We start from the raw sequence: 125,000 nt of genomic DNA, 5'->3' as shown, positions 1-125,000 counted from the left end.
TTTATTTCAAACTAATTTGGAACAATAACATTTTTCAATGATTCATTGGAATTATTGATGTTTCTTTGTTTTCCAGAAAATATTCCTTGGTTTTAAGATATTTCTGAGGTTTGAGGCGTGTTATTTGGTGTAAAGGGATTTCTTTTTAAGGGACGCTAACATCAAGGTCGTCACCGCATGAAGACACTTTTTGTGTCCAGCTTTGGCGAGAAACCAATTCCTCAAACAAAGTCAAACGAAACGACGACGACTGTCAAGATGAACGCAGACGTGATTTGTTTTCCATGTATCTTCAGACGTGGAAGCTCCTGAAACGAAGGCTCGACTGCCCGAGAAGGTCCGGACCAAGAAGACACGGCACCCGGGAGCTTCCCGCCGCCGCGGCGCCCTCCTCACATCTGTCGGCATGGCGACAACAACATCTGGCACACTGCATTCTCTGTAGCACGTAGCACGTGCGTGCACACACACACACACACACCCAAACACACACACAAGCAGGCATACACACAAGTGCACGCTCGTGAGGGAGCCTGTGTTTTCACTCCACCTTCCAGCTCGGGCACAGATGGGATCTGGTTTCTGGTCAACAGGAAGCAGGAGAGGGAGGGGCAGGAAGCTGGGGGCGGGACTTCCTGGACTTTCAAAATAAAAGCCTCGGTCGTGGATCTGCTGGTTTCATCATCTGCGCTTCTTCTCACACTCAGTCTCCACCAGATGTCCCAGGTGGATGAGATCAGCGGTCACACACCAGAGAGGACGGAGACACTCCGCCCCCGGTTGCGTGTGAGTGTGTGTGTGTGTGTGTGTGTGTGTGTGTGTGTGTGTGTGTGTGTGTGTGTGTGTGTGTGTGTTTCAGACGCCTGCTGCTCTGCCGATGGCCGGTTCAGAACATCTCTCTGGAGGTCGGACGGGCAAACACAGCTGAAGGCAGCGTCCAGAAAAACACAAAAACAACACGCCGCCGGGACGTGAAGGGCAGGTCAGGAGTCACACACACACACACATACACACACATGCACACACACACACACAATGATCAGTGACCCTGTCTGAGCAGAGGACAAGCAGGGTCTTCCCCCCCGCTCTGGTCCCGGCCACCGTGCACGTCAGTGTGTGCACGTTAGTAAAGTCCCTCTGACGCCGGAGTCTTGATGTTCTCCCCAGACGGGTTTCTGAGTCCTGCTGGACGTCGAGCTCCGTCTGTCGGTGAAGGCAGTGAGCGGTGCTTCGCTTCGCTCCGGCGACCGCCGTCTCCTCCATGAGGAGGCCATGTTGTCCACGCAGTCTCCTTCTTCTCCCCTTCTGTCCTTCTTCTCCCCTTCTTCTCTCCTTCTTCTCCCCTTCTTCTCTCCTTCTTCTCTCCTTCTTGGCTGAAGCTGGAGCTTGAGGCGCAGGCCGTCGACCTGAAGTCCACCCCGATCCCTCGCGGCCGGCAGGAGGCCTCCGTCCGGGCGCAGCTCGGTGATGGGACGCACCCGACCTTCATGGAACAAACCCCCGCTGCAGCCGGCCGAAGCATCCACCAGCTTCCTCCTGCAGGAGACAAAGGGTTCTCGATCCATGCGTCTCGTATTATCAATGGTTTTCTGACGTTGATCTTGGAGGAAGAGGAGGAAGAAGAAGGAAGAAGAAAGAGGAGCTCCTCTCCAAAGCTTCTAAGCTCCTTCCAACGCAGCCTCGAATGTCCTGCTAAATGATCAAAGATCTCCTCCACAGAAGAACCAGTGAAGCTGCTGGTGACCTCCAGCCACCTATGGAGATGCTGGTGACCATCCAGTGAGTCAGTCTGCTCGAACCTTCTCTCAGGCTGCTCTCCACGAGAAACCATGACAGCAGCTCCGCTCGCTGCGGGAAAACTGACCTGACAGCTCCACACAATCACTGCTCCTCACCTCCCGCAGCCCAGAACACACACACACACACACACACACACACACACACAGTGGAGGGAAGCTTCCCCAATTAGTTCATACAGAATAATCCCTCCAGTCACACCTTCTGATCTTCTGGCTCCGGTGCAACCACTCACACTGCCTGTATACATGCATACACATGTACGTGTGTGTGTGTGTGTGTGTGTGTGTGTGTGTGTGTGTGTACATGCAGGGCCAGGGGGGAGCTTTGGATCCCTGCTTCACCAGGAGATCTGCTCCTCCAGCCAGGCAGGCCAGGGTCAGATGATTCCTGCAGACACACAGATGATCATCCACCTGTGCTGCCAGTCATTCATGGTCTCGTCCATCGATGGAGGAGACGGCGGCGAGCTGGAGCTCTCATTGGACGCAGCTTATATATTCATATATCTCCAGTTAGGCGGTGTGGAGGACGTGGTCCAGAAGACACTCGACGGCAGGACGTTTCACCCCGAGGTGTCCGTCTGCCCCGGGGAGCCAATCGCAGCCCAGCTCAAAAACTCCTCCTAAAGGCGCCTTCACGAAGACGGAGCGCTACGAGCCCGACGTCCACCTCCGGCCTGGAGATCCCAGACCTGCCTCCGCAGAGCCTCCTTCAGAGGGCCCTCCTCACTTTGGAGGAGGTCCACAGAGGAGGTCCACGGAGGCGGTGGCGGCTCCGCGTGGGCGTTGACGCCGCCCAGCCGTGAGCCGTTCCAGGAGCCCGGCGGAGGAACCTGGAAGTGATTGGAGTCTAATGGCGCGTGAGATGGGCTCCATCGGGACCCAGGCTGGTTCCTCTGCGCCGGGTGAGGCCTTCATCTGGCTCACGGCTCCATTCTTAACACTCATTTCCCGCCGGCGCCCTCTGAGGAGTTTGAATGTGAAGGAGGTGATCAGCAGGTTTGGGTCTCGGCAGCCGGACGCCGGCACGCCGACCCGAAGGTCTCGCTTTCCCGGCGCCTTCAAACGTCCGTCCTCAGCGTACTGGACTGACTTTAGCGTCACGCCACAAATCCACATTTCCGTCCCGGAGCTCCGAAGCAGCTGCCGGTCGGTCCGACAAGGGGCGGCGGCGGGATCCCCCCAATCCGGCCACAGGCTCCAGAGCAAACACTGCGCAAATGTTCCGAACCCCACGGACGCGTCGGACACGAACGGGTCCTGGATTTGACCGTCAGCCGTTTAAATTAAGGCAAAAACCGAAGGCGCAGCCCGGCGTAAGAACAACAGCCTCAGGAATAGAGCCGTGCCATCATGGCAGCGGCGTGGCTGCGTCGCCGCCTCACATGTGGGAAAAATCAGAGGGTTCTTCGGGGTCCGGAGGAGAACAATCTGTACATTTCAAAAGGACCCCGGAGGTTGTAGTTCCGCATCCGCTCTCCAGAACGGTTCCGCCGCTACGAGCGCTCCGGCCTGAGGGAACGGCGCCCCCTTGTGGACAAATACAACAAGACTGAGTCCAGAGCTGCAGAGACGCTGGAGAAATGTGTTTATTAGAGGGTTCATAAATAGTGCTCGGCGTGCTCGTACAGTAATTTAGGTGAAAATAATTTAAGTGGATCGTTTTAAAAACAGTTGTTCTTCAAAAAGGTGTTGAATCGTGCTCTTGTGCGAAATCAGCATCTTGTGTCTTTTCTGTGAGTTCCTGCAGAGATACGGAAAAGCAGAGGAGAAGGTCAGACGTGGACAACAAATACGAAGGCCGACCCAACGCAAGAAATCCGGTTTGTTCGGCAAACGACGGCGGAATGAGCTCAGGGGAGGGAGAACGTTCGCAGAGTGTGGATGGACTCCGAGCAGAAGCACCTCCTCAGAAGGATCTGAGGGGGGGTTTCAAGCAGAAGAAAAAAAAAAACATCTAAACTCGTGGATCCCGATGATCCTGGTCTTCCTGCGGCAGGGCGCTGGAGGAGGTCCGGCCTGGTCTCTGACCCCTCGGCGATCAACACCAGAAGCGGAGACCTCGTCTGCGGTGCAGCCGGAGCGACGCCGAGGACCAGAAATTTGAGGAGATCCCATGGTGTTGGAGCCCAGAGGACCCGCCTCCCTCTCCGGCGCCCCGCTAACACGGCGAGCAGAGCCCAGGGTGTGAAGCAGACGCAGACCTACCTTGTGACTGTGACATCTTGTGGTTGTTGAAGTGTGACGCTCTGCATTCGCTCTTGGAGCTCTCAGAGTCGTGGTTGGACACGACGGCCCTCCAGGACTTCTCTGTGGGAACAGAAGATCCGGAGGGCGGAGGTCAGCGGGCGCCGCAGAGGCGGGCGCCACGGGGAACCGACCGAGGACGCGGGACCTACCCGAGTGCCACCTCTGGGTCAGGTGGATGCGATCCAGATTCCTCCATTTGTCCTGGAAGGAAACCGGCAAGGAGCAGTTCTCGTCCGTTTCCCTGATGGCGTTGCCGTGGTGACCGTGGGAGAGCCCGTCCCGACCGGCGGGCTGCTGCCGTTTGCCGCAGAGACAGTTCTTGGAGAGCGCCGCCGCGGGACACGTCTCCGTGTTCTGCTTGGACGCCAGAGGCCCCGCGGGGTCCCGGGGCGTCCCGGGGTCCCCCGGCGCCCTCCGCTTGTGGCCGGAACGGCAGGAACCGTTCTCCGACGACTCCCCCTCGGTGTCGCGGCGGGGCCGCGGGGCCGGAACCCGGGCGGCCGAGGCCTTGGTCAGCATGCGTTTCTTGGCGTGAGATTTACAGGCGTCGCACGTGGGCAGGAGGGGGTCGTTCCACTCCTGGAAGGGAGCGGGCTTCCTCTTCAGGAGGCCCGAGCCGGACGAGGAGCAGATCCCCAGCTTGGACCAACAGCCGGTGCAAAGCCTGCCGCCGGCGGACGCCGCGGGGCCGAAGGCGTTCTCGCCGGCGCGGCATTCGTGATCCGAGAGGCTCCTGCGCTCCGGCTTCCCTTTGGCTTTGTAACGCTCCCTCAGCCTTCGGGCGGACGCCTGCTCTTTGCACTCCGGATCCAGCTTCCTCCTCCTGGAGGCCGCCTCCGAGCCCTGTTTGCCGAGAGGTTTCCTCGGAGCCGCGGGACTCAGGGGCGTCTTGCAACGGTAGTAAACATTGTCCGGGTCGGTCAGCCAGCTGTTCGAGGGCAGGTACGCGGGCAGGGACTCGAACGAGGTGTCCTGGTGGTCCCGAGCTTCTCGTCTCAGTTGGTTTCCATCCGTCCCCTGGGAGAAGTTCTCCGGCAGACACGAGGCCGAGAACTCCGTTTGGTGCTTCAACTCGGGCGCCGGCCCTTCCGTTGTGTCAGAGACCTCCATGGCGAGGCAGACGTCGGCCTCGGAGCGACGGTCTTCACCGGGAACCTCCACATCGGGGACCAGGTGTTCCATCTCATCCACCAAGAAAGGCGGCATGTCGATCGAGGGGACTTCTTCTTCTTCTGCAGCTTCTTCTCGGGGCACAAGCGTATCGACAGAGGGCACCGCACGGAGCGCCTCATCGGAGAGGTTCCTCTGGATGAAGGAGTCCTCCACCGACCACACGGACGACTCCATTTTCTGCAGCTCCTCCAGGTAGTCGGGGTCAAAGGGCAGATGAACCACTTTAAGCTGAAAGTCCTTTATTGGACGTTTCTCCTTTATTTCCTCGCCTTCGCCGCGTGCGATCACCGGAGAGCTGGAACGAAAGGAGACGGCCGGCGGGTCCACGTGGTCCTTCGGCCGCTCCGGCTCGGGGCTCCCGTCGCCGCCGGCGTGCGTCCCGACCAGCAGGATGTCCGGACGCGCCCGGGGCGGCGACTCCGTCTGGTCTTCTGGAAGGCGCACGGGTCTGTCCTGCAGCACGCCGCCGTGGATCACGGAGCTGCACCGCACCACATCCTGGGAGAAGCTGTGGGACACCTCGGCGGTCTCGTGAGATCGCAGGAGCTGGAGTCCCACCGGCGTGTTGCAGCATTCGATCCGCACCTCCTCGGTTTGAATCACAAAGCTGCCGTTCGAGGTGGTCCTGCTGCCGGAAGAAGACGCCGCGTCCTGGAGCTCCTCCGACTGATCCGACGGCTGCGCGGCGGCCGGCGCCTGGCAGCGCCGCCCGGCCGGCGCCTCCTTGCCAGGAGCTCCGGGGGCGTCGCCTTGGCCCCGCGCTGGGCTGCCCATGTTCTGAGGAGCGGGCAGGGGCTCGGTCTGAGCCTCAGAGCTGGTCACGTCTCTGGACGGCGCGCTGTGTTGGTAGCGACACCTGCGGGCGTGGTAGGCCATGCTCTGGTAATACTGGGAGTTCAGCAAGCGTCTGTAGTCCATCAAATGGAGGTGGGTGTGAGGAACGACGAAACCAGGCGGCTCCATGTACGGGCCGGCCGGGTAGTGGGGCATCACCGGCATCCCGTATCCTGAGACGACAGAAGAGGCGGTCAGAGGTGTTCCTCAGAGCTTCCATCTCAACTTCCAAAGAGGCTAAAGTTACAGCCTCGCTTTAAAAAGCTTCAACCAACCACCTTCAGGAGAGGAGAAGAAGGATGGGGTTGCATGTCGCTCAGCGGAAGAGCGCATGTAGGAGTTCAATCCCCGCCTCTTTGCCATAAGTCGCTTTGGTTAAAAGCGTCTGCCAAATGACTGGAATTTAATGTAATCGACGCGGCGGCCGCACAAGACACCGAATGTGTAAAAGAAGTGAGGAGCCCACGCCTGCAAAGAGCCCTCACCAAAAGGTCTGGCCTCGTTGAGGAGGCCACTACCCCGATGGTTGTGTGCAGCCCAAGATAAGTCCGGAGTAGAAACGGGCCAATGCCGATGTAGCTGCGGCGCAAGAACCTCGGAGAAGAAGAGGGAAGGCCGTTACCTAGTCCTGGGTAGCCGTAGTAGGGGTTGTAGGCCACCGGCACGGGCATGTGGACGGGCCACTGCAGACCCTGCACCGGCAGGTACGGGTGCGAGGGCTGGATGTAGAAGAAAGGTTTGTGGGGCTTCTGGTGCTGCTCCTCGGGCCGCGGAGCTCCCGGAGGCCCCTGAGCCGCCTGCCGGGGCTCGTCGGCCGGCGGAGCTCCGTGCGCCGGAGCCGCGCCGTGAGGACCCAGGCCGTAGCCGCGGTGCACGGTAGCCGTCGATCCCTCCATAACTGCGGGGAGAAGGGCAGCAGAAGGACATTATTTCCCCGGGAAGACGTTGCGGGAGCTTCGGGCTCCGAAGCGGGGAAAGCAAATTAGCTCACATGCTAAAGGCGTCCGTCTGACACACCGACTTCTCTCTCACGCTTCTTCGGGTGAAGTGACAGGTGTGCGCTCCTCCGGGCTCTAATCTGCCACTGATTGGCCGGCCTTTGGCACCAGCTGACGGTCGTCCAATCACACTCGGGTCTGAGCCAATGGCAGCTCTTTCCCGCCGAGTCCCTCCCACCCGGGCCGGGGTCGGGGGGCGGAGCCGGGGGTCGATCGGCTCGCCCGGGGGACGGAGGATCCCGGCGTGGAAACGTCCGGCGGATCGGAACATCCGTGTTTGACGTCTTGGTCACGGCAGATGAAGGACACCTAGATGTTCCACGCTGTGAACACGGCGGGATGAAGGTCAGCTTCAGCTTTGTTCCTTCATGAAAGGTGAGAAGATCACCACCTGATGTCCACCGCAGGATCTCCTTCTCGATCGCTGATCAGCAGACTGTCAGAAGATCTTGTTGAGAAATGAGTCGAACAAACCGCCGTCCGGGATCAAGAGATCGATTTGGATCAATAAGAGCACCTCGTTCGTTTGGTTTTACTCGTCCAAAAGATGAGGAGACATTTTAGCCGGGCTGGACACCTGGAACCAGGTGTTTATTTGTGGGCTCCGGGAGCCGGCGGGAGGGCCGGCCTGCCGCTCCGGGTCCTCGGCTCATTCCGATTCACACCAGGAAGCGGTGGACGGTTCGAGGTGTGAGCAGGTGCCTCCTCCAGCAACGCTCTGCTGCAGTTACAAATCACTGACTGGAGGCGGAGTTTAAACAGAAGTCATTTTATTGGACCGGTGCCAAACAGTGGCCCCTCCCCCCAGCCAGTGGCCCCTCCCCCCCGGCCAGTGGCCCCTCCCCCCAGTGCACGGTGCGAGGCAGCAGTGCTGCAGGAAATACATGTGGAAACAAAAGGTCTCGGTTCGGTGCTCTCTTCTTCACCCGGTGCTCGGAACATGGTCACCCTCGGGGGCCTGAAGGACACATGAGGGACACATGAGGGACACATGGTGGACACATGAAGGACACATGAAGGACACATGAAGGACATGGCATCTCCCGGGAGGGACTCCGCTGCCTTGCTCAAGAGATGGGTCGACACACTCACTCACAGTCCAACACTAAGTCAGTCGGGGCGGCTAACATCTGGGCTCCCTCAGCGTGGAGCCTGAAACCCAAGGAGAAGACATCAGTCCCGGTAGAGGCCAGGCGGAGGTTCTGGCAGGAGAAGACCCTGACCTCTCTCCCAGTGAGGCGGAGAAGCCTCATCGTGGTCGTCTCTCTGCCTCGGGAGCGCGGCTTTCCTCAGAGAATTCATTTCTGGCCATTGAGACAAGGAGACAAACATTGGACCGGGTGAAGGCATCAGCCGGACCTCATCTGCTGCTCCTCCATCCTCCAAACGGTGGAGGGATGCACTGGGATTGTGCATTTATTTGTTATAATCAATTTAGCGATGCGAACAGCTGGTCTCTTTCTGCTTCCCTTCTACTCCAGACCTCTTTGGAGCATCTGGAGGGGTTTGTCTCCAGCAGACCCATCCCTTCACCTTGGAGGTGCAGCGGCGTGGCCGGTCTCCTCCTGGGAACGGCGGCGCCGTCCCCCCTCCTCCCAGGGTCCGGGGCGGCGACGTCCTCCCTGGGGTGTCCGTCTGTGGGGGGTGCAAGTCGTGTTAGAAGAGGAGATCTTGGAAGCTTCATGTGAAACCAGAGATATCTGCGGGTATCTAGCCCGGGCAGGGAGGACGAGGAGGGCGACCCACCCTGGCAGGTTCTGCACTGCAGCTCCACCTCGCCTTCGGCCGGGTGGCGGCCTTGGTCCGGGAGGACCGGGTCCGGAGGATCCTTGCGCTGGGCTCTCCTGGACCAAGGCTGCCGGCCGGCGGCCCAGGTCCTCCTGGGCGTGGAGTGCTTCCTCACCACAAGCCTGACGGGCGGTTCGCCGGCCCTGCCGTACTTGCCGCCGCCGTCGCCGTCGTCCTCGGAGTCCGCGGCGTCCCGCGGCGGCGTCCTGCCGCCGTGGGCTCTGCTGCGGCCGCCTCCCGCCGCCAGGCTCTTCCCGCAGCAGACGCAGAGGAACCTCCTGGAGCTCACGGCCCACAGGTCGTCTTCTGCGCCCGCCACCTCCTCCGACAGCCTGCGGCCCGAGGCCGCGTGCTTGGGAAACAGCTCCACGTCGTCCAGGTCCGTGGAGAACATCTCGTCCCTGGAGGACAGCTCGTCCAGAGACGGGCTGAGGACGCTCAGGCGCTCGTGGGTGCTTTGCACCGGGAGGTAGTTGTAGTAGTAGGAGGCCCGGGAGGAGAGACCTCCTGCAGAAGCTCCGGGAGCAAACACCTGCTCGAAAGGCAACTTCAGGATCCGGCAGCTCGGATCCGCTTCGTCCGAGGCGGACGCCTGCGAGAGCGCGGCGCCCCTCTTCACGCCCCCTCCTGCGGGGCAGCGGGCGTCCCGCGGCTCAGGAAGAACCTCCGACCGTTCGTCCGTGACGTCGGGCGGCCGCTGCTCGGCGAGGTCCCCGTGCGGCGAGGAGCCGCGGAGGGGCGGGTCCTCCTCCGGGATCTCCGGGATCTCCGGGGCCGAGGCCTCCGGGTCGGGCTGGAGGGGCCGGAGCGCGGCCTCGCCCTGCTCCTCCTTCTTCTTCTCCTCCGCGGGAGAAAAGAGCCCCGAGGACTGGGACGCCACCCCGGAGTCCAGCTCCCGCTCCGCCCCCGGCGCCTCGCCGCCGCGGAGCTTGTCCAGGCATTCGATGAGCTTGGAGATGGCGTCGCCGGGGTCCGTCTGCACCTCCGAGCACGCTGTTTCCCGGCGGCCCTGCGGCGGCGGGTGGTGGTGCTGCTGCTGCTGCTGCTGCTGCTGCTGGTGGTGGTGGCGAGGAACATCGCCCCAGACGGGCGGGTGGAGGCGGGGTTCGAACATTCGCCGGTAGTCCAGCGGGAAGACGGGGGCCTGGGGATACATCAGGCCCGGGTACTGCAGGTACTGGTACGGGTGCAGGCACGGGCGGCCGTACCCAAGACCTGGAGACGCACAGACACGGACCTTCACCCAACATCTCACCTCTACACCGTCCTCCTCGGAGACACTGATGACAAACCCCTTCCAGGCCCGGCTTCCTGAAGGTGAAGCTCAGGAGGAGAACCTTCCTACCTCTCCCTCCTCCACACACTGCAACGCCTCAACTTCACAATCAACGAGGATCAAACGGCCAAAGGGATCTGGACACACAGCTCCGCATGCAGGAGAACCACACCTGAACACGTGTGTGTGTGTGTGTGTGTGTGTGTGTGTGTGTGTGTACGGCTCAAAACGCCTCCTCAGAGACCCCTGATGTAAATATAATGCTGGAGAAAGCGTGTAGAAAGTATGGACCACAAGGTCCCATGTGTCTTCAATAAGTGTCTGCCAGGCTGATTAGCTCCATCCATCCATCCATCCATCCATCCATCAGCTCTCCCTCCCGAACAGAAGACAGTGCTTTCACCTCTGCTACGGAACCCCAGGAGTGTGTTCTGACCTCGAAGAACGGGAACCCCAGGAGTGTGTTCTGACCGTGAAGAACGGGAACCCCTGAGGGTGAGGAGGAGACAGGAGATGAGGAGATACCTCCAGGCAGGGCCAGGGGTCCGAAGGGCTGGTTCATCTGCCAGGGGGGGCAGAGGTAGTAGGGCTGGGACGCGGGCTGCACGTAGAAGAAGGGTCTGGGGTGGGACCTCGGCAGCTGCTTGTTGTCTGGAGACACGAAGGACAGCGTGGAGATGCTCTGCGTGCGCGGGTAAAGGGGGGGGGAAGGGGGGAAGGGGGTCCGCGTAAACCCGGATCTGCGGCGGCGCCTTTTTTACCGTCCATTTCCGCGTCTCCGGACCTCCGGACCTCCGGACCCCGATCCGACCCTCGGTGTCCTCGGAAACTCAAACGTCTCGGCGACGTCCGGCCGCGGGCTCACCTGACCAGACGCACGCACGCACGCACGCACGTACGCGCGCGCGCGGCCCGAACATGGCCGCCAATTAGACCAATAGTCAACACCTGCGGGTGTGTGTGTGTGTGTGTGTGTGTGTGTGTGTGTGTGTGTGTGTGTGTGTGTGTGTGTGTGTGTGTGTGTGTGTGTGTGTGTGTCCCGTACCGTCCCGTCTCGTACACCTTCACTGGTGAACGAGCAGCTGAAGCATCTGCTATCTTTACTGCTACCACATATACTGCTATTTTATTCTTTTTAATTTTTTCTTTCTATTTTATTCTAACTCCTCTCTAATACTCTCCTCTCAGGGCAGTATTATCATTATCATTATTATTATTATTATTATTATTATTATTGTTATCATTATGTGGAGGAGGATACAGAGCATAGGGTTAGATAGAGGAGATGATTTGCGTCGGAGACCCCTGAAGATGCCGCCAAAGGGGAAAGAAGAGTGTTGTTTTTGTTGTTGTATTCGAGAGACAGTTTAAAAGAAACAACATGAACAACAAATTGCTTGCACACAAGGCAGCAGGTAATCTGAGGCCATGGCTACTTTGAATGAGCACATCAAATTTGTTTTTAAGACAAAAGCAATATGATGATGGGATTTTTTTTCTTTATAACAAAGTCAGCAAACCATTCTTTAACGTATAGCTTGTGTATTTGAAATGTGTCAATACAACATTTCATGTCATTGCATGTCAGTCAAGGTGAAATTAATTTCAGAAAATAACAAAGAAACCAAACCAGAACCGACGGAGCATTTCAACCGTAGCAGCTTCAGCTGCTTGTTGAAGCAGTAGCAGCTTTGGCTGGATCGCAGATAGATAGACATGGCATAGACATAGCATAGACATAGACATAGCCTAGACTTTATGCTATATTTATCATAGCATAGAGTCTATGGCATAGACATAGACATAGAGTCTAGGCTTATGTTTATCACAGCATAGAGTCTATGGCATAAACATATACATAGACATAAACATAGACAGAGCCTAAACTCTATGTCTATGTTTATCATAGCATAGAGTCTATGGCATAGATATAAACATATACATAGACATAGCCTAGACTCTATGTCTATGTTTATCATAGCATAGAGTCTATGGCATAGATATAAACATATACATAGACACAAACATAGACAGAGCCTAAACTCTATGACTATGTTTATCATAGCGGATAAAACGCGTCAGTGGTGTCGAGTGAGCAGCAATCCCTGCGTTTGTCCAGCAGAGGTCGCTGTTCTCCCTCTGGAACCGAGGCGTGACGCTCTAGACGCGGCGCATGCGCAGTCTGCCGCTGTGGCCTCTGCCTCACTGCTGTAGTCTTTCAGGCGCTTAAGATGCGCTGAGAGGCTGCTCTCCGCGGCGCCGACCACCAGCACAGCTATCCCAGCTCGGGGACGCTACACGGGACTTTACGCCGACAAGGTGAAACATCGTGGCGGCTCAGCGTGCGGAGTCCGCCGACTCTCACCGTAAGGGGGCCCGGGTCCGGGTCGCTGGGAGTTTCAGCTCAAAAACTCCGGCAGCTAGGCGGGTAGCTTAGCGGCTGCTTAGCTGCCGCTTGGCCGCTGCTTAGCTGGAGCTAGCTTAGCAGCTAGCGTCTCGCCTGGCCGCTGTCGGCGTCACTGTCTGCGGATTCCCGTCGGTTTGTCGCCGCCGCGTCGCGTCTGGACACTTTTGTCAGGCACATAAAGTCCGTTACGTTTGTCTGCGACTGGGTCGCTGGCCGCCGCGGGCTCCGAATCCACCGAAACCGCTGGGCGCCGGGCAGCTAAAGTCGCTAGGTTGCCGCGGTGTCGCCCCTGGAAGTGGCTACATATCGTTGTATCGCCGCTAGCCGAGGTGACTGGCGGCCGGGCAGCCGCGAGGACCGCCGCCCCCCGGCGCCCCGGCCCCCGCGGGCACCCCGCGGTCACGGGCGCCGATACCGGGGAAGTGCCTGCCGAGTAACGGGGCCTGTGCGCGGGTCTTTCGGAGCGGACGGGGGTTGTTTTGGCCGCGGTGGGAAGCGGAGCGATGGCTAGCTAACGTAGCTAGTCAGCATCTGGCATGTCCGGAGGATGGGGCTGCGTTCGAGAGCCTCCCGGGGTCTCCGACTGGCGGGGATCGAACCCGCAACTCCAGGGTCGGACGCCACTTCACACGCCGGACGGACGGACGTCGGACGAAGGAGGACCATTGTTTGGGGAATGTGCTTCGAACCCTGGCGCAGTGACCGGGGGAGGCGAAGCAGCAGCTCTCCGCGCTTCACACGTCCCTCCAGCCGCGGTGGAGGCGTCGGTGGCCCGGACAGCAGCTCTTACAGAGGCTGTGTGTGTGTCCTGACAACGGAGTGTGTACGTGTGTGTCCTGACAGCGCAGTGTGTGTTGGCAGCTGTCGCCGGACGTGTTAATAACACGAGTGTGAAGGCGGGTGTCACGCTAGCCGGGGGCACCGAGCAGGTCTTCCTGCAGCCCGTCTCTGCAGGGACGGCCGTGGGTCCTCACCTGAGCTGGTCAAGCCTGAGGACAACACCCGAAGGACAGCTGCCAAAGCTGCAAGACAACATCAGCCCAGGGGGTCGGTTGGTCTGTCGGTGGGTTCTGGGGTTGATGTGAAATCATCTCAGGTCCATCCGTGTTGTTGTGCTCTGCCCGCTGTCTGGGTCAACACTGTCTGTCACACACACCTGCTGACAGTTTTCAGTGTGCCGGTGGTTTATCCAGGGACTGTATTTGTGAGTGAATTTGTGAATAGGTCTTACAATGTTTGGATTTGTGTCACGGCGGCGTTGCATTTTGTCCCTCCGGTGGCCTCGGCTGGCTCCCGCCCTCGGATACGGCGAACAGATGACCGTTGAAAAAGCGTTCCGAAATTAACTGTCAAAGTAAAGGCTGCCTTTAAGATTGTCTGGTAGAACCACTGAAAGCCAAAATGCTCAGCAGACAGTGGCGTAAGGGAGCAGGTGTTTTATGGCCCCCCCTTGGTCCTCGCGAAAGGGACCGCGTCTCGGACCGTCTGCCGCTCTGCCGCGCCTGGTCCGATAACGTGCCGTCGGACCAGGGTCGCCAGTTAGCATCCCACAAACGACAGCGACCGGTCACACCAACCATTCTCAGTGACAGGGTGCACAGGGTGCTCAGCACTCCGCCACATATTGTCAGTGACTCTGGGCCACGGCACGATGTGGGTTCCCAGGCTCGGTGTGAGCGAGGCGGGACTGCTTGGACCAGAACCATTGCTGCGGCATGGAAGGCACTGTGGGTGAAGCAGGGGGCCGTCCCACCCACTCCCACCCGCTCCCACCCGCCCCGATGCCACCTCAGCTTTCAGGAGGGGAGTTGCAGGCGGGGGCCACGGGGGGACGGGCACTCATTTTCCCAACTTTACTCCAGGGTGGGGTCTGAAGACCCATTGGAGGAGATGCAGTGGTCAGACCGGGTTTTATGTGGACCCTACGTTGCGGTCTTCGCTGCCAGACACGACTTCTCTTTGGAAGTCCTGTCCTCGTTGTGTTTTGTTAGCCAGTGAATTGATGTGACACATATTGTTTTATATTCCAACGCTTGTCAGGCCTGCCTGCCTGTGAAAAGCATCGTTGTGATCGACCTCCGTGCCTTGTGCCAGTGCTGGACCCCAGGCGCTCTCCTGGAGGTGATCAGGACGTCCTGATGTGTGTGTTCTTCTGACCGTGGCTCATCATGTTTCATTTTTCCCCCTTGTCTTCTGCAGACCAGCACTGATATTTCCCTGGAGCGGCCGTCGTCACCTCTACCTCTGCACCCCGGTGCCTCCCCTGTATGACCTCCCAGAGCACGGAAGCGCCCCCGCCCTCACTCGGGACCCCTCCTCCGGGACCCCTCCTCCGGGCCGCCGCAACTGCACGTAATGCTGGGTTTCCCAGGAGGAGCAGCACGCAGGAGCTAAACACCTCCGCTGCAGCCGTCGGAGGGGTCGGACCCCCGTGCCCTCACCACTTCTTGGCCTGAACTAAGAAAAACATTTCTCCTGGTTGGGTTGAGTCCGGTTCTGCCGGCCGCGTGACTTTTCAAAACTGGGGCGCGATTCATGGGATGCGACCATGTCGGATCTCAGTGAGCGCAGGCCGGTCAACACGGACTACGCTGTCTCCCTGCTGGAGCAGCTCAAGTTCTTTTACGAACAGAAACTACTGACCGACGTGGTTCTGTTGGTGGAGGACACGGAGTTCCCCTGTCACAAGATGGTGCTGGCAACGTGTAGCTCCTACTTCAGGTAAGCGCAGCCTCCCGTCGCTGCCGGGCGTCGGAGACGGGTGCCCGTTGGGTGCCTTCGGGTTCGGTTCTTAGCAAAGGGGAAACCCTGGTCGCGGCAGCGCCGACACGAGGGCCTCAAACCGGACGTAAGACGCAAACCTCTGCGGCGACGCCACAGGGGTCGAGCCCTCTGCTCCGCGGCCTTCTACCTCAGATCTACCGTAGATCTTCTGGGGCTGAGACGGGCACCCCCAAATCAAAGCTGTTCTTATAAGTGTGTGCTTCAGTTTCCATTCACAAACCCATTTGTGTGAGGCAGTGATCTTACGGAGGTGTATAGAAGGTCACCTTTCAGATCTCCCACGGACCGGGTGTGGACCGGGTGTGGACCGGGGTTCCACAAATTCAGCTGGACGTCTCGTCCGAGAGACCGAGGAGAACCTCTCTGTGCAGGAGGCGCTCATGACCTCAGACCTCAGTGGCGGCTGCACGCCAGCGTAGAAGGTCTGAGCTGCTGCTGGCGGCGGCGGCGGCCGGCCCACTGGTGTTCAGAAGGCCTTGGTCACCCCCAGATGAGGTGTGTGTGTGTGTGTGTGTGTGTGTGTGTGTGTGTGTGTGTGTGTGTGTGGCAGCAGCAGCAGCCTCAGCTCTGGGAAGAGTCCATCTGTACGTGACTGGAGTTGTGCAGGGGTGGGACCCCCTGACCCCCCCAAACACACACACATTCCAAGAGAGGGTCTGAAGGCCTCTCCCAGATCTTCCCTGACGTTTCCCACGCGCTGGTTATCTGCTGCCAACACGCAGAGCGCTTCTCCTCGGGGTTCAGAGGTGTGTCTGCACCCCCATCCCATCTCACCACGCTTCACCCACAGGGGGACAGGAGCATCCAGGAGAGACCTTGTGTTTGCAGGCCAAAGTTTGGTGAGGGTTGAGAGGGGGAGGGGGTACGGCGGTTTGCTGGCAGGGTTGCATAACAGCCTGGCAGGTTAAGCACCCACTGTGCAACACACACACACACACACACACACCAACAGACAGTGGCGTTGTTGTGCAGACAAAGACCGTGTGATCTAGAAGCCTCACCTGGTTTTGGTTTGTAAAAGCCTTGAAGAAATCAGTCATGAAATAAAAGGCCAATTCTTTCTGCAGCAAAACAATCATCGGTCCTCCAGGTGTCCGGTGTGGACCAAGGCCTTCTTGAGAACATCTCCACGGTCAGTACAACGGGCTCTGCGGGCAAGAGCTCCTCTGCCGAGGAGGCGTTGAGATCTTGGGGCCAGCTGTAGGTGGTTGTGGAGCGGGTCCCGGGCATCTTCAGGGTTCGGTTCAGGTCCTGCTTATGTCGTGGGAACGGCGCGGCGGATATTTAGCCGATCTAAACAGAAATAATCGTCCCATCCTGCTGTCTGGAACCTTCCGCCAGGGCCGCTGGTCAGAGGCCGAGGGGTTCGGTGCAGAAACCCGTCTCAGGGACACGTTCTTCCTCAACGGCTGCTTTGGAATATTTGATTTTCACCAGCCGTCGGCAGAGTGTGACTGCTGTTGTGTGTGTGTGCGTGTGTGTGTGTGTGTGTGTGTGTGTGTGATCGTGGCAGGTTGTGATCCAGTAGTCACCTAGTGAAGCAGAGAAGCAGGCCAGAGGTGGTTTCACCTGTGCCATGTGTCTCCATGTGTCTCCATGTGTCACTTATCAGACGTCCAAACCGTCACTGCGTTCCAGCAGGAATGTGAGCGTCCAAAGCCCCGCGGGGACGAGCACGGGGAGATGGTTTATGCGTGGGAGAGTGTCGGGTCAGGACGGCCCGGGTTTACCTTCCCTTCAGCCCAGAACCAGGGGGTCATTCCTCCACTGAAGACCTCTGCCGGTGCATGAGGTCCAGATGAGGGAGCTGTCAGGTGGAGTCAGAGCTGCTGTGCTCTGTGTGAACTTCAGTGCTACTTTCTGGTGTTTGACAGGCCGGCGTCTCATTCAGAGACCTTTGGAGATGAACTCCTGAAATGTGTGGGTGGATTTGAGGGGATTGTATCACTTTATTAGTTGATTGATATTTGTATATATGTCAGTCAGAGACAGACAGACGGAGGTGTATCTGTAACACCTTCCCCCCTTTCAATATTAAAGGCTTCCGTCCATGTATTATTGATATGTTTCCGTATCAGCCGGCCCCAGTAATCCCCTGGCCTTTGGTACATAATTGATGTGTTCTGGCAGCTTCCAGAGCAGGACCTTCTCACGAAGCCTCTGTGGACTCACCTTCTGTTAGTAGAGCACAGCGCCGGCAGCTGGAGTCCATCAGCAGATCTTAGTGGAGACACCGCAGGAGCTGCCAGGTGGGCACGCTGGTCCTGGGTCCGATGGAGGCAGTGGTCTGCGCACACACACGCACACTCGCACACACACTCGGCCGTGACCGTTGTAGATGCTGAGAAGGCTGTGAGGCTGAAGGAGCTTTGAGACTGGGACGCTGTGACCCGCAGGTCTAGAAAAGTCCAAGATCCATCATAAGGAGTCTTGTTCAGGAGAGGAAGGTCAGGATGAGCTGCCCGTTGAAGATGCGCGAGCGTCCTTTCCTCGGTCCTGCCGTCGGCGTGACCCTGTCCCATGTCGTGTCCCCTCCTGCAGGGCCATGTTCATGAGTGGCCTCAGCGAGAGCAAGCAGACCCACGTGCACCTGAGGAACGTGGACCCGGCCACGCTGCAGATCATCATCACCTACGCCTACACGGGCAACCTGGCCATCAGCGACAGCACGGTGGAGCCGCTCTACGAGACGGCCTGCTTCCTGCAGGTCAGCCGGAGGCCTCCGGGCCGTCACGCCGTCGCCGGGCGCAGAAACCGGCGGGCGAACGTCTCCTCACTCGGCTTCCTCTCCCCCACAGGTGGAGGACGTGTTGCTGCAGTGCAGAGATTACCTGGTGAAGAAGATAAACGCCGAGAACTGCGTGCGGATGCTGAGCATCGGCGACCTGTTCAGCTGCAGCGAGCTGAAGCAGAGCGCCAAGCGCATGGTGGAGCACAAGTTCCCCATGGTGTACCGGCAGGACGCCTTTCTGCAGCTGTCCCACGAGCTGCTGATAGACCTCCTGAGCAGCGACAACCTCAACGTGGAGAAGGAGGAGACGGTGCGCGAGGCGGCCATGCTGTGGCTGGAGTACAACATGGAGGCGCGCTCGCAGCACCTGTCGTCCGTCCTCAGCCAGATCCGGATCGACGCGCTGTCGGAGGTGACGCAGCGGGCCTGGTTCCAGGGCCTCCCCCCCAACGACAAGTCGGTGGTGGTGCAGGGCCTCTACAAGTCCATGCCCAAGTTCTTCAAGCCTCGGCTGGGCATGACCAAGGAGGAGATGCTGATCTTCATGGAGGCCATGTCGGAGATGCAGGGCGAGGCCTACGTCCTCTCGGGCGCCTTCACCACGTCGGTGGTGTGCTACAGCCCGCAGGCGGAGAAGGTCTACAAGCTGAGCAACCCGCCGGGAGACCTGCAGAAGGTGGGGACCCTGGTCACCCCCGACAACGACGTCTTCATCGCCGGTGGGCAGATCCCCCTGAAGAACTCCATCGGCAACCACGGCAAGAGCGGCAAGATCCAGGCCGTGTTCCGCTCGGTGGACAGCTTCTTCTGGTTCGACGCCCAGCAGAACGCCTGGGTGCCGAAGACGCCCATGCTGTGCGCCCGCATCAAGCCCTCGCTGGTCTACTGCGAGGGCTACATCTACGCCATCGGAGGAGACAACACGGGCGGCGAGCTGAACAAGCGCACGGTGGAGCGCTACGACTGCGAGAAGGACGAGTGGAGCATGATGAGCCCGCTGCCCTTCGCCTGGAACTGGAGCGCCTCGGTGGTGGCCCACGACTGCATCTACGTGATGACCCACGACCTGATGTACTGCTACTTCCCCCGGGCCGACACCTGGGTGGAGATGGCCATGCGCAAGACCAGCCGCTGCTTCGCCTCGGCCGCCGCCTTCGGCGACCTCATCTTCTACATCGGCGGCCTCCACGTGGTCAGCAACTCGGGCGTCCGCCTCCCGACCAGCACGGTGGACGGCTCCTCCGTGACGGTGGAGATCTACGACGTCAACAAGAACGAGTGGCGCCTCGCCGCCAACATCCCCGCCAAGCGCTACTCGGACCCGTGCGTGCGGGCCGTGGTCCTGCTCAACTCGCTGTGCATCTTCATGCGCGAGACGCACATGAACGAGCGCGCCAAGTACGCCATCTACCAGTACGACGTGGAGCTGGACCGCTGGTACCTGCGGCAGCCCGTGTCCGAGCGCGTGCTCTGGGACCTGGGCAAGGACTTCCGCTGCGCCGTGGGGAAGCTGTACCCCTCCTGCCTGGAGGAGTCCCCCTGGAAGCCCCCCACCTACCTCTTCTCCCCCGACGGGGCCGAGGAGTTCGAGGTGGACGGGGAGCGCGTTTCCTTCCCCACGTACAGCTCCGACTGCCCGGACAGACCTTCCGGACCGCCGCGCAACGACACCTGCTAGGAATCTGAAAATGTCCTCCTCCTCCTCGCCGTTGGGTGGCTGCAGACACCCGTTGGATCTTCTCACCCGCCGACACACCGTTTCTACAACGTGACGGTCTGAACAGCAGCCGAGTTTGGGACGAGGACAAGGAGGAGGAGGAGGAGGACGCACTTGTTCTTCGAATGACAATGGCAACTACCAAAATCCACCAGCGCCCCCCCGCCCCGCCCCGCTCCCTGGTCCTGGTCCTGGTCCTGGTCCTGGTCCTCCGCGGCCGCCCTCGCACCGCTGAAAGCCGAGTCCGGGAGGAGCCTCCTTTGGGCTCCGGCGGCTTCCGCTCACAGCGGGCCAGAGGCGTCACGACAATCAGAAGCTCTCAAACCGCCCCGGGTTCACGGAGGGGCGGGAAGCCGGCCCACCCTCGGACGCCGAGCGGGAGAACCGGCCGCCGCGATGTCTGTTTTCCGCGGAGACGACCGGCCCGACGGACCCTCGTAGAGCACGAAGACAACGGGGACGCCGCCGGGAGAAGAGCCGCTCGGAGAACCTCCGATCAAGAGTCTGTCGGCACACCTCGGACCCCGAGGGCCGGAGGAGGCCGCGAGACCGGGCCATCAATCATGTTTGCTGTTGGAGAAGAGCGAGCGGACCTCCCGGTGCCCCGTGAGGCTCCCCTGAAGCTGCTGCTGTGAGCGGGAGCCTGAGCCCCTCCACCATCCGGACAGGAACCCCGGTCGCCCCCCGAGTCGGACCCGACCCGTCTCCTCCCAAGGCTGTGCAGATGTGGGGCGAGGGGGAGGGTCCCCAGCAGAGGGGTTCCGGGTAAGGGAGGCGGAGAAGGTTCTGAAGAGCCGCCGCAGGTCCGGTCGCTCCTGGACGCTCCGCCCCCTGGCCCTGGCCCCGCCCCCTGGCCCCGCCCCCTCCGCCGGACCCCCAACCCACCCCCCCACCCGCAGCCCTGCATACACCCTCTGTCTGCACAGCCGTCTTCCACACAGCCAGCAGTCCACGCCTCACACACACACACACACACACACACACACACACACACACAGCCAGCAGCCCAACACACACCCTCCTCTGGTTGGTCTTCACCCAGGGGTCTCAACACACACACACACACACACACCTCCACTCGCAATATAAACTTCAGTTTCAGGCTCATGCATTTCTTTATTTTTATTATTTTTTAATTTCCAAGCTGCTGAAATATATATATAATAAAATATATATTTTTCATATGTTTAAGAGACAACTGTTCTAGTGTGGGGAAAATAACCAGGTCTATTTTGTATTAGTGTCTTTTTTTAATTTAATACCGAGACATTACTGTAGTGTGATTGTGGGTAGATCCATTTCCTATCAGATACCGATGTTTTCTCTCTCGAGTGAATATTAAGGAATCTTTGCTGCTGATTGGTTGCGAGCGGAGAGGGCTGGCCCAGGGCTGTCGCTATGGAAACCGCCCCTGCAACCCGCGAGCGGCAGTGGCAAAGGGCGGGTGGGGGTGGGAAGGGAAGGGTCTTCCTCCTAACCTTTTAGACATGAGCACAGGTGCTTCATGACAAACCTTACTAGCATGTTTGGCTGCATCATATTCCTTTGGCACTGTATTTTGAATGAACGTTAATTTATTAAAAAACATACCAAAAACGTTCCTGAACGCGCCTCCGCCCTCCTGGTTTCTTTGGGTCCGCGTGCCGGACACTCGGGAGAGGAACCGGCCCGGCTCCGGGCCTCCCGTTTCCTCCCGGCTTGGAAGATATCGTCACGGCCGATCTTCTCGCGGCTCTCGCTTCGCTTCCGTGGAGCCGAGGCCGCGGCGTCAACCCCCGCCGATGACCTCTGACCCAACGTCTCTAACCCCCAGTCACTCCGGCCTCCCTTTGTGGAGCCGCCGCTCCACCTGAAGCCTCCTGAGATCAGCTCAGCCTGTGAAACACGCAGGCGCCTTCTGTCTTCCAGGTCCCCCAGGCCGTCCCTGCCCGAGGTCTCCAGGGTCTCCGAGGTCTCCAGGGTCTCCCTCTTCCGTCCGAGGACTCTGACGCTCCGGGTGCAAACGGCCGAGTGTCTCCGTGCGGCGGTGATCGACAGGTGAGCCGACGTCAGACGGTTAACGGGAAGCGAGTCGCGCGTCGATTTTAAGGTTTCTTTAATACAGTAATATAATAGATCACTTTCTTCCCAAATCCATCGGGGGCTTCTGTCAGGAAAATATTCTGTGGATCCACGGTACATTCAAATCTCTTAAATAAAAACAAACTGGGGTTTAAAAACCAAAGCAGCATCAAACTTGAGGCGAGTCGGCAGTCGGACGTGAAAGAAAAGGAAACCCTGGAGGGACAGACGGGACAGACGGGACAGACGGGAGCGCTCGGACGCCTCCTCTGAACCCTGCTCCATTCACAGCGCGCTCCGGCGTGCACGGACAGGAAGCCGTGCGGGTCGGCTCTCCGCTGCCTCACCGGGCGCAGACGTCTCCCGCTTTGAGCTCTCCGGACGGAAGGGCGGCCGCCGTCGTCCTCGGCCTCCTGAGGCAACGATGCTGTGGTTGTCTCTCCATTCTAATGTACATTTCAGAAAGACGCCGGGATAAATAACAGCAAACTATAGAAATAGTGTAGACTAAGGTGTTGTTAGACCCTAAAACCACTTTCTATCTTCTGCCAGGAACAAGGACCTTCTAAGACTCCATGCCGGATGAGTTTCGTGCTTTCGGTCTCGGCTGTTTTTCGGCGAAAGGATAAGATTCTGACGCGCGGGAGGCCGGCGCCGCCCTTCCGTCCCTGTCCGCCGCTTTTCCGTTTCCAGGGAAACCGGCGGCGGAACCGGAAGCGGCCGGTGGGAGTGGAGCCGGGGGGGCGAGGACATCGGCTGATACGGGAGTGAGAACACCTGAGTCACAGCTCTGAGACGTGGGGGTCGGGATCCACGGCGAAGAGGCCGCCGCTTCGCCACGGCGACCCCGGGGAACGGCGGGAGTTCAGGGTTTGACTTCGGATGAAGGTTCCGGAGCGGCCGGGTCGGACGCGGCGGCCGGCTGGGCCAGGGTGGAGAACCAGGACGACATGGCCGACTTGGCGCTGGTCAAAGCTCCGCCCACGGACTGACCTGAGACCAATCAGAGCGCAGCGTTAGAACCGACTACCGGATGGGTCCGGAGGGGCGCTCGGGTCCGGCCGTCCTCACCCACGGCCCTGCCCGTCTGCACCATGCTGCGGCTGGTGGTCATCATGGCGTTCCCGATCTTCTTGCCCCGCTCGCTGTTCTGCATGGAGCTGGCGGTGGAGAGACAGGAGGAGGTTAGCGCGCGACAGGAGCCGTACGTCCTCCGGCTAGAGACACTTCCGGGGACGTTCGGCCCGGGAAAACACCTCGAGTGTGTTGGTTCCGCATCGAGAGAAAGCGGCCAACGTCGCCCTTTAGACGGAGAACCTGGTCTTGAAGTGAGTTTGCATTGAGGGTCCAACCTCAGCACCGCACCTGGACCCTCAGATGTGTTTCTGAATGACAACCGCCTTATTCGACCTGCTTTGCATGACTCCGTCTCCCCCTGATGTTCAGACGCGGACGGAAGCGTCCATCTGACGGCCGGCGGCGCAGCCCTGGGCTCCCGCTCAGGCTGACCCAGATAAACAGCTTCTATGGCCGCCGACCAAACACAGAGCCCTGCCAGCGTCTGTGTCCACGGGAACGTCTCCTCCACGGGCTCGCTGCAGAGGACGCCAGCTACAGGCCTGCTCGTACACACACACACACACACACACACACACACACACACACACACACACACACACACACACACACACACACACAGCGAGCGGGCTGTGCTGTGATGGTACGTTTCCAGCCTCCGGCTGGCAGGTGTCCGTCCACGGACGTGTTTAAATGTGTTTAACGATGTACAAATGCTTGTGGTGGTTTTCGTCTCCAGGGCCTGGTCCTGATCCACCGAACCTTCTCACAGGGGACAACCGGAGCTCCGAGGCCGTCTCACTGAGCGGGACCTCAGTACTGTAAGTCCTCCCCCACGTCCTCGGCTTCCCGCCGTGCTCATTTGATAAGTACCCTGCAGTTTCTTGTCAAACGATGCCGCCCCCTCGCCTCCTCGCCCCGCAGAGCCACCCGGGCTCCCTGATGCTGCCACGCCGTCACCCAACACCGCCGGCAGGAAGGGGCGCCGGCGTCGCTGATCCAGAGTGTAACAGTAGAGGCACGGCTCATCTGCAGAGCTCCAGATGCCTTCGGCCGGAGTGGAACCTGAGCCGCCAAGCCACCGCTTCCCCACAATCCAGCTCACTCATTATTCATGAGTCGGCGCTCCTCATTCATGAGGGACTCAGCATGAAGCTCCCTCACAACATCGCTCCGCCACTAGAGCTTCACAGTCCTGTCAAGTTGCCTCGGACTTTCCACATCTCAGCTCTCGACGTCCGCGGGACAATCAGGGCTCATTAGCGGGTGGACGCTCTACCTGGAACACCAGGAAGACCCGCCTGCAGAAGATCTGCAGCACGGAGGGCCTACAGGGTCGCACCATAGGAGAGGAGGAGGCGCTGCTGAAACACCTCAGGTCCTCAGGTCACCTCAGGAAACACCTCAGGTCCTCAGGTCAACAACATGAATTCCACCCCAATGATTCATCTGAAGGAGGAGAACCTGTGGATCAACTCCAGAAGGCCAGGGTTTCCCTTCCTGGGCTGGAATTGCTTTTCTCTGAGCTGAACACAGGGGACAGCAACGTGTATTACACACACACACACACACACACACACACACACACACACACACACACACACACACACACACACACACACACACACACACACACACACAGAATCCAATTTTTGCAAATACCCCCGTGTGGAGATGGTTTCTCAAATCAACAAAAGCAGGTGCTACAAACACACACACACACACACACACTAACCCAAGTAGCCAGCATACAAACACACCCATCCACACCCTTCAATCCAATCAGACAAAACAAACAGAATCACACAAACATGCAGACCCACCCATACACAAATACAACGGCAAACAAACACACACACACACACACACGGCAGAGCTGCAGTGGTCAAAGAGGTGTGGCTGCAGCTCGTGGCTCCTCAGAGGACACGGACTGATGCTCATTCAGCGTCCATGGGCTTCATCTCCACCTGACCATGTGATCCCCGCAGGGCTCCTCCAGGCCGTGCTCCGCAGCAGCGCTCGCTGACTCTGCCGCACCGCCGCGCTGCTGAAGTCCGCCACTAGAGGGCGGCCGAGTCCCGGTGTCCCGCACTGTACTGACCCCCCCCAAAAGAACCGGGGTCAACTCACTGGGAGAGACGCAGCTTCATGTCGCCCACGCTGTACTGGCCCTGGAACGGGTGTCTGGAACACACCGGGAACGTGGATCAGACACGGATCACAAACGGGGAAAAACCGAATCAGACGCCACCATCTGCTCCAAAGCCCGCTGGTGCGTGTGAAATCTGACCGCTCCGCCTACCCCGGCGTGATGGCGGCCATGGCGGGGTGTTTGTTGCTGAACCACACGCGGTAGTTGTGGGTGATCTTCCACGCAGCGATGAACGGCACGCCGTAATCAGCCAACTGCCTCTCGTTATCTGAACGGGAGGAGGAGAACATCCCATCAGTGAGTCCAACACACCCCCCACTCTGGTACACACACACACACACACACACACACACACAGAGTACTGGTCAGGTTGTGTATTGATGTCTCCTCCATCCTATAATCCCCCCGGAGGTCGGCGTACCTTGCTGCAGGGCGGAGGAGAGCATGGAGTGGAGGTAGAGGGTGAACTGGGCTCGGATCCACTCGTCTCCGCCCTCCCAGCCCGTCCCGTCCAGGAAGACGTCGTCGCGGTTCTCCGTCACGTGTTTGACCAGGTAGTCGGCGAAGCGCAGGTCCGCGGTGGTCAGGCTCAGGACCTTCCGGAGCTCGGGGTCGTGGATCTGGACCGCGGCCTCCTCCACCTGCAACGGACCGCCTTCGCCGTCAGGACGCCTCCCGCTCCAGGAGGGCCGGAGGAAGACGCTGGGAAAGGAGCCGAACGTCAGAAGATCGACACCCACCTCCACGATGGCGTCGCTGAGGTGCCTCTGCTGGCGGAACAGGATGTTGGTCGCCCCGGCGACGAAGCCACGCACCGTCACATCGGACAGGAGGTGGTGCTGCTGCAGCGCCATGTAGGGCAGGCACAGGTAGCCCTGCGGGCGCAGAGGTCAGAGGTCGGCGGCGTCTCCCACGGGCCCGGGAGAAAGCTCCTCCCTTACCTTGGTGAAGATGGCGAGGGGCAGGCCGTACTGGTCCTCCTCCAGGCCGGACGGCGGGCCGTGGCCGTGCGCCCCCTGCCCGCCGAGCGCCTGCGGCTGCACCGTGATGGGGGTCCCGGCCTCGGAGGCGCCCGGCGGCTCCGGCCCCGGCTCCCCTCCCTCCGCCGGCCCCGGGGGCCCCTCCTCCAGCGCCCCGGGGTCCAGGGTCTCCCAGTCGCTCTCAGACGACTCCGGGGACGTGCGGGACGGCGGTTTGAGGTGCGGGTCGCCCTCGTCGGAGGGAGCGGCGGGCGGCGCCTCCGGCTCCAGAGCGCCGTCGTCCAGGTCGGCGGCGGACACGGAGACGAACTCCTCGGCCCCGGGGACGGGGTCCTCGGAGACGCTGCTCCTGGGCCTGTAGTGGGACGAGTCCACCAGGCCGTGCTCCATCAGGCCTGCGACACAGTCACCGCCGCGTCAGACACATTCACCCTTCACCAGCCCCCCCGCCCTCAGGGCCAAGATGGCCGCTGACCTGGGAACAGCGACAAGACGGTCATCAGGGCGCCGACCAGGCGGCTCACCGGCGACACGTAGAACAGGACCTGCAGACACGGAGAGAGGCGGTCAGGACACGCCTGTCCTGAAGGCGGGGCGGCGGCGGCCCGTTCATCTCTACCTTCTTCTCCAGCAGGATGAGCTTGAAGAGTACGAGGACCTGCAGACACACAGAGGTCAGTCCTGTAAACACCCCCTCCCCCCCCCCTTCCCCCCAGGGGACCCCCAAAACCCCTACCTTGTGTCGGAAGTGCAGGATCAGGTCTCTGGGTGACAGCCCTGCGGAGACGGTCCACCTCAGGTCAGACACAAAGCCCTTCTGGAACAACTACCCCCATCTATGAGGGCATCTACAGCTGTGTGTGTGTGTGTGTGTGTGTGTGTGTGTGTGTGTGTAACGTACCCAGGTAAACCTGAGATCCCTCCAGAGAGGAGCCACGCAGCGAGCCGTTCATGTGCTCGTACAACTCCTGCACAGCAAGGGGGGGGGTAAGAACAGCTGGGCTGGCGCACGCACGCACGCACGCACGCACGCACGCACACACACACACACACACACACACACCCACCTCGAGAATAGAGATCTGAGAGAAGTCCTTCTCTTCAAAGTAGGCATGTGTGATCAGCTGGAGCTTGGCCTGGAGCAAACCGTAGAGAGGCTGCAGGAGGAGGAAAGGTATGTGTGTGTAGGAGACAGAAGAAGGTGTGTGTGTGTGTGTAGGAGACAGAAGAAGGTGTGTGTCGGTTTACTCAGAGTGAACGAGTGTCACTAGGACAGGATAGCCTGACGTGAGAAGATGGTCCCTCCAGAGAAGAGCGGAGGAAAGATCTCCATCTGGATCCTCTGCTGGGGTTTTATGAGCGTTGTACTGTAGTACAACTCTGTAGTACTGCAGTACAACTCTGTAGTACTGCAGTACAACTCTGTAGTACTGCAGTACAACGCTGTAGTACTGCAGTACAACTCTGTAGTACTCCCTTCCGGAGGCAGTGAAACCGCAGCGATCCAGTACTGGCCGGAGCAGGACGGGCGCTCCTGCTCCTCCGTGCCTCCGTTCATCACGAGCACCTGGTGGCAGATGTTCCTTCGACCCTCGAGTCGGACTCACCACTCGACTGAGAACGCAGACGCTCTTCTGCACCGTCTCCCTGGTGACGTCCGCCTGCCGGACCTTCAGCGCCTGGAAAGGGAAGCACGCGGTGAGGAGCTGCGTGACAGAGGCTTTTCGGACGCCCGCTTCCATCTCCGTATCTCGGACGTTCAGACCGGCGCGGAGGTCCGGGTTGAGCGGACGGAGCACGGGAGATGATCTCCCGTCGCCGCCGATGCTAATTTGAGGGCTAGAACATATCGAGATAGTCTGACGTGCACGCGGCCGAGAGCCGTGTCTGTCGGAGGAGGAGAACGAAGGACGCGGAGGGACTGACCTTTGCTTCTATCTGGCGGTAGCAGGACACTCCGTACACACACCTCGTGTCTCCGCTGAGCGGCGGCAGGTGGAAAAACACCGTGTCTGAAGCACAGGACAAACACGGGAGAGCTCAGGACAGAAAACACAGCTTTTCTTCTGCCGCGCCTCGTCCATCGGACCACGTCTCCTGGCCACTGACAGGATCCCTGAGCCAGAAGACCTCGCAGATCCCCGGTTCTCATGGAACATCAGGACGGCGTCTCCGGCGCTGAGGTGCAGGGATGAGAACCCTCGCCTCGCAGCCAGGAGACGCCAGCTCACAATCCAGAGGACAAACCACTTCTTTCTGTTCTTTCCATGTTCTCCTGATGGGTTCTTTCCATGTTCTCCTGATGGGTTCTTTCCATGTTCTCCCGCTGGGTTCTTTCCATGTTCTCCCGCTGGGTTCTTTCCATGTTCTCCCGCTGGGTTCTTTCCATGTTCTCCCGATGGGTTCTTTCCATGTTCTCCTGCTGGGTTCTTTCCATGTTCTCCGCTGGGTTCTTTCCATGTTCTCCTGATGGGTTGTTTCCATGTTCTCCCGCTGGGTTCTTTCCATGTTCTCCTGATGGGTTCTTTCCATGTTCTCCCGATGGGTTCTTTCCATGTTCTCCGCTGGGTTCTTTCCATGTTCTCCCGCTGGGTTCTTTCCATGTTCTCCCGATGGGTTCTTTCCATGTTCTCCTGCTGGGTTCTTTCCATGTTCTCCGCTGGGTTCTTTCCATGTTCTCCCGCTGGGTTCTTTCCATGTTCTCCCGCTGGGTTCTTTCCATGTTCTCCCGATGGGTTCTTTCCATGTTCTCCCGATGGGTTCTTTCCATGTTCTCCCGATGGGTTCTTTCCATGTTCTCCCGATGGGTTCTTTCCATGTTCTCCCGCTGGGTTCTTTCCATGTTCTCCTGATGGGTTCTTTCCATGTTCTCCGCTGGGTTCTTTCCATGTTCTCCTGATGGGTTCTTTCCATGTTCTCCCGATGGGTTCTTTCCATGTTCTCCCGCTGGGTTCTTTCCATGTTCTCCCGATGGGTTCTTTCCATGTTCTCCCGCTGGGTTCCTTTCCATGTTCTCCTGATGGGTTCTTTCCATGTTCTCCGCTGGGTTCTTTCCATGTTCTCCTGATGGGTTCTTTCCATGTTCTCCCGCTGGGTTCTTTCCATGTTCTCCCGCTGGGTTCTTTCCATGTTCTCCTGATGGGTTCTTTCCATGTTCTCCGCTGGGTTCTTTCCATGTTCTCCTGATGGGTTCTTTCCATGTTCTCCCGATGGGTTCTTTCCATGTTCTCCCGCTGGGTTCTTTCCATGTTCTCCCGATGGGTTCTTTCCATGTTCTCCCGCTGGGTTCCTTTCCATGTTCTCCTGATGGGTTCTTTCCATGTTCTCCGCTGGGTTCTTTCCATGTTCTCCTGATGGGTTCTTTCCATGTTCTCCCGCTGGGTTCTTTCCATGTTCTCCCGCTGGGTTCTTTCCATGTTCTCCTGATGGGTTCTTTCCATGTTCTCCGCTGGGTTCTTTCCATGTTCTCCTGATGGGTTCTTTCCATGTTCTCCCGCTGGGTTCTTTCCATGTTCTCCGCTGGGTTCTCTTCATGTCTCCATCTCAGTTGCCTCTCAGTCAGAAGGCAACAGCAGGTCCTGCTGAAGCCCAGATGGTTGGTAGGTGTGACAGCGGCTGGATGGCGTCCCGCCTCGCGGCCCCTGCCAGCATTTCTGGGAGTTTCAGATGGTCTGGTGTCTACTGAGGTGGAACATCTGATCTGGAACGGGACGGCACGGGTCTGCATCACGTGTCCTGTGATCCAATGACCAGATGAAGCGCAGCAGAAGGTCCGAGGAGGTCGTCTGTGACCTCAGTGTGAGTATGAGGAGCACGGAATGAGGCAGTGAAGATCTGCTCCAGCTGAAGGTTGCACCGCGGACGCCAGAGATTAAGCGGAGCCTGGCGAGGCCGCGGGCCCACGTGCACACCTGGACTGAAGGGAAGGGGCGGAGCCTGTTCCAGGGGCGGGGCCTCACCGGGAACCTGGCGATCAAAAGGAACGCTCGAGAAGACACACCTGAAGACCATCTAGTCTCACGTGAACCAGCAACTGCCAAGGGATGGAAGAGGGGGAACCAAGGCAGGAAAACATGGTGGGGAACCAAGGCAGGAGAACATGGTGGGGAACCAAGGCAGGAGAACATGGGGGAGAACCCACGCTTCCAACCTGCATCACCGCTCTTGTAGAGGTAGTGTGTGTGTGTGTGTGTGTGTGTGTGTTTACCTTCCTGGTAGTTGTGGGCGCCGTCTGGAAGGGCCAAGAAGGGCAGGTACCTCCACTCCTCGGGCAGCAGGCCGCTGTCGTGGCCCTCCTGTGGCATCAGGGGCGGGTAGGAGAACTCCACCTGCCGGTTGGACAGCAGGGACAGTGAGTGTGGAGACCACGTCCTCGGAGGTTCCTCCCTGGTTCTGGCCTCCCTGGGCCGTCAGCTGAGCCACAGAAGGTCATCCGCCCCGCGGCCTCAGGCGGCCGTGTTTGGAGTTGTGTCACCGGGGTGGACGTGCAAGCGTGTTCCCGTGGAGACCCACATCATGGGACGCGTGCTGGTGTGACAGCCGCCGCTTCCACGAGGATCTTTGAAGAGACGGCTTGTCCGACTGAACCCACGGAAACGACGTCTGGCGGACAAAGCACCGGCGGGGCTCCGCTCCGGTTCCCTCGCCCTCTCGGTGTCGGGGACCTCCGGTCTCCTTCTGACCCGGAGGTGGATCAGGGAACCCCCTCAGGTCTCCCTCTGACCCGGAGGTGGATCGGGGAACCCGCTCAGGTCTCCTTCTGACCCGGAGGTGGATCGGGGAACCCGCTCAGGTCTCCCTCTGACCCGGAGGTGGATCGGGGAACCCGCTCAGGTCTCCTTCTGACCCGGAGGTGGATCGGGGAACCCGCTCCGGTCTCAGAACCGGGGCTCCACCGACAAGCCGAACGTCACGGTGACCTGAATCAAGGCGGCGCCACCGCCGGGTCGCCGTCTTGGGCCTTCAGAGGCCCCGCCTCCTCCCCGTCCTGCGGAGAGCCGGCCGGCCCTCTGCCGGGGCTGGACTGAGACCTTCTCACCGAAGGTCCACAGCTCCTGGCTGCCAGGACCAGAGGGCAGCGGGTTCCTCCGCGCCTCCGTTAATGATTAGCGAATCACAAGGCCGGCGAGGCCTCGGCCGCCACAGCCCAGGGGTTCCTGATGTTCTCGGCCTCAGGAGGTGCCGAGGAGCTGATGGAGAAGCTCGGCGAGGCGGGTGGAGGCCACGCAGAAGGTCCGTCTCCTTCCCAAAGGCCTCCAGGATCTCAGGGTGAAGATCCTTCATGTCGCCGCCGTGCGTCTCCTTCCAGCGACAGGAAGCCGCCCGCTGGAAACCATGGCGACGAGTCCCATGACCGTCTTCCAGAGCAGCCCGAGGGACGAACATCTCGCCTGCAGCTTCTCCTCTGACGCTGCGTCCGCCGGTCCTCGCCAAAGGACACCGGAAGCCCGCCGTGTCCATCCAGGCACCGCGGAGGACGGCGGCCAGCGGCGGCTTCCCCCCGAGACGGAGCCCCGGTAAGGACCGGCCCTCCGCGGCAGGCTGGGAGCCTCGCCCCGGGCTTCTGCTCGGTATCGGCCGGCGCCGAGCACCCGGGCCGGGACCCGGACCGGACCGGACCGGACCGCCGCTCTGCGCCCCGGAAGCCCCGGCGAGCTGCTAGCAGCGGCGGCTAGCCCGGGCTAGCACGCCGCGCAGGTCCACCCACCTGGCAGCCCTTCTTGTGGTGAAACCCGACGACCACGATGTGAAGAACCGGCTTCCGCTCGTCCCGCTCCCGGGGCTCCATCGGGCCGCGGGGCTGTGGGCTGCGCCGAGATGGGGCTCCGGCGGACGGTTCCCCCTCGGCCGTCCGACGGAGAGCAAACACAACAGCAGCGCGTCCTCTTCCGCCCGCACACACACACACACACACACACACACACACACACCCGCACAAACACACACACGCAGATGGTTCCCTGTTGCGCGCTTCCGTCTTCGCTCACAAGTGGCGCGCAGTCCTCCATGGAACAGCTATGCTTTTATTCTTCATCACTGATCTCTTCTGTCCGAGGCAGCGGAGCAGATCGGGTCTCTCTCGTCCGCGCTCGTACTTCTGGACCTGTCGGCCGTGTGTGTCGTGGTCCACCACCGGATCCTTGTGTCCACCCTCAAGGGTCTGGGCGTCCCAGGATCTTCACTCTCCATGTTGGCGTCCTACCTGACCGGAGGCTCCTACAGGTGACGTGGCGCTGATCTGTGTCTGAACCTCACAGACCATCTACTGGTGTTCCACAAGGTTTGGTTCTAGGTCCTCTCCTCTTCTCCCTGAACACCACATGGCTCGGTTCTGTCATTCACTCCCAAGGCTTCTCTTACCGCCGCTATGCCGACGACACACAGCAGATCTCGTCCTTCCCTCCGTCAGACACACAGGTGGAAACCAGAATCACAGCTCACCTGTCCCACATCTCAGATTGGATGGTGACTCACCACCTGAAGCTCAACCTAGACAAGACCGAGCTGCTCTTTCTCCCGGGGAAGGTTGTCCACACAGAGACCTGGTCATCACCAACAACAACACCGTGGTCAGGTCGACCATAACGGTGAGAAACCTGTGTGTGGTCCCGGACGACCAACTGTCGTTCTCAGGGAACGTAGCAGCGGTCGCACGTTCCCGCAGGTTCCTCCTTCACAACATCAGGAAGGTTCACAGATTCCTCACAGAGGACACGGTGCAGATACTCATCCAGGCTCTAGTCATCTCTGGTCTGGACCACTGCACCTCCCTCCTTGCCGGAGCCCGGCGGTGACCATCAGGCCTCTGGAGCTTCTTCAGGAAGCAGCAGCCCGCCTGGTGTTCAACCGTCCCAGATTGTATGTATGTATGTGTGCACGTATGTGTGTATGTATGTGCACGTATGTGTGTATGTATGTGTGTGCGCACGTATGTGTGTATGTATGTATGTGTGTGTGTGTATGTATGTGTGTGTGTATATATGTATATATGTATGTAGGTATGTGGTTCTGATGGCTATTTGGTCAAACGGTCACTTCTGACTTCCGACTGCTGGTACTTCTGATCTTCAGTGACTGAATTGCACTTTCTGGAAGTGGCTTTGGATAAAAGCGTCTCCCAAAGGACCGTCATGTAATGTGAGAGCTGGGAAGAAGACCTCCGGCCCTGACCGGAGGAAGGTGAGGGACACTTGAAAGTTCTGCTGGTTCCCCGTGAGCTCCAGACTGAGGAACACGCCTGCCTCTTCATCTCTGAGGAGCAAAAGCCACAGCTAAATACAATATTTACAAGGGGTTTTGACTCCAACTCCTCGGTAAGAAGGGCAATGGGACGCTCCAGTTTGATGATTCTTCTTCTTCTTCTTCTTCTTCTTCTTCTTCTTCTTCTTCTTTGGGCTTTTCCCTTCCGGTGTCTCCACAGCGAGTCAACTTACTCCATCCAACCCTCTTCTCTGGATCCTCCTCTCTCACACCTACTACCTTCATATCTTCTCTCACGACGTCCATAAATCTTCTCTTTGGTCTTCCTCCAGACCTCCTGTCTGGCAGCTCCGATCCCAGCATCCGTCTTCCAGTATATTCTCTATCCCTGCTCTGTCCATGACCCAACCATCTCCGTCTGGCTTCTCTGACCTTCTCGCTCTTGTTTGACGATGTTTATCCTCATTTCGACCTGGAATAAAACACGCCAAACTCCTGCGCGCGACGGAGGGAACGCTCTCGATGTGCCTGCAGCCTCTTTGTTGGAGCGTCAGGCTGACGTCAGGCGGTGTGTGCGTGCGTGTGCATGCGTGTGCGTGTGCTCGCCATCGACGTCGTGTGTGTGCGGGCCGCTCGGTCGCTCGGTCGCTCGGCTGCTCGTGTCTGAGCCGCGGCGTCTCGTATCCGCCGCTCGAGTCTGAAGCCGCGTTCAAGATGGCGTCCACCCAGGCGACCAACCCGTCGCAGCTGCTTCCCCTGGGTTCGTACCGCCTCTCCCGCACTCCGAGCGCCGCCTCGCCCGCAAAACCGCCTTGGACGCGGCGCGGCTCGTCTGCGCTCAAAAGTCCGGTTCTTCCGTCGGTCGTGCGGCGGCTGTGAGCGTCCACTCGCCCCGCGCCGGCGGGCGGAAGCACGCTTGTGGCCGCGTTCGGTCGGCGGCTGCGGGGCTCCCCGAGTTGCGGGGCTCCTCCGGCTGCGGGGCTCCCCGGGTTGCGGGGCCCCTCCGGCTGCGGGGCTCCTCCGGCTGCGGGGCTCCCCGGGTTGCGGGGCCCCTCCGGCTGCGGGGCTCCTCCGTCGTGCTCGCCGGTTGAATGCAGGCTGACCTCCCGGTTTGAAGGAGCCGCGCCGCAGCAGGTGGTTGTGTCGGCCGCTCGGCGGATCCCCGGCCTGCTGCAGCTGCTGCTGCTGCTTCTTCTGCTTCCTCTGCTGCTGCTTCCAACGATTCTGTGAACAATGATCAGTGCGTGACTGAAAGAGTGACCCGGTTGTTCTTGCACCTCCAGAGCTGGTGGACAAATGCATCGGCTCCCGCATCCACATCGTCATGAAAACCGACAAGGAGATCGTGGGAACCCTGCTGGGCTTCGACGACTTTGTCAGTATCCTTTAGTCGGAAGAACAGCCTCTGCTCCCCTTCTGCTCCCCTTCTACTCCTCTTCTGCCCCCCTTCTGCTCCTCTGGTCCACAGCTTTGCTCCTCCTGAACCTCAGCTCTCAGACATGGTCCTGGAGGACGTGACAGAATTGTGAGTAGAAGTGTCTCGGTGGCTCCAGGCTTTCAGGACCGCTGGGGTTCTGTCAGCTCCCCACTGGAGGTGGACCAACCCACCCCATCTTATCTTCTCCCTCCTGTCCAGATACAGAGATGAATGAATGCTTTGTTTCTTGGAGTCCTACTTCTTCTGCTTTGGGCAGCGCTGTGATGGAAAGGGCTTCATAGATGTCTTCTTGTTCTTGGGACAAGGACAGAGAAGGTGTGGGTGGGTGGGTGGAGGTCTGGAGGAAGAGCAGGAGGTTGATGGATGGATGGATGGATGGATGGATGGATGGATGGATGGATGGAGGGGAGGAGGAGGACAGGAAGGCGGAGGGTTGGACGGAGGCAGGTGATTGTCAGGTCAAAGGAGAAGGCGGGAGCTCGGCGGCGCGTCCCGTCGTGGACGATGGCGACGCGCCGGTCCTCCTCTGACCTTCATCTACAAACCCGTCTGTGCTTTCAGTGAAATCACACCGGAAGGGCGGAGGATCACCAAGTTGGACCAGATCCTGCTGAACGGCAACAACATCACCATGGTACGTGTCTGGACCCGGACCTCCTCGGCACGAGGCCCCTCGCTCACCCCCGTGTCTTCTGCAGCTCATTCCCGGCGGAGAAGGACCAGAAGTGTGAGACCGGCATCACCGCCGGGTCCTGGAGATGTTTCTACTGACCCTCGGCTGACTGGGACCCCCGGGTTTTTTGTTTTTGTTTTTTTTTGTATGTAGATGTTTGTAGAATGGAGACGTGGATTCTCCACACAGACGTCACTCAGACACAGCTCTTCTTTGTTACAAATAAAGAATCATTTGCAACCACTTTATTTCTTTCTGGAAGCTCTGCTCCCAGCGAGGAGCACGCCGGGTGGAGACACCCGGACCCGTGAGATGTTCTGTGACGAAGGCCCCCCGGAGATCAGCCTCAGCTCTCTGAGATCTACCGGGGCTCCCGGAGATGGTCCTCGGCCCCCGTCTCCGGCGTCAGTACATGGAGGGTTTCTCTTCTCCCTTGGGGTTGGTCACCTTCTCCAGGTTCTTCCAGATGATGTCATAAAGCTCAGCCTGAAAGGGACGGCAGAGAAGAGTCCTGAACTAAAGTCCCGCTTCTGCTGTCAGAACCTCCAAACATCTGAGCCCTTCAGGCGACCCATGACCGGAGGTCTCCTCTGTCCGAAGGTTCATCGGGATTCACGAGAAGAACCCCCCCGACTCACATAGTAGCCGCGGATGTCCAGCACCATGACGATGACCTCGGAGTAGATGGCCTGGTCCTTCTCGTGGACCAGCGAGCGGTAGTCCATCTGCAGCAAATGGAGAGTCAGAGGAGGCGGGCGGACCTTCTGCTTCTGGAGGAGCAACACTCACCACGTGGGTCTCCTTGGAGGCCTTGGCCACGGCGTCCCCCCGCTCGGAGAAGTACCTGCAGGGTCAGAGGTCCGTGAGTGAGGAGAACCTGAGCGACCATGTGACCGGAGGCTCCGAGGCGCCGCCTTCAAATCAGTTCAATTCGTGTTTTCGCCGCTCCGGATCAGACGGAGGTCCAGCCGGGACCTCCTGGATCTCCGGCTCATAGCAGCTTCTGCCCTGAGGTTTGACCTTCGGCGAGGCGTCCGCGTTCCCCTGACCCATCGCACCTTCGTCCGGTGGTCCGACAGCGACCACAGGACCTGGTCACCTTCTCCACCCTGACACCACCTCAGGTCCATCAGCAAAAGAGTGAGTGGACACCAGAGCTTCGGGTCATATGGTGTGTGTGCGTGTGTGTGTGTGCGGGTGCGTGTGCGGGTGTGTGTGCTGTCACCCTACTTGTTGATGTTGGTCTGGAAGGCGTCCACCTTGGTCTTCACCGCCGCTAGCCTCTCCAGGATCTTCTCCTGTTCAGAGCAGAGTGTCAGGAGGCCGTGAGGACCAAGCCCCCCTGAGGAACACCCACCTGGATGGCCACGCCAAAGTCGTTGCCGTCCTCTATTTTGGGGATGAGGTGCTGGATCCAGCAGGACACCTGGAGGAGGAGATGGACTCGAGGTCATTTCCAGGTCGGAGCCTCGGCGGTAGAAGAACGCCGAGCCCTCCGGAGCTCCGGTGAAGATGCCTTCAGACGGGGGACGTCTCACTCACAGTGACGATGGTCTCTCTGAGGCCCGAGATCTCCGGCTTCACCTTCTCCAGCAGCGCCGTGATCTTCTCGTTGCCTCCGATGAAGCCACACTTGGGAGCTGCGGGAGGAAGAGCCGGAGGTTTGGTTTGGTCCAGGAGGAACCAGCCTGGGCTCGGAGGAGAGCGCCTACCTTTCTTCTTCTTCTTCTCGTCATCCTCGTTCTCGTCGGTGTCCATCTCCTGTTAGGTCACAACAGGCAGAAGATAAGGGGGGGGGGGGGGGGGCCCTTTGACCGCAGCGTGAGGAGAAGGTGGATCTCCTGGAGCGTGAAGGAGACCTCTGACATGAGATGAAGAGCAGATCTCAACACTGAGCGTAGTCGGACGTCATGACCCCACAGCAGGACCTGGATCTGGTTCTACGAGGGAACTGTGGGGGCGTCCTCCTGTGACCTCCAACTCCAAGGTGAGGAGATCACACAGGTGTGTGTGTGTGTGTGTGTGTGTGTGTGTGTGTGTGTGTGTGTGTCTCACCTCCTCATCCGGGGCTGGCGGGTCGGGGATGGGGATCTCCAGGGGCGCTTGGAGGGACGACAGGTCTGAGAGGCTGAGAGCTTCATCCTGAAGACACACACACACACACACACACACACACACACACACACACACACACACACACACACACACACACACACACACACCTGGGTCATACCCACACACCTCCACCTGACCAGAGATCCTCTCAGCCTCCCATAGTGTTACCAGTGTTGGGCTGTAAGGGCCTGCAAAGCCTTCTCTGCTGGCCACAGACTGATTTTAATTACAATTAAATCTTAATTATAATTTGAATCTCAAATCTGATAAAATAATTCCAAATGGTCCGTCCGCTTCCTTTCATAGCTTTTTCGCTGACTGTTCTGCTTCCGGACATGTATTTTCATCTGTGTGCGTGCGTGCGAGCGTGCGTGCGTGCGTGCGTGCGTGCGTGCGTGCGTGCGTGCGTGCGTGCGTGCGTGCGTGCGTGCGTGCGTGCGTGCGTGCGTGTGTGTGTGTGTGCGTGTGTGTGTGTGTGTGTGTGTGTGTGGACGGACCTTCAACATAGAATCCAGTGTCACGATCTTGGAGGGGATGTATGTGGAGAACAGTCCATGTGCCTGAGGTGAAAACCAGAGTCAGAAGCAGCTTCACACACACACACACACACACACACACACACACACACACTCACACACTCACACACAGAATAAAGTTGTAAACAATGTAAAAGAATAAAGGTCTGTTGGAGTGTTGGGGATCAGGTACAGGGGTTGTGGTGTGTGTATGTGTGTGTGTGTGTGTGTGTGGGCACAGCCCCCCCCCCCCCCCGTTGAGGTCACGTGATGCCAGACTGACCTGCTGAACCAGAAGCTGCCTGAAGGCCTCCACCTGTGGGGTCAGAGGTCAGGGGAGGTCAGGAACTGCTGAGTCATGCTACACGGTTCCTTTCGGTTTTCCTCTCGTCCTTTCCCTTCTTTCCTTCTCTTCCTCTCCCTCCCAAACCCTCAAACGCCTCCCCGGTCTTCCTCTCCCGGTCTTTCCCTCCCCGGTCTTTCCCTCCCGGTCTTTCCCTCCCCGGTCTTCCCCTCTCCCGGGTGAGGAGCCCGGTGAGGAGCCCCGGAGGCGGGCGGAGGTCTCACCTTGGCCGCGCTGGCGCCGCTGATCTTCAGCGTGGACTTCTTCGACATGGCGGGTAAAGAATCGGTTCTGGATCAAGTGAGAAGGTGTCCGGCGGGTCGAGGGTTCGGATCCGCTCCTGGTTCGGGTGCAGCGTGACGGCGCCGTGGGGTGGAAGTGTCTTTCCGTCTATTTCCTCCTCAGATCTTACTTTCGATTTAAAAGCAGCGACGCGCCTCCCACGCGCCCCCCCCCCCCCCCGGAACAGGCCAGCACCGCGTCACCGGGACGCGGAGAACCGGAGAACACCGAACAAATACGTTCATGTTTGGACCTGGTTTCCTTTCAAAAACACACAAGCAGTCCTTTATGCCCGACCTTTGCAGAGCCTGTTCTGCAGGGTTCTCCCGCCCGGGTTCTGCAGGGTTCTCTAGTGTTCTGCAGGGTTCTCTAGGTTTCTGCAGGGTTCTCTAGGGTTCTGCAGGGTTCTCTAGGGTTCTGCAGGGTTCCCCCGGGTTCTGCAGTCTGACTCTACTTCCGTCCGCGGATCGGCCGAGTGTTTCCGATTCGTGGTTTTTTCTTCTTCCACGCCGCGGCTTTTATTTTGTGAACTCAAAGTTCGGCGGAAGTGGAAGGCGAACACAAACACCACTTCCGCCCTGAAGCCGCCTTCACGCTCCCGCTGGTCGAGGCGTCGCCGACAGGTGAGGCGACGACCGCCGCGGACGGGAAGTGCGGTCCCGCTCGCCTACCGGAAAAGTCGCTTTCTTGGAGTTGTCGGAAGCCGGTGGACCGGGAAGGGACCGGGAAAGGACCGGGGGAGGACCGGGGGAGGACCGCGGAGGACCGGCGGGCCGCTCGGACGGCTTCCCCGGCAGGTTCGTCCGACGAGAGAAGTTTCCGTTCCGGCGCAGAGTCTCGTCCGGTGGCCGCGGCTTCGCGAAACGACGCTCCTCCCGCCACGGAGGGCTCCGGTTCCGTCGGTTGAAGGCACGGCGGGTCGGCACCGGCGCTCCGGTCCCACGGAGTCCGGACTTCCCCGCCGAGGCTCCGCGTCACGGCCGCCGGACAGCTTGTTGTTTGGCACCGGAGAGGCGTTCGAGTGTCACCGGAAAGGGTCGGAAAAGCCAGTTTCTGTCCTTGCGTCGTATCGAAATGTCGAAAGTTGTAGTTTCCGGGTTGTGAGCGTCGCCTCCGCCGCCTCAGATATCACGGGTGTCTCAGGGAGAGGGAGGTTCTCTGCGCGCCTCTCACGCACGGCAGTGGCAGAGCTTCTCCAGCCAGGCTCTGGATCCACACGGAGAACCATCAAGATGTTCTCCATGTGGCTTCTGGGCCAAAGAGCAGTTTCTCCTCATCTGAAATCACGCAACGTCTAGTTCCAGAGGACTTGAGGTTGGAGACGTCCGATCATCTTCAAGTGCGGATGAAAATGCTGGTCGGCGGGAAGAACGAGGCGAGGTTCTAGAAGAACGCCAAACATCTCCGGCCGTCCGGGGATCTGCACCCGGCCGGAGGGTTTCCTCCCGCAGGGAAAACTTGTGGAAGCTTTCCGTCGTTTCTCGACCGTCAACTTCCATCATCTCGTCTTCTCTGTGCATCAGGCACAGCGGCGGGATGTTCTTCAGGACAGCGGTCCTGTGGCGTCCTCGCGTCTGTCACACGTTGAGGTTCTCCGTCCGCCAAAGGACCTCCTTTTCTGCAGTAAATGCAGGCCCGAAGGCGACGAGCAGACGAGATGATTGAAATGCTTGCGTTTGCGCCCCACCAGCGATGAGCGGCGACTCTCCGTCGGTCCGGATGGACGAGGTGAGGAGACGAGCCCGGTCCCTCCTGGCCTCGTCGGGCTCGGCCCAGGATGTGAAGGTCCACGTCCACACCATGGCCGCCATGGCTCTGTCCCTGGAGGAGAAGTACCAGCACCTGGCGGTGGAGACCATGCTGAGGGAGAACGTGGCGGGCCGCGACCGACCGGAGGTAAAGGTCGCCTCTCGCCCCGCGCTCGGAGGCGGCGCTCTGAGCTCCTCGGCCCAGCTTCTCCGTGTCCTCCTCAGGTGCTGGAGTCCCTGAACAGACTGGTGAAGGCCCTGAGCATCCTGGAGAAGTATGGTTGCAACCTGACCTGCCCGGCCCGGCCCAGGTACTGGCGGAGCGTGAAGCACAACAACCCTGTCTTCAGGAACACCGTGGACGCCATCAAGGTAGGGGTGTGTGTGTGTGTGTGTGTGTGTGTGTGTGTGTGTGTGTGTGTGTGCGTGCGTGTGTGTGTGACAGCAGAAGGTCTGAAGGTTCCTCCTGTCCCAGGGCGGCCGCAGGGTCCTGTTCCTCTACGGCTACACCAACCAGCAGCCCGACGGCCTCAGCTTCCCCGACACGGTCACCGAGCCACACGTGGAGAAGGTCGCCGCCGTCACGCTGGAGGTCATGGTCCTACGCCTTGAGATGGACCTGCTCATCAAGGTGAGTCCTACCTGCCGTCACCCGGCGGGTGTTGCCCGACTAGATGTTCTCCTCTCATTCCCGTGTGTTTGCTCAGGGAACCCATCCTCACCAGGAGGCCTTCAGAGACACCGTCCCCTGGGTCCTCCAGAAGGTCAGTGCCCGTGTTCCTCAGCCTGTTCTCGGGGACGGCAGCAACGCAAACGGGTTCCTGCAGAAGCTTCGCCGAAAACCGAACGGCCCAGATGAGTGAACGAGAGGGTGAACGGTCGGAGATCTGTGTGATTGACGGGTCACCGGCCCGGACTAAGCCCCGCCTCCTGGCGGGCTCCAACCCCCCGGGGGTCCGAGTCCAGACCGGAAGGTCTCGCCGTTGATGTGATTTGTCAAGGAAGGGCAGGAACGCGGGTGCAGGGTTAGAACCTCCGCCTCGGCAGGAGGTCCTGGTTGGATTCCTGCACGTCGACTCCATGTTCTCCCCGTGTCTGCGCCGGCTTCCTCCCGAAGTCCAAACACATGCAGGGGCTTCACCGGAGACCTCTTGGGTCCAGAAGCCCGGACGGGTGAACGGTCTTATGGTTCTGTATGTGTTCCTGCGATCGGTGGGTCCGATCACAGCAGGGTCGCACATCGCGATGGAGCAAATGGATGAATATCAAGTGGATTCCGTGCGAAGGTGAACGTTGTCTCGGTTCTTGCTGCAGCTCTCCAGCGGCGTCCTCTCCTTCTCCCCATGTGTGCTCCTCAGGAGGCCTTGTTGAGCGACGCGCTGGTCATCCCCCCTGCAGAGGGCCCTCCTGAGCAGCCTCGGGTCGTCCCCCCGCCGCCCAGACCTTCTCCGGTCCCCCCGCGGACCCCGGAGCCCCCGGCAGGTGGGCCGCTCTCCTCCGCTCATCCGGAGGACGTGGCGGCGCGCTGAACCCCGTGATGTCTTGTGGATCTCCTCCCAGGTTCTGCCGCGGCCGGGGAGTGTAACCTGTGCGGAGACGCCGCGGCCCTGTGGTGCTCCGCCTGCGACGGACGCACCTTCTGCGACGACTGCGACGCCCTCTACCACCGCCACCAGTCCAGGACCAACCACAGGAGGGAGAGGAGACGGGCCTCTGAGCGAGGTGAGGCGCCGACCCCGGCTCTCCGGAGGAGTCTCGCCGCTCCTCAAACATCTCACCTGTTCGGTCTCTCGCCCTCAAGAGATGTGCAACATCTGCGGCATCATCGCGGCGCAGACCCAGTGCTCCGTCTGCGTCCAGAGGCTCTGCCTCAAGTGTGACAACCTGGTGCACCTTCACCCCGAGCGCAAGGGACACAGCAGGGTGGCCTTCACACCCAGCAAGACCACCAGGTGAGGGGGGGACAGCGGGCCAGGACCACCAGGTGGGGGGGGGGCAGCGGGCCAGGACCACCAGGTGGGGGGGGACAGCGGGCCAGGACCACCAGGTGGGGGGGGACAGCGGGCCAGGACCACCAGGTTGGGGGGGACAGCGGGCCAGGACCACCAGGTGAGGGGGGACACTGGGCCAGGACCACCAGGTGGGGGGGGGACAGCGGGCCAGGACCACCAGGTGGGGGGGGCAGCGGGCTCGGTGCCTGGGACTGTTGCCTCGACCTGAGAATCCACAGATTCGACAAGCCGGAGAAAGAAGTCTAGGCCGAGGCGACCTCTGCTTCCGGCAGAAATGACTTGAAGTCTCCGCCTCGGGCATCTGCACGTGGCGAGGACCCTGTGGAAACCTTCTGCTCCCGTGTGTCCTCCAGCCCGCCGCAGTCCTCCTGGGTGTGCGCTCACTGCACCACCGTGAACCAGACCCAGGCCGTGCTCTGCTCCACCTGCGAGCGCCCGCGGCTCGCCAACGCCGCCAACGCCGGCCAGGACACCGCCACAGCACCCAGCTCCGGTCAGACCAGAAACACTTACACCACACTTTGGTGGGGACGGACAGATGGACGGACGGACAGATGGACGGAGGAGTGGACGGACGGACGGATGTGTGAGCAGCAGCTGATCTTACTAACCAGTGGCGTCCTGCTTGTCGTCCCTCAGAGTGGAGATGTAAGAGCTGCACGGTGGTGAACCCGGGCAGCAGCGTCCTCTGCCAGGTGTGTGAGCGCCCCCGCCTGGCCACGCGCCCGCCCCCTGTGCTGAGCCCCGCCCCCGGCCCCGCCCCCAGCCCCGCCCCCAGCCTGGCGCCGACCAGCCCTGGAACAGTGACCAGCGCCGGAGCTCAGGTTCTTCTTCTCGATCCTCCTGCAGTCACAACGGTGGTGGTGGTGGTGGTGGTGGCATCTCCCATCTGCTCACTGTCTGTCTGTCTGTCTGTCTGTCTGTCTGTCTGTCTGTCTGTCTGTCTGTCTGTCTGTCTGTCTGTCTGTCTGTCTGTCTGTCTGTCTGTGTGTGTGTGTGTGTGTGTGTCTGCAGTGGACCTGCCAGTTCTGCACCTTCGTGAACACCAAGCCCACAAACAACTGTGAAATATGCGGGCTGGCCTGCAAAGAGCCTGCAGGAGGTCCTTCCTCGCAGCCCGTCTTGCAGACGCCGTCCCTCAGGAGAACCCAGCCCAGGTCCATCATCAGCCTGGACCTGAAGAGGCAGGCCAGCATGAAGGAGGACGGCCTGGGCCTCATCCAGCAGATCAGAGTAGGGACCTTCCGGAGAAGTCCGGGCGCGGAGAGCCGAGGCCGTGGCCGCGGATCCCGTGGAGCGGCGGTCTCTCACGCAGTATCTTCTCCCTCAGGAGGCGGAGCGCCGCGGCGTCAGCCCCGAGGAGGTCTACGCCGCCCTCTGCGTCTGCGGCGCCGGGAACACGGGCCCCTGCGACTGGCTGGCCTCGGAGCTGCCGCACCTTCTGGACGACATCTGCGCCATGGCCGCCTCCGTCCAGCTCAGCCACGGGCCCGGGGAGGGCGGCGGCCGGCAGGAGGAGCCGGAGGAGCGGCGCCCGGACGGAGACCAGGTGAAGCTCTCCAGGGCCGAGGCCAAGCTGGCCTGGCTGGCAGCCGGAGGAGACACGGAGAGAGCGGTGAGACGGCTGCTGAGAGACCGACAGCTCAAGGTCAGGACCATCTTTCTTCTCCCTACTCGCACCTTCACCGCTCTTTGTCCGTGTTCCGCCGTTCCCGAGAACCCGCCGGGTCTCTAAGATCTCAGGGGGCCGACGGAGCGAGTCCGGCAGTCACGGGTTCAGCAGAGCATGTGACCCGAGGGGAGGGTCCGCCTCTCGCCACAGGGGGCGCCGTTTCCCCCGTTTCCCCCGCCTCCTCCTGCTCCTCCTGCTCGGAGGGCTTCTCGGGGTGTCTCTCACCCACTCGCCCGCCCCGGTCAAAGCGCCTCCTTGAAGGTGCTCCGAGCCGACAGCAGATGATGCCGGCAGACCAGAACCCCACAGAAGCTCGGCCTGTCAGGAGGCGTCGGCGGGCCGTGAGTTCACGGCGGCTCGGCTGGGAGGTGTTCACCTGAAACCGGCCTTCTGCTGGGAAACGTGAAACCGTCAAACGCGTTCAGAGGAGACGCGTCGTCGGTGGATCAGAAGCCGCCTGGTGGGCAGAAGGCCGCTCTCTCTGGAGAGGCGTCAGGGTTTCCATACGTCTGCGCAGACGTGCTCCTCAGAACATCTGCCCTTCTCCGCCCTTGTCCGTCTTCTCAGGGCTCCTCGTGCTCGGTGTCCGTCCCCTGCCGTGTGTTGTGTCCTCACAATGACCTTCTGACCTCCTGTCCCCGGAGACGGTCGCCGCGTCGAATCCTGGTGTTCCAGCAGCTCTTCTGTACTTTGGGTTTGGTCATGAGAACGAGCGTGTGAGTGAGCGGATGTGATGGGACCGGGAGCCGGTGTGACGGAAGGTCATTGTCTGGAAGCTCTGGTCGTCCGGGCGGAGGACAGAGGGCCTCTGGAGCTCCAGGTCCAGCCTGGACGGCGGGAGGACAAGCGTCATCTCGGACGATGACGTTCTGAGGTTCTCCAAGGAACATCCCGGGCGACCGCCGAAGGCTTTAGTTCGGGGGTGTAGTCTGATCCCCTGGGCTTCTGGGAGCCTTCCTGACCCTGAAGGTGCGGCGGTGTTGTTTTCTCCCCTGCAGATGAAGGAGCTTCACTCCCTGGGCTTCAGGGACGTGTCCCAGTGTGAGGAGGCTCTGAGGCTGAGCGGAGGCCAGGTGAAGGAGGCCCTGTCGCTCCTCCAGCGGCCCCTCCTGGAACCTTTCCACCAGCGCATCTGGACCGACCGGCCGGAGCCCCCCGTCGACCCCAAGCACCCCGACAAGCAGGTACGCGCGCCCTCAGAAGGTCCGGGCGTTCCGGCTCGTGTTCCTCAACCCTCCGCTCTCCCCCCGCAGAGGATGTGCCGGCGTCTCCTGGCGCTGTACGACCTGCCCAGCTGGGGGCGCTGCGAGCTGATCCTGTCGCTGCTGCAGGAGCCCGGCGTCACCTACTCGCTGGAGGACGTGGTGCAGGCGGTGAAGGAGTCTCACGACAAGGACTTCATCAGGCGGCTCCTCAACAACGAGTGTCCCGTCTGCCTCAGCATCTTCCCTCGCAGCAAGGTGAGCGGACCGGCTCGCCGCCCCGGGTCCTCGCCGTGGGTCGACTCTGACTCTGCTCGCCGCTTCCTCCTCAGATGCAGTCGCTGACCTCCTGCCAGTGCTCCGTGTGCCACGACTGCTTCAGGCAGCACTTCGCCATCGCCGTGAGGGACAAGCACATCCGGGACATGGTGTGCCCCGTCTGCGGCGAGCCCGACATCAACGACCCCGAGAAGCTGGACAGCTACTTCTCCACGCTGGACATCCAGGTGAGGCGGGACGTCGGGAAGGGAAGCGCGTTATTGGAGGCGGAAGAAGAACCCGGTGCTCGCCGAGCCGCCCTGGACCAGACCTGCCGCAAAGACCTGGAGGTGCAGGACTTCCAGAGCAGCTCCGACAGGAGGAGATACGACGGGTCGGGTCATGTGACGGCAGCTGACCCGCGGGCACCAATCAGACCCGGCCGCTGTGCGTCTCCTCGGGGAGATGATCATTATTATGGGATGTCACAACAGTCCTTTGAAGACCACCTTGAAAACCAGACCCGGCATGGATCTGGTGTGTGTGTGTGTGTGTGTGTGTGTGTGTGATCCTGGTTTGAACACACACACACCTTAGCGCAGTTGTAACCGGGATCCCACACAGGCGTGTTAGAGATTGAGGGGTTCTGGTACCGGGCTGTCGGTCCTCCTGGCGCCGGGTTCTCCTGGGTTGCGGCCGGTGAACCCGTACGTGACGCTCACGCTCACGCTCGCGTGTCGTCCCTGCAGCTGCGGGACTGCCTGGAGCCGGACGTGTACGAGCTGTTCCACAAGAAGCTGACGGAGCACGCCCTTATGAAGGACCCCAAGTTCCTGTGGTGCTGCCATGTGAGTGGGCCGCCGATTGGGCCGCGAAGACCTCCGGTCCGGGTTCGGAGGACCTCCGGTCCGAGATCTGCTCCGTGAAAGGGCTTCCCTGTCCGCCGTGCAAACACGCCTCCGCTTTCCGCCTCAGTGCACCTTCGGGCTGATCAACGACGGAGACCAGCTGAAAGTCACCTGCCCGTCGTGCAGGAACAGTTTTTGCGCCCAGTGCAAGAAAGCGGTGAGTACGGAGCGTCCGGCGGGGCCGAGGAGCCGGGGACGACCTCCCGCCTCGTCTGACGCCCGCCGGTGTGCTCTCAGTGGGAGCCTCAGCACCAGGACCTGTCCTGCGAGCAGTTCCAGCAGTGGAAGAGGGACAACGACCCCGAGTACCAGAGGCAGGGCCTGGCGGGATACCTGAGGGACAACGGCATCAGTGAGCCTCCTCTGCTAGAACGCCCGCTGCCGCCGAGAGCTCCAAGCCAGGAGAAACGTCCTGAAATCAGTCCATGTCTCTGGAGGGTTAGGATATGAACCTGTGTGTGTGTGTGTGTGTGTGTGTGTGTGTGTGTGTGTGTGTGTGCAGCGTGTCCTCACTGCAGGTTCCAGTACGCCCTCACCAAGGGAGGCTGCATGCACTTCAACTGCACCCAGTGCAGGTACCAGTTCTGCAGCGGCTGCAACAACCCCTACCACAAGGTGAGGCCCTGACCTCCGACCTTCCCCCCACGCCCCCTGGAGGGCGACGGTGAGTCTCTCGGTACGAGGCCCCGTGATTGGTCCGGGATGACCGGTGCCTCTCGTCCAATCCGAGCAGCGATTGACCCGTCCCCTGCGCCCGTGCGGGACGAGCGCCGTAGACGATGAATGAAGGAGTCCTCGGCGGCTCCCCCAAACCCACGTGCAGTCAGAGATGGAGAGGTGGACCTCCACCACCCCGTCCGTCGAGTGAGAAGATGTTTGTGGGTCAGACGTCCTTCGGGATCGTCACGTGAAGTTTTACCAGAGATCTTCAGGCGCTCATGTCTGAGCTGCCGCCGCGACCGAGACATAACTCGTCGTTCTCGAGCTCGGCGTTCTTGAGCTCGCGGCACCGTTTTTGTAGTTTTCCGCTGTTGTGTAGTGTGTGCGCAGGCGTGTCAGGGTGTGTGTCCTCCGGCTCTTGCAGACGGGGTGTAAGACGGCCCAGTGCACGTACAGCGGCCTCCACGCCCACCACCCCCGGGACTGCCTGTTCTACCTGAGGGACTGGGAGCCCCAGAGGCTGCAGGCTCTGCTGCAGGTCAGCTACGCCGCAGATGTTTGTCCACCGGCGGCCGCTTCGCCGTCACTGATGTTCTCCCTCACGTCGTGTGTCCTCAGAGGAGCGGCGTGGCGTTCAACACGGATCCCTCGAGCGGAGCCCAGTGCGGTAAGGTAGAACCTTGGAACCGTGAAGGTCCGGGAGACGGTGCGGGACGCGTCGGGTGGCATTTAGATAAAATCAAGTTGAGTCTGTAGAGCGCCGGAGGTCTGGGATCAGGAGGTGCTCCTCATCTCGTGAAGATGCCGGTTCCGTCGGGCCGGGGTTCCCCGACAGAACTCCTCCCTCCGTTTGTCCGCCGGCGCTCACGAAGGCCTCTCCGTGCCGCAGACACGTGCGGCGTGATGGAGCAGAAGGACGAAGGCGGCCAGCAGGCCGACTCCCCCTGCGGCGTCCGGACCAAGCCGGGCCAGGCCGGACTCTGCGAGTGAGTTTGCTTCCGGGTCCCGGAGAAGGCCGAGGTCTGGAACCGACGTAACGGCCGGTGTGGTTCGCAGGAAGCACTACAGGGAGTACCTGGTGAGCCTGATCAACGGACACGCCCTGGACCCCGCCCCCCTCTACGACGCCGACGACCTTCTGCGGGCCTGCCAGAGGTACCAGGTGGACACGCAGAGGCCGGAGAACGAGGACGACGACGCCTTCCGAGCTCGGCTGCTGAAGGTGAGGCGCTTCTTCTCCAGTGACGTCTCCCGAGGGACAGGCTCCCTCCCGCCGGCCGCGATTTGGAAAAAAAATATCTAAATTCTGCTCGGACGAGGGAAGGGTCTGAGGACGACCCACGTGATTGACGGGCGGGCGGTTCGGCGAAGCCCCGCCCCTCGGCCGCCAAAGAGACCCGGAGCGCAGGACGAGTCGCCGGAGGAACGAGGGTCTTGGAGACCCTCCGTGGTCGAACCTCACCGTCCCGGTGTCGGCAAGCCTGAGCGGCACTCTGTCCCGGCATCCACGCCTTAAAATCCCACGGCCCCCGAACGCACCGTCCCGATGGCCTCCGCCGAGTCGGCCGAGACCACCCGTGAAGACCAGACTGACGCCGTCTTCTTTTCTCTCGTGCCCACAGAAACTGATGGAGGTTCCCCTTGGAGAGAAGGTTCCCCGCAACAAATGAGAGGTGACCTCCGGTTCCTCGGACTCGGTGTGGAGCCGCGGTCGTCTTCGCTTCAAGCTGCCTCCCTTCCGCTTCTGCCCAGGAACTCGGGTTTCTTCTGGACATCTCCCGGTCAGAGGCCGCTGGTCCTGAACTTCTGCTTCGTCGCCGGTCGGAAACCCGCGGGTTTTCTTGTGGTCGATGGGTTCTTCTACGTGAAGGTGGGGTCCAGAGATGCTGGGCCACCCCTTCAGCGGGTGTCATTAAAAGGAGCTGGAGAAGGAAGCCCTGGCTCTCGGTCTGCTTCTTCATCGTCGCTTTACAGACGAGGCTTCGGCCAACGTACGAATCGCTCGGACTTCCGGGTGAACCTGCTGGCCAGGGCCGGGAAAGCCTCTGAAGGTGTTCCTCGGCAGGTCCCCAGACGTTCCCGGACCTTCTGCTCGTTGCGATACCAAGTACCAAGCGAGTAGGTGGTGTTCGCATCCGTCGGGACGTCGAGATTTACAGGAAACCAACCTCGTACCGAACAGTGTTTACCTTCGACTCGCACCACCTCCTTGAGCGCAAAGTGGGGGGAATCACAGCTCTTCACCGCCGGGCCCAGAGCATCCCATCGACCGCTAAAGGCAGCCAGACCGAGGTGCGGCGCCTTAGGAAGGCCCTGAGATCCTGCGCCTTCGGCTGCCCTAATCGGGCCTTCGCCAAATCACCAACCGGACGCAGGAGCGCCTGACAGGAGGAAGGCAACCACGAACGGAAGAACATCGTCAAACCCTTTGGTCCTGGTGTTCCGGAGAAAGAAAAAACCCAGAGACCGGTACATTTCAAACGCCTTGAGGCAAAGACCCGTGCACGCTCAGGACTAAACACCCAGGCTGAAGATGGGGAAGGTGGCGTCTGCTGTCACCTTCACCGAGGAGTGCGAGGACATCGGAAAGACCAAACAACCTCCGCACACACGGACGGCCCGACACAGGAGAGCTGTTGCTCGAGGACACGACTCCATGGTCCACCTATGCCTGGAGGACAAGGGCAACTCCTCTGAAGACAGCAATGTTCGTATTAAGAATAAGAATAAGAATAAGAACAACTTTATTAATCCCGAAGGAAATTGCTGTGCCAGAGTTACAGAAAATATAACAGTAATAAATAATAAAAGAAAGGCAGAATTAGAAATAAAATAAACTATAAACTATAAAGTGTCTCAGTGAAACTATAAAGTGTCTTAGTAAGCAGTGATAAAACTATAAGTGTCTTAGTAACAAGTGAGGTAAGGAGTGCACAATAGTATGATAGAAGGGAACATTGTAGTGTATTCTGGCCAAATGTGTGGAGAGAGGAGTCAAAGAAGCCGTCTTTGTCAAAACAGAAAAACCATCGCCGAACAGAGGAGGAGGCCTCGGATGAGACCTTATGTAGAACCATAAGGTCACACTGGGATTGATACCAAGACGGACCAGGACCTTCTGCAACCCTCCAAACCACCAGGAAAGACCCACCACCAGATCCGTCCCCCGGTCACTTCCACCTGAGTCTCGGTCCATGGGATCCAACAGGTTTCACTCCTTTTTTCAGCTTCACCTTTTCACATTCCAGTCCAGGTAATCACATTAAGGTTGCTCCTTTGTCCAAACGAACGCTTCATTAGCATAACATCCTCCAGTAGCATAACATCTCCATTAGCATAACATCCCCATTAGCATAACAGTTCCATTAGCATAACTGTATTAGCACAACTCCCATTGGCATAACAGCCCCTTAGACGTAGTTTCTGCCCTTTTCGGGGGATGTTGTGTATCAGCACAACATCCCCATTAGCATAACATCACCGTTAGCATAACTGTATTAGCACAACTCCCATTGGCATAACAGCCCCTTAGACGTAGTTTCTGCCCTTTTCGATAGCGAGCCCCCGGGGGCCGGTTCCCCCACAACCCTGGCAGGTATGTTGAGAAGCTCCCAAAGGTCTTCAGACCTGAAGAAGCCTCTGGGATGAGGGCTGAACCGTCTTTAAGTGAAGAAATTCAAGTCAGGAGCAAGAAGATGTGGACAATAATTCACCCTGGAGGACGGAGAACCTCCACAGACGTGCTAGTGAGTAGTAAGTACTCAAATACCTCTGGAGTACTTTCCCAGCAGAGGTACTTCATGTCAGCTCAGCTGCCGGTCCTGTCTATGGGTGATGTTTGCTTGGCCAGACATGGGGATGGCACACACACACACACACACACACGCACACGCACACGCACACGCACACACACACACACACACACTGGAGGAGGGAAGGGAAAGCGAGAAGCTCAGTGTCCGGTCACGGTGACGAGTCTCTGGCCTCCGCAGGTCCAAATATTTTGATCATTTATCAAACATCTTGCAGCACCTACTCCTCAACATCCCTGACCGTGACCTCCTCACGCTTTGAAAAGTCCAACGTGTGTGTTGGACACACACGCACGTCCCGCAGGGGGCGGTGATCTGGCGCCCCCTGGCGGCCACCGGCGCATTCAGTTAAACCACGTGATTTCTGGGAAAGGAAGCGCCGGGGGGGGGGGGGGTGCTGATCGGGGAGGAGCTCCGACAACCGAGAACCGGAGGGAAACCAGAGGAGAAACGGAGGAGGACGGTAAATGAAACTTAAGTCCGCGGCCATCTTCAGCGCTGGGCAGGGGGTGTTGTGTTGTTGTTGTTGTTGTTGTTGTTGTTGTTGTTGTTGTTGTCGTCCTCTGACTAACAGCCTGTCCTGTGTCTCAGGGTTCTTTTCGGAGGTTCTCGGAGGTTCTCGGAGGGTCATGGCGGCCGTCAGGATGCGCACCACACGCAGGTTACGTGCGTGGATCGTCGAGCAGGTGCGTGCGTGTTTTGTGTATATTTGCGCGCGCGTTGTCACAGCTGGATTCGGTCGTCGCGACACACGGACAACCGGGGGACAACCGAGGGACAACCGGGAGAAACTCGCGGTGACGTTGCGCCGTCGCTCGTGAACTTGACTTCCTGCCAAACTTCACCGCCCCCCCCCCCCCCCCACTTCCGGTCACAGGAAGCTGCTCGTTTACTGCCCTGCTGCGTGTTTACGCACCAGCAGAGGGCGAAGGACGGTGGGGATATCGCGCAAGGACGGCGCGTGTGCGTGTTGCCCAAATCTTCTCGTCTGGTCACCTGGACTTGAGGACGTTTCAGCGTCATCTGAAGGCTTCGTCAGCCTGAAGCTTCTGGGATGAGGACTGGCTAAACTGACTCGTCTGACCCCGTCTGACCTCAGCTGACCTCAGCTGACCTCAGCTGACCTCAGCTTGGGGCCGCAGGAGGTCGAGCCGTCGTTTCTGGAAACCAACATTCCCGGTTGGATCCCGGCTCCTCCTCGTGAGTCCAAGTGTTGCTGAGCGACAGGCCGAAGCCCCGGACGCTCTCCTGCTGCCTCCTGCTCCTGGTTCATCCACGGCTTCATCATGGAGATCCAGTTTCCCCACGGAGATTAATGAAGGATAAATGATTATTATTGTTATCAAACGTCCTCAAGTGAAGAAACTCAAGTCCAGTTGGTTTGGACAAGAATTCTCCGTGACCTGGAGGACCGAGAACCTCCCCAATGTGTGTGTGTGTGTGTGTGTGTGTGTGTGAACAGCCCATCATAAGGTCCATGTTGGTCTTCCAGGTGCTGGTTGTTCCTGGTGGTGTTGCCGTGGAGATGCCCTGGGAGGGCAGGTGTGCTGATGTGTGCGCTCTGCCCCCTGCAGGTGAACAGCGGTAAATACCCCGGGCTGGTGTGGGACGACGACGCCCGGACCATGTTCCGCATCCCCTGGAAACACGCCGGCAAGCAGGACTTCCGCAAGGAGGAGGACGCCGCCATCTTTAAGGTGACCCTGGTGGGGCGACAGGGGGCGGAGCTTACCGTCCCAGTGCGCGGGGCTTCACTCGCCCTCATCTCGCCTTCATCCCGCCTTCCTCTGACCCCCCAGGCTTGGGCGGAGTTCAAGGGGAAGACCAGCGAGGACAGCAACAACCCGGCGGTCTGGAAGACCCGCCTCCGCTGCGCCCTCAACAAGAGCCCCGAGTTCTCCGAGGTGGTGGAGCGAGCTCAGCTGGACATCTCCGAGCCCTACAAGGTCTACCGCCTGGTCCCCTTGGACCAGCAGGGTGAGACATCACACCCCTTCAGCCCATCTGTGTGTGTGTGTGTGTGTGTGTGTGTGTGTGTGTGTGAGGGGGGTCACAGCATCTCCTGTTGGGTCCAGATACAATCAGCAGGATGCTGGTAGTTCAATAAGAATAAGAACAACTTTATTTACCCCAAAGGAAATGGTTGAGGTCCCTGGTTGGATTCCCACAGGGTTCCTTCCTGTGGAGTCTCCATTGTTTGGACTTCAGGTTCCTCTGGCAGGGTTGAGTGGAGACCCTGCAGGGTTGAGTGGAGACCCTGCAGGGTCCAGGCAGTGGATGAGGCTCAGCGGTTGAGCGTCTCGAACGCAGTGAACAGCAGCTCTTTGAGCGCCAACATGGCCGCCGGGCAGCCTCAGTAAAACCGTCCAGGCTGAAGGAGACAGGAAGAGCTCAGGACTCTGGACCAGCAGGAGAAAACATGTTTGGAGACACCATTTGCCACGGCTCTACACTCACACACACACACACACACACACATACACACAGCCAGCTGTAGCACTTGTGTTCTTTGACCTAGTGTGATATGGTCAGATAATGGATAATTGCTGTTCAGCTGGAGATACGAGGGAGAAGACCAAAGTCCAAGGGTGTGTTTGTGTGTGTGTGTGTGTGTGTGTGTATGCATGTGTGTCTGTGTGCCTCTGCGTGCGTGTGCATGTGTGTGTGCGTGTGTGTGAGTGTAGGGGGAGTCCCTGCCTCTGCCTGATGTCCTCCTGTTTCCTCCAGGCGTGGTGATGCCACAGAAGAAACTCAGGGAGAGGGTGGTCCGGAGGTCCAAGAGGCGGAGCAGCTCGGTGGATCTGGAGGTGGAGAACGCCGAGGTCAAGAAGATCAAGACAGAGGAGGCGTCTGAGCAGGTGAGCCCAGCGCCGCCGGGACCTCTGGAGATGTCCCAGCCCTTTGGGCCCAGGTGGTCACGTTAGTGAACCTCCCTCCCGGCCCTTCTCCTGGCTGTGGACCACGGCTCCACAAAGAGGAGGGAGGAGCCCCTGCCTTCTTCTCCGGTGGCTTCGCCCTGGTCTCATCACAAACCACCACCCTCTGGTTTCCAGGCTGAAGAAGAGCTTCTGCTGCAGAGCGAAGAGCCCGTCCAGATGGAGGAGACGGTTCTGCTCCAGGTTCCCGAGCCCAGAGAGCGTGAGTCCGCCGCCCGAACTTGCGGCTGTGGAACACTCCTGTCTGGAGGTCAGCCGGGCGCTCTGATGTTCCTCCTGGAGCGCCGCTGACGGAGGACCTCCTCTTCCGTGCAGCTTCGGGCCGCTAAGCAGCGCCGGCCGCTCTTTGTATCTTCTAACTCGATGTATTCTTGAAGGTTCATCTCCACCTCTCTCTTCCCCACAGCCAATGATGAACTCAGGCTGGACATGAAGATCAAGGAGACAGTTCCTTCTATCTCCAAAGGTGAGATGCTTTCCAGCTGGAAGCGGTGAAGGGAGATGGAGGGGAGGGACTGGGTGGAGGCGAAGCTCGCATAATCAACGGATGCATGTTGTTATGGATCACTGGAAGACCAGAGGAGTCCTCCGAGAAGGTGGAGGAACCAGGCCAAGCCTGGACTCCTGTCCGTTCAGACGGAGCTCCGGTCACACCCCCGCACCTTCTGGTCTTTCTCTGGTCCTCGGTCTTTGTCTGAACGCCGTTACGGCGGGGGGCGGCCCGGGCTAAGCTCCGCCCCCTACCCGGCGTCCGCGCCGTCGTCGGACGAAGCGGGAACGAGCGGACGAGGGAACGAACGAGTGACGGCTTTGTCGTGTCTTCTGACGCTCAGATGAGGAGTCCTTCCACGTGCTGGTCCACTACCTCGGGACGGAGGTCCTCAGCCGTCGGGTGGACTGCTCCAGCATCCGCATCTCCTACTTGTCCTCCTCCCCCACGCCACCCACGCCGACCCCGCTCAGCGCTCGCTTCCCGTGCGTGGCCTTGCCCGAGCCCCCCCCCTCGCTGGCCTCCTGCACGGATCTGAAGGCGCTGCGCGGCCTGCTGGGCTTCATGGAGAAGGGGGTTCTGCTGACCTCGCAGCCCCGGGGCATCTACGGGAGGAGGTCCTGCCGCGGGCGGGTCTTCTGGTCCGGGCCGCACGCCACCCAGCAGGGCCCGCACAAGATGGAGAGGCAGGCGGAACCGGTGCTGCTCTTCGACAAGCAAGCCTTCAAGCAGCGTGAGCATCCCTTCCTCCTGAAGCGCCACCTCGGCGCTTCTTCTCACCCGCCTTCTGAAACACGAGTACTGGGACTCCGTCTGGGAATCCAAGGTTTTTCTCGGGTCAGAAGACCGTGAAGGTCTGAGATCTTTAGTAACCGACCCCCGCTAAGCGGCTGTGGAGGAGCCAGATGTTCGAAGCTCCTTTTGCTAAAAGCCCTTGTGTTTGTTTGTCCTCCAGAGCTGGAGACCTTCCTCCAGGGGGGCAGAGGAGAGCCTCCTCAGTGCAGCTTCACGTTGTGCTTCGGAGAAGAGCTGAACTCCACCGATAACCCGTCCACTAAATTCATCATCGTGCACGTAAGTGTCCTCCACGTTCTGAGGAGGCCGCCCTTCCGCCTCCTTCTGCCGTCCGGAGATCTGAAGATCCGCATCTTCTTCCCCGCTCAGATCACCCTGCCGTGGGCGGAGCAGCAGGTCCAGAGCGCCCAGGCCTTGATGAACCCCATCGTCTTTCTGCAGTCCCTGGCCAGCCAGTCCCCGCTGGGCGAGATCACCCTCAACCTGGTCGCCGTGCCGATGCCGGACGCCCTCCCTTGAGCGCCGCGTCCACCGCGCGCGTTTTCCTCAGCGGGACGCCAGGTTGGTCCCGAGGCCCCGGGTGGAGGTCCGGACAAACCCTGGCATTTAGTGACTTTGCTTTGGGAACACGGATCCCAGAGTCAGGTTGAGGAACCTCACGTCCCACGTGGAGGAACATGGGCGGTGGCACTTTGACTCAAACTCTCCAGCACCTTTCAGTGGTTCTTCTGCTGTGGACCGATCTTCTCTTTTGTTTATCGCGTTTCTGCTGATCTTCAGCCCCGGCGCCTTTGGCGGAGGGAACGCCGCTGTGCGGCGCATCTCGCCGGGGTCACGTGATCTCCGTGTTCCCGTCACACAAATGTGCTCCGTGTTTTTCTTCTCAGAAAAATACAGCGCGTCCGTTATCTTGATGAACACTGATGTCGCCGCTGTCTTGGAAATTGTCGGGTTCTTCTCGGCGCTCTCCTTCCACGCTGGTTCTGTCCTCTGGTGGAACCGGAACACTTAAGCATTAACCAGAACACCACAACTCCTTTGTCTGAGCTTCTTCTTCCAGGTCTGCTTCTCTGCACTCGCTGTTGTTTTCCTATATTTATACGTGACAATCCCAAGTGTGAGTTCCTCCTCCAGCGATACTTTCATCTGAGTCTAGATGCTCTCCAGGAGCTCGTGGAGTCCAGAACCTGCTGGCGGAGAGGAAACGTCTGTTCGGCCCCGTCCTGTCGGCCAATAAAGTTCACAGAAGTTCACGAGTCGTTGCTCTTTAATGGTACCACAGGGAGGCGTGCACGCCTCCAGGGTTCATCCTCGGGCTGATGTTTTGGTTTGGCGTCTCCGAGGCGACGACCAGCTCAAATGCGGTTCTACACAACGATCGGGAAAGCAAACGGAGCGGGACGGGCGCCGGGTGGGGAACGGCTCGGCGACCATCCCATAATCCGTCTGGGGATCACCACAGACAACCTCCACCGTCCAAGACAAGACCTGCAAACACGACCGCCATTTTTTCACTCGTAGCTGAGGACGGCCGTGTGTGTGTCTGTGTGTGTGTGTGTGTGTATGTATGTGTGTGTGTGCGAACCCTGCGGTCAACCGTGTCCGCTGAAGCTCATCGTTCTTTGTTTTGCTGGAACTCAGATGTTTCGAAGCTGACAGGCACCTTTTGCGGTTCGACACGAAAGGAAAACCCACGCGCAGCGTCGGCGGCGTCCGTACGACTACAAACTCCAAGAGTGACTAGTAATGGGTTTAATCTGCCACAAGGGTACGAGCTCCAAGGCTCCCGCTTCATGACAACCACCGGTGGCGGCTTCAAATCTACGTAGCGTTTTCATTCCAACTTTAACGTCCTGGCTTTAACTTGTACGACGGTGAGTCGAGTGCACGCCTCTGGACTTCAACCCGGTCAAATCCTACCCTTCTATAACTGGGATACTTACTAGTGTGTTACGGTAAATGCCAGTGGAGGTGCCTTTGCATGCTTTCCCTGTTTTCTGCAGGCCGGCTATGCTGCACCAAAGCAGCGGTGTAAACACGCCCGTTGTCATCGGTGCAGCCGCTTTCCTAAGGAGGTTTGTGGCAGGGAAGGGCTGGGCTGGGCTGGGCCGGGCCGGGCCGGCCCCCTGCCGGGTCCGGGGTGTTTGGGGCCGCGGGGACGGGGTCACCGTTTCGTGATATGTCCTTGTTCAATCAAAAAAAAACAAAAAAAAAACACATTGAAAGTCCTACACTGTCATTCGGGGGGCGGGGTCACGGGTGGCGGGGGAGTCGGGTCAGAACGTTAAAGATCTCCAGGTTCTAGGACAAACTGCTGCCTCCTCGTGACTAGATGTTCCCGTTCGCCGGTGAGATGAGCTCGGCTATTTTGGCGTTCAGTTTCTGATTGGTCCAGTCTTTGGTGATGTCATCCAGGTGGCTGTCAAAATCCACCAGTAGCGCGTGTTCGCCCGACTCCAGCATCTGGCTGGCTATGGCCCTGGTCTCCTCCCACTGCCGCAGCAGGATCCTGAGGAAGCACAGAGAAGGTCAGTCTTCCTGCTCGAACACACAGACGGGAAGTTGGTGGAGAAACCTAAGTGGAAACTACAGAAGGATTAAAGAGGGGAAAGCAATCTCTAAGGCCCCAAACTAATTTGAAGTGGTCGACACACAGCTGCTCCATGCTGTTGCTCCACACGCTTCTATGGTTTATGACACTTCTAGCCAAACTAGCTCATCAACGACGCGCTAACGAGACGTCGAAAAGCTCCGGAAAGCAGAGGGGAAGGTGCCGGAGACCAGGAAAGATGGCTGCAGGTGCCATGCGGACGGTTTACAAACGTGGCTGACGGCCCGCGGACGCCGCTTACGTGTGTTTGTCTTTGAGCGTCCATCTTGAATCTTTGCGCTCATACATCACTATGGGAGGAACTCGGTAGTCCGGAGACATCTTGGTGCCGTCCAGCTGTGCAGGAGGACACAATGACTTCAACCACAATGCACACTGAACTCAAGAACACAGCGGGAAGAGACCGCATCCAGACCCACGGGGGAGCGGGTCCAGAGGTCAGCGGCTCGTCCCAAGACGGGACCGTTCAAACCCCTGCCGACCCACCATTAGCAGAACGGCGCTGTCGAACTGCTCCGCGATCTTGTCGGCGATCTTCAGCGCGCAGGGCGTCGGGCTGTCGAGAGGGAGAGTAAAGAAAGAGCCTCCGTTAAACGAGAAAAACGATGCCCTCCGCAGGGGGGCGGCTGCCTGCGGACTCACCTGCTGTCTGACACGCAAGCGTTGGCTTGGTAGTATCCCACGATCCTCTGCTGGGTCTGAGAACACCACACATCCACCTGCAACAGAGACACAGCGGCAGGACACCCTCGTCAGGTGGGGAAGGAGCCAGGAGTTCGACTCGGCCTTCCGCCCGCCACTTCGGGCTCGCGTCGCTTCTTCGAAATTTCCTCGGGGGGAGACCTCTGCACGCTCCTGGGCTAGTCTGAGCGCCGCGGGTTTCGCAGAGGTCTCATCTCATCCCGCTAAGTGGATCCCAGATGTCCGAAAGGCCAGCAGGACTTCAGTCGGCTGGTAAGAAGCATCGACCGTTCAGCAGCAGCAAACAGCTGCGCTGACACTAGACACGCCGTCTTTAGCCTGGAGTTTGGTTGTAAACACCCGGTAGTCCTCCCTCACCTGCGTGAGCGCCAGCTGGGTGATGGGGGCCAGGGGCAGGTGGGAGTGAAGCAGCGGGACGCAGTCCGTCACACACACAGCGCCCCCTGCCGGCCCGGAGGACAGCAGCAGCCCGTTCACGCTGCAGCGCGGAAACAGGCAGGCGTGCAGGTACATCTTCACGTACGCCCGGCAAGAGAGCTCCACCTCCCCCATGACGAACTCTGGGGGACACGATAAGATACGACCCAAGAACGTGGCATTCTTGCTTTACACAGACAACAGCTTTGTTTCCCCTAAAGCATACAATCGCTATTTTCTCTCGGCGTATAAAAACGCTCGGGTCATCTCTGCATTAGCATCCAAGCTAGCATCCAGCGGGTCCGAAGTCGGCCTTACCTTCGAAGAGATATTTTCCGGAGAAAGCAGAGACGGCAGCACGAAAATGTTATTCAACCGTATCACATGTAGCAGTTCATTTGGGTGTTCGGAATGAATACAGAGTGGAAACGTGAAGGGAAACCTTGAGAGCCAACGGCTAACAGGAGACGACCGAGCCGAACGGCGACTGCCGGTTCACCCCTGAACATCCGGCCGCCTGATTGGCTACGAGTTTGACACGCTCTTACACGATTGGCGGACGGGGATGCCAATCATCCGCTACGCCGCCGTGTGGTGCGGTAGCCCCTCCCGCTCCGGGCTCCGTGCGCTGCCGTGCGGGACTGCAAGGATGCGGGGGGGGGGCACGATGTGCGCGGGACACGGCGGGGAATGGACAGCCTGACAGCGCTTCACGTCATTTTCCGCAGAAGTCTTCCAAAAGTGCGGAGTTCCGATCACGTCCGGATCCTCCCCGGAGGTCTTTGACAAGGTCAGTGCTGGAAGCCAGCAGCCGCACATCCTGGCACCTGCGGGACATGCGGCACCTGCGGCACCTGCGGGAAGTGTGTTCGTGCACCCGATGACTGCAGGCGTGTCCGTTACCGCACGGATTTCTGGGATGTGAGAGGACTCTGATCAAGTGTGGCATCGCGCCAGGTCAAAACTTTTGCGCTTTTGTTTTCGATCCGTGACTCGTGAACGCGCTCAGGGCTTCGGCGGATATCCGCTCTTGTAGGTGTTTTAAATCTGCTCCCCGTTTGACCTTAAAAGTGACATTTTAATGATATCTTCTGTTATCAGTCAATCTAAATTTAGTTTCATTTAATTTCCCTCGGTCACGTATGGATACTCGTCACGTTAAAGGAACATCTGATTTGCGTTCAGGCCACAATCGGAAATGTGTGATCGTAAATATATATTTCACCTGAATTCGGGCGGATTGTTTTTCTAAATACACACGAGCATACGGCGTATCGTCAACTCGGGGCCGCGGCTGCTTTTCTCTCCGCTGTTTTGCGTCGGTTCGCTCTCGCCGTCTAGAAAACTACATTTCCCATCGGCGACAACCTTACGCAAGTCTTACGTCACTTCCTGCAAGGGTTTTTTCAAAATAAGACCGCGGAGGCGGTAAGTCGCGCCGTCGGCGCTCCGCCTATGCGGCCGACCTCCAGCCCGGCTTTTGTTTTGAAATCGGGGTCATTCCTCGGTGTTTCGTCGATCCCTGGCGGAGCCGCCGCCGCCGACCGGAGACCGGGGAGGCTTTCCCCGTGCGACCGGCCACCGTCCGCCGCGATGAGGCTCCGCGTGGTCGGCGGAGCGCTGCTGGCGGCGGCCGCCTACTACGTCTACCTGCCGCTGCCGAGCGGCGTCAGCGAGCCGTGGAAGCTGATGCTGCTGGACGCGCTCTTCCGGAGCTTCGTGCATGTGGTGAGGCTGACAGGCGGTGGGGCGGCGGGGCGGCGGGGCGGCGAGAACCGCAACGACCCGCCGCGCGACTTCACACACACATTCTTAGCCCGCTCACACACCGTCCAGACACAACGACCGGCCATCTGTCACTGGGCAGGGCGGAAATCACATGACACAAAAATAACTCTAAGAAGAAAATCCGACAAAAGAAGAAATCATCTGAGCAAAGAAGTTATAGAAGAGCAGTGCGGAGCCTGACTGAACCACCTGGATGGAGGAATACTGGCCCAGGACAGGGACTCAGGAGATGGACCTGACAGGTTCTGACACATCCTCCACCCGTGTAAGCCAGAGGCACCACTGCAACACAAAACTCTTACTGGACTCTGGTGTACTGCAGTGTACTATGGGTGTACTGCACTGTATTCTGTTGAACTGCAGTGTACTCCGTTGTACTGCAGTGTACTATGGGTGTACTGCACTGTATTCTGTTGCACTGCAGTGTACTCTGGTGTACTGCAGTGCACTATGGGTGTACTGCAGTGTACAATGGGTGTATTGCAGTGTACTGCAGTGTACTATGGGTGTACTGCAGTGTACTCTGGTGTACTGCAGTGTACTCCGTTGTACTGGAGTGAACTCTGGTGTACTGTGGTGTACTCTGGTGTACTGCAGTGAACTCTGGTGTACTCTGTTGTACTGCAGTGTACTCTGGTGTACTGTAGTGTACTATGGGTGTACTGCACTGTATTCTGTTGTACTGCAGTGTACGCCATTGTACTGCAGTGAACTCTGGTGTACTCCGTTGTACTATAGTGAACTCTGGTGTACGTCCTCGCTGCTGCTTGTCACTGATCCATGACAAGTGTGCCTGAAGGCTCGGTCCTTCTGTGGAGGAGAAGAAGGCCTATTCATGGAGGTGGATTCCAGATTGTCCCCGGTCTTCTGCCCCCCGGCTGCAGCTCAGAGAAGAGGGTCATTGTTAAAAGGGTTTCCAGTCGGAGGTCGGAAGAAATGCCCAGCCGTCCGCGGACGCGGCGGTCCCGACGACCCGTAAGCACCTTGTGTCGGTAACCATGGAAACAGAGCCGTTCCCGAACCCGCCTGGGCTTTTCGTTTTCCCATCAGGTGATGTTTTCCCTCCGCACTGCTCGTGACAAACTCCTCCGTCTGTGTCCCCTGACGTTTCGGTGCACATCGTGGCTAAAATCGATTATTGCCTATCGATCGGGCCGTCAAATCAGCATGCGGGGGGGGGGGGGCTGCTGCTCCATGCTGCGGGTGGAGAAGAAGCTAGCAGGTCCGGCCTCCCCAACGGGTCCTGAAGCTCGCAACCATGTGGTCGGACATGTTCTCCTTCTCTGCGAGGCCCAGAACAGCTTTCTGCGCTCACCGCCTCACCTTCAGGCGAGACCCGGAGCTCGTCGGTGCGTACAAGACCTCCTCCTCCACTTCGAAGAAGATTCCACGGACCCCCACCCCCCTACGCCTGGATCCCCATTGCATGAGCCTTATTGTGAAGTCTCAATCCCCAGGAATTCACCTCATGACGCCCTCAGAGAAGCAGCAGATGAAGCCAAGAGCCATCAGGTCAAGTGTCTTCAGACCGGTTTCAGACCGCGACCTCCCTGTTGTCATGACAGATAACAAACACTTTACTCCGGGAAGTAAATATTTAGAAGTCTTGTGATGTTTGGGTTTTTGCGGATCCAGCTTGTGCAGCCATTCCTTCTGAGGCGCTTGTGCTGCTTGTGCTGCTTTCCAGAGTGACGTTGCCCACGCGCTGGGGATGTGCCACCGCGTCCACCTGCTCAACCGGGTGGTGTCCTGGGTGGAGGTGATGGAGGCCCGCTCCTGCCCGTCCGTGCACGTGTTCGACTCCACGCTGGGCGGCGTCCCGGCCCGCGTCTTCAGGCCCAAAGGCGGGAGGACGCCCAAGAGGGGCGTGGTCTACTTCCACGGCGGGGGCTGGGCCCTCGGCAGCGCACGTGAGTTCTCCCCAAGACACAAACGGTACATGGGATTTATCTGAAGGCACCGTCGAGCACTATCATCGAGCACTATCATCGAGCACTATCATCAGTCCGTGTCCGCTCGCACCCCCCCCCCCCCCCTCCACCCCCCCGCCCACCGATCGGGTTTGGCTGAACGCGTGCTGCAGCGGAATCAGAAAACGGAGCTCTGAGGCTCTGAAGCTCTGAGCTGAGGTCAGCTCCGTGCTCCCTCTGAGAACGGCTTCTTCGAGTTCTCGTGGGGCCTCATCCGAGAGGACCTCTGACCTCCGGACCGCCGGGAGCGGGCGTGACGACCAGCCGCAGTGTCAGGCGCCGTCCAGCGGGGGGTGTCTGGTTCGCTGCGGGTTCAACCTTGCGTTCTCCTCCGCAGGGATGAGATCCTACGACCTCCTGTGCCGAAAGATGTCCGAGGACCTGGACGCCGTGGTCATGTCCGTGGAGTGAGTCGATCTGATTAAATGACGCGAATTATTCCACGACGAGGACGCCATCTGTCGTCAGCGGGCCGAAGCAGCAACCCTGTCCTGTCGCCATAGTTACCGCCTGGCCCCGGAGGCCGTGTTCCCGGAGCAGTACCACGACGCCCTGGCGGCGTCCCGGGCCTTCCTGTCCGCCGAGGTGCTCCAGCGCCACGGCATCGACCCGCACCGGCTGTGTGTGTCCGGGGACAGCGCCGGGGGAAACCTGGCCGCCGCCGTGGCTCAGGAGGTACCACACACACACACACACACACACACACACACACACATATGCACACACCACTCCTAACCCAGCGCCCCATCTGCAAGCTCAGCTTAACACCCCCCTTGTGCAAGCTAGCATGTAGCGTCTGATAGTGACTTAAATGGTGTAAACAGGAAGTGATGAGAAGGTTGAAAAGCAAGTTCCTGGTGAACACGTCCCTCTGTGAGGCGACCATCCTCCAGAACTTCTCCTGCCGCAGACTAGTATTCAGCACTGATGTCTTCTTCCCCCAGCTGAGCTCCGATGAGAGTCTGGCCTCCAGGTTCAAGCTCCAGGCCCTGATCTACCCGGTCCTGCAGGCCCTGGACTTCCACACCCCGTCCTACCAGCAGAACCAGGCCGTGCCCATCCTGTACCGGCCCGTCATGGCTCAGTACTGGCTGCAGTACCTGGGCGCCGACCCCTCCCTGGAGCCGCTGCTGCTCCTCAACAACCACAGCTCCCTGGACCAGCAGGCCATCAGCGCCGCCACGCGCTCCAAGCTGGACTGGACCTCCTTGCTGCCGCCGGAGCGCCGCAAGCACTTCCGGCCGCTGGTCCGGCAGACGGGATCTCTGGGTCTGCTGGGCCGGGTGCCGGCCCTGCTGGACGTGAGGGCGGCGCCGCTGCTGGCCGAGCAGGAGGTCCTGGGCAGGACGCCCAAAGCGTACGTGATGACTTGCGAGTTCGACGTCCTGCGCGACGACGGGCTGATGTACGCCAGGAGGCTTCAGGACGCCGGCGTGGCCGTGACCAGCGATCACTATGACGACGGTTTCCACGGCTGCATGGTGTTCGCCTACCTGCCCATGATGTCCAACGTGGGCCGCAGGAGCATGGACAACTACATTCGCTGGCTGGACCGGAATCTGTAGACCCCGAAGAACCTGCCGGAGTCCCTTTCCAAGGCGCGGAAGAACTCGCCCGCCGGACTCTCGAGCCAAGTCGATCACTGGACCCGCAGAACCTCAAATCCGGCACAGAGCAGCTACGACCGCCCCGCGACCAGAAGCCCGACGAGCGGAAGGTCCGAGACGGCGGTAGGTCTAGAAGCCGTGATTTTCCGTGAAGCTTTTGCGTCCGAGCCCGTCCCAGGGACCCCGGGAGCCGGGCCGCTACGTCACGTGACGTAGCGGCCCGCATGTCCTTGACGTGAATCATCTTCATCGTCCAGCACTGTATTCCGGCACGTACAGTGAGTACGACACCTTGGTATGTTTCCTTTGGGTTTCAAATGAAGCCATTCACTGTTTGAGGGGGGCAGAGACTGTCACGGCGCTCCCTGGGCCAGAGGCGGGGCTTAACCTGGACCGGTCACCCGTCAATCACCTGACCTCCCACAGAGACTTCCAAACCTTGAGAGACTCTCATCCACACCTTCAATGAACCCGCAGACTGTTTTTGGACCGCGGGAGAAAGATCGAGAACCTGGAGGGAACCCGAGCAGGTGAACCCGCAGAGAACCCAGGAAGAATGTGCACATTCCTGACATAAAGACCCCCGTCAACCGCTGGAAGTGAACCAGGGACCTGCTGCCCTTTTTGAGTAGGAAACAACCAATGATATTTTCAAGCAGGTTGTTTTTGAAAGCAGAATATTGTTTAGATTATTGAATACTTTAGGCAGATTGTAGTCCAACTCCAAAGATAGCTCACGTTCCAAAGGTAGCCCCGGCCCAGAGATAGTCCGAGTCCAAAGGTAGTCCACAACCCAAAGACAGTCCACCTTCCAAAGGTAGTCCCGGCCCAGAGATAGTCCGAGTCCAAAGATAGTTCACATTCCAAAGTAGTCCCAACCCCTGTGGCAAAGATGATTAAAGGAGATAAAGTACAAGTAAGTCATTCAGGAATCAAATCAAAGGAAAGAAAGTGTAAGAAATATGGTGAAAAATAAACCAAAAGTTCCCTCGGTGGCTCCACCCCTGGGGTTCGAGAAAGGTCACCACCTTCCTTGTTTGTCCCCACGACGACCCGGACGCCCAGCGTCACGAGCGATTGGCACGTGTCAACTTGACTGGGCGTCCGCAGGCCAGTCAGTTTCCATTCCTGGTGAGCTGCAGAGCTGCAGAGCTGCAGAGCTGCAGAGCTGCAGAGCTGCAGAGCTGCAGAACTCCAGAGCTGCAGAGCTGCAGAGCTGCAGAGCTCCAGAGCTCCAGAGCTCCAGAGCTCCAGAGCTGCAGAGCTGCAGAGCTGCAGAGCTGCAGAGCTGCAGAGCTGCAGAGCTCCAGAGCTGCAGAGCTCCAGAGCTCCAGAGCTGCAGAGCTCCAGAGCTCCAGAGCTCCAGAGCTCCAGAGCTCCAGAGCTCCAGAGCTAGACGTCTGAATGTTCTTCTGCCCCGTGACTCAGATGGTGCAGGAGGTCCTTTATTGCTGTTTAAATAAAGATCTAATATACTTGTGGTCCGTAGAAGGTTGTCTTCTCAGTTCATACCAGCCCCAGATGTGCCCCTGCTGTAGGGATATACACACACACACACACACACACCGTATGGCTGGACATATGAATGTGCATAGGTGTGTATCATAGACATGAATAGAATGGTTGTATTTTGAATTAAAATTAATTACAATCATGATATAAAAAAATAAAGTTTACTATAGTAATAAAAGTACTATTCTTATCACTGCACTGTGAAGCAGATGTCTCAGGAGGTCCACTGTCATCACTGTCACAGTAACTCACACACACATAATGTGAAGTGTACTTATCTCACCAAGTCCAGTCAGGAGGGTGTGTGTGTGTGTGTGTGTGTGTGTGTGTGTGTGTGTGTGTGTGTATTCAATACTAATGTTTCTAAATCCCTGGAGATCCCAAAGGATTATGTCATCATGGAGGTTGATGACGTCACATTCATCAGAACCAGGCACCAGCAGGAGAAGAGATCCACCTTCAAGTGTTCATCACCCAGGAGACGACCTCAACCCGGTTCAGCAACGCCAGTAAAGAGGTAAAGAGGGCTGGCCTGGATGCTCAGGGACCATGAAGCCTTCAGGACCATGAAGTTTTCAGGACCATGAAGCCTTCAGGATCATGAAGCCTCCAGGATCATGAAGCCTTCAGGATCATGAAGCCTGCAGGTCTGTGAAGGAAAGTTCTCCAGATGGTGAGTGAACTACAGGGGTTTTGTTAAACTTGCGTATATATAACAAATATATGAAGAACGTCAGCCTTGGCTCGGACCGGCCGCCCCGGCCCAGGAGACGAGGTTCAGGTGGATGACAGATGTTTGACAAACACTCTAAAAGTGTGTGTGTGTGTGTGTGTGTGTGTGTGAGGGGTCCCTCTGACAGCTCCATCTCACGTCCTTGCTCTGGCGGTGGATCCAGACGCGGGTCCTGGAGCTTCCTCTCCGGAGAGGCTGTCCAGATGTGTGACTCATCTGGAGCAGGTCTCCAGAGGGCCATGTGGTCTTCTTGGATCCTTCTTTCTCCACCGCCAGGTCCCGTCCAGGAGGCGTCCGCCGCTCCGGGAACGTGTCTTCATCCGGGGACGTGAGGCCATCGTCTGACGGAGGGTGAGGTGTTGTTCTGGTCCGAGGTGTGGAAGGCAGGCCGTCCCTGCTGATGTGCGTCAGCAGGGGGCGCCGGAGCGCCAGAGCGCTGGGAGACCCAGGAGCGCCCGTCCAGGGACGTGATTCTTCTACACGTACATCTTGTGCTTGTTATTTTCTTCTAGCTTTTATGTCTGTCATGAAAGTTAATGGTTTCCTGCGATTGATTTACACTCCATCACCATCCTAATCCCGGGTTTGGAGTTTGGACGCCGTGCTGAAGAGCAGAGGATTTTCTACATTGATGTGAAACATCTTGCTTTCCTTTGGTGTTTTGAAATTAAACAGGTTCAACAGGAAAGCGTGGGGCGGCGTGGCTGAGTGTGTGTGTTTGGTATCTGAGGAGGTTCCTGTGAGACGCCGCGGGAGCCGCAGAAGGTGCCTTCTGCCTCCCATCTGCCGGCCGAAGGTACAAGAGTTCATCCTGGCGTGGCTCCTGGACCCCGGAGTCCGCTGAGGCTCCGCCCCTCCGCGCCGTTCTTCTCCGTCATGTCCGAACACGCGTAGACAGCTTGCGTGACGGCGCGCAGCCACGGGACGGTCACGTGACCCGGCTGAACAGGCCGGAGGCGGAGAAGGCACACACAGCTTTTCAGAGGCGCCTTAGAATCGGAACCTTCTTGGGTCTGAGGAAGTCGAGCCGCAACCCGGGCCGATCGACACCATTCCGTCATCTTAACCCGACCCGACCCGGTCCGGTCCGGGAGAGGGGCCTCCGGGAAGCAGGGTTAGCGTGAAGCTACGAGAGCGGACTTCACGGTCCAAACTGAGGACCCGGCCCTGCACAGGATTGTGGGTGGGAACCCGCTCCAGGACCCCCACACCCCCCCACACCCCCCAATCTGGTAACAAAGTTGGTTCCGCCCAATCTGGCAACGGGCAGCCGGCTGTTGCTCCTCAGCGTTCCTTCCTGGCCTGAGTAGGCCATTCCTGACCAAACCCTGGAGAACCGGACCGCTGAGCAGGAGGACCAATGAGACCCTGCTTTCCCTCCGGCGTCCCGGCCGACCCGAGCGCCCGCCGCGGCCGGTCCCGGCTCTGCACATTTCCAGTGAAGGATCTGAGGCGGACGAGGAGCAGCTGGACCCGACCGGTTCTACTCGGCTCCCGCAGCCACATTGGATTCTGGGATCTGCTCAAAGACCTTCATCGCTCCTCACCTGGGTCACATTTCCGTCTTCTGAGGTTCATGCAATCTGTGGGGGGGGATCCGGACCGGATCTGGACCAGGAGTGGAAACCGTGGCGTTTGGTGATGATGGTGTGCAAGTACGTGTGCTGGTGCACACAGACATGCATCACACGTGCACCTCGTGCCCTCCAAAAGAGGCTGCGTAGATGCACCAGACACACTGGGAAAGTAGAGGGAGTAGTAGAGGGCTTTTCCATTCCATTCCTCTATGGAGAGGAAAAGCCCTGCGTCCGGCGGCACCGGCACCCCGTCTGTACTTCATGGGAGAAGATGGAGAAGAGGGGGGGTCGGGGGGCCCAGCCGGATGGATGCCCTCGGGCCCCGTTTCAGGTGGAGCCGCCCCTGCAGACGCCCAGTAGGGAGAGGGGGCAAACATGGCTTCTGGCGGATTCACCGTGGATCGAAAGTAAACATGGGGTGGCGGCGAGCCACCGGAGCAGGAGACGGAGGCCGAGAGGAGACCTCGGAGCTCCTGGACGCGTGGGACCCCGTGGAGCTCCGGCCTCCTCCCCAGATGATCTTCTCCAAGGAAAACAAAGAGCGGGACTGTGAAAGGAAGCCGGGAATTCTGCTGGGAGCGTTATCGCTGCAGCCAGAGGTCACAGCGCTCACTGCTTCCTGACACACACACACACACACACACACACACACACACACACACAAACACAAAGAATGTGGACTGTTTGGTGTTCATCTGGTTTCGTGAGACTCCAAACTCTCTGGAGTCACACACACACACACACACACACACACACTGGTGTTCTGGATCACAGGTTGGGACGGGTGTGGTCCCTGCCTCTTGCCCAATCTCAGCAGGGATTAGTAATGAGTGAATGGATTACTCAATTGTCCCAGTGTTTTTGCTCCATGGTGTTTATGAGTGTGTGATGCTTGTCTTTCAAATTATTTTATGATTCATTTCTTCTCGTTGATAGTATCTTCATTCCCCAGAGGTGTGTGTGAAGGCTGCCGGCCAATCCCGGCTGTCGCTGTGTGGGCGGCCATGTTTTCAAAGCGCCAACGGACACGAGGGAGAGCGGCTTGGCTCCCTGGTCTCGGGCCGGAGGCCCGGACTCGGAGCTGAATCCGGCATCTCACGGACCGGCGAGGCGTCCTATTTCTAAAGCTGGCAGCGGCGCCGAGCTGTAGCTCCGGAGCGGCGGCGCGCTGAGGTCATCGCTAACCGCTCGCTTCAGAAGATTCCCGTTCAGGACTAAATATAGACGCGGCACGTAAAGCGGTCTCCACGGGTCCCGCCGTCCCAGCCGCTGGCCTCCGAGGCCGGGACTCAGGACCCACGGGAGCGCGGCGAGGCTCATGCCGAACGCCATTCTGGATGTTTTCCACGACAGAAGCACAAACATCAGCAGAGTAAGCCTTCTACCCTGGAAGGCTCCCCTGGGTCTCGGCGGTGGCCACAAGGACAACAGCGAGCCGACGCTGGCGGCTAGCATGCTAGTGTTAGCATTTGTTCTGCAGTTGTTTCCCTCAAACACAACCGGTCCTCCGAATCTTTCGAAACAGTCAAGAGCTTCACGGACACTCTGATGCCCATCATCTCAGCGGAAGCCCAACCGCTTCGGGCGCTTGACGCCGAATCCACGGTCTGCGTGCCACGAGCACGCAGAGCCCCGAGCACGCCGCTCAGACGGGCCTGGAGGCCTCCTGAGATGATTGGAGCTGCGTGTCGCTGCTGCACACACACGTCCTGGTCCTCAGTGACGGCTGAGAACCAGGACAAAAAGACCCACACTCACATGTAAACGCTTAGCATATGAAGACACACACACACACACACACACACACACACACACACACACACACACTTGTTGGTAATTGTATCTGACCGGAGGGGGTTTCTCTCTCAGCAGAGAGACGGCCTGCTTCTCTCTGAACTCTTGATTCCTGAAGTGAAATGAAGCAGTGAGCAGCCACACACACACACACACACACACACACACACACACACACACGTGTGGGCTCCCTCGGACCGACACAGCAAACCCGACACCAAAGAATACGGGTAGAAACATTTGACAAAAGCGAGCGAAGCCCAAAACAAAACACAGAGAAGTTTGGAAAGTCCCCAAAAGTTTCCCGTGTGCTCATTGGTCGGCCCCTTCGCTTCCGGCGTGCCCATTGGCCGGCGCGGCCGGCCCGCCTCTCCCTTCCCGAGGTGTGTTCGTGCGTGCCGGAGCCAGATATTGTGATATTGTCCATTCTTTCTGCCGGACAGATAAAGTGCGTGCCGGTCCGGAGGGCGTTTTCCTCTGGCAGGAACCTTCTGGTGGATTCTAGATGTTTGCCTCCATGTTCTCTCCGCAAACACCGCCAGGCAGTCCACACACACCCAGACTGACGCTGGCTCCCCGGTGAATGACACCTTGTTAAAAGAATTCTAGAAACAAAGCAGAGCTGGACCAGCCCCAAACGCACACACACACACACACACACACACACACACACACACACACACACACACACACACACACACACACACATATATATATTTATTACACATGTATATTTATATGTGTGTGTGTGTGTGTGTGTGTGTGTTGGTGTGTATGTGTATGCTGCCTCTAGAAGGTTCTGTGAGCCTCCCGGTGTGGAGCCCGGAGAAGGTCGTCGTCCTCCTGACCTCTTGGACGGTGACCCGGTTCCTGTGGCGAGCCAAGCCATCGCCATGGTAACGGCGGAGCGAGTTGGGCTCACACAGAGACCTCCAGCCTTTCACCCTCTCATCCACATCTGGACAATGTAGGACGTCCTGAACCTCCTGCATGTGTTTGGGAGGAACCTGGAGAACCCACCCAGAAAGGCCTCCTGTGGGAATCCAAGCAGGGACCTTCTGCTCCGTGTGTGTGTGTGTGTTAGTGTGTGTGTGTGTGTGTGTGTGTGTGTGTGTGTGTGCGTGTGTGTGTGGGGGGACATTTGATAGATCATTGTTCCATTGACCTTCGACAAGACAAAGCAGAGAGAGAAGGTCTTCTGGACTAGCATAGGCGCCACACACCACATGTACTGGCAGCTAGCCACTGCTGTGTGAGTGTTAGCAACATGAGTCCGGTATTGATTATGGATCAGATGATCAGAACACGGAGACACGGAGCAGAACCGCCGCTTTTATCCCCCTGTTGTTGTTCGGTGTCCGGCAGCAGCCGCTAAACCCCCGTTTCTCCTGAGCTGCGGTGCTGTGAATCCTCCAGGAGGCCTCTGGTCTTTGGAAGCTCAGCAGGTGAAGCTGGACGCCGCGCCCTCCCTCGGCTCTGCAAGACACGGGAACAAGGACCGGTGGCGCCCGAGCAACAGGGAAACCTGACGACACCTGCAAAGACACGGAAACAAGATGGCCGTCACCGCGAGTCCCTCAGGAGGAAGAAGAAGAGGAGGAAGAAGAAGAGGAGGAAGAGGAGGAGGAGGAGCATGAATGTGGAGCAGCGGCTGCTCTGGGACGAAAGAGGCTCGGACCCGCGGGGGGCCGAGGCGGGTAAAACTCTGCGGGGGAGACGGACGGTCAGCGCTCGTCTGTAACAGGACAAATACCCTCGATTTGTGTGTGTCTGTGTGTGTGTGTGTGTACAAATGCGTGGGAGTGTCTGCGTGTGTGTGTGTATGTGTGTGTGTGTGTGTGTGCATGTGTGGGAGTGTCTGTGTGTGGTGTGTGCGCGTGCGTGCGTGTCTCTGTGTGTGTATGGGAGTGTCTGCGTGTGTGTGTCTATGTGTGTGCGTGTGCGTGCTTGTGTGGGTGTGTGTGAGTGTGTGTGTGTGTTACGAGCGCTGTCAAGATTTATTTTGAGCCTCGGACTTGTTTTTTTTGGCTTTGGTGGATTTGAAGAGCAGGTTTGGTGGAGTGGGTGTGGGGTGCTGGAGTGGGTGTGGGGTGCTGGAGTGGGTGTGGAGTGCTGGAGTGGGTGTGGGGTGGTGGAGTGGGTGTGGGGTGTGGGGCAGCAGGGGGTCACATATGGTGGTGATTGTCAAGCTGGGACGCCATTTTCAGAAATGAAATCAAAGGTGAAAGATATTCAATTACAGCTAACAGCCCCCCCCCCCCCCCCCGATTTGTGGAAAATTCCTTTTGCGTTTTGTTTTTCCAACAGAGTCGAGGAAAGAGCGGAAGTAACGTTCGTGCCTTGAAGGCGCGGAGGCGGCCTGATCGGGAGCGACCGCTCGCCAGCGCTTTGGCCTCTGGAAGAGTATCTTGTCATGTGAAGAAGCCGGCCGGCTTTCTAACCGGCCCGATTGGTTTTCCGCCCGAACATCCGTCGGCCTGAAACGTCCTCCGGTCGGTCTGAACGTCAGCGCTCGATGTTTCCATGCAAGTCGCGGGGCTCGACCGGGGACGTTCGGTTTTACCGTGATAATAACCCTCCATGAAACCTTTCTCATCTGAGATTCACTGCAATATATTCTTAGCTTGACCTTCATTTTCACATCTTTCTTAGAGCATCGGATGTCCTGGAATCAAAACAAGTCATTTCATTATTTATTTACATTTTATTTCCATTATTTAGTCACTTATTTGTTTGTTTTGTGGAGAGGTTATGGTTTTTATTTTGCTTATTTCTTTTGTTAAATACATTGTTTGCTTTTATTTATACCTTTATTCATTTTATTTCACATTTCTTTTATTCTCTTTTGCTTAATGTAATGAAATCCCATCATTTTTTTTAAACATTTTTGTTCATTTTGTTCATTTTTTAATGAACAAAATTTTTTCATTTTTTTCACTATACTTTATTTTATAGTGTTTATATATATATATATATATATATATATATATTCTATTCTTTTTGCCTGCTTTCATCCAAGTTAGTTTTATTTCATTTACGTTTTAGGTTTTTGTGAAAAAACCTTCTCTACTTTTTGTGATATCTTCTCAGAAACTCTTTTTCTCCTCAGTCTCCTCCGTGCTCTTCTTCTGGTTCAGATCATCCACGCTCCCATCTGGTGTATCCGGTGATGTTCAGTACCTGAGGGGACCGCTGGGGTTACGACGGGCCCTTCGGACGCCGGCGCCGCTTCGTACCGACGACCTTTGCACTTGAAAGTCCGGAGCTCCTTTTTCCTTCCCGTCCTTCGTTGCCGTTCTTGGGAAATAAAAAGTACCAGGTCTCCATGGCGACCGGCGAACAACACGTCAGCACAGATGGAACGTGGTATTTTCCTGAGCCGCTGCGAGGCGGCCCAGCAATGTTTCCCCTGATCTCTGCAGCGGAGCCCACCGCCGGCCCTGTCCTATTATCAGCCCCACGCTGAGGCGGGACGGGCCTATAAATGGATCCTGTTGGCTCCGTCCCGTATCTGCAACATCTGGCCTCAATCTGGCTCCGCCGCCCCCCCACGCCCCCCCACGCCCCCCGTCCGACTGCCCCTCCTACCCCCCCCGAGACGTTCGGCACTTAGGTTTCATGCGCCTGCAGGGCCTGCGGGGCCTGCGGGGGGCCTGTTGGGGGTCTGCGGGGGTCCTGTTGGGTTCCTGTTGGGGGGCCTTTTGGGGGCCCTGTTGGGTTCCTGTTGGGGGGCCTTAGGGGGGTCCTGTTGGGGGTCTGCGGGGCTTGCAGGGGGCCTGAAGGGGCCGCAGACGCAAAGCAGAGCGGGGCCAACGGGGACCGGTCCGGGCCCAGCGGCGCGCTAACGCACACACACAGCCGAAGGACACTGAGAACCGATCAAAATGCAGGACCACGACTAGAACCAATCTGAGAGCACGATCATGTCTGCAGCCAATCAGAGTACGGCTTCATGCTTAGCAAGAATGGATATGTATCGTCTTCTGCTTCCTTTCTTCCTCCCGGCTGCCCCTCCAGGAGTCTCCACAGCTAATCCACCTCCTCCATCCAACCCTGTCCTCTGTATCTTCGTCTCTCACACCAGGCGCCTTCACGTCCTCTTCCACTGCATCCATCAATCTTCTCCTTGGTCTTCCTCTAGACCTCCTGCCTGCAGGCTCCGACCCCAGCATCCTTCTACCAATCTATTCCTTCTCCCTCCTCCGTCCTCAGTCTGGCCTCTCTGACCTTCTCTCCAGAACATCTACTGTGTGCCGTCCCTCCAATGGACTCAGTCCTGGTCCTCTCCATCCTCCTGACTCCCAAAGAGAACCTCCACATCTTCATCTCTGTGACCTCCAGCTCTGCCTCCTGTCTTCTCCTCAATGCCAGGCTCTCCAAACCAGGGGTCGCCAACCCGTAACACCCAAAGAGCCATTTGGACCCGGTTTCCTTGGAAAAGAAAACACCGGGAGCCGCAATTTCTTTTTGACGTCTAAGATAAAGGTACCACTGTATATATGGCTTTTTATTACCTTTACACTTTGTATAAACAAGTGTGTAGTGAGTTGCTTCTGAAATTCACAAAGTATTACGGAGAAAATTAAATTTTATTTATGTAATGAACTCATTTTGAGCCTTGGGCTTTCAGAGCGTGTAGCGAAGCCTTGGCCTGAATTTTAAAAATAAATCGGGAAAAAATCACTGTGTCAGTAAACAATAAAAAATAAATATTTGCAAAATATCTTCATAAATATTTATTTTACCTGGTTTATGGGACTTCTGCTCCTGAACTTCTGCGCACAACATCTGCAAATCAGGACTTTACCGGCTGGCGGGTATACCGGCTTCCGCCAGTGTGACGTTATTTTGACCGGCGAAAAATAATGAATATAATTTTATTTAATATTTTAAGATCCCAATAATCTTCCAACTTAGAACTAAAAGTTAAAAAAGGGAATTAACACAAATGAAATACACTTCCATTAAATATTTATAATTTATTTTCCCAAGCCGCTCGGAGCCGCAGTGTAAAGATGAAGGAGCCGCGGGTCGCCGACCTCTGGTCCAAACCAAAGTGCACCGCCGGTCTCAACACTGTCTCCTCACACTTCATACACACACACACACACACACACACACACACTATAACAAATAGGGATATATAACATGGAACTATATATTAAGATATATTAAGATATATGTTATGAATACATAAAAAAATCAATATGTATATAGGTATGTATACACACACACACACACACACACACACACACACACACACACAGGACTGCTCTGATTGGCTGGTGATCTAATCCGACAGGTTGTGGCTCGATTGCCTCTAGGTGTAATCTGATTGGTGCTGGGTCTGATCGATCGGCCGTCTCTGATCGGCCGATCGATCCGTCGGATCCGTCCCTCTGAGGCCGGACGTTCATGTGGCTTCAGAAGTGGAACCCCAGAGATGGAGAGCAGTTGGATCCCACCGGTTGGTGTGGTGGGTCTGGTGGCACCAGGAGGAGACCGAAGCCGTACCGAACAAGCAAGAAGAAGAAGAAAAGTTGTCCGTACGCGTGATGACGCGACGCAACCCAGGATGAGGGGATCTTCTGCCCCACGGTTGGTCTCTACCTTGGCGGCCCTCTGGAGGAGCTCCAGTCCCATCTGGGTCCTCTTCCCTTCTCTGCCAAGCATCTCGCTCTGCCATGAGCCAGGACGTCCACCGCTCACGGCGTGATCCACAGGCCTCCTTCACACCGACTCACTGTCCGTGAGGTGGCGAAGGGAAGGAGGACCTCCAGAAGGACCAGTGTTTTAGTTGAGAGGAGAAACAACGAGCTGCAGCAGCGACTGAGAGGAACCAGCAGCCTGATCCCTCCTTCACCCAGCTCGTCTCCTGGTCTCCTGGTCTCCTTGTCTCCTCCCTCCTGGTCTCCTGGTCTCCTGGTCTCCTTGTCTCCTGGTCTCCTTGTCTCCTCCCTCCTGGTCTCCTTGTCTCCTCCCTCCTGGTCTCCTTGTCTCCTCCCTCCTGGTCTCCTTGTCTCCTCCCTCCTGGTCTCCTTGTCTCCTCCCTCCTGGTCTCCTGGTCTCCTCCCTCCTGGTCTCCTTGTCTCCTCCTCCTCCCCCGCGCAGGGGGACGGGAAGGGTAGAAGCGGACGAGTCCGCCCGCAGCCATTGTTCTCGCCGTGGTGGTCGTGGCGGCTGGTCCGGTACCGGACGGCGGGCTGCCGCGATGTCGGGCTCGGGTCCGAAGCTCGGGGTGCTGCTGCTGGTCGCGGTTCTCCTGCAGACGGTCGTGGTGACCATCACCGTGCTGCACTTCGCCGCCACCCTCAACTCGGTGAGCAGAACCGGAGGAGCGCGCGGTCGGGGGATCGGGGTTCGGCCCGCGGGGGTCCCGGTGTCCCGGGTGTCACGGGAGTCCGCGGCTCGGCGCCGTACGCGCCAGAACTTCGCAGAAAGTAGGACCAGGAAGTGGCGGCGGACATCCGGGTACCGGGACGCGCCGCAGCTCGCCCGTGCATGCGAGTGCGCGTCGAAGCCTCGCCTCCGGTTACCGGGCGCGGATCCAGAGCGGGTCCCGGGGAGCGCGTGCGCGTGTGAGGCCCGGTGGATCCGGCACCGGGCTTTGACCTTTCACCTTTCTCCTCCTTCAAGTCGTCCCACCTGTCCAGATCTCCTCCTCCTCCTCAGCTTCATCTCCTTCTCATGGAGCAGGACCTCCACCTCCTCCTCCTCAGCTTCATCTCCTCATGGAGCAGGACCTCCACCTCCAACCTCTCTGTGCAAATGAAATCTTCTTGCCAAATGTGTGTGTGTGTGTGTGTGTGTTCATGAAACGAGCACCACAATAACATGCAGGAGCAGATGAAAACGTTCACCTCTGAAGGATAAAGGCCGTTCTATTCTATCGCGCGTGTGCGCGTGTGTGTGTGTGTGTGTGTGTGTGTGTCTGTCTGTCTGTCTGTCTGTCTGTCTGTATGTGTGTTTGTGTATTTGTCTGTATGCATTAGTGAGTGTATGTATGTGGATGTGTAGTGCGTCATGTGTGTGTTTATGTATATATATGTGTGTGTGTGTGTGTGCATCGATCGGTGTTGTCGCCAGGCTGGCTGACAGTCCGCTGTGTGTGAACCCTGCGGTTCCTCATGAGATCCCCCGTGTGACCCCCAGATGAAGGAGACCTTTGCCAGGAGCAGCGTCTCCTGCCTGACGGGCGCCGACCTGCAGAGCATCACGCCGGTGCGAGGAGATCCCTGCTGGCAGGTCACACAGCAGCTCCACCTGCTCATCCAGAAGGTACCTGATGGAGAGACACACACACACACACACACGCACACACACACACAACTCACTCTTCTGTACACACACACACACACACACACACACACACACACACACACACACACACACACACACACACACTGGGGGGGGGGTCTTATCAGGCTCCAGGCTCAGGAAGGGACCACAAAGGGCTGCTTCATGGAGACGCCAGGAGATCTGCAGCAGGAATGTGTTCACCTGCCTGCTTTCACACACACACACACACACACACACACACACACACACACAGTGTAACTGTATCTCCTCTGTTGGATTGAGTTCCTTCCAGAAGAGGAACCTCCTGAGACATGTTCCTCCACAGACTTTGGATCTTCTGTCCTGGAGGCTCCAGTCTGCTCTGCCCCCCCCCTCATTGTCAGAACCTTTCAGCAGAAGGTTGTTGAACCAGGTTCCACCTGGGGGGGTCGGAGGAACCAGCTAACATTTAGACAAACATCTGGGTGACATGGTGGACGTCATGGATGTGACGGATGTTTCTCTGGAGGGTTCCACCATGTCTCCCTCATCATCAGTAATCATGGTCCAGAGCTGCTGCAGAGACCCCCCCCCCTCCCTCCCTCTTGCTCCTCCTCCACCTTCTGCTCCTCCTCCTCTTCACTGCTTCCAGTAATAATGTTTGAATGAACTCAGAGTTAATGATGGGGGTTGAAATGCCCTAGAAGGTTCTGAGCAGGAGAACCTTCTCCTCCTCACCGGCTCCGATTACACCGCGAATGTTATGAAGAAGCGAGTGTGAGCCATAGATGAAGGTCCTGAGCAGAGCCCTCTGAACCGTGTCTCTCCTGTCCTTCGCAGTCCCTGTCCCAGAGGTACCAGAGGCAGATCTCCACCGCGGTCAGAGGTCAGAACTCTAAGGTCTAAGTCCTTTCTTCTCCTGCCGGCTCCTTGAGCTCCTTGCTCAGTTCCTCCTCCCGCTCCTCCTCCAGATGAGGTGTCCCGGGTCCTGCCCTCGCTGGTGATGGAGGACCGAGCTTCTCCTCGGCCCAAGGTGGCCGCCCACGTCACCGGGAGCTTCGTGCCGAGGCTGGAACGAGAAGGCGGAGGTGAGATCCTTCACAAACGTCGACCGCTCACCCGTGGACCGACTAGAAGGTCTAGACCAGTTTATGAGACTCGTTTCTTCATATATATGTATATATAGAGAGACTTAGACTATAGAAATATGTGTGCAGACCATATATGTGTGTGTGTGTGTGTGTGTGTGTGTGTGTGTGTGTGTGTGTGTGTGTCTCCCTCAGCTCCAGCCTCAGCAGGACGGCGAGTTCAGGGCCAGAAGATCTCCTGGTGGGAGGGCCAGAAGGGCCTGGCGTTCCTGCAGGACGTGCAGCTGGTGGACGGAGAGCTGGTGGTTCCTCGTCCAGGGCTCTACTACGTCTACGCCCAGACCTACTTCAGACACACCCACGCCCTGGAGGCGGACGGAGAGGGCAGCGAGGAGGCCGAGGACCGAGGAAGACCCCTGCTGCAGTACATCTACAAGAAGGTGGGCCCATCCGCAGACGTTTGAGGCCCGATGCCGTCCCGTTTCCGAGAGCTGACGGGGCGAAGCCGTCCCGGAGGCGGACGGTCACGTGACCTCGATGAAACCGAAGGTAGACCCTCAGATAACGACAGAAGACGGTAAGAAGACACCAAAACATCTCCCCCTGTGGAGATCCAGAAGACTTCTAAAGACCGTCGTCACGGGAGCTCGTCGGCCGGACCCGAGGAGCCCCAAGATCGTCCGCCTCGAACCAGAGCCCTGAACCTGGGATTTGGGCTGGAGTGCAGCCACGTTTCCTGGAGAACCTCATCCTGATCCAGGATCACCAGGTGGCCCGACACTGGTCCAGATGAAGACCTGGTTGCGTCACATCATCCAAACCCAAATAGTGTTTGGACCACAAAGCGGAGTGTGATGCAGCCAGCCTGAAGGATCGCGTCCGAGGAGACCTTCTGCTCGGGATTCTCCAGAGGCTCGCTACAATACCACACCTGCTACAGGCCACGCTCTCCACGGGTTCCCTCAGGTCGAGGAACGTTCCTGCCCTCTCCAAAGGTCCCAAGGTGGACGTGGTTTGGTCTCAGGGTGGGTTCAGACCTTCCGTTCAGGAAGTGCCCGTCGGGCTTCCAGGAACGTTCCTGTTTACAACTTCCCCTTTTTGTTCTGAGCTCTCTGAGTGCCTCACAGCTGCAGGAGAGTTCCTCCCAGGTCCAGGACCTCAGCGCGACATTCTAGTCTGCGGGTCTGGAAGTGGCTCCTCCAGGATCGGGTGGCAGCACCCCTTAATTCCCGGGGGGACTCGGCACGTTCCCAAAATATCTTCTGGACGTTCCCGAAGAGGCCTCAGGCTCCACAGAAGACCTCCCCGGTGGGGAACGTTTGACACCATTGGATCTTCACCAGTGCAGAAGACCAGGCGTGTTCCCTGAACGTCTTTAGAGGAACTTGAAGGAACCCTTTTGTCTCTGCAGGAGAACCCGGGTTTTACGGAGACGTCAGACAAACCGTGACCCCGACCCGAAGCCGCCGAGTCCTCCTGTCCTCAAACGTGTCTCATCCTTCTCCTGTCCTCCTCTGAACCAGGTGAGCTCCTATCCGGTTCCCATCCTCCTGATGAAGACCAGCCGGACCTCCTGCTGGTCCCGCGGCTCCCAGTTCTCCCTGCACTCGGCCCACCAGGGGGGGCTGTTCCCGCTCTCCAGCGGGGACCGGCTCTTCGTCACCGTGACCAACGCCTCCGCCGTGGACATGGACGAGAAGAGCAGCTTCTTCGGCGCCTTTCTCATCAGCTAGCGGACGACCGACCGTGACGGGCCGGCTCGTGTGGTCGCCATGGCGACGCTGCCTCCAGACCCCAGAGCTCCTGAGGAGGAGGAGGAGGAGGAGGAGGACGAGGAGGAGATCCCTGAGGAGCACCCAGGAGTTTGGTCCTCAAAAACAAACATCTCATTACACTGGCTCTGGGGGTGCAAGAGAAGAGAAGGGCCGTGTGTGTGTGTGTGTGTGTGTGGGGGGGGGTGCGTGTGTGTGTGAGAGAGAGAGTGTGTGTGTCAGAGAGAGAGAGAAAGAGAGTGTGTGTGTGTGTGTGTGTGTGTGAGAGAGAGAGAGAGAAAGAGAGTGTGTGTGTGTGTGTGTGTGAGAGAGCGTGTGTGTCAGAGAGAAAGAGTGTGTTTGTGTGTGTGTGTGTGAGAGAGAGAGAGAAAAGGAGAGAGTGTGTGTGTGTGTGTGAGAGAGAGAGAGAAAAGGAGAGAGTGTGTGTGTGTGTGTGTGCGTGTGTGGGAGAGAGAGAGAGAGAGAAAGAGAGTGTGTGTGTGTGTGTGAGATGATGGCTGCAGAAGCCACCATGCTGTAGGTCCATGAATGATGGGTGTTCAGCTCCACTAACATCTCGTGAAGGTACAAATAAAGTTGCCGCTTCAGAAAACGAGAAGAAATGAGGAGAATCTCCGACGGCCTCCTCCGGCTTGGTGCCTCCAGGGTTCTCCACCGCAGAACATCTCCTCCCTTCGAGAGTCGTTCCTCTGGTCCCACCTTCAAACATCTGACGTCCCAAACAGGACCCGGAGTTTTGGTCAGAACTGGAAGCTGCAGCCGCTCCTCTGCAGAGCGACCGACCTTCTCAGCCCCTCCCTGGTTTACTGAGGGGTCACAAGAGGACGACCGAGGAGGACCTTCAGCTGACCCGTTTCAGTGGATCTTCTATTCCACTCCAGCTCTGCTCATGAAGCTCCTACTCTTCTCACGCTGGTGCCACACGAGGCTTCTGTCTCCACCTGTCTTCACCTGTCTTCACCTATCTCCACCTGTCCTCGTCTGTCTGCTCACAGAAATGGTTCTGCCCCAAAGAGAGGTCCAAGGGGTTCACCTGAGGACAGAGTGAAGGTCTCAGATGTTTGCGTGGGTGGAAGGCCCCCCCAATCCAGTTCCTCTGAAACGTTAGAAGGGACAGCGGTGGTCTGGTTTCTACACATCACAGCAGCGTTCCAGGTGTCCTCCAGGCTGGTCTTCACCAAAGCCTTCCAAAGTGTGGACCTGGCTCTCACAGAAGCTTTGACCCGGTGAAGCTCCAGGTGTGGGTTTGAACGTCAGACGTTCATGGAGGTCTCTTCTTCCCTCCTGGAGTCCATCATCCGCCGTTTCCACCTCTTCGTCTGAGAGGATGGGAGATGTTTGGTCCGGGACCCCGAGGCCCGAGTTCCATCTGACCTTTGACCTCTGGCTCCTGTGTTGAACCCGCCTGAGAGACCACATGGTCCGGGGACGGGACCTCCAGAAGAAACAATGTGAATGTAAATAGCTTTGTCTGTACATATTTGTAATAAAGTCACTGTACAAGGAGCTCCGGCCTCAACATGTCTCACCTTCTCCGTTAACCTCCATCTCACCTTCTCCGTTAACCTCCATCTCACCTTCTCCGTTAACCTCCATCTCACCTCCGTTAACCTCCATCTCACCTCCGTTAACCTCCATCTCACCTTCTCCGTTAACGATCGAAAGACATCGAACCCCAGCAGCACCGGCCAGAGGGGTCAGTGGCCAGCCACCGACAGAATGTGTGTGTGAGACATGGACGGGGAGTGTGTGACAGAATGTGTGTGTGAGAGACACGGACGGGGAGTGTGTGACAGAATGTGTGTGAGACAGAATGTGTGTGTGAGTGTGCGTTCAGGTGCTGAGCTGGTTAGCAGAGGCTGCTGTTGCTCTGCTGCCCCCTTGTGGCTGCGGGGAAGAATAACGACAGGACGTCACTGATGTTTTAGATTTTCTGTTTTTGTGGAAATATGTTACAGATATATTACAGGTATTTAAATGCCCCGATGGAGGGAAGAAAACAACGTTGGGAGAAACTAACACTAACAGGCGGAGTCAGTCCGGATGGATGGACCGAAGGGGCCCCGCTCGGAGACATCCAATAAATACTGCAAGTCTGTTAACGTAACGGAGTAAAGAGAAATAAAAGATGGACAGATGGGGATCCTGCGTTCGCACCTCCAGGCCTGAAGCTTAGCAGCATGTGAGGAGCTTCCAGAGACAAACACCTGATGGAAAACACAAGTCCTGCAGTCGACCAGAGTCGGCACACCCGGACCTCCTGGGAAGGGGAGAGCTGAAGGAAAGGGTTCCTTTGTTCCACCAGGAATTCTCGTCTCCCACGGACGCAGGACGTCCGTCCGTCTTCTCGGCTGGGACGCGGCCTCTGATTGAGTGCAGGCTTCCGGGGTCAGAATGCAGCCTTGGGATGAGAACCTTCAACCTCCTCACTGGAGACCCTTCGGTCCGCGTGCAAAAGGCTCCTTCGTGAAGATCGCACCAGTCCCAAGAAGATCAAGATCAAATCTATGTTCTGGCCAACAGCGTCTCCACACTGAGCCCGCCCTCTCTCTCTCTCACACAAACACGCACGCACGCACGCACGCACGCACGCACGCACGCACGCACGCACGCACGCACGCACGCACGCACACACACACACACACACACACACACACACCCTGCACAGACCCCCCTCCCCCCCTGCACATGCTCTACACTTTCCCACATCAGAGAATATAAGTGAAATGAAATGTCACGTACAGTAAAGCTACATCTCCTCCTCCTCCCTGCATCAAACCTCAAGCAGGGTGCAGTTCCGGGCGATGGACGGGGGTTTTCTCCCTCGCCACCGCCGCTCGCTGTAGCTGCCTTGTTCTGGCTCCGCTGCCGCAACGCCCGCCAGGGGTCGGGGGGGTTCAACAGTCAAACCGCATCTCCAGTGAATCGTCAAACCTGTTGTCGTGCCCCGTCCCCGACAGGAAGGCGGCCGTGACCGGCGCCCCTGTCGCCGTGGTGACATTGAGGAGGGCGCCACCGGGCGAGCCAGAGGCGGGGCCGCGCAGCGCCGCGATACTGGTGAGGTTGATGCCCAGCGTGAGCCGGGTTTGCTCCAGGGCCTTTTCCGGCACGGCGAAGGCCTCCAGCTTCTTCTCTCCGTTGGCCATGTATGAGTTCTGGCAGCCGCGGCAGATACAGTCCAGACACGCCTGGGGGGGGTAGCATGTGCGCGCACACACACACACACACACACACACACACACACACACACAGTTAATTACAGATCAGACACTGAACACACTTCCATCAACTGGTGCCCACAGAGCTTCTCCATCTCAGTCATGGGGAAAAGCACTGAGGAGCACCGGCTCTGACAGAGATGTGTCCCCAACACACACTTCCAAGTGTGTGTCCCCAACACACACTTCCAGGTGCGTCTGACTATCCATGAGGGATAAATGCTGAACATCTGAAGAAATCAAGCCCTTTCATTGGCGGCCTCCATGTGTGTCGCTGTAACTCACCAATCCGGTGGGAGGACAAATAGCACCAGGGCTGTCCACCTGTGTGTGTGTGTGTGTGTGTGTGTGTGTGTGTGTGTGTGTGTGCGCATGTGCACACACCCACCTTGCGGTTGGAGTAGCAGGGGCAGCGCTGCCCCCTGCAGGTCAGCACAGACGGGTTCTGTGTTGCCCGTCCACACTTGCAGCCCTTCTTCTCCACGGGCTTCTTGTACAGTGGCTTGGAGGGGCTGGGTGGGTGGGCCAGGGGGTGGGCGTGGGCGTGGGCGTGGGCGTGAGGGGGCACCCGGTCTCGGGGCTGTGCGCGGGGCTTGGCCCCGCCCTGCCTGGCCTTGGTATAGGCCTTCTTGGGGCCTCCGTGGTGCTCCACCGTCTTCTTGAGCGCCTTGGTGGAGACCAGCAGGGTCTTCCCCACCTTGGGGGTCCCGCCGTTGGGCACGGGGGCCAGGTGCCCATGCGGGGCAGAAGCGGGGAACCGCGGCTCCTGTTTGGCGGCGGCACCGGGGTCGGGGCGGCGGGGGGAGCCGTTGGCACCGAGGGGGGGGGCCCGCAGGAGGCTGGAGATCGGGAGGGGCTGCACCTTCTCGCTGTCGCTTTCCGAGCGCGAGCGCTTACGGCGGCACCGGGGAGGGGGGTGGGGGACGGCGGCGGCGGGTTGGGGGGGGGGCTGCGGGGACGGCTGGGGGTGGGGCCTGTGGGGGCGCGGCCCGTGCTCCGGCGGGAGGGAGGGGACGAGGCGGGAGGAGTCGGGGCCCGCCGGGCAGTGAGGCCCGTTCGGGCCGGACTGAGGTATGGAGTCAGTCTGGAGGGCGGGGGACGGGGGCGGGGGTGCGGCCGACTCCGTCTCCAGAGTCCTGAGCACCTCCTCCACGCTCAACAGCAGCGCCCCCCCTCCGTGCTTTATGTCCTCCGCAAAGGCGCCGATGTCACAGAGGGCGGCGTCGGCCGCCGCGCCCACACACACCGGGTCCTCCTCCGCCTTTTCCACGGCGACGGGCCGCGGCGCCTCCGTGCCGACCAGCCCGTTGCAGTCGTGAGGTCCGTGGAAGGTCCCGTCCTCCCCTTTGAGCTCCTTTGCGAGCGGGCCGTCGGGCCGGAGCTCCTTGGAGGCGGAGGCGGAGGTCTGCTGCGCGCCCTGCGCCTCCGTGCCGCGCTCCGCCTCAGGCTCCGCCTCCGCCAGCTTCAGGCCCTCATTGAGGACGGCCTGGAGGTCAGGGGAGTCCCCGGCGGCGCCCGCGATGTGCGGCGCCAGCGGGGACTGGGTGATGTACAGGCAGAGCTTCCGGTAGCAGCGGACCAACAGGGACAGCTGGTGGTTCTCCTGGAAGCGGGAGTAGTCCTTGCACCAGCTGCAGGACGGCCTCAGCTGCATCCTCTGGCCTTTGCAGCCCCGGCACACGTAGTGCTGGCACGACGAGTCCGTGGGCGCAATGGGGTCCTGCAGCAGGTTACCTGCGGGAAACACACACACACACCTTAGAGCACAGACACCAACAGCAACCCCAACACTGGTCCCGGGAACCTCCTCAGCCTGGAGCCCAGGAATGTTTCGAAGATACATCCATCACCACCAGCTCATCCAGACCACCTACAAGGCGAGGGTGCAAAATGGAAAGCTGGCATTGAAATGAGGCCTCCAGAAACACAGGGGGAGGCAGAAGGTCCACCTGGCTCCACTGACCTTCTGCTGACCTTTAGGACCACTGGTCTGCAGATGGTGGAGATATCAGTAATCAATACAGTCACTGATCAGAATGAAGGAGCAGGTGCTTGTTTGACACACACACACACACACACACACACACACACACACACACACACACACACACACACACACACACCTGTCTCTGTAAGATGTAGTGTGTGTGTATACGTTTAGACATCCCGTCCACCTTCTCCACGTGCACTCCTGACAGCTGGTCCGGCCCTGCAGCTCAGGCCGCTGGGAATGGAGGCGAGAAGAAGCAGGGCCTCCTCAACCTCGCCGTGATGCCTCAGCTTCCTGTGCGTGAACCTGAGAGGAGCCTGGCTCCCGGCCACGCTCCACCACAACCGCCCTTTGACGGGCGGAGAGGAGCTTCCTGAGCGACAGCTGGTCGCTAGGAGCTGCAGCTGCAGATGGGGGGGGTGAAGGTCCATTCATGACAGACAGCCGGCCTCACATCCTCCGAACCGCAGCTCGTCTTCATCTGACACAAAGCGCTCATTGACTCGTCGTCGGTGCGGCGGAAGCGGAGACGTTCGCGTTCTTCTCGGATTCTTCAGAAGGACACGGAGATCGCCATCGGATGGCCGGCGACCGTCTCTGCGTTCAGATGCCCGTCTGCGGCCGGGCGACCCCCCCCCCCCACACACACGATGGCCGCCTGTGGTCGCGTTCCTGCTGCTCTGAGGGACGTCCTGATTCACCCGCTCTTATCTGGTCACTTCGCATGACTTCGGAAGAACCCCCCCGCCGCCGCCGCCGCCGCTTTTAAACGTGGCAGGGGAGCCGCTCTCGGGACCGACGCTTCCGAGGCCTTTTCATTGGAAGAGCCACTCCTCTTGAGACAGAGGTGCGAGAGAGCTGTTCCTCAATCACCACGTTACGGCCGATGCTCCAGGAAGCTCTCGCGAGGCGTATACCCTGCATCGCGCCTGCGTGCCGTGACATCCGTCTTCACCGACGGACAACGTAAACACAGCGGCCGCAGAGCGACGCTCCGCCGTTCTCTGAGCCATGGAGAGCGTGCAGGGAACACGCCGCCGACACGGCTAGGCAGAGAAACGCACACGTGACCTCGGGCTGTCGCGGTAGCGCCGGGTTCAAACTCCGAGCCGCTTGTCCTGAGCTGGAGACCTCAGCAGAAGGCCTGGTGAGCGGAGGTCCTCTGCTGCAGCGGCACGCGGAGGCCGGAGCCGAGAGCACCGCGCATTCCAGGCTCCGGGGAAATAATAAGACACGAAATAAGACGAATAAGGCTCGACGGACTAGCTTCTCTTTGTGCTTCCGAGGGAGAGGACAGGTCGGGGGGGTGAAGAAGCTGCGAGGAAGTCACCAGACTCTACTCAGACTCTACAGGACAGAAGTGTCACAGATAATCCAGATGATTAAAGGGCTTGTGAAAGGAGACAGTCTGAACAACTACTGATTTCATTAGAACGCAGAATCAACGTTGGACTGGTTGAAGCGCGTTTGCGATACAACAGAGCTGTTGGCGCTCTCGCACGGGATATTTGGAGGATGTGTAACTGTGTATCTATATCGCTATCGTCCAACACGACATCGACACACACCAACTTGAGTATAATTACTTCCAAAACTGTGGAAGATTGATTGATGTGCCGGAGTTTTCGTTGCGGTGTGAAGCTCAGCGCCAAAACTGGTTTCTCACTCAGCATGTGAGCAGCGCTGCTCCCACAGCAAAGCACCACTGACAGCGTCACCCCGAGTACACACACACACACACACACAGAAACAAACACACACACACACAAACACACACACACAGACAAAAACAAACAAATACACGCACACACAGACAGAAACAAACACACACAGAAACAAACACACACAACCTTCCGCAGAAACAGAAACGAATACACACACACACAGAAACAAACACGCGCACACACAGAGACAAATAAACAAACTCTCTCTCACACACACACACACACACACACACGCACTCACACACACACAGAAACAAAAAAAACAAACTCTCTCTCTCACACCCCCCCCCCCCCCCCACACACACACAAACACACACACAGAAACAAATAAACAAACTCTCTCTCACACACACTCACACACAAACACACAAACACACACAGAAATAAATATACAAACTCTCTCACACACACACACACTCACCGCAGACCAGGCAGGAGAGGGACTGTCGGAAGAAGGGCAGCAGCCTGCAGAGCTCCGCCAGGGCCCGGGGGTCTCGGGGGTCGCACTGCAGCAGCGAGCGGGTCGCGGACACGTAGAGAGCGGTGGCATTCACCGGGTTCATCTCCGCGGCCTGGCCGTGTTAGAAGCGCGTAAGAAGGCCGGGGTCACGCAGTAACTCCACGCAAACAAAGCAGCCAATGGAGGCGGCGGCAGATCCACGCCCCCCCCGCGGGCGTCCGGGGGGAGATACGCGGGCTTTCCGATGGAGTCCGGCGGCTCCGGAGCGTCCATAGACCGCCTCGGTCCGCCTCAGTCCCCCGTCGGAAGCTCCGGGACGAGCATCACCCTGCGCCGCTCGCAGCACGCCCGTCCGCGGCGGCGCGGAGGTCCGCGGGGAGATCCGCGGGGGTTCACGGGGAGGCCGCGCCGTCACACGGTCGCCGTCGGTGCGGGTCGGTTCTGTCGGCGGGCCGCGGGGCGGCCGAGCATGGCTTCCAAACCGCCGCCGGGGGCCTGTGCGGGTCGTTGCTGCGCGGCGGCTCCGGCTCTCAAACGGGCGCTCTCCGGGCGAGACGTTTACCGCGGCTCCCGCCGGACTCTTCCATCGCCGCGTCCCCCGGTGTCCGCCCGCTGCCTCCGCGGTCCCGGGCCGAGGAAGCCCGAGGCGGCGCGGTGACGCTTGTTATTGTTCGCGGCGATTCATGGCGGCGAAAACACTGCAGGCCGCCCGGCCGGAGGAGGGTCGCCCCGCCGAGGACGGGCGGGGAGCGGGGGAGGGGGGTCCGCCGCCCGGACGCCGGGGAGCCGGGAGCCCGGGAGCCGGGGGGCGGCGAACTAAAAACAAAGCGTGAGCCGCGGGACTGCGGCGGACCGGGGCGGGGACGAACCAGCGGAAGCCCCGGGCTCCGGTGACACCGCTAGCCGCTCCAGGGACGCCGGGAAGTCGGCGAGCGGAGCAGGCCGCTGCCGCCTCTCCGTAACCAGCGCGGCTCTCTCGCCGCGCTCCGGACACCTCGGCGGGGAAGAAGCGCTCAAATCCGGCGCTTTATCCGACGACGACTCCTCCTTCGGTTTCTGGCGGGCCCGGGAAGCGTCTTTCACGGCCGAGAAAGGACCGAGTCCCGCGGAGGTCCGGTGCTATCGTTAGCCGCGGAGCGTCGGTCCGCCCGCCGCCTCCCGCACGTAAACAAGAGGGCGCTGTCGCCCACATCTCGCGAGAACTCGAACGAGGCGGCAAAACCGAAAAAAAGCGAGGCGGCCCCGGTCCCTGCCCCGGCCCCGGTACCTGCCCCGGCCCCGGCCCCGGCCCTGGCTCCGGTTCCAGCTCCAACCCTGATCTCGGCCCCGGCTCCGACTCCGACCTCAGCCTCGGCCCTCGGCTCTGGCCCGGCGGCCCTGGTCCCATACGGTGCTCGGCCGGTCACATCCCTGGTGGTCCCCCTGGGTCCCGAGCAGTGTTTTTTTGGAACCCCCGCGCCGGAAGGCAGGCCGAGCCCCCGGAAGACACCGGAAACCACAGTCGGCCCCCTCTGTCCCCGTGACCCCACGGTCCGCGGGCCCTGCCTCACATCCACAACTTTTGACCTCGGACAGTCACAGTCACCTTGGACAGTCGACCACTGGTCAGATTAAGCCAGGAGGGTGTGGCGGCGGGACCCCCCTTCCTGTGCGGGGTCTGCGCCGGGTTCCTCCAGGCTCGGTGGAAAAGCCTGCGTGGTCCAGACGTGCAAATGAACGAACGCTTGCGTGTTCTGTCTGATGTGCGGATGAGAGGGTGAACGGTCGGACGTCGCCGTACCACCTCCGTACCACCTCCGTACTACTCCGTACTACTCCGTACTACTCCGTACCACCGCCGAGCCTCCTCGCAGAGGAACGCTCCTCCGGATCACCGAGCGTCCTGATCGTCGTTTCTGACAAGGAACTTGGAGTTGGAGACGAAGAAGCTAATTTGGGCTCCTCAATGCGGATGGTGGCGTCACTCTGAGGGAAACGTCACACACTCACAGCTGGAGGCTGGTGGGTCTCAGCTGCCTTCCCCGGAACTGAGTCACCCTCCACTCCGAGATGACTACCTGCTCAGAATAGTCTGCTGGACATGAGCAGGTTTATTCTCAGACGGGGGTTACCCGACCACAAACACACACACACACACACACACACACACACACACACACACACACACACACACACACACACACACACACACACAGAGTATGATTACTGTCATATGAATAATTCAGGGGTGGACTTACACACACACACACACACAGTTATAAATACACATAGATATAAATACACTTTTATAGAAATACCACGCATACACACATGCATATCAAACAGTGACGGTCACATATTTGTGATATTGAACTGTGGTGAATCTCTGATGATGTAAGTCAATGGTCTCCATGAGGACCAAACATCGAGCTCTGCAGAAGAACGTCTCCTTTAGGGCTGATAAGAAATCTATAATGGGCGGAAACCGCTCTCCTGTCGTTGATAAAAGGCATCGAATAAAACATAAAATAAAGACAGACACACGAAAAATACATCATGTGTTATGTGCGCATGCATGTTTGTGCACGTGTGCTGAATTTGGGAGACTGTGTGTGTGTGTATTATAATCTACTGCTACTACCACCATACTGGTAATAGCAGTAGATTATAATACTGCCACTGCCACTGCAGTATGATCGGGCGATCATTGGTGCGGCTGTCATTCAGTGTCCGATCAGGATTGTTGATGATGATTGATGATGGTCGTGATGACCGTGACGGTCCAGCCTTGGTCTCAGCCAGGTCTGGATTCTAACCCGGACCGGGTAAAGACCGGTTGGAATAATGACGTGTGTCACGTGTTGGATGCCAGAATGAACCAGAAGAGGTCAGAAGGTCTCTTCGGAGCCTGCGGTCCATCAGAGCAGGTCGACGGTAGAACTTATTTTAACCTTTTGTGCTCACCGGGTTTCGAGTCGTGGGCTCTAGACGTGGCCTGGAGATCTTGACCTTCAGGTCCAACGGGGGGATTCATAATCCGACTACTGGGGCCAGATCGGTCGGGTTCGCTCTCAGAAGGCCAAAGGTAGAGCGCACAGGACCTGGTCGGACCTGATCGGACCTGATCGGACCTGATCGGACCTGATCGGATCTGGCCGGACCCGACTGGACCTGACTGGACCTGGCACTGGCCCTGCACCAGAGGGGAGGCACCCCTTCCTGAGCGGTGGAGTAAAGGGTGAAGAACCTTCTGGTTCGCTCCTCAGCTGTCTGCCCGGTAACCCTTGAGCCTGACCGGGATCGGCGTGGACTCAGACGGGCGGGGATTCTGCTGAGGACATATAAGGCCAGGAGGAGAGGTCCTGGTCTGAGGGTGACGGTGATTTGTTCCACTGAAGAAGAAAAAAGACTTCCTCTTTGTGCGCGGAGGCGCTCTATTTAAGCCACTCTCTTCTCGCCTCCTCAGACATTCGGACGTCCACTGCGTTCTCCTGGCAGCTGACCAAGGCTGATATCTGGGCCCGCTTCGGAGGACATGATGATGAGAAGCAGACCATCCCTTGGCCCCAGGGTCTTCCTCTTGGCCCTGGCGGTTGCGATCGTCTCCTTCACCTCTCCAGGTAAAGGCCGGCCCGGTCAGATTCTTTTCTCCTTCCATGATCAGGATTTCACTTGGACGAGAGGAGGTGGAGGCAAAGAACATCAGTGGTTGGACCTCCGAGGGGAAACACCTGGTCCGTGATCCTCTCATGAAAAACAGGGACCTCTCTGTTTGACATGAGAAGATCATCTCCCGACCTTTCCTGCTCCAAGCAGGACCAACACAACGTTCCATAATATATAATGAAACGTTATGGAACATTATTATATTATTATACGCCGTTCGGTTTAAGATTCTGCTGGTGCTTCGGGTCACTTTATGAAGACAAGGACCTCAAACTGACCAGAAAGTGGAAACATGTAGAAGGAGGTGGGGTGTGTGTGCCACATGTCTCTGGTGGCTCCACGTGGAGGGTCCAGACCTGAGATGTTTGGCAGCCATATTGTCAAGGCTGAACAATGTCTTCTGTTCGTCGTGGCAGGCGCCTCCTCCGAACCCATCGTGGGCTTGTCCTGCTGCAGCCGCCTGAGCCACCGGAGGCCCGCGACCATCGAGAGGTGCTTCGAGCAGAAGCCACGGAAGGGCTGCAACTTCCACGCCTTCCTGTGAGCGCCAGGTTCTCGCTCGCGGCAGGGGAACACTCGGAATGTCCGGACCACCCCTGTGAGACCTTCTCCGCTCCCATCTGACCGGTGTCTCTCTCCAGGATCCAGACCGGGACCGGCAGGTTGGTGTGTGTCAATCCCAAGGTCAAGTGGCTCCGGGACATGAGGAAGAAGGTGAGGGGGTGATGTTCTGATGTTCTGATGTTCTGCCAAACATGGCTGTTCTGGGAATACCATCATGTGGTGAGGTTCGATTTGATGAGCAAACGTCGGGGCTGTGGAGGTCTGGCGTTCGTGCCAAGACAGGGAGTTTCACCTGAGCGCAGCAGACTTGGACAGAAGGCCGGAGGAGTAGAACATCAAACACCACCGTGACGGCAGGCCGTCGTCCAGCCGACGGCGTGAGATCCGAAACTCAGAGCTTTACCGCCTCTGCGTCTCCTCTGCAGGACGGCCTCTCCTGTCCTCCTGACCTGACCTTGACGAAGTGACGTCCACCCTGCGGGCGGAGCTGCTCTCCAGGGCTCCTCCACCTCCACCTCCACCCTATTTATTCCAGATGTATTTATCGACACGACCTATTTTTGTACTCCAAATATGATTTGGTAAAATTGTTATTTTTTGCACCGAAGCCCAAATAAAGAACATCTGCTGGACTTTGAAAGCTTCTGGAAGTTCTTCTGCCCGAGCAGGTGTCCGTGCTTTCTCGTCAACCCCGCTATGAAGATCTGCAGGCTAAAGAGCTGAGCGGACGAGAAGAACGGAGGAAGAAAAGTCCACGCCTCATGATGCACGTGTATACTTTGTATGAGACGAACGGTCAGGAGGAGCCTTCTCCAAGATCACATTACATTACAATCCTTTGGCAGACCATTTATCCAAAGCCACTTACAAGAAATGCAATTCGGTCACCGAAGATCCGAAGTACCAGTCGTCGGGAGTCGGAAGGGACCAGAATGACTCCTTGTGGCCCCGAGAAGCTGCTGCTGGGGCTCAGCCTGCGGCTCCGCTGCTACACCACTGGGTGGCAACGACATGCCGTGGAAGAGCACGTGGGCCGTGATGGAGACCCGGCCAAGGCATCAGCGGCTCAGATGTGTCATGTCCCGGATGTGAAGCTGAACAAGATAGACCTTTGGATCTCAAGCGGTGGAAGGTCCGCTCCTTGGGGCCGGTCAGAGGACACGCATGACGAGGTGCTTCGGTCTTATCTCGGTCCGAGGGCGAACACGTCGCGGGTGCCGAGAACCCGGAGATCTTTGTCCACGTGATGAAATCCAAACCTTTCCTTCTCCGCTACATCTCGGAATTCCAGCAGTTCTGCCCGGGCCGAAGGAGGTCCTCTGCAGCTGAAGGTCTGCGGGTCGGACCCGAGCGTGGTGCGTTCACTGGCCGGGGGGGGAAGAGGAAGACGCAAACCTCAGAGGTCCAAAACCAAAAACCCACAGAAAGGAACAAGGTTCACAACACTTTCATTGAGATTTAGAACCAACACACCAAACCGGAGTCAGGGTCAGAGGTCATGGGTTCCACTGAGAACCTCTGCCTCCAGCACCTGCAGCTCCCAGGTGGAGATCTTATGAGCCACGTGTGCTGGCGCAGAGGGCGGATTTCACCGGCAGGAAGTGAAAGCGTCGGTCTTTCATTGAAGAAGACGCCTGACCTCCTCCGACGGGCGGAGGTCCGAGCACCGCCGCCCACAGAGGCCTGCCGGAGAAGGCAGGAGGAATCGGACGGAGGCCAGACGGCAGGAAGACCTGGCGCGGCGTCTCGGATCGAACGTTGCTGCAACGCGGCAGGGTTGTCCGCCGGGCCGAAGGAACCTGCTCACAGAGGCCTCGTCGCCTCGGACGCCGCCGGATCTCCGTCTGGCCCGGCGTCCGCCCGGCTTCCGGCCCAGAAGACTTTCCGGGATGCTGATCTCTGCAAAGCACGCAGGAGTGATGAACGTGGCACATGACCTCCTCCCTGTTCCCAGCAGAGGCAGAAAGCAGACTCTCCACCGCAGCCACTTCCCCTTTCTGCACAGTCTGATCTCAGACGCTTCATTCAAAGAAAGAAACGGAAGGAAGCAATCAAGTGATTCAGGGTGGAAGGACCATCTTCCCGGCACGAGGAAGTCCTGACGTCAAACACTTTCCACTCCTCACCAATGACCGTCTCTTCTTATCCAGCTCAGCTTCCAGGAACGTTGAGATCCGTGCCGCTCGTCTTCTGAGCGGGCGTGGGCTGTGCCGAGTCCGTCCTTCTCGTGTCCACCGTCCTCAACCTTCTCCTGTCCGTCACGGAGGGGAGGCAGAAAGAAAAATAGTAATAAAAATACTTTATCCTTTATTTAATCCCAGCGAGTGATTTCACGTCAGCGTGGGATAGTGAGAGAGGTCTTCTCCGTTCCTCTGCATGTCTGACACGTGTGGAGAGTTGGACAACACCACGCTCTGTACCTGGAGAGAACCCAGGCAGGACCCAGGAGAAAGTGTCCTACACAGGGAACGTGGACCTGCTGGCAGTAAACGTGCCGACCATCCAAGCACGGATGGACGTCCTATTCATATTCAAATGTAGATGTGATGCAGATGTTCAGAACATCTTGTTACAAAGTTAAACGTGACCACATTTCTTGGTTTTGTGCAGGACCTTCCTCCTGCCCTCAGATCTGGAGCAGGACCTTCCTCCTGCCCTCAGACCTGGAGCAGGACCCTCATCCTGCCCTCAGATCTGGAGCAGGACCTTCCTCCTGCCCTCAGATCTGGAGCAGGACCTTCCTCCTGCCCTCAGACCTGGAGCAGGACCCTCATCCTGCCCTCAGATCTGGAGCAGGACCTTCCTCCTGCCCTCAAACCTGGAGCAGGACCTTCCTCCTGCCCTCAGACCTGGAGCAGGACCTTCATCCTGTCTTCAGACCTGGAGCAGGACCTTCCTCCTGCCCTCAGATCTGGAGCAGGACCATCATCCTGCCCTCAGATCTGGAGCAGGACCTTCCTCCTGCCCTCAGATCTGGAGCAGGACCTTCATCCTGTCTTCAGACCTGGAGCAGGACCTTCATCCTGCCTTCAGACCTGGAGCAAACCTACAGGCCCCTGTAACTCAGAGTGGACGATAAGAAGCTGTTGCCTGCAAACTCCAGAAGATCTGGACCTCGTCTTTTGAGATGAATGACTCCAGGTTCTTCTGAGGGGTCGTGGGGACTTTTTGTTTTGCTTTCAAGAAAAAGAAACCGTTTTCACCGGGGAAAACCCTGGCGGCCCGGAGGGAAGGAGGAAGGAAGTTCTCGTCTATTTCTGTTTGTTTGCCATAAACCCCAGCCACTGAAGGACTTCTTCTTCTTCTTCTTCTTCTTCTTCTCCACACATTCCTCTTCTGGTGAAGCCTCGGCAGCACCAGAGCAGTCAGCAGCTAGTTAGCTGTAAGCGGCCCCCTTGAGCTTCATGTTGAGATAGGTGATCTCATTAGTTTTATTTGAGTTTACATTCTAGTATACATATGTTGTATTTGTATCTACTCTCAGGAAATGTATGGCACTTTATGACAAGGTTTGGGACTTGTTTTAGTTTTTCGCGACTGTTCAGCTAACTTGACGTTAACTTCTACGTCAGTGTTTTTTTTTTTGTATAGCGGTGCTGGCGGGGATTTTTCCCTCACTCTGTACTGTACATGTCCCATGGCTAACCGATGTCGATTCCCGGAGCTGTGAAGAAGAAAATAAAAGACGATTCAAACAAGGCAAACTTGTGAATTCCTTCCGAAACATGGAAAACGAAGAAGCTGCAAACTTAAACGCGACACTCCACATGGTCTGCCGGACGTCTTGGTTTGAAAACACGCGAGCAGAAGTTCACCCACGTCTGACTCGTCCACTTTGAGGGGCAGTCTTCCCCACCACTAGGGGGCGCTGTCGAGCAGCGGCAGGGCCTGCCGGAGACAGCCCCGGGGTGTGTGTGTGTCTTTGCATGTGTGTGCGTGTCTGCGCATTTGTGTTCGTGTGTGTATTTGTATGCTTGTGTATTTGTGTGTATTGATGTGTGTGTGGGTAAGTGTGTGTGAGTGTGCTTGCATATGTGTGTGTGTGTGTATTTGTGTGTGCAAATTTGTGTGTCTGTGTGTGTTTTTATGTGCTTGTGTGTCCGTGTGTGTATTTGTATGCTTGTGTATTTGTGTGTATTGTTGTGTGTGTAGGTAAGTGTGTGTGAGTGTGCTTGCATAAGTGTGTGTATTTGTGCGTGCAAATTTGTGTGTCTGTGTGTGTATTTGTGTGCTTGTGTTTCTGTGAGTGTATATCTGTGAGTGTGTCCATTGCCAGATGTTTGTGAGCTCCTGCTGGCTGAGGGAGGAGATCAGGGAGTCATGTGACCAGGAGGTGTCACATGACCCCCAGGTTCCTCCTCCCCAGGATTCAGATCATCCAGAAGAAACCACGTTTTCCGTCCGTCCGTCCGTGCGTTCGTCCATTTGTCCGTCCATCCATCCGTTCTGCACGCTGTTCATCCTGCGCGAGTCTATCCCCGCTGTGATTGGACGAGAGGTGTCTTCCTCCCTGAACCGGCCGATCACGGGGCCGCACATCCAGACGTGCGACCATTCAGCCTGTCGTTCGCACGTCTGACAACGTTGGGTCTCCACTGAGCCTCCTGCTCGTTCTGGACCAGCGGGAGGAACCTGGAGGAACCCCACGCACAGGGAGGCCCTTTGTGGGAAGACAACCAGGGACCTTCTGTGTGAGGAGGAGGTTCTGGACCTGCTCCTCAGCTCAACTGTTCATTCATCGCTCATTCACCACGAAATGAGAAGAGATGAGATCACCTCCGGTGGGAAGTTCTGCTTTCACTCTGATTCACTTCCCGTAGGCTCCCTTTCTCCATCCTGTGCTCCTCGGGGTTCTGCTGAATCAGCTACCGGAAATCCCGTGCGGGCCGGAACGCAGATCCACCACGCGGAGGCCTTGGAGCTCTGAGGAGCCAAGACGCTCGGACGCTCGTCGCGCCGAGGGACGCGTCGCGGACGGACAACGGATTCGGCCGTTCTTCTTCCTTCTCCTTTGGGATGGACACGGCCGATCCTCTCCGCCATCCAACCCTCTCCTCTCACACCACATACCTTCCTGTCCTCCTCCCCTCCAGCCGTCAACCTCCCTGGTCTTCCTCCAGACCTCCTGCCTGGCATCCGTAAAGCGCGGGAAGCCGCAGGTCGGTGAGCTGCACCTGCCAGGCGTGATTCGTGTCTCCAGCGGTGACAGCAGCAGCTCTCAGACGGTGCAGCAGATCTTCAGCAGAACACACACAGGCCAACCGCTGGCACCTGCATCTTCTGAGACACCAACCATCTGATAGCTCATTTCACAGCTATGTACAACCCAGAGAGTGGTTGGATTGGAGGTGGTTGGATTGGAGGTGGTGGTTTGGGGGTGGGTGGATTGGAGATGGTTTGATTGTTTGTTTGTTTGTTTAGAAGTTTATTAGGACAGTGTACAAATACATTGAGCACAGAGGCAGAGATGTTTGTACCAGATTATAGCTCATAGCTAATTTCCATCTGTAGTCCTGGACAATACAAATATAAAACTGTATAAAATAGACAATATATATAAAATGTACAGATAGGCAATAAAATAACTATACAATATATAAACAGGCAATAAAATATGTATTTTGCAAGTTGAAAGTGATATTGTTGTGATATTGTTGTGATATTGTTACTTTGGTCACAATATCCGTTGGTTTGGAGGTGGTGGAAGGAAGTGAGTGGTTTGGAGGTGGGTGGATCCCGCCGGCAGAATCAAAGTGTTGAGAAATGATTAAAAGTATGCTTGAAGACAAGTCACGCAATGTTCATGTGACGTCCAGGCTCTCTCTAGGTCAGGGGTCAGGAACCGATGGACCGCGAGCCATATAGGGCTCTTCTGGTGATGCCAAACGGCTCCCGGACAATTTTGAGTTGAAAAAGAAAAAATGAGTTTGGAAATTATTTCAAAATACTTGTGATATTTCTTCATAATAATTTTAGGGTTAGATGGAGAAAGTTGATTGGCTGTGGCAACCCCTGAAGGGAAGAGCCGAAAGAAGAAGAAAAAGATTTCTTCATAATGCTGTGTCATTTTAAAGTAAACAGAAATTAGTTTTGAAGATAAATTTCACGGGTCGCCCGTCGATCGGGTCGGGAACCGTTGGCTTCCGAGCGTCTGGGTCGTTGTAAAGGTGAAGAAATTAACGTTATCAAATAGCCAACTACTTCATCCGCATCAACCCTCGTGACAGGAAAGATGGCGACAAATAAAAAAGTAACGATGATCACCGTGCAGACAGAGGAACTGGCATTTGCATCTGCGGTTTGTCTAATAGGCTGTGAGAAAATCGCATCGATGAAACGGTCAAATATAAAGCAGCACTTCCAGCAAATCCATGCAGCACCAGAGGTCGCATTAAAAGTAAAACGTATTTCATTTTTTGTGCGTTAAAAATACTATATGGCTCTCGATGAAATCTTCTTCTTCTTCTTTCGGCTTTTCCCTTCAGGTGTCGCCACAGCGAGTCAACTTTCTCCATCTATCCCTATTCTCTGTATCTTCCTCTCTCACACCAACTACCTTCATATCCTCTCTAACTACATCCATAAATCTTCTCTTTGGTCTTCCTCCAGACCTCTTGCCTGGCAGCTCCAATTCCAGCATCCGTCTACCAATATATTCTCTATCCCTCCTCTGTCCATGACCCAACCATCTCAGTCTGGCTTCTCTGACCTTCTCTCCAAAACATCTAACATGTGCCGTCCCTCTGATAGACTCATTCCTGATCCTCTCCATCCTGGTCACTCCCAAAGAGAACCTCAACATCTTCATCTCTGCAACCTCTAGTTCTGCCTGCTGTCTTTTGGTCATTGGAACAGTTTCTAGTCCAAACATCATCGCTGGTCTCACCACTGTCTTGTACACCTTTCCTTTTATTCTGGCCGATAGTCTTCTATCTCTCGGTACCCCTGACACTTTTCTCCACCCATTCCAACCTGCTTGGACCGTCTCTTCACCTCTTTTCCACACTCTCCTACGCTCTGGACTGTTGACCCTAAGTACCTGAGATCCTCCAGCTTCTTGATCTCCACTCCCTGTAGCCTCACCGCTCCACCCGAGTTCCTCTCGTTCACACACATATATTCTGTCTTGCTGCGACTAACTTTCATTCCTCTCCTTTCCAGAGCATACCTCCACCTCTCTAGATTTTCCTCTACCTGTTGTCTGCTCTCACTACAGATATGGCTCTCGATGAAATATATCAAGAAATATTTGGCTTTTGTGGCTCTCCCAGTCAAACAGGTTCCCGACTCCTGCTCTAGGTCATGACACCCCTGACCTTTCGGAAGATCCTGTTGAAAAGGTCTGAAACATCTTCCACCGTCATCACGGGGACCTCCGGGCCCAGACAGGCAAACCCGCCGGTTCTGGTGCTCTGGGTCTGACGCGGGTTCTGGTGGATCACGTTTGACAGCAGGATTCTGGGTTTGACGGTCAATCGGTGGTAACTTCTGCCGGACGTCCGGCTGCCGTCAGACACGAGCCTGAGGCGAGAGGAGAAAACATGCTGAAGGTTCAAATCTCCGGCTCTTCAGTGGAAGTGTTGGATGTGGTGACTTCGTGGAAACCCCAGCGGAGCTTCGGGTCAGGCAGAGCGATGAAGCAAGAGGAAGGCAGCAGCCCGAGAAGATGATCCGCCGGAAGATCCACTTCTGCTTTCTGGCTTTAAGAAGCCTTCCATCTGAGGACAGCCGTCACTCCGCTGAGCTGCCTGCAGAGGAACCCAGAAGAAGCACAGATCCTCCATCGGTTCCTGCCATCTCCTCCTCTGAACATGAAGATCTGCAGAAGCATGCTGAAGGTCCTCCTGGTGACCGTGCTGCTGGTGCCGCTGGCTGAGGCCATGGCCAACGGTAAGTTGACTTTGGTGACACCACAAGTTAGGTGAAGAGTTTCTAAGAGAGAAGGTCTCCTGTGAGGGACACAATAGCAACTCTTGATGGTCCATCCTGGTCTCTGCAGAGAAGTTTGCAGAGTGCTGCACCCACGTCAGCGTGAAGGAGTTCAGCGAGCCCATCCTGTACTACCTCATCCAGAAGCCTCCATGCAAGCCGGCCGTCATGTGAGTCCCAGAGGACGGGGAGGATCTGGTCAACCCCATCAGATCCACCAGATTGTTCTGAATGTTCTAAAGAAGGCCTTGTTCTCCTGCAGCTTCCAGGTGGGATCTGCTTATTACTGCTACAGCCTGAGGGCCGAGTGGGTCCAAAAGAAGATCAGGGACTTCCAGTAAGTCTCCGTTCTCTCAGAGGCCGAAAGTGGACCTTCTGCTGGTTTGCTTTTTCACTCAGAACCTCTGCTCTCTCCTGCTTCTCCCAGTAAAGCCAGGACGACCCGCTCTGATGCCTCCTCGTCCTCCTCTTCTTCGTCGTCCTCCTCCTCCCTCCTCTCCAGGATCACATCCACCGCCTCCTCCTTCTCCTCACCTTGATCCCGGAGCAGCTCAGCAGCTCCTTCTCCTCCAGCTTCTGAAACAAGCCCTGAACAGCAACACGGCCGAGTTTCTTCTAAAGAAATAATTTATGACTTTAATTTAACCGAGCTGCACTCGGCGCTCATGTATTTATTCCCAGCTGACGGACGGATGGATGATGTGTGGATGATGGATGGATGTTACAGTTTATTTATTTGGGTGATTTACTTTCCAGTTAAGGTTGATCTGAAGAACTTCTAAATAAAGACTTGTGTTCCTTGAAGGTTCTGGTGTCAGAGTGTTTCCTGGTGTTGGTCTCTGACCTCTGACCTGCTCCACCTTCTGCTCCACCCCTTGTCCTTCAACTGCTTCATGTTGAGTGGAAACAAATGCAAACACAGGTTCCTCCTCCTTTCTCCACACCTCCCGTGGGGGAGCGGTGGAGGAGAGTTGGTGGTGGAGGACAGAAGGAGGAGAGATGGAGGAGAGGTGGAGGAGGACAGGAGAAGGCGAGGGTCGGAGGCTCCAGCTCCCGGGTCGACACCTGCTGGCCTCCTCAGCTCATGACACGAACTCATGAGCTCATGAGTCATCGACACTTTACAACTGCTTGTTGAGCAGATGCTTCTCGAACCTCCTTTCATTCACTGTTCTTGTGGTGACTGGCCGGCGCGCAGAGTAGCTTTTTCATCTTTTTTTGGTTCTTCTACCGTATTTACACAACTATAAGGCGCACAAAAAAGTCTTAGATGTTCTTCAAAATGTGCAGCGCGCCCTATAGTGCGGTGCGCCCTGTGTGTGTGTTGTTGTAAGGCGGACGTAGTAGAGAACATCATGAGAACGTTAAAGGAGGCATTGATTGTATAGAAAAGAACGGGTAAGTGCGTTATGCAGAACATCGTTGATTTAAAAACCCTGAAAATGGCAAAGAGACACGCTTATAAAGCAGAGTTTAAACTAAAGGCCATCAGCTACGTGGAGGAACATGGAAATCGAGCAGCCGCGAGAGAATTTAAGATTAATGAATCGACGAATGATCGCCGGACATCGGCGTGAACTGGCCGTTAAAAAGGCTGCGAGCGGCGTGAGAGCGATGGATGACCTACGGAGACCACGGTTTCACTGAGAGTGGAAGGCAGCGCCGGGCGAGTTACGCCACAATTTGCAAATGGATTATAGATGCTCGGGCCGAGGTGTCTGCTGGCCCTGTTGTTCCAGCTTTCACAAAAGCCGGCGTCATTTCCGAGGAGCCGCGCGGAACGTAAAGTGTCTCTGACAGTGGAGACGGTGAACCTGGCATGTTTGATGGAGATCTAGCACAGCTGTTCTAATCAGAAACAGAGGATTGGGACTTCCATGGGTTTGATTGATGACGATCAGCGGTTCAAAAAGATGTGAGTGTGTTGCTGTTGTAGGCCAGACGTAGTAGAGGACACCATGAGAACGTTACAGGGGGAAGTGTGGGCGTGGATTGTATATATAATCAGGTGTGCCTTATGTGTGTGTTAAATACAGTAATGGCACACATAACTGAGACGGTGTCTTTTGGTGCGCTGCGCCTTATGGTCGTGAAATCCGGTACATTTTTTAGCCTCATTTCTTTGTGGTTTTCTTTATATATATGTCCCCCTTTCCACCTTCCCCATCTCCTCCTCATCTGGGACGTCTCCCCTTTCACCTCACCTCTCGCTGCAGCGGACCGACCAACAATAATCTAACCATAACAAAAACTTTGTTTGCCGCCCGAGGTAATACAGCTAACGCAGCCAATGTCATCAGCTCACCCGTATACTATTGAACGTGCCGCCATTCCCCGGCCCCGCCCACCCCGCTACACTGCTCGGATCTCCAGGCCCGCTCAGCCATGAGATGCCGGCGGACAGAAGATCGCGCCCTCCAGGGAACGGCTGCTCCGGCTGCTCCACCATTCGAACGACGCTGTGGCCCCGAACCTCCCGGATGATATTCTACGCACCCCGCGCCCGGATTCCTTGAACTCCAGAAGAGGAAAGAAAAAGGGCGGCACCAGAGCCCAACTAAGCGGGGAGAGATGTTAACACCGAGCGCTCCCCTCGGTCATATTAGCTAATGTGCGTCGGTTCCCAGGGAAGACGGATCAACTCCAGGCCGGCGTGAACCGCATGCATGAGTACCGGCCGGCTCCAACCTCGCATTCACAGAAACTTGGTTAAACAATAGCAAAATCAACCATTATTCACGGCACACGGACGGTTCCGGTCATCCCATAAGGCTGGACCGGGACGCTGTAAACTCGGGGAAACACCAAGGAGGAGGGGCTCATTTTACGTTAAACCACAGCATTGGAAGACGTTGGGCGTCAGGGAGACGCTTTGCAACTCAGACATGGAGCTCCTCGCGGTCTCCCCGCGCCCCTCCGAGCTCCACAGAGATTCCCACAACGTTTTTGATCCCGGTTTACATCCAAACCAAAGCCGATGCGACTTCAGAGCATATCAAATCCAAGCGTGACAGATTTGAGCAGATCTCCAGCGATGCCCCCGAATTCATCACCGCTCTCTGGACAAAGCTCCGAAAGGATTCCAGCAGCGTGTCGGAAAATACTCTTGACGTTTGTTTCCCATCCGTCCCCGATGTCTACGAAGCTCTCCATCGCTCCCCGTCCTGCAGCACAGTGACCCAGACTTGGAAATACTCAACAGGGATTCCCATCCCAAAAAAGGGGGACCCCTCAGGCCCCGAACCCCCTCAGGCCGGCGGCTCCCGCCTCCCCGGTGATGAAGCCCCCCCCCCCCACCTCATGTTATATTAACAGAAATACAGAGTGATTTGGCACCGACAATTTGCACAATATTGCGCAATTTTGTAAAGTAATATATATATATATATATATATATATATATATAAATTCTCTTTATTCCTCCCTTTTTCCTTTAAATTTGATTTATTTTGATGTTTTTTTTTTTTACTTTACTCTTGATGTTCACATGGTCACACCTTTGATGCGACTACCTCGTGTGCCTTCCAATTCTGATTGGGATGCAATCCACCTCACTGGGGGGGTGGAGGTGCTGTGTGTGTGTGTTTCACCACTGGTGAGACACACACACACACACACACACACACACACACACACACACACACACCCTGTGTTTGGTGTTTGGTGTCTGTGGTCTGAAAAACTACCTCCTGCTGAGTGTACAGGTGGTTTCCACAGTTGTCATAGCAACGATGAACGTCGGTGGCGTAGTGTGGTCCTCGTGGGAGGAGGTGGCCGGAGATGTTGCCACAGCGCCGACGGCACCTCGACCAACCCGAGGGCAGGCACCGCACCGCCGCTGCCATCTTGGAAGTTGAGCTCCTGCTGAGGTGGACACGAGGCCAACGCCGTGCGTCACAACCCGGCCTCCTCCTGAAGAAGCGGCATTCATGGCCGAAGCAGAGGGCGGCCGCCGTGGTCTCCGCCTCAGGAGGCTCTGCTTTGTTGACGTGTACCCGGATACCGTCGTCATGGAAACTTTGAGTTCTCCTCCGAGCGGGTCTGCACTCCGCCTCGCTGTCCTTGGTTCCTTCAAGCCAAACGCGGAGGTTCGGCTTTGGAGGTCTGAGGTCCCGTTGCCACCGGAACCGAAGTCTGGACCAGGACGACCTTCTGGCCCGGCGGGCGGCCCCGAGGCGCCAGGAGGTCTGGTTCCGCAGCCGGAGGTTTCAGTCACTTTGAGCTGGAGGAGGACAGCCTATCACAGGTTAGGGGGCCAGAGCTCGCCCACCTCTGGAGGCCATCCTGGCCCATCTTCACCGCGGGTCCACCTACACAGCTGTCTCCATGTCATCAAGCGGAGGAAACTTCCGAAAGCCGGCCCGACTGAGAATTGTGACGGTCCGATCTAACAATATTCTGGAGGTTCAGAGGGTGACATCTACGCTGTAGAAACAAGCGGTACTTTCCCTGGGGTTTCACGCAGCGGCTGAAGTCCTCCTCCCGTTATTAGTAGACCATCTGAAACCCGGGCCTCTTTCCGCCAGCTCAAGGAAGGCCCAAATATGGTCTCGCTGATCCGACGTCCACTTCCTCTACTCCAGCGGTGAGCTAAAGTCACCCTGGCGATGGTCCTGGCGATGACACATCCTGTGACCAGGAGAACTTCTGGGTTCATCGTTACTCCTGTACCACCTGGTCCACGTTCCACGCCCCCGTGAAGACATAGCATCTCCATTAACTCGACGTCATTCCATAGTCTGGTGACCGTCCGCCCGAACACTTGCTAGTTGGCGAGTTGGAGGGTAGCTCCAAGCTTCCCTCAGGTTCCAGGAACCATCAGTCACCCGGTGTGAAGATCTGACTCTGTCCATGATGACGGTGGAAAGATTTCACTTCTCCTTTTCATCATCAATCACAAGCTTGGGTTGCTGATTCACCAATGACACGGAGGAGCTTCGACTGCAACACCTTCTGCCCTCAGCCCATGGACCACTGGCACGCTTTCATCCATCCATCCGTCCATCCGTCCATCCATCCATCCATCCATCCATCCATCCATCCATCCATCCATCCGTCCATCCGTCCGTGTGATCCGACACGTCCTACTGCTGCATCTCAACCGAGAAAAGTCAAGTCAAGAAAGAGACAAGAGGTCTTGCTGTGACATGTCTGAGGAGAACGTCAACCTCCTTCCATCTCAGATGCTTTTGAAGGCCATTGATGAGTTAATGGGCCTGGACTGAGTTGAAGGCTTTAGAAGGTCCTTGAAGCACAGTCTGAGTTTTATCTGGATGAGCAGCCAGAGACATGCGAGGGACGAAAATTGTCATTTCGACCCCCTAAGATGAAGCTGCTGTCTACAGTTCAGATCTTGACGACCAAGGAAGGTGTTCACAAAACCTTTGAGGGACACCACCCATCTTCTGGAAATGGAGCAGATTTGTTCTTGTCGGCTCACTTCTTCTCTTATTATCCAGTTATAATATTGTTGCTCCACCTGGACCTAAGACACATTGGTGGTGGAAGTGGGGGTGACTCAGCTCTGATTGCTTCCGAGGAGACTCCATGATGAAAGTGTTCAGTTTCCACTTCATGAAACCCCCGGCTGTCATAGGTTCAGAAAAAATATGACGAAGCGGAAGTTCCACTTCTGCTTTCTGGCTTTAAGAAGCCTCCCATCTGAGGACAGCCGTCACTCCGCTGAGCTGCCTGCAGAGGAACCCAGAAGAAGCACAGACCCTCCATCAGTTCCTGCCATCTCCTCCTCTGAACATGAAGACCTGCAGAAGCATGCTGAAGGTCCTACTGGTGACCGTGCTGCTGGTGCCGCTGGCGGCGCCACAAGGTACGTGAAGAGTTTCTAAGAGAGAAGGTCTCCTGTGAGGGACACAATAGCAACTCTTGATGGTCCATCCTGGTCTCTGCAGAGAAGTTTGCAGACTGCTGCACTCAGGCCAGCGTGAAGGAGTTCAGCGAGCCCATCCTGCACTACCTCATCCAGAAGCCTCCATGCAAGCCGGCCGTCATGTGAGTCCCAGAGGACGGGGAGGATCTGGTCAACCACATCAGATCCACCAGATTGTTCTGAATGTTCTAAAGAAGGCCTTGTTCTCCTGCAGCTTCCAGGTGGGATCTGGTTATTCCTGCTACAGCCTGAGGGCCCCGTGGGTCCGACAGAAGATCGGGGACTTCCAGTAAGTCTCCATTCTCTCAGAGGCTGAAAGTGGACCTTCTGCTGGTTTGCTTCTTCACTCAGAACCTCTGCTCTCTCCTGCTTCTCCCAGTAAAGCCAGGACGGCCCGCTCTGATGCCTCCTCCCCGTCCTCCTCCACGTCCTCCATCTTCTCCTCCTCCTCCACGTCCTCCATTTCGTGGTCCTCCTCCCCGTCCTCCTCCCCGTCCCCGTCTTCGTCGTCCTCCTCCTCCCTCCTCTCCAGGATCACATCCACCGCCTCCTCCTCCACCTCACCTTGATCCCGGAGCAGCTCAGCAGCTCCTTCTCCTCCAGCTTCTGAAACAAGCCCTGAACAGCAACACGGACGAGTTTCTTCTAAAGAAATTATTTATGACTTTAATTTAACCGAGCTGCACTCGGCGCTCATGTATTTATTCTCAGCTGACGGACGGATGGATGATGTGTGGATGATGGATGGATGTCACAGTTTATTTATTTGGGTGATTTACTTTCCAGTTAAGGTTGATCTGAAGAACTTCTAAATAAAGACTTGTGTTCCTTGAAGGTTCTGGTGTCAGAGTGTTTCCTGGTGTTGGTCTTCACGTTGAGTGGAAACAAATGCAAACACAGGCTTGTCCTCCTTTCTTCACACACACCTCCTGAGGAACAGGAAGGATGTGGCCAGCTGGTTTTAGAACTTGACCAGAGGTCTTGGACCTGATGAGGAACGGCATCTCCTGACCAAGGAGGTCTCGATGACACAAAACTGCCCGTCGTGAGATGATTGACAGGAAAATGTTTCTTCCTCAAAGCAAAATTTTAATTTTCTTTTTTGAGTAAATTATTGGATTAATGTGTGTGTGTGTGTGTGTGTGTGTGTGTCGGGGGGGGTTAATCACAACCAGATTGAATAAAACTTGTTTAAACCTATATATAACATTTATAATCGTTTATAACTCATTAATAACCTGTTTATAATGTTTATAACTCAAACATTTCTAACCCGTTTATAACCCATTTATAACATTTATAACTTGTTTATAACCCGTTTGTTTGTAAACAGGGGAGCACAAGGCTAGAGGGAGTAAAATAGGAGGGATAATCCCAGGATTAGATTACGGGCCGACTCATCTGTGGTCGGATCCGACGGCCCGTCCGGTCCTTCGGATCCCGTCGCTGGAGTTCATTCCTTTGGGCCTCCGGATGAAAGCCTGCGCTGGTCCACCTCCCGCACCTCCATCCGGAGGGCGGGGTTATAATCCGGGCTAATCCAGGAGATTCCAGGTACGCCTAACCCTGACCCTTCCACTGCCAAGGCCCTCCTTCAGCAGCCTCTGAGCGGCTCCTCCTCCGAATGTTCGCACCAATCCAGGACGCCGGCTCTGCCCGGGCCGCCGAGGTCACAGGCGGTGAACCCGAGGAGGACCCGGAGACCCGGAGACTCGGAGACCCGCCCGCCGACCCCGGGAGGAGAAGCTCTTCACGGCCACCTGATCCCGGCCATGTTTCCAGCGCCTCAGGGGTCTGAGCCGGGTCTGAGTCACCGGACCCCGGCTGGTGGAGGCCTCCTCCTCTGGAACCCAGGAGAGCTGCAGGTCCAAACCCTACCCTGGGAAACTGGTCTCCATAAAAGTGTCCTCCTTCCAATTTGCTGTCCGCTCTGAGCTTCTGCACTTCCCGCACCTCCAGCACCCCATGTGGTCCCGGGGTCCCGCGCTCAGAGCAGGGTGGTCTCGGTCTGCAGGAGGGACTGGGCCCGGGAGCTCCGGGGGGCCGAGGTCTCGGTGCCGCTGCGGCTGACGGAGGCGGCGTGGAGCCTGTAGTCCCGCCCCACGTATCTCTTCAGGGAGAAGCTCCTCCAGGTCCTCCTCAGCTCACCCTGGACCTGGAGATACAGGAGCAAGAACGACGGCATGTAGGCAAAGCAAGGCTTTCAACCATCAACCAGAGAGAGTCTGTGTGTGTGTCTGTGTGTGTGTGTGTGTGTGTGTGTGTGTGTGTGAGTGAGTGTGTGAGTGCGTGCCTGCGTGCGTGCGTGCGTAAGTCTATGCATGCGCTCACCTCGCTGTTGAGTAAGCAGTAGAGGACCGCCACAATTAGACCCTGAAACACACACACACACACACACACACACACACACACACAGAAACATTTAATGGCGTGATTGGTGGAATCATTCCATCCTGGACCAGGAGACACACTTTTCCCTCCAGTGGGAGGATGCTTTGAAAGCCACTTTGAGGTGAGAAGGTACTGAAGTTGTGGAGAACACCGTGGAGACCCGGGTATGTGAACGTCTCCTCTTCAAGGAGGTCAGAGAGCAGGTCCGTGGTCGTCTTCTTGGTCGGCGCTCAAGGACGACGCTCGATGGAGAAGCGGCTGAAAATGATCTCCTTCCTGCATCGAAGTCGTTGAGCCTCCGACCCGCCGGACCCTCCCACGCCACTCTGACGCAGCGGGTCGGAGGGGTCGAGCGGCGAACGCACCATTTCCACGCCGGACCGGCGGCTGCCGACACAAGGAGGCTGATCCTCACACCTCCAGCAGAGGGCGGCGTATCCCCGCCATCCCATTGGACGGAACCCGGTTTCTTCCCACCGTCACTCATCCTAACCCCCGTCCACTCGCTCACTAAGGCATTTACTAATCATCGCACAGGATTTTCTTCCCTTTCCGCCCTCAACCCTGAAGCTTGTTCAGCTCCGCTGGCCTGTGGAGTTTCCCCAAGGTAGGGTGGCCCGTCCTGCAGATGGCGGAGCAGGTGGAAGGGGCTGACCTTGGGTACACCTTCTGGGGATTGACCTGGATTAGACACCGAGCGTGAAACCAAGGCGCGAAAGCTTCCGAATCCCGTGGACTGAGGCTCGTGCTGACGTTCTACCGGTGGATCCTTGCGTCGTACGAGGGCGGGCGGCGGCGTCTGAGGCCCCTCCTCCGTTCACGGACGCTTTCTCTGTTTTGACAAAGATGGCGTCCGTCTCCGGGCAGAATGCCAAGATTGTTAGTCGATTCGCTCATTACGGGATACGGCGTCTCCAAAGGCGTAAGGTCGCTCGTAAGGTCGGTTTGGACCTCGGACGTGGGCGGCGGGCCGCCGTACCTGGAAGGACCCCAGGCCCAAGTCGAAGAGGATCTTCAGCTTCTCCATGGCTCGGTTCCTCAGCTCCATCGGGTAGACGAACACCACGTAATTGATTCCAAACAGAGGGATCAGCAGGAGGGTCGACTTGGCCAGGCGCCTGCAGTACAACACATACACACACACACACACACACACACACACACACACACACACACACACACACACACACACACACACAAATGTCCAATTTAAAACCACGAGATGGACAAAATGACACGATCTGGGTTGAGGTGGAGCTCCATCCTCAAGACCACCTGCCCCCCCGGCCCAGATCGCACCTGTACTGAGACTTCTCGTACCCCCCCACGGCAGCGCAGCGCAGCTTCTGCACCAGGATGCGGATGATGCTGATGAACAGGATGAAATTGATCTTGCAGAGAAAGGAGAAGAGCGGCGTCAGTGAATGCATCGTCTCCAACGTCAGACTGACATTGTCAACAGGAGGAGGAGGAATTCTATCATAAGAACAATCTAAGGTTCTCCGGACATTCTCAGAAGGAACCCGGCGGAGGGGCCGACGGCCAATCGGGAGACGGCATTGGTTCAGAGGACGGCAAGGGAGAACGCAACACAAACAAGAACTACTCACGATGACGGACGCCATGATGGGCCAGTTCAGCAGCCTGTCAGGGATGTGGTTCTCATTGATCTCCCAACATCTGAGGAGGACAACCTCATCTTCATCTTCTTCATCATTATGATTAATGTCATTATTTTGCCGGGCAGCTGGATATTTACAATTTACAATAACAATGACCATATCATACCGGATCGGTCGAGGACCGGGTTAAGAACGATCGACATTGGTACTGATGACCTACAGGGTACCAGTGGAAATTAGGCTACTGTGGGTCAAAGAACAAGAAGCAGAGAGAGAAGAGGAAAGGAAAGAGTCTGGGACTGAGAGGAGAGACTTTGAATATCAAGACTATGACAGGAAAAGGTAGAGTTGGTGGACATGGTGCAGAGAAGGATATACTGTGTGTCCAGGAGACCAGGTGGAAAGGTAGTAAGGCTAGAAGCTTAGGAGCAGCTTTAAGTTGTACTATTATGGTACTGACAAGAAGAGAAATGGAGTAGGAGTTATCTTGAAGGAGGAGTTTGTAAGGAACGTCCTAGAGGTGAAAAGAATGTCAGATAGACTTATGAGTCTGAAACTGGAAATTGAAGGTGTGATGCTCAATGTTGTTAGTGGCTATGAACCACAGGTGGGATGTGAATCTGAAGAGAAGGAGAAGTTCTGGAATGAGTTAGATGAAGTGATGCAGAATATTCCCAGAAATGAGAGAGTGGTCATTGGTGCAGACTTCAATGGACGTGTTGGTGAAGGCAATAGAGGGGATGAAGAAGGGATGGACAGATTTGGTATCCAGGATAGGAATGCAGAGGGACAGATGGTGGTAGATTTTGAAAAAAGGATGGAAATGGCTGTAGTGAACACCTTTTTCCAGAAGAAACAGGAACATAGGGTAACTTATAAGAGTGGAGGTTGGAGCACGCAGGTAGACTACATCTTGTATAGACGAGGTAACCTGAAAGAGATCAGTGACTGCAAAGTAGTTGTAGGTGAGATGGTGGTTTGTAGGATGACTCTGGTGACAAGGAAGATGAAGAGGACAAAGGCAGAGCAGAGGACAAAGTGGTGGAAGCTGAAAAGGGAGGAGAGTTGCATGGTTTTCAGGGAGGAGTTGAGAAAGGCTCTGGGTGGTCAGGGTGAGCTTCCAGATGATTGGACAACTACAGCTAGTGTTATCAGGGAGACAGGTAGAAGAGTACTTGGTGTGTCATCTGGAAGGAAAGTAGATAAGGAGACTTGGTGGTGGAATGAGGAAGTGCAGGAGTGTATACAGAGAAAGCGGTTAGCAAAGAAGAAGTGGGATACTGAGAGGATTGAAGAGAACAGACAGGAGTTCAGGGAGATACAACGTAAGGTAAAGATAGAGGTAGCAAAGGAAAAACAAAGGGCGTACAATGACTTGTATGCTCAGTTGGATAGTAAGGAGGGTGAGAATGATCTATACAGGTTGGCGAAACAGAGAGATAAAGACGGAAAGGATGTACAACAGGTCCGGGTGATTAAGGACAGAGAGGGAAACGTATTGACACATGCTAGAAGAGTGATTGGAAGATGGAGAGAGTACTTTGAACAGCTGATGAATGTGGAAAATGAAAGAGAGGTAAGGGTAGAAGAGGGGACTATTGTAGACCACAAAGTAGCACAAATTAGTAAAAGTGAAGTGGGGAAGGCATTGAAGAGGATGAAGAGTGGAAAAGCAGTTGGTCCTGATGATATACCTGTGGAGGTGTGGAAGTGTCTAGGAGAGGCAGCGGTAGATTTTCTGACTAGATTATTCTTTATATAGATTGTGGAGGATTTCAGGTACAGAGGTGAAGAGACGGGTCCAAGCAGGCTGGAATGGGTGGAGAAAAGTGTCAGGGGTACGAAGAGATAGAAGACTACCGCCCAGAATGAAAGGAAAGGTGTACAAGACAGTGGTGAGACCAGCGATGCTGTATGGACGAGAAACAGTAATAATGACCAAAAAACAAAAGGCAGAACTAGAGGTTGCAGAGATGAAGATGTTGAGGTTCTCTTTGGGAGTGACCAGGATGGAGAGGATCAGGAATGAGTCTATCAGAGGAACAGCACATGTTAGATGTTTTGGAGAGAAGGTCAGAGAAGCCAGACTGAGATGGTTGGTAGACGAATGCTGGAATTGGAGCTGCCAGGCAGGAGGTCTGGAGGAAGACCAAAGAGGAGATTTATGGACGTCATGAGAGGATATGAAGGTAGTTGGTGTGAGAGAGAAGGATCCAGAGAATAGGGCTAGATGGAGAAGGTGGATTCGCTGTGGCGACCCCTGAAGGGAAAAGCTGAAAGAAAAAGAAGACTAACCTGTTTGTGATCCAACCTCAGGTATATACATTAAAACATACAGTATATACAGGCACATGGGTGTGTGTGCATGTGTGTGTGTGTGTGTGTGTGTGTGTGTGTGTGTGCGCACAGGAGCGGGCTTTTGGATCCAAGCCTTCAACAAGCCTTTCCAGACACACACCCAAACTCCACGCAGAAGTGGTTCTCTGTAGGTGACATGGTCCACCCCTGTGTTCCCCTGTTCTTTGGTGCTTTTTTTGCTCTTTTTCAGTCAGTTAATCGTCTCATTTTGCTCCAAAGAAATTAAAAGTTCTGATGATCGTGGCGGAAGAGGAAGAAGAAAATTGCAGCCAAGCACAGCTGAGAGTGATGTCCGTGTTACAGATCGGCCGAGTCAACCATCTGGACAATCCTGAAGAGCAAAGACGCAGGAAAGACACATGATGCGTCTGAGTGGGTGACGACCTTAACGAAGCAAAGGTCTGAAGTCTCAGAAGATGGAGAGATGTTATTGTTGCTTTGGATTCATGAAAGACAACTTGCTGGAGATGCCTTTACTTCTGCATGCAGATTCAGAGAAGGAAACGCAGAGTACACGGGCCGGCGTTTTAGGAATCAAGGCAAGCAGAGGTAATTTGAGAAAATTTCGTCGTCGAAGTGGAATTCTCCGCGTGGTTGGGCGTGGCGAGGCAGCTGGCTTCAATAACTTTGCAGAGGAATTCGAAAACTTTATCAACGCCCAAGGCTGCGTCCCGCATCGAGATTCTAACTGTGATGAAACAGGACTTTTTGGGGATGAAAGGCCCAGGAGGACCTCCATAACCCAAGAGGAGAAGTCGATGGCCGGCCACAAACCCGTGAAGTCCAGGTCACACGGATGCGAGGCCCGTTCAGAAACCTTGTCCAGGTTCTCTGCTCAATAGACACTTTAAGGGGTCCGAAGAGGAGACGGACAGAACTTTAGGAGCTGAGACCGTGACCATAGACAGATTTGGGCTCGGAGGTAAACGAGGAAGATGTGGAGGAGCAAGTGGAGCAGCACAAAGAAGAACCCGCCATACAAGAACTTACTGAGCTGCAGCGTGAGCAGAGGAAAGCTGTTGCATATAAATACATACATACATACAACAGCCCTCCTTACAAGTGTCATCACTTGATCATGTGCTCATGGTGAACCCAGTATGCCTGGTAGGAGGACATGGAGGACTCACCTGGTGTTCTCCAGCTTGATCCTGCAAATGGTCCAGGATGCCATCAAGATGAAAGGTATCCCTGCGAGAGGAAGGGGAGGAGAGATGGTCACACACACACACACACACACACACACACACACACACACACACACACACACACACACACACACACACACACACACACACACACACACACACACACTATCTTTCACCTGGTACATAAGACCTTAAGACACTTTATAGCCTTGACTTGTTACTGAGACACTTTATAGTTTTATTTGTATTTTTTATTACCCCCCCCCTTTTTCTTTTAACTGATTATACACACACACACACACACACACACACACACACACACACACACACACACACACACACACACACACACTGGGCTCAGACTTGGACTTTAAGGAGGTGTTGGTGCAGCTGTGACTTCTTACCCCATCCGATGAGCATGAAGATGGAAAGGCGGGTGGAGTAGGTGTGGATGACCACCAACAGGATGTGCAGGTAGAGCCCCTCCGCAAGCAGCCAGAAGAAGTTGGCCATGATGGAGTAGTGGAAGAAGACCAGGCTGGCCCGACAGCCCACCTGCACAAACCAGGACCTTTACTGACCGTCCTCACCGTGCGCGCTCCGCAGACATCTGCAGAACGTCTGTTTGTTAAATCGAGGACTACATCTGAGAAGAAACCCCGGACGAGCGGGACAGGAAACGGGGAACACAGGGCAGAAGAGCAGCGCTGCGTATTAGCTGTCTAGAAGATCTGTGGACACACAGCAACCTTGCCGCCCTTTCATTCTTATTCCGTACGATTACTCGTGCTAAAAGGAAAGGTGTACAAGACCGTGGTGAGACCAGCGATGCTGGATGGACTAGAAACTGTTACAATGTCAAAAGACAGCAGGCAGAACTAGAGGTTGCAGAGATGAAGATGTTGAGGTTCTCTTTGGGAGTGACCAGGATGGAGAGGATCAGGAATGAGTCCATCAGAGGAACAACACATGTTAGATGTTACGGAGAGAAGGTCAGAGAAGCCAGACTGAGATGGTTGGGTCATGGACAGAGGAGGGATAGAGAATATATTGGTGGACGGATGCTGGAATTGGAGCTGCCAGGCAAGAGGTCTGGAGGAAGACCAAAGAGAAGATTTATGGACGTCGTGAGAGAAGATATGAAGGCAGTTGGTGTGAGAGAGGAGGATCCAGAGAATAGGATTAGATGGAGAAGGTGGATTCGCTGTGGCGCGACCTGAAGGGAAAAGCGAAAGAAGAAGACTCATGTCCACCGACGTGTCATCCAGGTGTTCTCCACAGTCAGACATACATCTATCTTCATCTATCTTCTAGTCAGCTGAGCCTCGTACCTGCCCGAGTCGGGCCGACTCGCACTCTTTCCTCTTATACAAACTAAAGGAGTTCAGTCTATACGAGGGTATAGAAAGTGTCTTTCCCTTCACCGAACGTCCAAGAGCCGAACACCGATGCCGGTCGCTCTGGACCTCCTGTGCTCCGCAGCCAACATGAAGACCTCTTTTCTATCTGACAGTCAGGAGTGAGGAGCCTCCATGAGGGCTTCCTGAGGCCCCCATTGAAGCTGCTGAGTGAAGGTCAGGAGGACACTGAAGCTGCTGAGTAAAGGTGAGAGAAGATACTGAAGCTGCTGAGTGAAGGTGAGAGAAGATACTGAAGCTGCTGAGTGATGGTGAGAGAAGATACTGAAGCAGGCTAGTGAAGGTGAGGGTCACGTTGAAGCAGGAGGTCACCAGTGACGGCTCCGAGCTGCAGTCGATGTTCTCATCCTCTGTGAAGAGCAGGGCGTCTTTGGTCATCACGGCCACGGCTCGCAGCATGAAGGACACAAACAGGTTCAGATGGATGTAGTTCCTGGTGCAGCGGAGCCTCCTGCGTGCACAGACACACGCACACACACACACACACACACACACACACACACACACACACCCACAGGAATGCTCAGAGGTGTGTTCCTGCGTGCTGTCGGGCGTTCGCTGTGTCCACCTGATGCATCTCCACGGCTTTCACGTGCACGCTCACTGCTCCTCAGCCGGAGCCACCGGTGGGCCTGCGCTCACCTGAAGGTGCAGATGATGATGGTGCTGGTGAGCAGAGCGATGAGGGACAGGCTGTGGCCCAGAGTGGACAGTATCTTCACCATCCTGTAGAAGACCAGCTGGAGGGACAGGAAACACACCAGTCAGGAGGAGCAGAGGTGGAGGCAGAGGAGCACAAAGGGAACCAGGCAACTGGAGAGTCAGTCGGAGAAACGGCGAGCCTCTAGGGGGCGCTGTGGGCCTGGAGTCTGCAGAGGAGGGGTGTCATGCACATCACTGAGGTCATGTTTAACACACACACACACACACACACACACAACGTCACAGGTCGGTGTTCTGTACGATTACTGATGAGGTTGATGCGTCGGAGACGTCGCCGTGGGAACCAGGGGGAGGTTCTTTCACAAGAGAATCTGGTTCACGTCAAAACACCGCAGATGTCAAGGACTGCTAGACCACCACTGCACACACACTTCCTCTCAGCAGTTTCTGTGTAAGTGTGTGTATGTGTGTGTGTATACATGTGAGTGCATGCCTGGCACTCATTGCTCATCTATATACAACATTCCCCAAATCTGATGGAACATCTGGCACACACACACACACACACACACACACACCTCAGGATACATAGACAGTCACCAGCTGGCATGGGAGCTTCATTCCTGCATTGCGTTCTGAAGCTTCTGGTCTGCTGCTTCTACGACCAAACTTCTCCCCCTCTTCTGTCAGGAGTTTGGCTGCGGGGGCTTCTTTTCCTGCGTCTTCTGGAAGGAGACGCAGCAGCTGAAGAACGTCTCCCATCCAGACCTCCGGGTGTGTGAACACACACGGTCATCCATTGAGTCCTGGTCTATAGGGGGCGGAGCCAAGCGCAGCTGACACTGAGCTGGAGGCGGGGTTTAACCCAGACCAGTCACCTGTCAATCATTTGCAGGGATGTCCAACCATTCACCTTCTCATTCGCACCTACGGACGTGAAGAGCTTGCAGCGGACCCAGAACCTGCAGAGAGCCCGGGCGGCGGAACCTCCAGAACATGCAGACTCTGAATGCTAACCTGCACATCGCCCACAGAAGCCTAAAGCTCAAGTGTTGCAGTGGAGACGCCTTCTGAGGACTGACCTCCACCTTCTGGGAAAGCCTCAATACATAAAGCCTTTTCTGAGGACTTCCACAGGTCACACTCCTCAGAGACAGAGGTCGCTCCATTGCTCGCAGGGGGTGGTTGTGAGGAGCATCGAGGGAGAAGGAGGTGGTTGTGAGGAGCATCGAGGGAGGAGAAGGTGGTTGTGAGGAGCATCGAGGGAGGAGAAGGTGGTTGTGAGGAGCATCGAGGGAGAAGGAGGTGGTTGTGAGGAGCATCGAGGGAGAAGGAGGTGGTTGTGAGGAGCATCGAGGGAGAAGGAGGTGGTTGTGAGGAGCATCGAGGGAGGAGAAGGTGGTTGTGAGGAGCATCGAGGGAGGAGAAGGTGGTTGTGAGGAGCATCGAGGGAGAAGGAGGTGGTTGTGAGGAGCATCGAGGGAGAAGGAGGTGGTTGTGAGGAGCATCGAGGGAGGAGAAGGTGGTTGTGAGGAGCATCGAGGGAGAAGGAGGTGGTTGTGAGGAGCATCGAGGGAGAAGGAGGTGGTTGTGAGGAGCATCGAGGGAGAAGGAGGTGGTTGTGAGGAGCATCGAGGGAGAAGGAGGTAGCCATGAGGTTCTAGGGCTCTTGTTTTGATTGGAAAACATCACCGCACAATACACCTCCACCTGGCCAGCCACAGATGGTGGTTTGATCTTGGACAGCAGAACTGTGGGCGGCCCCATGTAACGTCTGGCAGGAAGTTCTACGTCCGACCCTGAAGACCCACCCTAAGCTCTGCAGGACAGAACAGGGACCTCGCACTATATACTTTATGTATAAAGTTAAATAATCCTTAAATCCTTATATATAGTGTGTGTATGTGTGTGTGTGTGTGTTCTCAAGCAAACATTCTCCAGACGGAAAGCTGCCGACAGGAAGCAGCTGAGGTCTCGTGGAGTCAGACAGTGGAGATCCCACACCTCAGGGCTCTGGAGAGGATCAGCACACTGCAGTGTGTGTGTGTGTGTGTGTGTGTGTGTGTGTGTGTGTGTTTGTGTGTGCAGACACAGGGAGCACCCTCCCGCATGGATACAGAGTTAATGGTTAAATGCACACACGCACGCACGCACGCACGCACACGCACACACACACACACACACGCACACACACACACACACGCACACACACACACACACACACACACACACACACACACACACACACACACACACACACACACACACACACACACACACACACACACACACACACACACACACAGGTGAAGCTCCAGCTCCTCTACGGAGAAGAAAAGCTTCACACCTGAACCTTCAGAAGGCTGTCAGACCTGACCTAACACACACACACACACGCACGCACGCACGCACGCACGCACGCACGCACGCACGCACGCACGCACGCACGCACGCACGCACCCAGGCAGCAAGAAGGTGGGGCTGAACTCACGTCTCCATGCTGGGTGGTGATGTTCTGGAAGCAGGCGGTGGTGATGGGCGGGTGGACGATGGACCAGCCGAGGTCCGTGCACGTCCTGCTCAGGTTACCTGGACGACGAGAACCACAGGTGAGGAGGGGGACCCGGTGGGAGGGACGCCAAGGGTTAAAGGTCATTGCCGCCTAAACGTGCACATCTGTGAGGAGCATCAGGCCGCGCACGTCACATGACCCGTCTCAGAGACGGCCAATCACAGCCCAGGAAACCTGCAAAGGTGAGGGGGAGTCCATGCAGCTCCAAGGGGCTCTTTTATCTGTGTGTGTATGTATGTGTGTGTGTGTGTGTGTGTGTGTGTGTGTGTGCGCATGTGTGTGTGTGCACGCGCGCGTGTGTGTGTGTGTGTGTGCGTGTGTGTGTGTGTGTGTGCGCGCAAGCGCGGACATCAACTCTAACTGGTAATTTGTAAAGTTAAACAAACATGTCATTAAAAGGTGTGCGTGAACTCAATTCACCAGGAAAACTCAGCAACCATCAATCACACACACACACACACACACACACACACACACACACACACACACACACACACACACACACACACACACACACACACACACAGTTAGTCATGTCTCCTCTTCCTCTGCAGAGCTGCCTCTGGATCAACAGGTTCAGATGTGGAGGAGTGGATTCTTCCTGAGCCGACTGGCGAGCTGCGATTACACACCTCATTCGTCATCCTGCTGCGTCCCTGCAGGGTGTGTGTGTGTGTGTGTGTGTGTGTGTGTGTGTGTGTGGATCAAAGACTGGACCGACATCTGGAACCTCAACTCCGAGGCTTCAAACCAACTGAAAGTGGCCATTTGTATTCTACAATCCTTTTCCAAACACCTCCTACTTGGAGGAAGGTGAAGATGAAGGTGGATCCACAGCACTTGACCCTGATGGGCTTCACTCACATCAAAGCTGTGGCTCCAGAGAGCTTCACACTGGATGACACACACACACACACACACACACACACGCTCGCTCTCTCAGAGAGCTGTGACCCTGCACCGCAGGGAGCTGCACTCCGGCTGGAGCTGGGACCTCTGGATCCGCCCGGCAGGAGGAATCCGACCCGCCGCCGGGAACCCGCCGGTCCCGCCCCCGGGAGCGTCCGTCTCCAGGGGTCGCCGGCCCCGAGAGGGGAAGGTAGCCGAGGAAGGTCGGAGAGGAAAGGGAAGGAGAGGCGGTGGAGGAGGGATGAATGATGGGACGAGATGATCAAAGCTGGAGATCATCAGGATGGAGCGCAGGAAGGAAGAGGGCGAGCCGATCGCCTGAGCTCCAGACAGCAGAGGAGGAACGGGAACACGGGGAGCGGCTTCGGTGTCCGACCCCACGTGGACCCAGAAAGGAGGGACGTCAGAGAACCTCAGCTCAGACACAGACCGAGCAGAAGCACCTCCCGTCCTCCAGAAGAAGATCCAGGCCAACTCATCCTAGAAATCAGCTGATCTCAAACATTATAAATGTGAAATGTCCCGGCGGCAAAGCATGACAAGCGGCCGCCGTAGTCAAAACCCCTAATGTGAAGGAGGCCCCGCCCACTCACTCACAAATGGCCCAATAAGGCACGGCGCCCACGGAGGCCCCGCCCACTGCCCCGCTCCTCCGGCGGGTTGTCACGAACCTTATTTGGGTGGCGGCTGTTTGGAGACCGATGGAACACAACCACACTGTCCTCTCTTTGTTTGACATCAGTCTTTGGGAGGAAGTGTGTGTGTGTGTGTGTGTGTGTGTGTGTGTGTGAGTGTGTGTGTGTGTTGGAGGTGGCACGCACCCTTCTTCCCAAACAGGTGCAGCAGCGCTGGCGGACAGGGGAGGGTCATCACCTCACCCACTGATGCACTCGGCCAGCACGAGGCGTTGTCCCACTCGCCTTGACATCCTGCACGCACACACACACACACACACACACACACACACATACACACACACACACACACACACACACAATGAATTACATTTCCTGTCTGGCTCACACACACAGCAGAACAACTAAGCTGTAAATCACAACATGTTAAAAGCCTTTTTGGCTTCAGGACTGAAGAACTTCTCACAAAGTGTCACCAGGACTGAAGAACTTCTCCGATTTCCCACCGGGACTGAAGAAGTTCTCTCAGAGTGACACCGGGACTGAATCGCTTCATTTTTGGCTTGGTCTGGTTGAAGATGGGTCGTCCACCTTTAGTACCTCCAAGGATCCTGTGCACTTGTGTGCACCCGCACACACACACGCTCACACACATACACGCGCACACACATACACACACGCACGCACGCACACGCACACACACACACACACACACACACACACACACACACACACACGTACACACACCCGCACACGCACACGCGCACACACACACACACACACACACACACACACACACACACACACACACATACACACTAATTATACACCACAAGGTTATTATATCCTCATCTTCTCCTTTGGGCTTTTCCCTTCAGGGGTCGCTACAGCGAATCCACCTTCTCCATCTCACCCTATTGTCTGGATCCTTCTCTCTCACACCAACTACCTTCATATCCTCTCTCACTATGTCCATAGAGTCTTCCTCCAGACCTCCTGTCTGGCAGCTCCAATTCCGGCATTCGTCTACCAATATATCCTCTATCCCTCCTCTGTCCATGACCCAACCATGTCAGTCTGGCTTTTTTGACCTTCTCTCCAAAACATCTAACATGTGCTGTTTCTCTGATAGACTCACACATCTTAGTGGGATGCAAAACCAGCCTCACCCAAGGCCGTCATACCTGGCGGCACGACCAGGTACTAAAATGTCTTGCAGCGGTGCTGGAAACTCGCCGGGCGAGCATGAACGCCCTTCCTCCCCCTTCATCGTGTTGGCACTCAACTCCATTTGTGCGGGAGGGGCAAGCCAGCCTCGCCCCCACGAGAGCTGACCTTGGGCAACTCGGCAGTGCACGGGACTGGAAGCTGCTGGCGGACCTGGACAAGAAACTTTGCTTCACAGCTGAGATCGCATCAACCAACCTGCGACCAGACCTCGTTCTGTGGCCATGGTCACTCAGGCTCGTCTACATCATAGAGCTCACGGTGCGCTGGGAGGGTGCAGTGGAGGAGGCCTATGAATGGAAGAAGCTGAGATATGCTGAACTCGTAGATGCTCAGCAACAAGGCTGGAAAGCAAAGGTTCGTCCTGTGGAAGTAGGCTGCAGAGGTTTCATAGCCACATCAACATCTAGGCTACTCAGAAAGATGGGAGTACAAGGACATGCCCACAGACAGGCAGTCAAGGACCTCTCCAGGGCTGCTGAGAACGGGAGCCAGTGGTTGTGGTTGAAGAGAAAAGATCCAACTTGGGCCTTCAGGTGAGCTGATGGCATCTAGGGAGTGAACCTGGGACACTGGGATTCACTGCTGAACCCTCAGGAGATGTCGTGGGCCAATCAGCGAAACATTTATGAAGGTAGGCGCTCACTTGACAACGTGAAGGAAGCCATCGCTCACTTGAACCCCACAGAGTCTAATCGATGCCTTAGGTATGCTTTTATCAAGGGATATCAATACCCAGTTCTACACAACTGATCTGATCTTAGCCATTCTGGTCACTCCCAAAGAGAACCTAAACATCTTCATCTCTGTGACCTCTAGCCCTGCCTCCTGTCTTTACGTCATTGTAACTGTTTCTAGTCCATACAGGATCGGTGGTCTCACCACTGTCTCCCCCACTTTGCCTTACATTCTGTCCGATAATCTTCAATCAAATAGTACCCCTGACACTTTTCTCCACCCATTCCAACCTACTTGAAGCTGTCTCTTCACCTCTTTTCCACTTTGGACTGTTGACCCAAAGTACCTGAAATCCTCCACCTTCTTGATCTCCACTCCCTGACGCCTCACCATTCCAAGTTCTTCTCATTCACAAACATATATTGTCTTGTTGCGACTAACTTTCATTCCTCTCCTTTCCAGAGCATACCTCCACCTCTCTAGATTTTCCTCAACCTGTTCTCTGCTCTCACTACAGATCACAATGTCATCTGCAAACATCATGGTCCATGGAGATTCCTTTCTAACCTTCACTACTGCAAACAAGAAGGGGCTCAGAGCTGATCCCTGATGGAGTCCGACCTCCACCTTGAACTTCTCTGTTACCCCTACAGCACACCGTACCACTGTCTCACAGCTAGCATACATGTCCTGCACCAGTTTAACATACTTCTCTGCCACTCCAGACTTCCTCATACAATACCAGAGCTCCTCTCTTGGCACCCTGTCATATGCTTTTTCTAGGTCTACAAAAACACAATGCAGCTCCCTCTGGCCTTCTCTGTACTTCTCTATTAGCATTCTCAATGCAAATACTGCATCTGTAGTACTCTTCCTAGGCATGAAGCCATACTGCTGTTCACAAATGCTGATTTCTGCTCTCAGTCTAGTTTCCACTACTCTTTCCCATAACTTCATTGTATGGCTCATCAACTTTATCCCTCTATAGTTGCCACAATTCTGCACATCCCCTTTATTCTTAAAAATAGGCACCATCACACTTTGTCTCCATTCTTCAGGCATCTTCTCACTCTCTAAGATCCTGTTGAATAATCTAGTCAGAAAATCTACCGCTGCCTCTCCTAGACACTTCCACACCTCCACAGGTATATCATCAGGACCAACTGCTTTTCCACTCTTCATCCTCTTTAATGCCTTCCTCACATCACTTTTACTAATTTGTGCTACTTTGTGGTCTACTTTGTGGTCTTCTACCTTTGCCTCTCTTTCATTGACCACATTCATCAGCTCTTCAAAGTACTCTTTCCATCTTCCCATCACTCTTCTAGCATCTGTCAATACATTTCCCTCTCTGTCCTTAATCACCCGGACCTGTTGTACATCCTTTCCATCTTTATCTCTCTGTTTCGCCAACCTGTATAGATCATTCTCACCCTCCTTACTATCCAACCGAGCATACAAGTCATTGTACGCCCTTTGTTTTTCCTTTGCTACCTCTATCTTTACCTTACGTTGTATCTCCCTGAACTCCTGTCTGTTCTCTTCAGTCCTCTCAGTATCCCACTTCTTCTTTGCTAACCGCTTTCTCTGTATACACTCCTTTCACTTCCTCATTCCACCACCAAGTCTCCTTATCTACTTTCCTTCCAGATGACACACCAAGTACTCTTCTACCTGTCTCCCTGATAACACTAGCTGTAGTTGTCCAATCATCTGGAAGCTCACCCTGACCACCCAGAGCCTTTCTCAACTCCTCCCTGAAAACCATGCAACTCTCCTCCCTTTTCAGCTTCCACCACTTTGTCCTCTGCTCTGCCTTTGTCCTCTTCATCTTCCTTGTCACCAGTCATCGTACAAACCACCATCCTATTCTGTCTGGCTACACTCTCACCTACAACTACTTTGCAGTCACTGATCTCTTTCAGGTTACCTCGTCTATACAAGATGTAGTCTACCTGCGTGCCCCAACCTCCGCTCTTATAAGTTACCCTATGTTCCTGTTTCTTCTGGAAAAAGGTGTTCACTATAGCCATTTCCATCCTTTTTGCAAAATCTACCACCATCTGTCCCTCTGCATTCCTATCCTGGATACCAAATCTGCCCATCACTTCTTCATCCCCTCTATTGCCTTCACCAACTTGTCCATTGAAGTCTGCACCAATGATCACTCTCTCATTTCTGGGGATATTCTGCATCACTTCATCTAACTCATTCCAGAACTTCTCCTTCTCTTCAGATTCACATCCCACCTGTGGTTCATAGCGACTAACAACATTGAGCATCACACCTTCAATTTCCAGTTTCAGACTCATAAGTCTATCTGACATTCTTTTCACCTCCAGAACATTCCTAACAAACTCCTTCAAGATAACTCCTACTCCATTTCTCTTCTTGTCAGTACCATAATAGTACAACTTAAAGCTGCTCCTAAGCTTCTAGCCTTACTACCTTTCCACCTGGTCTCCTGGACACACAGTATATCCACCTTCCCTCTCTGGATCATGGCGACCGACTCTCTACCTTTTCCTGTCAGAGTCCTACATTAATATGTACTTTGCTCCTTCTGCTGTCTTTGTACTGTATGTTGTACTGCAAGTAGTACTGCCATTAGAATTGACCAATTTCAGGAACACTAAAGTACATCTGCTACAATACTGTCTTATATGATACTACAATTTACTCAATACACTACCATGTACCACATAACACAATAGTATACCATAGTACACCGAAGGACTCCTACAAACATGTCATGTTGTGGAGCTTTCAGGACACACACACACACACACACACACACACACACACACACACATCTCCATCTGAGTCTTCTAGATGTATGTAAAGTACTGTCATGTATAATTAGAGACTTTGCTGCAAAGATCTGATGCTGTGTAAGATACCTTCCACACCACAATCTCATGTCACTTAAAGTCATGCACGACACAGGGTGTGTGTGTGTGTGTGTGTGTGTGCGTGTGAGTGTGAGTGAAAAGGAACCTGCCACCCACAAGCAAACATTAAATAGTTGCTTTTATCTGTGGTGTGTGTGTTTTCACACATGTATTCAACCTCAGAGGTAAATCAATAACTGATAGTGTCGCAACAGGCTCCACTCACACGTACACGTGCACGTACACACACACACAGAAATGACTGTAGTACAGCTGTCTATGTTCTGAGCCTCTCCTTTCAAATGCAACATCCTCCACCTCCATCCCCTGATCTGGATCAGGACCTGGACCTGGACCTGGACCTGGACCTCCGCCCAGCCTCTCCTGTTTCTTCCTGTGTCCAAGATGGACCAGTGGTCTGGATTTTACATGGTCTGCCTGGGTTCTCTCCGGGTTCAGTCCGAATCCTGAGCCCAATCCTTAGCCTGGATGGGTGGATGGGTGGGTGGATGGATGGATGGATGGATGGATGGATGGATGGGTGGATGATGGATGGATGGATGGCTGAGTGAACTCACTCTGCCCGCACTGATATCTGAGTTGACCGTTGACACATTCAAAGTGAAGAAACATCTGAGCTGGACCGTCACGTTCTCGCTTCTTCTGTGAGTTTTCAGCAGAGATGTTCACTGATCTTCTCCTGCTGACTCTCAGCCGTGAGTGCCCTCTGACCCCCGGGGGTCACCGAGGGCATCTACCGAGGGTTCAGTGGAGGTACCTGAGCTGACGTCCGCCTCCAGCAGCAGCTGAGCGTGGCAGGCTCTCCTGGCCTGCTGCATCTCCCAGGAAAAGTGGCAGTGAGGAAGCCTTCCGTGAACCTGCGGGACAGAAGACAAACATCAGGAACACTATCTGCAGTCAAAAGTTCAGCGTGTGACAAACGTGCCTCCGCCTCTGCCCCGGACTAAAGTTCTCCTGAGTTATCTGCTCGGCTCTTTGGCTCTCGCCAGGGAGGTCTCACACGATGGAATGGAGGACGGAGGTCCATGAATGCATCGCATGTTCCTTTAGACCGGGGCTTTGACGCAATGAAATGGAAGATAGAGGTCTGTGAACGCACCGTACGTTCCCTCTCC

General features: G+C 56.8%; 16 protein-coding genes across 20 annotated transcripts in view; 9 read left to right on the top strand and 7 right to left on the bottom strand.

The window, feature by feature from the left end:
• Positions 1–3,514: 3,514 nt before the first annotated feature.
• LOC147231571 (uncharacterized) lies at positions 3,515–6,952 on the bottom strand. Its single transcript, XM_086151611.1, has 4 exons — positions 6,679–6,952; positions 4,199–6,229; positions 4,008–4,109; positions 3,515–3,543 (listed from the first exon to the last, which is right to left on the bottom strand). The coding sequence occupies exons 1-4, from the start codon at positions 6,950–6,952 to the stop codon at positions 3,515–3,517; spliced, it is 2,436 nt and encodes an 811-aa protein (XP_086007737.1).
• A 1,046-nt stretch (positions 6,953–7,998) lies between these two features.
• buc (bucky ball) lies at positions 7,999–10,886 on the bottom strand. Its single transcript, XM_086151610.1, has 5 exons — positions 10,880–10,886; positions 10,644–10,769; positions 8,801–10,057; positions 8,588–8,689; positions 7,999–8,012 (listed from the first exon to the last, which is right to left on the bottom strand). The coding sequence occupies exons 1-5, from the start codon at positions 10,884–10,886 to the stop codon at positions 7,999–8,001; spliced, it is 1,506 nt and encodes a 501-aa protein (XP_086007736.1).
• Positions 10,887–12,333: 1,447 nt separating this feature from the next.
• kbtbd2 (kelch repeat and BTB (POZ) domain containing 2) lies at positions 12,334–21,363 on the top strand. 2 transcript variants are annotated; one of them, XM_086150460.1, is made up of 4 exons: positions 12,334–12,437; positions 14,725–15,246; positions 17,851–18,016; positions 18,108–21,363. In XM_086150460.1, the coding sequence occupies exons 2-4, from the start codon at positions 15,074–15,076 to the stop codon at positions 19,716–19,718; spliced, it is 1,950 nt and encodes a 649-aa protein (XP_086006586.1). In that variant the 5' UTR covers positions 12,334–12,437; positions 14,725–15,073; the 3' UTR covers positions 19,719–21,363. The 2 variants fall into 2 exon arrangements, with proteins under 2 accessions (XP_086006586.1, XP_086006588.1); XM_086150462.1 differs by lacking the exons at positions 12,334–12,437; positions 14,725–15,246 and adding an exon at positions 17,475–17,756.
• Positions 21,364–21,836: 473 nt separating this feature from the next.
• On the bottom strand, positions 21,837–31,960 carry avl9 (AVL9 homolog (S. cerevisiase)). Its single transcript, XM_086150463.1, has 16 exons — positions 31,735–31,960; positions 30,235–30,355; positions 27,954–28,039; positions 27,635–27,706; positions 27,095–27,184; positions 26,929–26,995; positions 26,764–26,804; positions 26,647–26,685; positions 26,503–26,572; positions 25,989–26,422; positions 25,788–25,922; positions 25,469–25,688; positions 25,198–25,315; positions 25,026–25,079; positions 22,890–22,978; positions 21,837–22,811 (listed from the first exon to the last, which is right to left on the bottom strand). The coding sequence occupies exons 1-16, from the start codon at positions 31,813–31,815 to the stop codon at positions 22,684–22,686; spliced, it is 1,845 nt and encodes a 614-aa protein (XP_086006589.1). The 5' UTR covers positions 31,816–31,960; the 3' UTR covers positions 21,837–22,683.
• A 1,862-nt stretch (positions 31,961–33,822) lies between these two features.
• On the top strand, positions 33,823–35,581 carry lsm5 (LSM5 homolog, U6 small nuclear RNA and mRNA degradation associated). The gene is made up of 5 exons (XM_086150459.1): positions 33,823–33,987; positions 34,511–34,606; positions 34,725–34,752; positions 35,227–35,299; positions 35,364–35,581. Exons 1-5 carry the CDS (start codon positions 33,942–33,944, stop codon positions 35,394–35,396), a joined length of 276 nt encoding a protein of 91 aa, XP_086006585.1. The 5' UTR covers positions 33,823–33,941; the 3' UTR covers positions 35,397–35,581.
• On the bottom strand, positions 35,548–38,732 carry psme2 (proteasome activator subunit 2). The gene is made up of 11 exons (XM_086150457.1): positions 38,536–38,732; positions 38,252–38,284; positions 37,951–38,013; positions 37,394–37,480; positions 37,051–37,099; positions 36,881–36,978; positions 36,696–36,764; positions 36,569–36,636; positions 36,128–36,182; positions 35,977–36,063; positions 35,548–35,824 (listed from the first exon to the last, which is right to left on the bottom strand). Exons 1-11 carry the CDS (start codon positions 38,581–38,583, stop codon positions 35,744–35,746), a joined length of 738 nt encoding a protein of 245 aa, XP_086006583.1. The 5' UTR covers positions 38,584–38,732; the 3' UTR covers positions 35,548–35,743.
• A 437-nt stretch (positions 38,733–39,169) lies between these two features.
• Positions 39,170–48,987, top strand: LOC147231565 (E3 ubiquitin-protein ligase RNF31-like). Of its 2 annotated transcripts, none has more exons than XM_086150451.1 (24): positions 39,170–39,216; positions 40,284–40,489; positions 40,567–40,713; positions 40,817–40,972; positions 41,049–41,105; positions 41,700–41,823; positions 41,902–42,063; positions 42,143–42,293; positions 42,707–42,846; positions 42,993–43,177; positions 43,368–43,586; positions 43,684–44,001; positions 45,024–45,209; positions 45,279–45,485; positions 45,560–45,733; positions 46,235–46,333; positions 46,461–46,550; positions 46,631–46,745; positions 46,896–47,008; positions 47,478–47,591; positions 47,672–47,720; positions 47,943–48,039; positions 48,110–48,275; positions 48,676–48,987. In XM_086150451.1, the coding sequence occupies exons 2-24, from the start codon at positions 40,286–40,288 to the stop codon at positions 48,721–48,723; spliced, it is 3,321 nt and encodes a 1,106-aa protein (XP_086006577.1). In that variant the 5' UTR covers positions 39,170–39,216; positions 40,284–40,285; the 3' UTR covers positions 48,724–48,987. The 2 variants fall into 2 exon arrangements, with proteins under 2 accessions (XP_086006577.1, XP_086006576.1); XM_086150450.1 differs by having other exon boundaries at positions 39,192–39,390.
• Positions 48,988–51,237: 2,250 nt separating this feature from the next.
• irf9 (interferon regulatory factor 9) lies at positions 51,238–56,339 on the top strand. 3 transcript variants are annotated; one of them, XM_086150454.1, is made up of 10 exons: positions 51,238–51,328; positions 51,457–51,551; positions 52,440–52,562; positions 52,665–52,842; positions 53,593–53,723; positions 53,919–54,003; positions 54,208–54,267; positions 54,635–55,024; positions 55,247–55,365; positions 55,456–56,339. In XM_086150454.1, the coding sequence occupies exons 2-10, from the start codon at positions 51,495–51,497 to the stop codon at positions 55,603–55,605; spliced, it is 1,293 nt and encodes a 430-aa protein (XP_086006580.1). In that variant the 5' UTR covers positions 51,238–51,328; positions 51,457–51,494; the 3' UTR covers positions 55,606–56,339. The 3 variants fall into 3 exon arrangements, with proteins under 3 accessions (XP_086006580.1, XP_086006582.1, XP_086006581.1); XM_086150456.1 differs by lacking the exon at positions 51,457–51,551 and having other exon boundaries at positions 51,301–51,328; XM_086150455.1 differs by lacking the exon at positions 51,238–51,328 and having other exon boundaries at positions 51,351–51,551.
• A 484-nt stretch (positions 56,340–56,823) lies between these two features.
• emc9 (ER membrane protein complex subunit 9) lies at positions 56,824–59,318 on the bottom strand. Its single transcript, XM_086150458.1, has 6 exons — positions 59,135–59,318; positions 58,757–58,959; positions 58,340–58,416; positions 58,184–58,253; positions 57,939–58,033; positions 56,824–57,595 (listed from the first exon to the last, which is right to left on the bottom strand). Exons 2-6 carry the CDS (start codon positions 58,949–58,951, stop codon positions 57,415–57,417), a joined length of 618 nt encoding a protein of 205 aa, XP_086006584.1. The 5' UTR covers positions 58,952–58,959; positions 59,135–59,318; the 3' UTR covers positions 56,824–57,414.
• Positions 59,319–60,138: 820 nt separating this feature from the next.
• Positions 60,139–65,200, top strand: LOC147231562 (neutral cholesterol ester hydrolase 1-like). The gene is made up of 5 exons (XM_086150453.1): positions 60,139–60,544; positions 62,292–62,514; positions 62,912–62,981; positions 63,078–63,249; positions 63,519–65,200. The coding sequence occupies exons 1-5, from the start codon at positions 60,272–60,274 to the stop codon at positions 64,137–64,139; spliced, it is 1,359 nt and encodes a 452-aa protein (XP_086006579.1). The 5' UTR covers positions 60,139–60,271; the 3' UTR covers positions 64,140–65,200.
• A 10,572-nt stretch (positions 65,201–75,772) lies between these two features.
• On the top strand, positions 75,773–81,441 carry tnfsf10 (TNF superfamily member 10). The gene is made up of 6 exons (XM_086150443.1): positions 75,773–76,116; positions 76,950–77,075; positions 77,916–77,961; positions 78,047–78,163; positions 78,359–78,603; positions 79,687–81,441. Exons 1-6 carry the CDS (start codon positions 76,009–76,011, stop codon positions 79,894–79,896), a joined length of 852 nt encoding a protein of 283 aa, XP_086006569.1. The 5' UTR covers positions 75,773–76,008; the 3' UTR covers positions 79,897–81,441.
• A 413-nt stretch (positions 81,442–81,854) lies between these two features.
• On the bottom strand, positions 81,855–88,522 carry msl2b (MSL complex subunit 2b). The gene is made up of 3 exons (XM_086150441.1): positions 87,289–88,522; positions 83,542–84,887; positions 81,855–83,123 (listed from the first exon to the last, which is right to left on the bottom strand). The coding sequence occupies exons 1-3, from the start codon at positions 87,428–87,430 to the stop codon at positions 82,833–82,835; spliced, it is 1,779 nt and encodes a 592-aa protein (XP_086006567.1). The 5' UTR covers positions 87,431–88,522; the 3' UTR covers positions 81,855–82,832.
• A 2,021-nt stretch (positions 88,523–90,543) lies between these two features.
• Positions 90,544–92,142, top strand: LOC147231559 (eotaxin-like). Its single transcript, XM_086150442.1, has 5 exons — positions 90,544–90,685; positions 90,773–90,926; positions 91,389–91,512; positions 91,614–91,686; positions 91,962–92,142. The coding sequence occupies exons 2-5, from the start codon at positions 90,842–90,844 to the stop codon at positions 92,001–92,003; spliced, it is 324 nt and encodes a 107-aa protein (XP_086006568.1). The 5' UTR covers positions 90,544–90,685; positions 90,773–90,841; the 3' UTR covers positions 92,004–92,142.
• Positions 92,143–99,285: 7,143 nt separating this feature from the next.
• On the top strand, positions 99,286–100,269 carry LOC147231558 (uncharacterized). Its single transcript, XM_086150295.1, has 4 exons — positions 99,286–99,426; positions 99,536–99,635; positions 99,728–99,802; positions 99,893–100,269. The coding sequence occupies exons 1-4, from the start codon at positions 99,348–99,350 to the stop codon at positions 100,002–100,004; spliced, it is 366 nt and encodes a 121-aa protein (XP_086006421.1). The 5' UTR covers positions 99,286–99,347; the 3' UTR covers positions 100,005–100,269.
• Positions 100,270–105,157: 4,888 nt separating this feature from the next.
• Positions 105,158–106,438, top strand: LOC147231557 (uncharacterized). Its single transcript, XM_086150440.1, has 4 exons — positions 105,158–105,292; positions 105,375–105,474; positions 105,567–105,641; positions 105,732–106,438. Exons 1-4 carry the CDS (start codon positions 105,220–105,222, stop codon positions 105,919–105,921), a joined length of 438 nt encoding a protein of 145 aa, XP_086006566.1. The 5' UTR covers positions 105,158–105,219; the 3' UTR covers positions 105,922–106,438.
• The window catches only part of LOC147231556 (vasoactive intestinal polypeptide receptor 2-like), a 22,671-nt gene continuing 4,091 nt past the window's right edge, over positions 106,421–125,000 (bottom strand). The window contains exons 2-13 of the mRNA XM_086150438.1: positions 124,643–124,742; positions 119,255–119,362; positions 117,444–117,541; positions 114,932–115,029; positions 114,602–114,740; positions 113,276–113,426; positions 112,854–112,914; positions 109,354–109,423; positions 109,043–109,134; positions 108,723–108,861; positions 107,684–107,725; positions 106,421–107,507 (exon numbers count right to left, since the gene is read on the bottom strand). Of these exons, the coding sequence (XP_086006564.1) occupies positions 107,340–107,507; positions 107,684–107,725; positions 108,723–108,861; positions 109,043–109,134; positions 109,354–109,423; positions 112,854–112,914; positions 113,276–113,426; positions 114,602–114,740; positions 114,932–115,029; positions 117,444–117,541; positions 119,255–119,362; positions 124,643–124,742 (1,266 nt within the window). The 3' untranslated portion in view covers positions 106,421–107,339. The remainder of the gene's footprint in view (positions 107,508–107,683; positions 107,726–108,722; positions 108,862–109,042; positions 109,135–109,353; positions 109,424–112,853; positions 112,915–113,275; positions 113,427–114,601; positions 114,741–114,931; positions 115,030–117,443; positions 117,542–119,254; positions 119,363–124,642; positions 124,743–125,000) is intronic.

This window comes from Fistularia commersonii, chromosome 8, assembly GCF_037954325.1.
Source record: "Fistularia commersonii isolate RoL2024-O1a breed Wild chromosome 8, RoL_Fcom_v1.0, whole genome shotgun sequence".
NCBI lineage: Eukaryota > Metazoa > Chordata > Actinopteri > Syngnathiformes > Fistulariidae > Fistularia > Fistularia commersonii.
Note: the sequence above shows the minus strand (reverse complement) of the source record. Positions and strands in the feature narration are given on the sequence as shown.

What these genes read in the sequence shown, in the direction of transcription:
- LOC147231571 (XM_086151611.1), bottom strand. Translation starts at nt 6,952, where the DNA reads ATGGAGGGATCGACGGCTACCGTGCACCGCGGCTACGGCCTGGGTCCT. An exon ending in GACCCAGAGGTGGCACTCGG is followed by an intron (nt 4,110 to 4,198) that starts GTAGGTCCCGCG and finishes CTGTTCCCACAG; the next exon opens with AGAAGTCCTGGAGGGCCGTC. An exon ending in CAAGATGTCACAGTCACAAG is followed by an intron (nt 3,544 to 4,007) that starts GTAGGTCTGCGT and finishes GTATCTCTGCAG; the next exon opens with GAACTCACAGAAAAGACACA.
- buc (XM_086151610.1), bottom strand. An exon ending in ACCCCTGGCCCTGCCTGGAG is followed by an intron (nt 10,058 to 10,643) that starts GTATCTCCTCAT and finishes GTGCGTCTCCAG; the next exon opens with GTCTTGGGTACGGCCGCCCG. An exon ending in GCAGTGCAGAACCTGCCAGG is followed by an intron (nt 8,690 to 8,800) that starts GTGGGTCGCCCT and finishes CACCCCCCACAG; the next exon opens with ACGGACACCCCAGGGAGGAC.
- kbtbd2 (XM_086150460.1), top strand. Translation starts at nt 15,074, where the DNA reads ATGTCGGATCTCAGTGAGCGCAGGCCGGTCAACACGGACTACGCTGTC. An exon ending in ACGTGTAGCTCCTACTTCAG is followed by an intron (nt 15,247 to 17,850) that starts GTAAGCGCAGCC and finishes CCCCTCCTGCAG; the next exon opens with GGCCATGTTCATGAGTGGCC. An exon ending in AGACGGCCTGCTTCCTGCAG is followed by an intron (nt 18,017 to 18,107) that starts GTCAGCCGGAGG and finishes TCTCCCCCACAG; the next exon opens with GTGGAGGACGTGTTGCTGCA.
- avl9 (XM_086150463.1), bottom strand. Translation starts at nt 31,815, where the DNA reads ATGGAGCCCCGGGAGCGGGACGAGCGGAAGCCGGTTCTTCACATCGTG. An exon ending in ACCACAAGAAGGGCTGCCAG is followed by an intron (nt 30,356 to 31,734) that starts GTGGGTGGACCT and finishes TCCAACCGGCAG; the next exon opens with GTGGAGTTCTCCTACCCGCC. An exon ending in TCAGCGACGCCATCGTGGAG is followed by an intron (nt 25,689 to 25,787) that starts GTGGGTGTCGAT and finishes GGTCCGTTGCAG; the next exon opens with GTGGAGGAGGCCGCGGTCCA.
- lsm5 (XM_086150459.1), top strand. Translation starts at nt 33,942, where the DNA reads ATGGCGTCCACCCAGGCGACCAACCCGTCGCAGCTGCTTCCCCTGG. An exon ending in CTGGAGGACGTGACAGAATT is followed by an intron (nt 34,753 to 35,226) that starts GTGAGTAGAAGT and finishes CTGTGCTTTCAG; the next exon opens with TGAAATCACACCGGAAGGGC. An exon ending in ACGGCAACAACATCACCATG is followed by an intron (nt 35,300 to 35,363) that starts GTACGTGTCTGG and finishes TGTCTTCTGCAG; the next exon opens with CTCATTCCCGGCGGAGAAGG.
- psme2 (XM_086150457.1), bottom strand. Translation starts at nt 38,583, where the DNA reads ATGTCGAAGAAGTCCACGCTGAAGATCAGCGGCGCCAGCGCGGCCAAG. An exon ending in TTCCAGACCAACATCAACAA is followed by an intron (nt 36,183 to 36,568) that starts GTAGGGTGACAG and finishes CTGACCCTGCAG; the next exon opens with GTACTTCTCCGAGCGGGGGG. An exon ending in TGGACATCCGCGGCTACTAT is followed by an intron (nt 35,825 to 35,976) that starts GTGAGTCGGGGG and finishes CGTCCCTTTCAG; the next exon opens with GCTGAGCTTTATGACATCAT.
- LOC147231565 (XM_086150451.1), top strand. Translation starts at nt 40,286, where the DNA reads ATGAGCGGCGACTCTCCGTCGGTCCGGATGGACGAGGTGAGGAGACGA. An exon ending in ACACCGTGGACGCCATCAAG is followed by an intron (nt 40,714 to 40,816) that starts GTAGGGGTGTGT and finishes CTCCTGTCCCAG; the next exon opens with GGCGGCCGCAGGGTCCTGTT. An exon ending in GCCTCATCCAGCAGATCAGA is followed by an intron (nt 43,587 to 43,683) that starts GTAGGGACCTTC and finishes CTTCTCCCTCAG; the next exon opens with GAGGCGGAGCGCCGCGGCGT.
- irf9 (XM_086150454.1), top strand. Translation starts at nt 51,495, where the DNA reads ATGGCGGCCGTCAGGATGCGCACCACACGCAGGTTACGTGCGTGGATC. An exon ending in GTGCGTGGATCGTCGAGCAG is followed by an intron (nt 51,552 to 52,439) that starts GTGCGTGCGTGT and finishes TGCCCCCTGCAG; the next exon opens with GTGAACAGCGGTAAATACCC. An exon ending in CTAAATTCATCATCGTGCAC is followed by an intron (nt 55,366 to 55,455) that starts GTAAGTGTCCTC and finishes TTCCCCGCTCAG; the next exon opens with ATCACCCTGCCGTGGGCGGA.
- emc9 (XM_086150458.1), bottom strand. Translation starts at nt 58,951, where the DNA reads ATGGGGGAGGTGGAGCTCTCTTGCCGGGCGTACGTGAAGATGTACCTG. An exon ending in GCTTGCGTGTCAGACAGCAG is followed by an intron (nt 58,254 to 58,339) that starts GTGAGTCCGCAG and finishes CCCTCTCGACAG; the next exon opens with CCCGACGCCCTGCGCGCTGA. An exon ending in ACAGCGCCGTTCTGCTAATG is followed by an intron (nt 58,034 to 58,183) that starts GTGGGTCGGCAG and finishes CCTCCTGCACAG; the next exon opens with CTGGACGGCACCAAGATGTC.
- LOC147231562 (XM_086150453.1), top strand. Translation starts at nt 60,272, where the DNA reads ATGCGGCCGACCTCCAGCCCGGCTTTTGTTTTGAAATCGGGGTCATTC. An exon ending in TCCGGAGCTTCGTGCATGTG is followed by an intron (nt 60,545 to 62,291) that starts GTGAGGCTGACA and finishes GCTGCTTTCCAG; the next exon opens with AGTGACGTTGCCCACGCGCT. An exon ending in CTGGGCCCTCGGCAGCGCAC is followed by an intron (nt 62,515 to 62,911) that starts GTGAGTTCTCCC and finishes TCTCCTCCGCAG; the next exon opens with GGATGAGATCCTACGACCTC.
- tnfsf10 (XM_086150443.1), top strand. Translation starts at nt 76,009, where the DNA reads ATGTCGGGCTCGGGTCCGAAGCTCGGGGTGCTGCTGCTGGTCGCGGTT. An exon ending in TCCACCTGCTCATCCAGAAG is followed by an intron (nt 77,076 to 77,915) that starts GTACCTGATGGA and finishes TGTCCTTCGCAG; the next exon opens with TCCCTGTCCCAGAGGTACCA. An exon ending in TGCAGTACATCTACAAGAAG is followed by an intron (nt 78,604 to 79,686) that starts GTGGGCCCATCC and finishes CCTCTGAACCAG; the next exon opens with GTGAGCTCCTATCCGGTTCC.
- msl2b (XM_086150441.1), bottom strand. Translation starts at nt 87,430, where the DNA reads ATGAACCCGGTGAATGCCACCGCTCTCTACGTGTCCGCGACCCGCTCG. An exon ending in CCTCTCCTGCCTGGTCTGCG is followed by an intron (nt 84,888 to 87,288) that starts GTGAGTGTGTGT and finishes TGTTTCCCGCAG; the next exon opens with GTAACCTGCTGCAGGACCCC. An exon ending in CCTGCTACTCCAACCGCAAG is followed by an intron (nt 83,124 to 83,541) that starts GTGGGTGTGTGC and finishes TACCCCCCCCAG; the next exon opens with GCGTGTCTGGACTGTATCTG.
- LOC147231559 (XM_086150442.1), top strand. Translation starts at nt 90,842, where the DNA reads ATGATGATGAGAAGCAGACCATCCCTTGGCCCCAGGGTCTTCCTCTTG. An exon ending in CGTCTCCTTCACCTCTCCAG is followed by an intron (nt 90,927 to 91,388) that starts GTAAAGGCCGGC and finishes TCGTCGTGGCAG; the next exon opens with GCGCCTCCTCCGAACCCATC. An exon ending in TGCAACTTCCACGCCTTCCT is followed by an intron (nt 91,513 to 91,613) that starts GTGAGCGCCAGG and finishes GTCTCTCTCCAG; the next exon opens with GATCCAGACCGGGACCGGCA.
- LOC147231558 (XM_086150295.1), top strand. Translation starts at nt 99,348, where the DNA reads ATGAAGATCTGCAGAAGCATGCTGAAGGTCCTCCTGGTGACCGTGCTG. An exon ending in GGCTGAGGCCATGGCCAACG is followed by an intron (nt 99,427 to 99,535) that starts GTAAGTTGACTT and finishes TGGTCTCTGCAG; the next exon opens with AGAAGTTTGCAGAGTGCTGC. An exon ending in CCATGCAAGCCGGCCGTCAT is followed by an intron (nt 99,636 to 99,727) that starts GTGAGTCCCAGA and finishes GTTCTCCTGCAG; the next exon opens with CTTCCAGGTGGGATCTGCTT.
- LOC147231557 (XM_086150440.1), top strand. Translation starts at nt 105,220, where the DNA reads ATGAAGACCTGCAGAAGCATGCTGAAGGTCCTACTGGTGACCGTGCTG. An exon ending in GCCGCTGGCGGCGCCACAAG is followed by an intron (nt 105,293 to 105,374) that starts GTACGTGAAGAG and finishes TGGTCTCTGCAG; the next exon opens with AGAAGTTTGCAGACTGCTGC. An exon ending in CCATGCAAGCCGGCCGTCAT is followed by an intron (nt 105,475 to 105,566) that starts GTGAGTCCCAGA and finishes GTTCTCCTGCAG; the next exon opens with CTTCCAGGTGGGATCTGGTT.